Here is a 143,468-nt window from a genome sequence, read left to right on the forward strand (position 1 = left end):
ATTCTGGATGAAAACCTGTTGGAGTCTGCAAAAGACCTGAAACTGGGACGGAGATTTATCTTCCAACAAGACAATGATCCCAAACATACAGCAAAATCTACAAAGGAATGGTTCACAAATAAACGTATCCAGGTGTTTGAATGGCCAAGTCAAAGTCCAGACCTGAATCCAATCGAGAATCTGTGGAAAGAGCTGAAAACTGCTGTTCACAAACGCTCTCCATCCAACCTCACTGAGCTCGAGCTGTTTTGCAAGGAAGAATGGGCAAGAATTTCAGTCTCTCGATGTGCAAAACTGATAGAGACATACCCCAAGCGACTTGCAGCTGTAATCGCAGCAAAAGGTGGCTCTACAAAGTATTAACGCAAGGGGGCCGAATAATTTTGCACGCCCCACTTTTCATTTTTTTATTAGTTAAAAAAGTTTCAAAAATCCAATAGATTTCGTTCCACTTCACAATTGTGTCCCACTTGTTGGTGATTCTTCACATAAAATAAAAAATTTATATCTTTATGTTTGAAGCCTGAAATGTGGCAAAAGGTTGAAAAGTTCAAGGGGGCCGAATACTTTCGCAAGGCACTGTACATAGTCTAACCTTCACTACTGAAAGGTCAAAGATGAAAACTCCAATTGTTCTGTTCCTGGCCTGCCCTGAGAAAGTATTGTGAACTTTCTGTCCAGAAGACGGGCTAGAATCATTTGAGGACATTTCTCCCAGATCTCCAGGCATCGCAGGCTACATTGACAGACTTGGTAAATATAGCATGGAACAATGGTATGTTTTTATTTTAATTGTCAAAATATTTTAAGCCAACACTTGTTTAGTTTTAGCACTGATACTTAGAAATCACGGTTGACGTGACAGAAAAATAAAAAAGGCAACAGTCTGTCAGAACTCCACTTCCTTGTAATACATGCTGGCCATGATTCAGTAGTATCACTGCCAGAAAGGTGACATTTACTGTGTCTGAAAAATGCTGGATTCCAAAATAAACAAGAGCTTTAAAGGCTGAATTAAATCTCCCTGTATAGGATTTATTTATTTCTCAACACGCCAGTGTCTCAAAACAGACTGTACATGCCAAAGGCGTTGGTAATACTTTAATGAACAACAGGGAAGAATTGTTTTTTTATATGTCTGTGTATATATACTGTATACCTGTATATTTAAAAGTAATTAATAGCAAAATAGCACACAATTTCCAGTGTCACCAAGGTCTAAGAAAGAATACATTGCTAAACATACAGTATGTAGCACCAAGTTTCTACTGATCGCCCAGAGGGTTCACGCTGTTTTCCGCAGCCTTGCGAATGCACAGCACCCGTATCGCAGAGCACGTGGAAGGCGAAATCACCAGGGCAACGTCTTCTTTCGGGTCGGTGGATCTTCTCTTCTGGATCAGAACCGCCATGCCTGCGTTCCATCCAGCAGGCTAATGAGCACAGTGTGTAGGAAGTCTGCTTTGGTGCAGTTTTGGAATCCCTTTGTAGCTGGGCTCAAAACCGGCCGTTGTGTAGTTTATCCCCAGACTCTAGAACTATTGACCAAGCATCAGCGAGCTCCAGTTCACAAATACACACTGGAATGACCTTTAAGCTAACCAATTAAAAACCATTGTGTTCAAAGACTAAATCAGCATCAAGTTGCTTCTTGCTGTATACACATTACTAGATCTGAACATAGCATGCACCTGTATAAACTCTTTTTTTAACTTACTTTGGTGGTTAGCCAATTTCAACAATGAAGGCTTCTACAGGTGTTGTTTTTAATGCTGTTCCCCATTCCAGTCTCAAGGAAGCTGGTTGAAAAGAAAAACAATACAGAAAATCTTCCATAATCAATATCACCTATGGCAAATGGAGAGAGCAACACATTGTGTTAATGTGGTTAAACTCATAAGATACAATTTCTAACTTTTCTACAATAGTTATATGGATAATATTCCAATTTCTTCTGTTTTTTATCTGTGACAAATATCAAATTTCATATTCATATTCATACAGTAATTTTCAACTTGCTTCTGACATCAAACACATTCTGTCCCTGTCTGTATAATTGTTCAATAATGATAATGTATAAATAAATCTTACAAATGAGAACAGCAATTATATGAGCTGTATAAACTGCAGACACAAACAAGCAAATTTTTTTTGTCTTAGCAATGCTCATAATTACAACGAGAATTGTAACATTATCTCATTGGTTATTGTAGTACATCATTCTATTGTCCTTGTTCAACACTTTGTAAATTATAAGATTTTCTGGGCCACACAATCTGATTAGAACATATATTATTTTCAGCAACAGTATATGGATGCAAGATAATTTTGAAGTAATTTAAGTGCTGGTGTGTCTGCAGGTTATCATTCAAAGTCAAATGTAATTACCTAATCAGAATTGATCTGATTTAACCACGTCCTTAAGCTCTTCAAACGCTCATGCTTTAAAGAGGCCACTAGTCAGTCCTGACGTACTGTACTGTATATATGAAAATAACATTTAGGATTATATTTGCGCAGAAAGGTGGTGTCAGCTGATTGTCATGACTGACCTCTCTAGTAGCTGTTCCTGCCTTGGCCAGCAGGGGGCAGCCTGGAGAATCCAACCAACTCACACTGGACATACTGTAACAAGGATGTGTTCATCTTTATTGGTCAAGCTGTTCTGTTCGTATCCAAAGCAGTCATGTTCAAGCCGTGAGGGACACAGAGCAATAAACAACGACGTTTTGTCACATTCTGCCTTGTTTTCTTAAAATTGTATGATTTTATTCCATTATATCCTGACACTTCTGATTCGCACTTTGATACCAGTAATAAAACATCTCGATTTTACAAACACTGGCACATCTTCCTGGAAATTATTGACTGCGCCAAATCTGTCTAACCAGAAGGTGGCGCCCGCAGACTATTGGAAACCTATTAGAGGTTCACGATGTGTTAATAAAACCATCTAGCCTAATCCTTTCTAAGCATCAGTAAACAAATATATATATCATACTGGTTTCAGTTTGCTCCCTGTCCTTGTATAATTTACACACAAATGTACTGAATCTAAAAGCCAGTCAAACCATACCTTAAAGTGTGTTACATTATTTTTGTTTCTCAAGAGAACGTCTCAATCTAATCAGTGTCTGTGTGTATTGTAATCATAAATTGGACGATATGTAAGTGCGGATAGATCGGTATTTATTTTTCCAGATGAAGTCATGATTCTGACGTGCTTACTTCAAGAGCTGAAATCAAAATGTTAGTCACACGGGGCTGTGATTTATTCTAGGCTTTGAGGCTTGCAGTGACAAGTCACAGTGGAGATACGAGATCAAAATTCACTTCCCGACGGACTGTAACTGTAGGAAAAGCCTGACTGAAGTGTACAAATGAAATGCAGAAAATCATACAGCATTTGTTTGGGGAAAACAAAATTCTTGGGTGAACTGACCTGTTTTGACAAGTTTAAGTAAAACTACAACGCTGAGACGTTTCTTAATATGGTATGTACACTTAAATGAGCTTGAAGCGTTGTAAAATACAAACTCCTATTTCCATGTCCTCCAAATATGAACACAAAATAACGAAAAAAGAAGAGAAATACCAATTCAAACTGCATTTAGTCTCTATATTTACTGTTTCGGGTATTTTCTTCTGGAGAATAAATTAGACATGCTTTAAAACCAAAGACATAAAAAGGTTTTGTATAACATGAAAAACAAGCAGATCTAACGGCTGCAGAGAAACAAGTTAAGGTTAAATCCACGCTAAAAAGTAGAAAGAAGAAACACAGTCTGCTGTTGAGACTTTTTCAGGTGTTGTGACTGCTTTATGTTTCCTTCTATAATAAAACAGTTCCTTTAAAGTCAGCTGAAACAATCGCTTAATTGTGTAATTTACAACAAAAAGACAGCAGTCCAGAGCAGAGACAACTACCTGCCTGCAGATGCGGCCCCTGTGCTGAGAATGAAACAGGGAATTTTACAGTGGAAGTTCAGGAGGGACGAGAGAAGCCTTTGTACTGTACATTCATCTCATCCGTCCCACCTCCAGCTCACCTTGGGTCCCAGCCCTCGGACAAGCAGGTTAAGCCAAGTTTACTATAACTGCAACACTCAATACGCTTTTTCAACACATTTACTGTAGGTCTTTGTTGTTTTTCTTCCTCATTACAAAGACTTTTGTACCATATGATTCAAACAAGTCCGCGTCCATAGAGCTAATACTCTCTGCAAAGAAATACTTTAGGACACAAACCGCATTTACACATCAGGCATCAACATTTAAAAGAGATATTTATATGGAGGAATATAAAAAAAAATCGGTCCTAAGAGTGTACTTTATCTTTAATTTTTTTTTATCCATTCAGCTTAGAAATATGTGAAGCTATATTCATGGCACTCAGCATAGAGTTTCATAAGGCTTAGCACCATTTTAAAAGTGCTTCTGCCCTTTTCACAATTTTGATTTTTATGTTTCAAATCATATTTTAAAAAACCCAACCTCTGAATATACAGTAACTGTGCTACAGTATGTACAGTACTTACTTCATGAGCTGAAGTAATACACAACATTGAACAGCAGATGGCAATAAAGGTATTCAGATACTATACAATATCCATATTTAAAGCGATCATATTTAATGCATGTATACTGGTCTTAATTACTAGTATAGTCTACTGAAAAGAATGAAATAAAGCAGGCCTGCTATGTACTTTGGTACCAAACCAAAAAAGAAATTCTTCTTCATGTCAGTTGCTACTGTTAATTACAACTCTTTCAATTAATGAAACCAACAAACGTAAAAATGCAAATATTTTTCTATTCATGTTTTTAAAATCTTGAAGTTATTTCTGAATCTTTTAATTCAATTTTTTAGCGTACTAAATATGGTATTTTTTAGCATATTTTTATGTTATGCACATACAGTATCTTGTCTGAAGGTGGAGCTGCACTGGAACTATCACACAATCTCTTAATTACATTGCACATCCTGAAATAGACCAGTAGCATATTTCGATGTCATAAAGAGTTATTATATTTTAATCTTTGTATTATTTAGTAAAATGTCATTGATTATGGAATATTCAAGTTCAAGGTGATGAAAAGAAATGCTTTTTTGCATTGAGACGGAGTTCTGTAGGGTAGGATTGTCTCATTCAATTTCTTTTCCTGTTTCTGTTCCTAAATCCTGACAAAGACGCGGTGTTCAGGACACTCCCCACAATATCACTGATTCTTTTGGGTAAATCAAATGCCATCTTCTTTTTAATACAGAATAATAGTGGGAATTTTTTTCATTTATGAGTCTGCTGTGAGCTTGTATGGAGAATCATTTTTATGGAGTGTAAAATCTCCAAGGAAAGAGAGAATGAGAAATCAGCAGGAAGTCCCAGTGCAGATAAGAATGCACGCGCGTGGACGAGTGTGTGTGAGTGTAAGAGTGACCAAATCTGTCTCGCAGAGACCTGAAGAAGTTGAGAGACTCCTGAGAAAAGCCTTTGGGAATATTTTCCCAGAGTAACTCCAGAGGAAAGCTAGCAGATCCACAGGTAGTAACACCTGTTGCTTTCTCCAATACGAATCCGCAGGAAAACTTTTTGAGAGCATTTAGATTGCTTTTTTAAGTGGAGAAAAAGTCAAGTGTCTCCTTGTTCCAGCCTCTGTGTCAGAACAGGGCTGCCACCTCTATCCGTTGTCGACTGTATCAGACAGTGTATGTGCACTCTTCTGTTCTGATGCTGTTTTATAGTATATATGTAGTATTTCACCTCCTGTTGCCTTTTCGCATTGCTAAGTCTTGTAGGCAGGGACTCAGTACATTCAACAGCGCCACGGCTATTCAGATCAGTCTGCTCTGCTGTTTTTCTGTAATGTGACCCCACCGTACAGGAAGGCACTGCGGTGCAACAGGGTGAGCTCATCGCTGGAGCATGGCGAGGGCAGGGAAGACTCTGGTACATCATGTCAGGAACCAAGGGAATTTACAGATGAAGCAAAGCAAATGCATGGTGTAAATATGACAAATGTGAGAAAAAAAACAAAGGTGTTAATTAACCAGGGCAAACAGACATTAAAGGAGGGAATGTTTCTAAATTAAATCTGAAGTTTGAAGACAAACATCAGCTTTCCAAAAGATAGACCTGTTTTGCAGCAAAGACGTTCAAGTCTTGCTTTGCATGTACTATACTAGCTGGCTCTCGAAGACCGCGTAACACTTGTGCACATCGAAAAAAATCTTCATCCTTTCGTCTTGGGTAACTTGAGTACTAATAAATAACTTTAAATATTTCTATGGCATTGCGGGCACTTTGTCAAATGAAGGATGTCAGCATTGGTTCTTAAGGCTTGTTTTTCTAGGTAAACTGTCACAAACAAAAATACTGTTTGCTTTTGCATAAAGCAACCAAAAACATACTTTAGTGATGTCTGTTGTTTCACATTGCTTTACATCAAAAATATAAATTAGGGACTTGGCAGCATGATAAAGGGACACTTAATTACGTGTATTATAATAACATGCATTAAGAGGAAAAATAATATGCATAAAGCAATTCCATAGTTTAACAAAAGCATTGGGCAAATCAGTATATTTTAAATTATATTTAATCAGTGCTAACTATTCTGTTATTCTGTGTGAGAAACATTAGTATTGCAGAGAATATAACACCTGTGACCAAGTGCTGAAAAACGTGGACATTTATAATAAAAAGGGCTGCATGAATGGTAAAAGAGTCCAAGTGACAAGTAGAAGTGACACAACTGAATGAAGAAGGAGGACCTTGAACTGCAGAGCCGCTCAGTTTATTGAAAAGCACCACGTGACGTATTATTGACAAACACAGGAGGAGAGGCATTACTGTAGTAGTCAACTCCAGCCGTGGACGACACTGCAAGATGCCTGCAAAATGTGAAAAAGAATTGAGTCACCTGGCAAAATTCTTGAAGATACAAGAGGAGCTGAAAAAGTCCAATGACAAACAGTTCGACAACACCTTATCAAGATGAGTATCCATTTGCAACACTTTATTTAAAGCGACAGACCAGAAGTGCAACTGAAATTATTCCATTGAATACTGGAAGGAACTAGATTTCTTCAACTGGAGTTTGAAGTCAGACAAAAACAAAACAGTGCCTTTTCCACAAAGAGAGCAGCCAAGTGCTCATTGAAGAAGGTTTTAAAGAAGTAACCCGCATGCCGAGTGTTAATCATGACACAGCTTGTTTTTTCCTTCGTCCTTTTTACGGCTGAAAGATCAATGAATGTTGAAAAGCTAGGGTTATCGTGGACTCTCATGCACTGACTAGAATTAGACAGTCAATCAGATTAGAAATTTGCTCAAAGTTTGTCCTTGCAGGAAGGAACCTAAGAATTCTTCTTAGAATTCTTCAAAATGTACAAAGGAATTTCCTCACGAAAACAGGAAGGCTTTGAAAGAAAGAGACTTTGCTGATTTGACTCCCATGCAGATGTTGCAGATTGACTTGAAGACTGCTGTTGCAAAGAGAAAATTGGTTGTGATTTGCCAGAACTCACAAACTGTTAAATAACAGGCAGCAGGCACTAGAATCTGATTTTACACGTATATGAGGAATACTATATGCCATTAAGGAGTGAGAAGATGGGCACACAAAATACCACAGTACACAGCACACAGTACATGTGTCCAAGCATTTGTTGAAGTAAATTAGTTTATCTTTTTCATTTTTTCATTTCATGTAATGTTTTGATGCGTTATTACAAATCTAAACTTTGTTATAGTCGTCTTTTTTCCTGACATTTTTCTTTAACCTTTTATACCACCAATAAATCTTAACAAAATCGAGTAGGGAATTTAATTAACAGCTAGTTAAAGTTAGTTTAAGTTTAATTATCAAGGGCTTTAGGAGCATTCTGAAAGATTACTATGCACAGTATTGTTACTTTCATAGACTGAGCATTAGCAGTTGCTGCTTTTTAAAACAAACATATAAATCTATTTGCTTAATGGGTTTAAAAAACTGCAGGTCTAAATGGGTTCAGTAAATCTGTGGAGGAGCTGAGATTTGGATTTGAGGTAGAAGTTCTCAAAGACAGAATTACGATCCCTTTTTTAAAAGTAATCGAACACCCTCAAGCAATGAGCCCCCCTCCCTCGTGCAAATGTTAACTGTGCTCCCGATATTGACTTTTCATTAGCATAAGCAGCCTTGAAAAACCCTGTAGCGGGCCATGCAGCTCTGCAAACAGCAGCGCCTAGACGTCATTGACCACTCACTGCAGCTCAGGAGCCAGGAAATCCTTCAAGCAGGATCCTCCTCCTCACATCCGTATTCTCAAGGAGGGGCATCTGACCCAGATGGTCCCTGCAATCTTCGAACAAGAAATGACTTTCCCTGCACCCTCACCCACAAATATTTACTAGGATCTATGACAACTCACCCTTCTGTAAGGAAGCACGCAGCACTCTCTTAAGGACACCTCAGCATTCCTGCTGCCTGACGACAGCCCTCTGAACTGTCCTTCATTGACAGACATGTTGAAATGACATACAGTAGACCCCCCCAATGTATTTCTTCTCAAAAGCAGCAGTAATAGTGATCCTGATATTTCTAAACCCCCGGAACGTGTTCCTGACAAATCCAGGAAACATTTAGCAAGGAAACGTTTAAGTGCAGCAATATCTTTCAACAGCTATGCATCTAACAAATCTGCAATACGAAGGTGTGACTATTGAATGTTGTGAGTCCCACTGTAAACCACACAGCCCTCGTTAGCTCAAAGATACAACCATTACACACAAAAGCAGTCTGCTGCTTCCTGACTCCCAGGGGGTTGGGGACGAATCCGTCACCAAGCTCAATCAGCCCTGGAGACGAGAGGCAAACTCCCGGGTCGAGGACTGGAGTCCTGGTGTTTTCCCCAGCTTCCACCTCTCAAGTCATTCAGTCTCACGGCTGCTGGTTCCTTCAGGAGGTCCTCCATCTGTCCTGATCCACGACGGTCAGGCTCACCTGCCATTAAGCGACGGTTAAAGAGGTTGGAGAGTGACTTAGCCAGGAAGAACAGTTACCAGGAGCTCAGGCTGAGCCCTGTGGTCCAGGCATGGCCAGTCCAGGTATCAGCTGAGCCGAGCCATAAGCTTTCATAGTTGGGCCCCGAGACGTCAAGTGTGAGCAGGGTGGTCAATGAGGGCTGCATCACAGATGGATACTGAGGGTCTTACAGTGGAGCAGAACAGTTTGGCCCGAGTCCAATCCAGACAGAACCAGAAGGGTTAAAGAAGTGCAGCTCGTTTATAATTACAGACAACAAGTCTTCAGTAATACCTTGGAGAATGAAGTTGTCTGCACCAGGGCAGCAGTGTGACTGGTGGCTGGGATCCTGAGCTCACAGCTGGAGCCTTATGGTCCGAATCACTCCTGCACATTTGAGGGAGGTCATGTATCTCCCTCCGCTGTCTTAATGGGTGCTAATTAAGCCATGTTAGATAAAAGCATGGGCTCACGCTGTATAATAAGTCTAATAAATGACAGAAGATGGTCTGACAGTGCTGGTTTTGTGGACCACGCTCGGACATGAACTGTCCAGTCACGTTTCTTCTTCAGGAGTCCACTGCTGCTCCCTTCACACTTCCTAGCCCCCTGGGCACAGCTGACGCTGTCTGTTCATCCGGTTATTGTCTGTTAAAAGAGTCGTGATGATTCAGCACAGCAGGCAGACTAAACATCCATTTCAGAGCGGAGCAGGCAGCCAGGACACACGTCTTTATCTTTCAGGAAGTCTGCTAGCAGCATTATTTAAAACTTGTATATGAACTATTTTTATAATGATCCAGTTTTATTTTCCAGAAAATAAGAGTTTTAGTTTAGTGCAAATATCCATCAATCAATTTTTCAGCCTTTTTATCCTGCACAGGGTCACGGGTGAGCACACCTGTCCATCACAGGACACACACAGACCTATTACTTGTTCATATATAGACAAATGCACGAATAGTTAATTGTAAATTCCATGTATTTATTATACATTATTATTGTTAGCCCTGGTGAGGAATAAAACTGCAGCTGAGGTGTACAGTTTCGGACATTATCTCCAGGTGTTCTTGACTTGGAGATGCTGTACCATGTAGCCATGGATATCATGCTGTGTGAAAAATATGTCCACATCTCTTTAAAGTTCAGACAGTGGTTGCATTAGTGATGTACTGTACTTTACAAGGCATTTATAACTGTTAATTTTAATGCTCACCTCAAACATTGCAAAAGGCAAGAGAGACGCTGTAGTATGATAAGAAACATTTCATCTTGTGCATTTAAAACTGAAGCACATGAACTATGAAGCCAATCCAGCCTTGACTAAGGCACAAAGAATAAAGGTATTCCTGGCTGGTCACTTTATCCTTCTCTCTGAGGCTCATTTTCTGATAGCGTCTTTGTGTGGACTGAATTACAATATTATTTCCACTGTCTATGTCTGTCTAGATAAACTGGAATTTAAAAAAGAAACACCATTAGATGTACTGTACCATAAAGAAAGACATCAACTGATTGTATAAAATGGAGTGCTGTCAAGCCCAGACATATTCAAACATATGTTAAGAGGAAAACTTAAATTCTGAATTGAAAGTTTGACATACAGCTTTCTTCAGCTGAAATATAATTGAAGGTTATTCTTAACCTTCTGCTAGACAGGTTATTGCAATTCGTAAACCATAAAGTGTCATTATTTTAGCGACTATGGATGAGAAATTCTCATGAATCAAGAATCAGCTTCTGGAATCCATAGTTTTTACTATCCATTTGGATAAGTGGCAGATAAGGTAGAGGTGTAGTTGTTTTTGGCATCTGGTTTGGGAATCGGGTTGCATTAATCTGCATTTGAATCACTTTAAAAAGTTAACTTCAAAAAGTTCAAATTTACAACCTGAAAAGCAAGCTGCCTACAAGAAGGGTGTTAACCTTTCAGTGTGCTAAGCAAACAGACCTCATAAACCGGAAACAGGAACTGTATGGAAATCGGAGAGTGACTGTTTGCTCAATTAACAGCCAGTTTGGAAAGGAAATTTCTAGCTGTCATGGGCACTGTAATAAAAAGCAGTTGCTTGGCCTTTTACTGCAAAGTGGTTTGTCTGACAGTTGTTTTGCAAAAAAAAGTGTTTTTGCTTGCCAATTGCATTGCAATTTAACAAATGTTTCATATTGTGTAATACATTAAAAAACATAAAACAGTTTTCATGTAATTCGCAGTCACTAAAGAATTCTGAATTAATTGCAACTAGTCACCTTAGTAAAGATTAGATCGCAATTTCTTTATTCTCTTTCGAGCTGCCTCTGGCAGTTTGCTGATCTTCACTGGCGATGTGAATAATGGCCACAGCAGACAGAACTCTGAAGTTTACAGAAACATTTTGTCTGGTGGTGCAGAAGACAAGCTTCCCTGTGGTGGACAGCAGGCCTGTCCAGCGTGTGCCCTGCCTTGTGCCTGTCGCTTGACCAGATAGAATCCGACTCCCCCAAGTCCCTGCGATGGATAACAAGGTTGGAAATGGATGGATATAGAAGAAAATACTTATTAGTTAACCCTTCACCATGAAGCACAACGTGATCGAAAGCCCATGGCCATTGCGAGCAAGGATTTCATTAGGAGAAAAAAGTGAAAAATCTTTGAATGGTCAAGTCACACTCTAGATTTAAATCCAAATGAGCGTCATTTTATAGGCTGAAGAAAAACTTGAAGTCAGGACAGCACAAGAACAGCAAGGTCTCACTTAAAGTGACTGCAGCAGAGGCTTGGCAAAGCATCTAAAATGATTCTGGATGGAATCTAGACCTCATCCAGATTCAATCTCAGCCTCAGTGGGTCACAGGCTTCATGCAGTAGTTACCTCAAAAGAATACTGGCTTTTACTTTTATCGCAAAGAGGTCCCTTGCAATCATTGTGTTGAAGACCAAGCATGTTTTTATACTAATGTGATAAAGTGCATGCATTAAATTATGCAAAAATACAACATTATTATATTGCACTCGCCATTCATTAATCTTATGATCACAAATACAAATTGCTTGAATGGAAAGCAAAACTAAATGAAAAATAAATCCTTTTTAAAGCCACTGTGTATGTTTCATCTGTACAGTATATTACTCAAAGATAAACTAAAATGTTATTTAAGGATAATGTTTAGTTCTCAGATTACATCAGGACATTATACTGAATACAGTGTAGTAAAAGCATTTGCTATACAAATGTTACAGAAAATAATTCGACTTGTATTAAGGTCTTCCATTGTTTGTTATGTAAGATTCAGAATATAGAGAAAAGCACATTTCAAGGAAATCCTAAGACTCTTCCATCTTTTTTCCATCCTTCAACCAATAGCAAAAAGACTAATCAGCCTATTGACGAATCAGGATCCTTGATTAAAGCTTACCTGTACTTGGAAAAGTGCCAAGACCTAAAAAAAAAAGTTTCTTACAGTATTTAACTCAAAAGAAACTCAAATGTTCCTGGACTTAAAATATGCACATACAAATCGCAAACTACACTGAAGAGAATAATGAGTATTAACAATTGAGTAGTTTACTCGTCCTGTTTGCTTCCTGCATTCTTGCACAGGTAAGGGGCAGGGCTTTAGAGCTGAACAGGTGTATAAATCACGAGCCGCTGCTGTGGGAGATCTATCAGGACCTGAAGTCACCCTCTACCCAGAGCAAGACCAAAAGCCTGCCAGGAAAAAAGGTAAGAGTACTCCTGATCTCTCTGAAGTCTCGCTTGGGTGTGGTAAAGGAGCTGGGTTCCACAAAGGATAAGTTGAAATGTTTTTATAGCTAGTGCAATTTACCAATTCTTTTTTCCAATATTTTTTTGCTTCATTACATTGGCAGATCAGTCTTGCATCCTGGGTTCTGTAGTTTGTAAAATGTTTAAAAAGAGAGATTATTGGTTAAACTATTCTGTTTTTGTTTAGCAACTGACATAGGATTGGTGTTATTTCATTCATTCCTTAACTGTGTCTCATATTACTTAATTGCTTCTAGAATGAAAACCCAGAGTCTACTTATGATACTTTTTTTGGCTCTGTATGCAATCTGAGTACATACTGTAGATTGCATAGCGTACATCTACAGTACTGGTGAAATATTTTGTTTTTCAAATCCAATGCATTTCCACCTTGTTGGTGCAATTTGTAAATAGTAACAATATTTGTGTTACTCACTTCATTGAACCGCATGCACAGAATGCTCCTGAATGTTATTCTTTCTTTTGTACAGATGTTTTGCAGTTTTTGCATTCTTGCTCTTCATATCCTAATTTCTCATCTATTTTTGTACCTTTGTCTTTCAGTGGACTTCAACCATGGCTAAAGGACTGTGTTCCCTGTTTTTGGTGGTGGTGGCTGTTTCTTCCAGCTTTGGAAAGCCTGAAAAACAAACGACGACTCCTCAAAAAGAAAAGAAATTTCCACAGACCCTGTCCAGAGGTAAGCATCTCTAACATTTTCTCACTATTCTGTCTGTACATGTACTGTAATTGCGCCAAACACTTGGTAAACACTTGAAGCAGATGGCTTCTACGGCAAACACACTTCCTAAAATAGTCTTGCACTGTTTAAAAACACAGTTTTATAAAGACTGGCTTCTGTTAGCTTTAATCAAAATTCCTGAGCTGGTAACTGAGTTTTGAGATGAGAAAATAATTGCATTCCTTTGACACTGACCCCTGTTACCGGCATTCACTTGCTAAGCTGTTCGTTCGCAGTTCGGCTGTGTGATTAATTACAATGCAGGCAAAGCGAATGTTCTAATGTTACATTTTCTCCTGCTCACAATGGGCATCTGTTCTGTGCTGTTTTATGAAAACAAGATCTATGCATGTATTGCTGCTGAGCTGCGCACAGCTTTCCTCCGTGTGATAATAGAAGTCTTCATCTTTTCTGTTTTTCATGGTTTAGAAAAGCATTACAGTTCTATGTGTGCCGTCATCCATTTTCATTCAGACTCCTTGATTTGCAGGTTGGGGTGATGAACTCACCTGGACCCAGACATACGAAGAGGCTTTGTTCAGAGCCAAATCAAGGCAAGATTTTTTTTTAAGAAGTGTTTAATAAAACCTTGGAGATATACAGTAATATTTTGTATTAAATATCAAACTTTCTCCACTGTTTCACAGCAACAAGCCACTCATGATCATCCATCACCTGGAAGATTGCCCACACAGCCAGGGTGAGACTGAAACCTCATAATGCCTGCTTTGTGCTGCCCTTAGCTTCCATTTACAATATGCTACATCACTGTCTTTGCTTCAGCATGAATTCTGAGATTTATTGCTGCACTATCTTTTTTTATTGCTTTATTGCTGTACAATCTACTTTCGTATATAATTTAACTACACACCCAAAACATGCACACTGACTAAGCTCAATTCATCTTATCTTAAGGTGCCCAGGCAGTTCCACGCTGTACCTCTCTGCCTGTGTAATTTTGTGCCATTCCTGAATGCATCCGTTGATAGATACCCATAGACAAATGTTTAGCCTCTACACAATCCTCATTCTTATCACAAACGCACAACTGTGTAGCGTCCTTTGTTTGCTTAAAAATTCAGAAAGGTTCCCTTGATTTTATTCTTAATATAGCCTCTTCATTTACATTTTTGTCTACATCATGGTCTTTCATAGATTCATTCATTAATTCATGTACGCTGCCAGTCTCACACTGCTTCCTAGCACGCAATAAAAATATGTTTGTATTGGGCGTTTAACCTGATGTTAACAGTTTGAAAAGCACACACTATCAGCTTTCCTTTGGAAACATCTACAAGTCCTCTCAAGTTCATTTTTATCCTTTACAACACAGCTCTGAAGAAGGTGTTTGCTAACAACAAAGAAGTCCAAAAAATGGCTAATGAAGACTTCATTCTGCTGAACTTGGTGGTAAGCTAAAAACCTGGGAGAAATAAGGAAGAAGACTACAAGAACTAGTCATTTAATTAGATTATTAGGTATTATTTTATACATTGTGCACCACTGCCTTCATAACCTTAACAGAGTTGGGTAAGATAAGGAGCTTGTAAGGTGGATGACTGTTTAATCAATACAGGACTTGATTAAAATATAAAGATTCACAAAGAAAAATTTTAAATAAAAATAGTAACTATTTTTATTTCTCTTATCTGAGATGCAGAATCCTTGTGATATTTTTTTTTATGTTTGAGCAAAGCAGGTGAATCTTTCTTATTCTCTTACACCTGAGAACTTTATTTAATGCTAAATTTAGATCCTTAATGTCTCCGAGACAAAAGTCTACAACACCCACTGATTCCATAACAAACAATTTATGTATCTTGATGTTTTTGTGTTTTTTACAGTATGAAACTACAGATAAGCACCTGTCTCCTGATGGCCAGTATGTGCCCAGAATTATCTTTGTAGGTGAGTGAACTACAAGCACAGTGTAAAAAAGCCCCGTGTTCATGAGAGAGGTTATCTGCTGTTTCCTGTTGTGACCAGCATGTGGCTGGATGAATGGATATCTAAGCAACAGTCCATAATGATACTACAGATAATTCTGACAGATCTTTTGTGACGAAAAGAAATCTATAAATGCAGTCAGTTGATGAATTCAGTTCAGGACTGAAGAGAATAACTCTATTCAAGAGAATAGAGTTAGTCTATTCAGGTCTTAAATGAATTATTAAGGAACAATCTAAAGATTTAATAAATAAGCCACTGACCACAGTTACCATAACCAAATTGTATAGCGCTTTAATATTATCTAAGTTTAATAGTACTGGAAAAAATGATTAAATTGTTATTTACTATTTCTGCTACTACTAAAAAAGATGCTGATAAGTGTTAGAAGTGTCTGATAGTGCTTTCTTCCCCACACAGATCCTTCCCTGACTGTGAGAGCTGACATTACAGGGAGATACGCCAATCGCCTCTATGCTTATGAGCCATCAGACATCAACCTGTGTAAGTACCTGTATAATTTTAACAGAAACACTGGCTTTCTATCGCAAAATACAAGATCTAAAAATGTTATAAGCGAAATGAAGTTTGGAATCCTGAGAGCCCTCCACCAGAACTATTGTAAAATACTTTTTTATAATATTATTTTTGTCAGCAATGAAGTGGGATCATTTCGTAAACTGAATGCAGTTCAAAATAGTTTTTGACCAGTACTTTAAATGTTTATGTCTTTAAATTAGTGATCAGCAACATGCAGAAAGCCAAGAAGCTCCTGAAGACGGAGTTGTAGGAGCTGGAGAGAGCTGTCGAGCCTCCGAGGGTCTGAAGATAATCCTTGTGCTGTAGTGTCAGTGTCAAGTAGTCGGAGCGCCTGGAATGTTTACTGGTGTAATACTAAGCACTGAGTACTGTGTGTGTTCACTTTCAGGGGTGGGAGGCTTTGCTTTCAAAGATTCTGTTATTATTTGTATGTCTGTGTTTGGAATGCTGAATATTGCCACATGGTTGTATAATAAATGTAGCTGTTTTCAATAACACCTGGTTGTCGTTGATTTTATTAATCTCCTTAAAGTGAAGGGAAATGTTATTGAATGTCAGGCACCATTTTCATCCAAAGAACGTAAATGTAAAAAGTTTTTATTTTCATGACAAAAAACTCTTTCTTTATACAGTATATAATACTATATACTGTATAATATAAAATGGATTCATATGGGTACAGATACATTCATTAGCTGTATAAACTACAACAAACATCTTACGAAGTGGGCGAAGGCAGAACTTATTTTCAAAGCTCTATTTGAAAGGAATCAAAAAAGGAATTAGTTAATCAATGCATACGCCTGTGCTCCAGGACTGTTACTTTGTTCAATGCATTTATTAAAAGCATTTCTGGCCAATATGGAGAAACCCATGAAGCTTCTGAAGAGTGAATTATAAGGTCCCCGAGGAGCCACTGTACTGTGTCACATACCACAGGCAGGTCTCGAGGACAGGAATGAGGACCCAGTCCAGAGCTGAGAAATGAAATACCATTTGTGTTCCTTTTGTCACATGGAAACGAGTTATGAATGGAACTGTTCTATGTTCTTCAAATAAAAGACACAAAAAAATCCCTCTCTTAGTATTACATACAGTATGAAATCTGCTAGTTTACATTTTAAATCTAATCATGTCACAGGGGGTTTCATGTTTCTGAAAGAGATATTTTGGGAGATCCCATCAGACCGCACTCACAGAAAGTGAAATACTGCAGTACTGAGCACTGTAATGTTGCCAAACAATTAAACTGTACAAATAAAATCCAGAAAAGGTGTACTTACAAAAAGGTGTATTCTTATGCAATCAAGCCATGATTGGAGCAGGATTCTAGTCTGTGATAAGGTAACAATTTGGTATCTTAATGCTGCTTTATTGACGTGTGCAAGAATACACTTTTCTTTCAATTATACAGATATACAAAGCCTTGCCGAGATTAATTTTATATAACTAATTTTGTAGACAATGCTTGCTGTTGCTTAGAGTCTGTCCAGCTTTGTCACAGAACCTTAACTTCCCCCATTCCTGGATATTCCTTCCCCGTCTCTCCACTGCGCATAAGATTGTAAAAATAGGAGACCTGGTAGAACTGCACAGAACCCTACAGACACCCCCTACAAAACCCCTTCTGTTCCACAGACACATAATACCCCTCCGCTCAGGACAAGGGTGTAATTGTGCATTGATTCAGGTCAGCAAAGGCTGCCTGTGCTAGTCTGAAAGTTATTACCTGGCAAAACTCATTAACTCAAGGGTAAGGCTTCTACTAATTGTCCAGAAGAACTGAAAACTATAGACAATGTTGCACGTTTTTGCTGCTTATTGGACAGTCACGTACCTCTTTTAAAAGACAATCCCTATTTAGCAAAGTGTAATCCTGGCTTGCTCATTACAGTGTGTCTTTATCATCACAATTATTTTATATATTGTAGTTACAATTATTATAAACCACATACTGTGTACATCAAAAATAGTCAGGACATCTCATTCAACAGCAGGTGAAAGTAACTGTGCAACCACACACACACACATCACAAGTGTGTCATTTAACTGCGGGACTGGAATGCTCTGGAACTGGTGAACTGCGTTACCTAGGAACTCTGCTGGAGGGAGTTTTCAGGCACAGCTCTCCACTGCTGAGAGGGTCAGTGGAAAACAGCTCAGCTTGTATTCATTGTTAGTTCAAGTTACACAAGGAGACAATCAGCCATCAAGAAAGTTTAAAGATACAGAAAAAGAAGATCACTACCTATAAAGTAAGGTGTGAGGCACAGTATAAACTACAGCATTTGGTATAAGAATTTCGTTATGCTTGTGCATGTAACAGCATGTAAGAAACTTAATTCCGGTCTTCAAAGGGACGTTTTATGAAACACAACAGAATCAATATATCAAATTATTTTTTTATTGGTACAAATGCTCAGTTACACAGGCTGAATTCACAGAGCCTTCTAATCTAACAGCACACACGTCAGCAGTTCATGCAAGAACAGGTCAAGCACACATTCGGTCACAGGCAAAATGTCATATGCAGTAGTCATAGATCAAACCTCAGTAGTAAAAATTGTGTCAAGTCTACAAAGGGTGCTACCTTACAATTAAAGATTAAACAAAGAGATGTATCTTAATTTAATAAATCTGACATTGTTTTGTTTTTTTTTTAGAAAAGCTGAAAGGGGAGTTACTATGCAGAAAGTAAATATGATAAAACTTTTTAACTCTGTCACATTTATTTTCACAGTACTGACTGTGGCCCAAACTAATGAGAAACAGAGTAAGCATTAAAGACACTAAAATACATCTGTATTCATGGTATAAATTAAGAATGGCATTTACTTCATATTTTGTCATTTAAATATATATATGTGAGAAAACAATTTATAAATAGCAGACATTGAATAAGTTCAGCATCAGCTAGAAACATGTTGTCTTTGTAATACTTCAAAGTTTTTTTTCAGTTTAGAGCTTCACTTCACAAACTTGGAACAGCAGTTTCCCATCAGTTATTGCACGTAATTAGTAATAAATATTCTCTGCACTGACAAGTCTTTGAATCTAGCATGCAAATCATGTAGTCTGCCTCCATTAGTGTCACATTCTGCACTACAGTAGCTAAATATCAAGATGAAAATGATTACCTGAAATGTGTAAATTCCCAACATATTTGCCAACAAGTTCCATATTATACAAGAAGTCTATGAACAAAAATCACAACACCAGTTTCTAATAAAATTAAACATATGTAATAAATCTGTAGATCAAGATGACCAATTGAAAATACAATTCTTCAGAAATAATTTTGAAACACTATTCTACACTTCCCCCTGTTTTCTTCAGCAATACTTGGTTTAAAATGATCAAAGAAGTGAACCAGGAAAACATTTCCAGAGAACACAGCAAGGTACTAAAATGCTAGACAGCAGTGTGTTCACAGACATATTGGAGTGTTCTTATATTATTAATACACATCTCTGTCATTTCCAATGACGATGTTACAGATAACACATCCAGTGGAAAGAATAGCCTCTTCCATTTACAAAGATCATTCCAAGACAGGAAAAATGTTAACATGTCTTCAATTAATATAGTGCATTTTTTTAACAAGGTATTTTATTGCTTTCTTATCACAGAAAAGCACTGGGATTTGCTCGTGGGTCTTTCTGATTCCTGTACCTATATGTTAGCCACACTCCCAAAATCTGAAATAAACACAAAACAGATATTTATGGAGCAAAAATGACTTCATGCATTTAATTACAGATCAAAGAATTTAGAAATCTACTTGTGATTATGAAGACCGCAGTTTTAAGAACTTTATTTGATGTTTCTAGGGTTAACTCCTTACCTGCTTGTTCAGAAGACAACGTTATTAATTTAGCCAGTACATCCAGGGGAATTGACTTTGAAAACAGTTACTAAACTTGTTAAACTTAAACTATGCACTTCATTGAATGGCACTGTATTAAAGGCACCCACCTCCGTGAAACTGAAGAACAGCCCGATACCTCCAACAAACCTCAACACCTCCCCTGCATGCTCCTGGATTTTAGACGCACAGGATACGCAGGAATTGTTATGATAACAAGTCTGGAATTGAAAAAGAAAGATGAGATAATAACACAGAACTCTGTGGATGTCTTACTGTATACTGCTCTCAGTATGCAAATACTTCTGCATACTCACTGCACAGCAGATCAGGTGGAGAGGAGAGAATCTGCTGCACCGGTTCAGGGGGAAACCTATAGACAGGGCCATGGCAGCTTACTGGACCGGTCATTGTCAGGTTTCTGTCCTTTGAAGGCAACCCCAAGCCCAGGCAGAGTCCGAACAAGAGCTAACCAGACCACTGGTCGGCACATCACAGCATCTAACAATAGTTAGGACACTGGGGGGTCATAACAGGTCAGTGCTGCCAGGGATGGACATACCTGGTGATGCTCCTTCTTTACCTTGTCTAAGCAAGAGGTGCTCCAGCTGTAGGGATGGCACGCCATTTAAAAATAGATGGGAATGAAAGTGCTTAATAACAGAGGTGTAGTTACTGTACATTACTGCATTAAGCGGAATGAGATCAGACTCATCTGTTGTACTGTACTGTATGTGTTGTTGGCCTGAGTCCCGTTAGCATTTTTTACAAGAAGTGAAATTAAGATCGCACTTACAGCATCACAAGGCTGACTGTAGTCAACGGTTGAAAACCCACAGCAGTTCAGACTTTTCTCAATATCCCCCTGTGTGGTTTGAGAATTGTTCCAGCCTGCTTCTAAGAGGTGATCCTATGAGGAAGACAGACTGTGAAACTGACAAAATTGCATTTAACACATGACATCAGTGATATCAATGTGGTCTACTAGTTCTATTATAATACTCATCATGGATCAATTTTTGCTAAGGACTTTCTACAACTGCACATCACCTGTTCAGAATAACCATTTGTATGAGTACAGTTTTATTCTGCAAACTTGATAAAGTTTTATAAAGATGTATGCAAAAAAAGTAGATGTATTTATAGATATATGCAAAAAAATCTTTAAGAGACTTTAATTTCCATAAAAATACAGTTTTAGTCATTATTTGTTGACCAGTGCCACCTTATATTTAGCAGAGTATAGTATATATGTTACACATACTTAATTAAAAGACCCATAAATACTGTTTTCACCCTTTGGTATTTCATGTTAAGGATAATCACTCAGGAATATTGTATATTGAGACTCATAAGTGAAGCATAAAACATTAAAAGGATAAGGGAAAAAAGACGATCAAGTGGTTATTCTCTGTTTGGACTATTCAAATAATCAAAGTTTACATACCTGCTGTTCCTTATTTAGTGCAAGGCAAGCACAGGAAACCGAAAACTGAACAACAAACACCATGAAGAGAATAATCATATACTGTTCAGACAATCAAGGAAATAATTTAGCCATGACATAGAGTTCCCAACCTTAAAGAAGAAAACCTAGGTGCTCAATACAGAGCGGCCAATGCAAGATAACAATTAACAAGATACAGCTCTTTAGAGAAACAGAGGAGCCACAGTAGCCGGTTGATGACATCATCTCTGTAGCACTGAGGTGGCAGCACATAGCTTAAAGGTTAAGAGACAGGCTGGTAGCAACACCTGGAATGGATGCATAATCCCACTAGTGACATCACTGCTCTTAGCAACATTAGTAACAGCCCCAAACTCTAATTTTCATATTCAATACTCTGTTATCCTTTAAGACCTTATCTAATATTTTTACATTGCCTCAAAAAGAAGTCACACAATGCAGCAATGCTAGCACAGAAGGACATACAGTATTTCACACAGCTAATGATTCCACATTTCAAGCTATTGTTTGGGTAACAAAGTGGCCTTGTTTTATTGTTTGTTAGACTGTCAGACATTTTACATGCCTGCTCACTGCACCTGTGCTTTTAAAAGCAGTTTGCTCGAGTATTCTCAACTCTGCCTTTAGCCTGAATCTGCACATCAGGGAGGCACTGTTTCTATTTATAGAACTGTTTCACTACTGCACTTGTTCCAGGCTCAGAAAATGAACTTATTATTTACAGCATATAAAATAATAAAATATATAAAAATATATAAACAGAGAAAGGACAGGCTGACTCTTTGCTGAGTAATAAATAAAGGAATGGATTATACCGATGTTAATATTTCTCCATGTAAGGAGTCTACAGGAATAAGGTATTTAGTTCTATTAGCTTTTCAATTATCAAATGTTTGATCTGCTACACCTTTATAGTAAAGCTTATATCTGTCTTCTGTGTCAGGGGAGTACAGCCACACCCACTGTGTACTTAAGATGAACTATTCCCTACTATTCTTACTCACACAACTTACTCACACAATAAAAAAACATACTTCCATCCGGAAGGCTTTTTATAAGAAGCAGAGCAATTCTGAAATGAAAATATGCATGCAAATTAAAATGGAAGAGATGTTTTCTAGAATGATTTTTCATTCAGTTGCACAAAACCATGTGACAAAACAGCTCTTCCTGACCCTCCACTGTCCACTGTCTAGTTTTACATGATTATCAACGTATAAAATAATTATGGCAATATTATCACATTCAGTCGGGACTTAATCTTCACACTTTCAACTAACAATAACTTCAGTAGCTCAGCTACATCCCAATAAATAAATACGCTAATGCAGAGCTCAAATGCTGAACTAAGAGCCAATCCGTTTGACTGAAAATTAGATGTTTGGCCAAAATACATGCGTGTAACAGATGATAAAATGTGTGTGATGCAAGTTTGCAGGTCCCAGGACACAGGTCAGTGCTAGCAGCTTACAGCAGTAGCAGGACCAGCTAGCGTGGGGAACCAACTACTGGGAGACGCGGTTTCCTGGGGACTCTGAAATGCGACGGAATGCAAGTAGAGTGGGTTCAGCAAAAGTAGGAGATCATGTGGGAAAAGCAGAGAAAAACAAAACAAAAAGTCCTAGTGGATGAAAATAATCCTCTGTGGGTCCTGGTCCAATATCCCCCTCCCCCACTGGACAGAGCCTAAAAGGAGCCTAAAAGTAATGCATAAGAGATTTGCCACTTGCTGAATTTAACTAAATAGGAACTAATTTCAAGCTTAATGCTCTTCAAAGGAAGCGATATTAGCTATGTATGTGGTTAGAGGCACGGGAGGAGGAAGAATCGAAGGCCAGTACTGACCAGTTGGACACCAGCCGAAAAGGGGGGCAGTATATGGGGGGAACCTTCTCTGCGGCTGCCTAGAAACAAGTGCAAAGGACAGAGTGGGCGTGAATGAAGAAACCCAGGTCTGGTGCAAACTGGCTCCTCCTGAACTTCTCTTATAACTTATGTCTTACAACTTCGTTTTGACATTAATCTTTTACAGTAAACCATTCAAGCCACGCTGAGTGCACACGTGGAAAAGTGTGCCATCTCCTAGCACAGCGATGTCACGCCATTGCCATTGGATGGCAACTGCATATTGTGGCACCTACAGTCCCAGACTGCCAACCATTTGAACTGTCCGCCCATCACCGCACGGTGTCCTGTCTGCTCCACAGCGATACTGTACAGGAGGCCTAATGCTGACTGGAGAACAGGCACATCTCTCAGGGCATGCCTGCAGGCAACCCAGGAAGTTGCAGGGCTAGCTGCTGTGGCAGGAGCCAAAAGAGCTTGCCTTATCCAAACCCTACCCAAGGTAGTGCTGAGACAACAAGCAGACATCCTGTCACAATCAGTGAACGACACAGTCAGCATCTCAATCGGGGGGAGGTCCCGCCTCACACCCTGTGATTCCAGAATAGGCTCCAGGTTGAACTAAGCCTGAACGGGATCAAGCAACTTTATCACAATAGATGGATTAGGACCGATACAAAGTGTAGCAGGAAGTGGTTCTACTTTTTTAATCCAGGAAGCATACAAATATTTTAGTTAAATTTCCATAATGAAGCACTCACAGGGTAGTGTGTACTGGGTTCTCCTACAGCGAAGGCAAGAGCGTTATCTTGGCACCAAAAACTCTGTTGCAGTTAATGATCACTTCCACCTCCTGCATCCTGCATATTAGAATTTAAAAAAATATATTTTTTACCTGATACACTGACTAATCAGTAACTTATGTGGGCGGAGCGGTGGCTCTGTGGCTCAGGATCCGCGCCTGTGGCTGGAAGGTTGCCAGTTCGTATCCTGCGGCCGGCGGAGGAATCCTACTCCATTGGGCCCCTGAGCAAGGCCCTGAACCCCAAGTGCTCCAGAAGTGGCGTATTATTGGCTGACCCTGTGCTCTGACCCCAAGCTTCTCTATCCCCATCTGTGTGAAAAGACAAATCCCTACTGCAAGAAAGTGTATATGGCTAATAAAGCGATCTCTTAACTTCAACACCTGGACTGTCCCCCCCTCCCCATGTTTAAGTGTTACTGAAATCATTCATGGTGTTCTTGTCACGCCCTCTGCAGCCAGAGGGCGCTCCCACTCTGTCCTGTCCCTAGTTTCCGGTCTGCTGTCCTTCCGGTCCCTCTCTTTCCCTTGGGCTATATATTTCCGGGTCTTGCACTCTGCCCTCGCTCAGCATTGACGTTCGGATGTCCTGAGACCCGTCTAGCACCAGGTCGCCCCACGTCCGCTACCTGAGGGCATAGGTTTCTATACGGCATTCCTGAACTCTTTGCATGAACGAGCCCGGGCCTTTTTCCCGTCTCGCCGCTACGCATATGGGTCTTTTTCCGCTCTCCTGCTCCCCACGGTTAGTCCCTTTGGACGTCCGGGACAGTTCTGTTGCTTCATTTTTTGGGACTGAAGAACAGGAATTCCCCCAGGAGAACATAGAACACTGTTTTCTGCTACTCTTATCCTGTTCTTTAGACAGCCCCTTAGTGGAAATGTGTGGTCAATCTGCATCAGAAACTTTGGATTTATTCAGATAGTTCCCTTGGTTTCCAAACACATACCTTTCTAATCCCCACAATTTGTTGCGCAATCTTTCAGGTGAGACATAGAGGTGCTAACCCTGTTGTCCTGGCTAAACTCCAAACGTACAATCTGGACTCCCCACATTTCTCACTAATTCAACTCGTGAAGCGGCCTCTCACTTCTTCCCTGATCTTCTGTGCAGTGTCACCCAGCAGATAGCTGAGTGAACTGGCCCTCCTCCTCCTACATGCTCACCACCTTGTATTCCCCTGCATGAAGATGACATGAAGACTATCATAAAGTGGTCCTAAACGACATATTCCACTCTTCCGCCTACGGTACAGTAATTTCACAGGCTTTCCTGAAGCACTACCTCTGTTTAACCAAACCTGAGATACTGCCACTCCTATTATTCCAGCTATGCTCTCTTCACATTAAAGGATACGAAAAACAGCAGGACCTGATGATGCTTCATGGCACCGATCAACCCCACCAGAGCCACGAAAAAGAGGAAGATCCCGACTCCTATCACCCCTCCAACCACCTGGAAACTGGAAACCAGGCCGAACCATTTCCCCCAGGCTGCGACCCCAATCATCAGCAAGCTCACCATCTGCAAGGAAAGGAGGACAGAGAGTACAGCACATGAGCACACTGCCTTCACTGTGTGAAACACGCGGCCTAAAAACGTTCCGTTATATATATATTTTTAAGATCTCACTCGAGAACTGTGGCTTGACACACTGAAGCAGAAGAAAAGGATTTCAAACAAGGTTTTCAGTACCGTAAATACTGAAGCAGCTCAACACCCGCAAAAGAAGAGCTGACGATTCTGGCAGTTACCAATCTGACAGCTACACCACCAGAACACGCGGAGAAACTAAGCATTTTAAAGTTGATGGGGGAAAATATTGCACGTGCACAGGAATAACGTATAAGGTCAGTGTACAGTAAGATTTCTCATTTACTTACAGTATTTTAAAGGTGTTTCTGTTATCTAAGAGATATGGCCCCAGGAGCCTGACAGAATGAACTAAGATATAAAAGTAGTTCAGGTGGGGAGCTGCGTCAACATGCGCAGGCTGCAAAGGAACAAGTAATAGGTTTATTCCATTGCTGAAAAGAGAAGAAAGGAAACACAGCGTTTCGGCTGTGGAGCCTTCTTCGGGTGTGAGAAAGACAGGGAAGTCAGCACAGATTATATACTGCAGCACAGGAGAACAGAAGCCGGGGGTGTGGGGGAGGCAGGAGTGGAGAGAGGTGAAGAGATGTGTGAAGTCGAAACCTGCAAATGAATAGAGAGGATTAGGAAACGAGTCTGACATCGAGAGCAGGGGGAAGGTGTGAGCCATGTTTCACGATAATCTTTCTGATGTTGGAGTTTTAAGAAGGGTTTTTCAACTGCAATAGGAGAACGCAGACGGAGAGATCAGTGTGATCATGGCCGCTAGAGGTGAAATGAGAAAGATATAAAAGGCCGTGCAAAGTAACTGCAGGCATTCACTTGTGTGTGACATCACGAGACACGGGAGCGTCTCCCACTACCGGTCCTGCATGGAGCTAATTAAACTATGTGAAACACCGGGGAAAAAAAAACCCAAATCAAATCTATGATTCAAGGTAAACAGTCAGATTTTAAAATAAGATGCACTTCTCTCAGCACTGAAATGAGACCAGCAACACTCGTTACCAGAACCTTGTTGGATCCCAGAGGAAATACCCAGGTATTCATTAATTATTCCTTCGATATGACTGGAAGTTGCAATTTATATGAATCTGCAGCCATTACTTTGGATACCATTACCAAACTCTAACAGATATGTGCCTAGTTCAGCCACTTAAAATCAGAGATCCTGCTCAGATGTGCTTTCAGGCATCACATTTACTTGTGCACTTTGTTTGACTTATTTCTTAATTTGTTTGGACAATTACACATGTAATCTGCTTCCCTAAAACAAGGGATGAAGTGAGAAATTGTCAAGGTACACTGTTCTGTTACAGGCGAGCACTACAAGGCAGCAGCAAGGACTTGAGTCTTCATATCTTCCTATCAGTCAGGAATATCTGAACGGACACAACTGCCCTAAGCACAGTCTTTGGGAATTCAGCTCATAAGCCCCAGTGTCAAGACAACAGATCACACTGACAACACCCACAAGTCATGAGTTCAACTGAAAGTTTAACTTCCTAGAACCAAGAAAGGAGGAATCACAGTGAACCAGAGGATTTAAACCTATTCTGGTTTTCATACCCCTCTTTAAGAAATCTCTCTGTAGAGGGAACCTTAAATTAAACATCACAATAAAGTAAACCCTATAATTATTAAAGTTAAAGCTACTATTAGGCATAAAATAAAGTGTAGGTCCACTAGAAATACTTTCAGAGCAGATCTGATGTGTGACCCTGCTGATTTCACACTCTGCTGAGGGTGGAAAGGTTTTTTTCTTTGTTTCTGGAGAAGCTCATTTGGATGATGGGAGTTGTGGACCAGTTTCTAAAACCACATTGTTGTGTGATTTAAGTGCTTTAGCTGTGCGTCTAGATCCATACTTACATACAAAACATCCCCGCATCACGATCACAATGCCACAAACCGAATGTAGATGCTAAATTACATATCCTCACCCGGACAAACACACAACTAAAATAAGCATTCCCCCTGCACAGGACGCGCTGGCTTCTAGATCCTATTTGACGTCTTCTCCAATTAGTAGAGCGGTCCACATATTTCATTTTCACTCGTTGAACCTTTACATTCACGTACTGTACAACTTTGTTTTTTTCATGAGTTTGTAGCATTTGTCAGAAAACATTATTTGGAAAATCTGGAGTATTTAAGGATTTGTAAGAATTCGCTTCACTTTAAATAACAGATTACAGCACCCCAGGCGAATAAAGTGTTTAATGTTTAGTGATTTCGGACATTGGTTCAAAAACTACTTTCACACCGAGACTAATCACATTACAGTACCCTCGCCGGTTAATTAGTGACAGTTAGTACAGCAATGCTGCACTCCGTGATGGAACAGTACTTTGCACAGGTGTGCGATGTGCGATACAATAAATGATATCATACTGCGATAAAAGTCGGAATGTCACCTGCGCGGAAGGTGCTGCGACCTGTCAGGTCACTTTGATTAAAATAAGTCTCACAGAATGAATATGAAAATAACATATCGTTGCTGACTGCCAATTTGTAGGTTAGAAAAATAAATATATATATATATTACAAAACGTATGTCAATACCGGATACCGGATATTAAAAATTAAATATAAACATTTCAAAAGTCCTTTGCTCTTCAAAAACGAGACCAATATACAGTATGCAAAGGAACACGCAATAGGTTTATTCCATGCTGAAAAGAGAAGAAAACACAACGTTTCGGCCGTGGAGCCTTCTTCGGGTACAGTATATTGTATATAATATACAATATTCTGACTACTGCCTTATGAGTACTGAAACCATTTAACATGCTCAGACGCCAGCCTTGCTGAAAATAGGTTGCTGGAACCCCTTACGAAAATAAAATTTGTATAGAAACCTACGGTATAGATCATATTTATAGGGTTTTTTTTGTGTGTGTGTCTGAGAGAATAATTATTCTTTCTGTTTCACCGAATAATTAACACCAACCCCGTCCCGTTAATACCGACAGCTGTGTCGTGTTTTTTGTGACATACACTGTACAATACCATCGACACCTCGCATAGACCCAGCAGGGGTATAATATCGAAATCAGCCCCAGCCAGCCCGGCTCCGGCATATAACACCATATGGCAGCTCCGTGCCCAGCAGCATACTTACAACATAGAGAATGTTGAGGGCGCAGAGGGAGTTTTTCGAACAGGTGAACCCGCCGCACACCATTGTGCCCAGTGCGCAAATCCCCAGATACTCTGCAGAAAGAAGAGGCTGAACGGGAAGGAGAAGGGGGGAAAAAAAACCCAACAGCTTAAATGAATAAATATTTAAAGAAAATCCACAGAACGACAGCCCTCTGACGATTTTCGGATCTACAGTATTGATATCGCAACCCGTCGAGCACGCCTAGCAGCGATAACACGGGCTGAGCATATGACTAGTTACAGGGGGGCCCGGAGCGCTGATTGGTGCCGGCCGCTCACTCTCCTGTCATATGCAAATCTATGCGGAGATACAGTGTTGCGTGCGCGCAGCCGACGGGGGCGGAAAGGGGGGGGGACACCGGTCGGCCTTGGGTGACGACACTCTGTGACAGGTGAGGCTCGTCTGCAGGTCTGCAGGTCTCACAAGAGGCATCCTCCAGGCCGGCAGGGCTCAAAATCCAAGCGCTCTTCACTTCTTCAGGCAAAGACATCGGGATCCTGTAGACGCGTACGCCGTATCGACTTACAGCACCGCTGCGGGTCGACCTGATTTCTTTCCAGGCTTATTTATAGGCAGCCCCTCTGGGTCAGGCGGCTGTGCTTTCTTCTGCGGCATGCCCAGATGCTGTGCGAGGACCTCACGAGTCGGAAAGATAAAAAATCTAGATCAGATTAAATCAGACTTCATCCCTTCTTGTTTCATTTCTGAGTTTAAAGCAAATGCTGTTGCATTCTTTTTTTAATGTAATACATTTTGGGAGTATAAGCGGCAGTGATCTACTGTAGATATCATATTATGGGCCCTAAAATCCTAAATACTATCATGAACCTTCAATGTCCAATGTTTACAGCTCATTGAGGGTTCAGGAGGGTCCATGGATGCCTTTGGATGACTTCATCTGACTGCCACTTTGCCCGAAGTCATTAAATAGGTCAGTGATTTAAAAACATCAGTGTTCATTTTTTGTAATGCCAGTCATCATGGTTTTTCCCTCTTTTAAAAACCTCTAAAATTCTTACAGGACTGCGCTGACCTACTGAAACCACAAAACCTTTCATCTTTTTAACATTTAAAGTTACACGCTACAGTAAGTCCTTACTGGTATCAGTTATTTTTCAACAATGCCGTAAGGCTTCAGCAGGAGAAGGAGTTTGAACACCCAGCTCGTGTTTCAGCATTAGTTCATGTAACATTCATCACCCTATTTAAAACAGAGGAAAAACAATCAATTATTAACCACATTGGTGAATGAGCAAACGAACTTTACATCTGAGGAATACTGCCCAGCTACATCCTGCTCTATCAATACTTGAGGCAAAGAGACCAGTTCACAATTCTGTCTACTTCAGAATCATTACAAAAGACCTGCTGGCTGTGGTTTCTCACTACAAGTAAATGCATTAAGTTCAAAACTCGGCAGTTAGATTCTTAATAAAGTCCCAGCCTGATGTTCAAATCACTTCTGTTCCTAAATGTGCCCCATGACTTTCAATTCCATCTCGAATTGACTCATCCTACTGACGACTTTTAAGACGTTGAATTGCTTGTCTCGTCCCTACATCACGGATGCTTTGTCCAGTCATACAGCATCACCATCAGAAATCTTCGATCCTCCAATGGAGGTCATTGGTATGTCTTCAGGACAAGCCTGCAAGCCACGAATGACTGGACCTTCTGTGTCTCTGCTCCTGGACAGGACTGGAGTGACTGGACCTTCTCGTCTCTGCACCTCAGACTGGACTGGAGTGACTGGACCTTCCGTGTCTCTGCACCTGGACTGGACTGGAGTGACTGGACCTTCCGTGTCTCTGCTCCTGGACTGGACTGGAGTGACTGGACCTTCCGTGTCTCTGCACCTGGACTGGACTGGAGTGACTGGACCTTCTGTGTCTCTGCACCTGGACTGGACTGGAGTGACTGGACCTTCTGTGTCTCTGCACCTCAGACTGGACTGGAGTGACTGGACCTTCCGTGTCTCTGCTCCTGGACAGGACTGGAGTGACTGGACCTTCTCGTCTCTGCTCCTGGACTGGACTGGACTGGACTGGAGTGACTGGACCTTCTGTGTCTCTGCACCTCAGACTGGACTGGAGTGACTGGACCTTCTGTGTCTCTGCACCTGGACTGGACTGGAGTGACTGGACCTTCTGTGTCTCTGCTCCTGGACTGGACTGGAGTGACTGGACCTTCTGTGTCTCTGCACCTGGACTGGAGTGACTGGACCTTCTGTGTCTCTGCACCTCAGACTTTTACTGCACCTCCGAATAGTATTAACAAAGCTGATTCATTGGATGTTTTATGCCTGCAAAGACATTTGTGTAATCAAGGTTTTACTAATGATTTTACTATTGTTTCCTCTCTATTTTTTATTTAAAGCCCTTGGATGCACCCGTATAATGCACTTTTATAGAATAAAGATCATTGTTGGACGTGGATTTTCACGTGATCTTTCCTTGTTTCACCCCTGTTGATTTGCTGTACTGATTCTCCTGCTGCCACTCCCTCCCCACCCCCTCACACGCTTTCCTACTCCCATGAGCCTCCGCAGTAAGGCCGCAGATCTGAATCTGTGCCTGGAGTCAGCTGAGCAGAGAAGATAACAGCTCCCCCACTGAGGGAAACGTCAGAGCTCGACAGGGAGTCAGGGTGGCTGGTGGAGCTGAGTAATTTTAAGGGCTCAGAGCATGTTTCAGTGTACGGCAGGAATCTCAGACTCAGTCGCTGGAATGCCCTTTGTCTTTTTTTCCACCTGACCTCTCAGTTACATAGCTGGTCTAAATATTTCATTAACTGCATAATTATAATACTTCATGCCAGGCTCCACGGTGTTGTATAGGTAACTGTACCTTGTAATGAAGTGAAGTGAAGGTTTTGAGTTATCAGCTGTAGAAGGCCTTAAGAATATTTTAAATTAAACAAATTAGAGTAGTTTAATGGAACTGTCAAAATGGAACAGAACCAGAAGACTCTAGGCTCCGCAGGAACTGAGTTGCAGACTCCTGGATTATGGGGTGGGAGCCAGTTTAGTAAATGAACCCCTCTGTAATGGGAGCCGGTCCAGGCTCCCGCAAAGCGTAGTTCAGGACCCTATGCAGACGGTATAATCCGGAAGTAAATGGAGAAGGACGATAGGGAAAACACAGTGAGGTTCAGGACAGGAGAACAGACAGGGGGGAGTGACGACGGTGATCCGGTGCTCAGTGAGCGTGGTGCAGGCAAACGAGTCCAAACAGTACAATTGGGAATCCGGGGCGCGGTCCAGGGCCCAGGAACCGGGAGATCCATCCGAGACAAACAAGGTTAAAATCCAGTACAGGAACAGGAAATGAAACCAGGATGACGAGGCGAAGCGCTCTGAGCCCCGGACTCAGACGGTCAGGACGCCGTGGTGAAGCCTGTGCCGTCGGGTCTCTCCTGGACCCGCTGGTAGGCGGGCTTCCGGGCGTCCATCTCCCAGTGCTGAGCCAGGAATAGAGAGAGCGCCAGGCTGAAATAATGAGGGACAAACAGAGGGCAGGCGCACATAATCAACTAAAATACGAAAGGGTCGGAGCGCCCTTAAGAGGAGGGGTGACGATCGTTACACCCTCCCTTTCCAACAGCACTGCTGGTTAGGCTCTAGTTCACTCTCTGTCTCTTCTTCGCAGCTCCACTGTTGTGTGCTACCAGATGTCACCTGTGTTTCCCCCTGCTCGTGCAGTCCCATGCAAGCACTGAACAGCTTCACCTCTGCTCCAGACAGCAGTGACATCCGCCTCTCAACACTAGGCCAGTGCAGGTGCACTCACACGCGAGGCACTTCACAACAGACTGCCCCAGTGAAACGTCAGGCCATACAAACGGATACAAATGTAAGTAATCCGACAAATACATGAATAATATGACATAAATAAAGCTGGAGGGTCTGAACAAAGGTAAAACATACCAGAGCTCAGATTTGAATACTGTATTGTAAAACTAAATTATAGTCTGACTTGTTTTTATTTTCTGCCTGTCTTACATGCATCCATGCATTTTCAGAATGTGGTCTTAACATTTCTCTGTCCACATGTGCATGCAGAAGGAACCATGCAACCTCCTTCACTTCTCCTTCTGTGACTTCATTTTTGTCTCCTGCAAGAGAAATAGAGAAGTCATTGCAGTGTGGCCTTTCTGTCTGTGGTACCGTCTTTACAATACATGTGCTAAGGCATTGTACATGTAAGTGTTTTTCCTTGCCTCTCTGGGATAGCTCTGTCCTTTAAGCCTCGTTGAGCAATTCAAAAGAACAGGGAGTGGCTGGGAGAAGGGTCCACTCACCCAGTTCGTCGTGACACAGTACAAATACAGAAAGTGAGCCCAACCATCCTTATTGTGCCATAGACTAGCCAGACACCAGTGAATATGTCTGCTTCCCTTGACCAATTCCAGTACAAGCATGCCAGTAACCCCGTTTCTGGCTACTCCCTAATGGAAATTCTTTTGGCAGGAGAATACAGTAATCGTGCAGTGTGTGTGCATTGCTACCTTGCATAAGGCAAAGGGCAGCAGCAAAACATTGTGCTCAGATATTTTGCCATTGTGTGCATGGTTCCTTATTCATGGTACTTATCTGAAGAATGAGCCTTCTGGATCTTGCTCGGTAATGCCCTGCCCTGGGGGTTTCCATCGAGGAACAGGCAGACATGGGCATTATTTGGTTGACAGCAATTAGTGTGTATAATTTGTTTGGGGAAACAATTGTTGCTGTGTTCATTGACATTTGAGACATTGACTGTCTCCTCGGCTGGTATTTTGCAAGATTTCGCTTGCTTTTGTTCATAAGGCCACCCTGGTGCCTTGGCAATGACTTTGAAAGAGTCTTCTGACCTTGAAGTGTCAGCTGAGGCAGGGACTGAATACAGAGCGCTTTCTTTTAACGTTCTGCCTGCTCTTGAAGCCTACTTAACAAATACTGTACATGTACTGTACAATTACAGAAGGATGTGCCCAGTTAGAAACTGAGAAAAAAAGGCAAAAATCAAGTTTTATGAATCCCTATAGCAGTATTTATAGTTATAATATTGAAGTTACGTTTTCTAATAGAAAACACGATACATTTTACTTTGAATCAAGTTGCATCAAAAAGCTATTTGGGTATCCTTACTGTATTATTTTATGTTTATACAGTACCTTTTGTTTCCTTTAGAATTCATAGTTATTTTTCCTATTTTGAGACCAGTTCTTGACATATAACAGTGTGATATTTTTCACCTTTCTTCAACACTTCCAGCTTTGAGTTTTTCTGTGGTTTCATCTAAGCAGCTGCAGGCTCTAATTAACCCACAGTATATTGGTGGATTTCAAACAGAGGTAATGAAATTATTGGAAATTTTGAACTTTTATGATTTTTTCTTGTACATTAAATGGAGGCTTAGGATTGTTATCCTGCTTGAATATAGAATTCTGCCCAAGATGCCTTCTAGAACTGGATAATATACAATAGTACACAATTTTGTGTTCATTGTTCCTTATACAATACAAACACCAGTGCTTAAGTATATATGTTACATGATAATTTTTTGGCTTATTATCAAGTTCAATCTATATTTATAGTAAATTTATTATAAAGTTTAATCTCTATTTCACGTTTTTCAAGAGAATAATTAAGAATGTTAAAATGTACTTTCTTTGTGCTGATTAACTGCCCAAATACTGTTGTGTACATGTATATACTGTTCGCACATGGGTGTATACTTTGACACATCATCATCTTTCATCTTCAGCTCTATGTACCTCTACCATACATGTCAAAAGCTCATGTGAGCTTCCCATGTCCTCCCCACCACAGTGCAGCCCCCACCCTGCGTGACACACGGCAGACGCTTCAGCAGACTGACACCACAGCAGATCTCTTGGAGAAAAGGGAAGTGAGAAATTATTTCACCAGTGGAAATTTATGCAGGCCAGCTTGGAAATTAACCAGGACACTGTCACGATCGCGACTCTCCCTCTTAAGGGCGCTCCAGCCCTTCCTCGTTTTCCCCCATTGCTCACACCTGTTCCTTTGCCCAGCCCCTCTTTAGTTCCACCTTTAAAGCCAGATGCAGGCGTTTGCCCGGCGCTTCTCATTGAATCCCGTTTCGTGAGAGCCCGCGGTCCTGCCGCGTCTGGCTCCGTCATGCTTTTAGTTTCCTGTTCCTGATTCCCTGCCCCGCCGGTTCCGACCCGGTTCGTGTTTTTAGTTCCTTTGGATGGATTCCCTGGTCTCGGACTCTGCCTCCCGTATCGGATTCCCCCTTTGGATTGTTCGCCTTGGATTCGCTCCCACTGGACACCTGCACTCCTCGGACACTCCCCCCGTCTCCAGACCCTTCTCCTGCATGACTATTTTCCCTGTTGTATCCTCACAGTTCCGGATCGTGTCGTCCGCATAGGGCCCGGAAAGAACTGATCTTGACAGACACTGGAGTTAACACCCTTGGTTCTACGAACAGTCACATGGCATCTTCAACGACCAATTAGTGAAGACTTTGGTATAACATCTCATCTGAAGGACCTTGTAACTCCTACAGTACAGTGTTCCAACTCACCATTTTGGCACATTAATTTGGACATTTGTTTAGAAGGCACAATAGCTGGTAACAAAGCTTGCTGCATTTACTGTAAAACCATTAAACTCATATATAGGAAATTTACATTCCATTATACTATGTACCCACACAATACTCTTATTATTTCATTTGTTAGATAAATGGGGAAAAACGGACGTGAAAGAACTACTAGGGAACTTTTCTCATAACACGGTTTTGAGGTCCATTTCAAGAGTGAACAGTGTCCGAGACAAAAGAGCATAATTTCTAGAAATAGACTATGAAGGAAGGAGAGACCAGATGGACAGATAAGAAATCAGTAAAGAATAAGAACCAACAAGTTTGAAAATCTTCTGCGCTTAACACAGAGCAGATTCATCGTAACAGTAGTCAAATTAAAACAGAGGACTAAATAGTTTTAAAACCACTTTAAAAATATAATTTTAGAAGAATCATAACAGAAACAGAAAAATGTATTGCAATGGAAGTTAAATCATATTGTCAAAGTTTTCTTTAAATATTAAACCAACAAAACGTCAGTAAAGGATGAAGGCAAGTGCCTCAGACATAAAAAGTGAAATTTCTAGATGACAGGGAAATGGCTGTGTAATAAATAGAAATTTAATTCAGGTGTTCTTCAAGAAAGGAAATCGTAGCATGCCTCTGGGCAAAGACAAAGCTACATATTAAATAACATTTGCAAAGTAGACACATAAACGAAACATTTGTAAGTACTAAAAGCACTTAAGACAAACGATCTCCATGCTCTAGTGGCATTCTACCAATTGTACATTATGAAACGAGAGATATTATTCATAGGCCATTAAGAAAACTCTTCCAATAAGAAACGGGTATACTAGGTTTTACTTAACTGATTTCTTAGAGTTCTTTGAAAAATAATATTACTGTGGTTGCAGGCTGCAGCATAAAATATGGTATCCTTAGATTTTTAGAAGGTTCTTAATAAAGTTCATCAGAAAAGATTGGTTCTAATCCGGTTGTGCTTCTGAAAGCACAATTATCCAACAGACAGATTCCAGGCAGCTAGAATCTTGCGGACATTGTTAGTTTCATCTTCCATTGCTACTGCAGGTTAAAATACTGTAAAGTCTTGGGAAATTTGAATTTAAGATTGAAAATGAGGAGCTTGGGTTGGGGAGGAGTTTGGGTAACATTTGAGCTTTGCAAATGTTATTCTCACCCAAACCCAACAGTCAAACAATAGGGTAAGATCTGAGCAAATTGTTGATGCCCTTAACACACAGGGCCCGTAGAAAGTGTCCCAGTTAGAGCCCTGACCTCAATCCTGTTGAATATCTATGGAGTCACGAAGGTTTGCAGTCCAGGAGCACTGCCCTCCCAATGTGACTGAGCTTGAGCAGTTCTGTAAGGAGCAATGGCCAAGCACCAGACCTAGGTGTGCTACTGTACGTGGTGCAGGCCTCTCCAAACAGAATTATGGCCGCAATTCAAGCAAGGGGTGTTTCCACCGAGTACTAACTCAGGGGTGTGTATACTCATCCAACCCATCTTCTCTGGGTTTTCATGTGTATTACTCTTCAGAATGTTTGAGCATAATTTTATTTATTTTTAAGAATTTAACGTCGTGACTTCAGGCTTTTAGACCACAAAATGTGTTACTGTGCAAAGGGTGTGTAGACTTTCTATAGACATTGTATATAGTACCTTTTTAATTTTTTGCTTAGCATTGTCATCATACAATCATTATTTTTTTTAATATTAATCAAAAATTCAGTAAAGGATAAATTGTCTCTGACAGAAAACGTTCAATGTCTACATGATGATAAGAAATGGCTGATTTATTAAACCTCTTACACTTGATTACATCCGAATTTTATCACTCGATTTAAGTTTTAGTCTCTCCAGTGCTTAAACAAGCATCAATAGATTATTTGTGTCAAAGGCACTTTTAAAGGTACTGTACGATTACCGATTTTTAGAAATATATTAGAAATATCTGGTAAACTATTATATAGTAAGGTCGCCGTACGTCTGACGTCTTCATCTTTAATCCTTTCAGACCTTGTTCCAGAAAAACCTGGTTGCTGATATGGAAATACACGATCCTACAGTGACCCCTAGTGGACGAGAGTACTAGTGCTTATTCGCTCTCACGAAGTGCCTTATACTGTAATGTAATGTAATGTTACAAGTGCTTTTTATAAAGTGCTTTTTACAAACATCACATTTAAAATATTACCGTTTCATTCGTGAGGTAATAACATTGACAATGTCGAAAAACTGGGGTTTAACTATGTCCAGTGTTTTGTGCTTTGAAGGCTAAAAATAATTTAGTTCGTTTTATCGATATTTTGATTGAGTCGACACAGTGAGGCTTTCCTGCACCGAGGACTAAGCACAGAGCGCTATTAGGTACTGCGTTTAGAATAATTGGGTTGGAGGATGATCATGCCTACATCATACGATTATATGTGAGCACAGATGCAGAGATATTGATGTCTTCATGCGGCAGCTATTTCTACGGAGAAGAAGCAAGGTGTGTGTGTGTGTGTGTGTGTGTGTTTGTGTGTGTGTGTGTGTTTCCTCCAGCAGATGTGGAGGTTACCTGCAGGATAGACCACATGCGTGATTAAAACTGCGTGGGGTCGTGTCTGATGAAGGCTCCTAACCACACACCAGCATCAAACACGGATCCTTCCTTGTCCAGTACAGGCTGCTGCTTAACAACAAAATACAGCTCTTAAAAATCAGAATCAGCTTTGAAAGAGTTCGATGGCTGAGATGAGAGAAAACGCCCAGGAGTCAACAATATCCAGCTCAGTCCTCACATCTAGCCAGTACGAACCGAAAAAAAAAATAGAAATCCTTGCGAACATACCGTAAGGTTTCCTCCCACAGTCCACAGACACGCTGGAGGGTTAATTGGCTTCTTGGAAAATTAGCCCGGGCCGTAAATGAGTGTGTGTGTCTGGTGTGCATCTGCCCTGAGAGGAACTGGAATCCAGTGCAGGGTTTATCCTGCCTTGAACCCATTCCTTGATGGGATAGGCACCGTCTGTCCTGCACTGGATAAAGCGTTGAGAAAATTGGTGATGGCCGTGTAGATGAAGGGATAGTAATGGAAAGATCTGATCAGCAATTGAACCACATCATATCCCAGAAACCTAACCTTCAAGACGATGGTGATGTGGAAATCAAGAATACAAATGACGAGGGGATTAAATGAAGACTTGGGAACAGAATGTGTTAAATTGTGTTTAAAATATACCTTAGGAATTGAAGTCCTCTAATCTCTGAATATGAATAATATTAAGGGGCCGGGGAACATTTTACATTTGTAGGAATATGTCCTGTTTAGCAAGACGTATTCCTGGATCACCAAAGAAAACCCAGGAAACTGCAGTGAACTGTTATTGCCTCTTCGCAGTTAAATAAGAAAACAACAAATAACCACTGGAACAGGACAGTGTTTTAAAACAAGGAGGGTTAACAAACAAAACCCATTTATTCAAAAATACCCATTGTCAACATACACAAGTAATCTGAATAATTACTTATCTGAATAAGGAAAAAAAACCAACTAAAACAGACACTGTGGTGTTCTTACAGTGCCTGAAGAGTGTAAGTAAAAGGAGTCCGTAATTACACCATTTCAGGATTCTTGAATGTCTCGTCGATTACTGTCTTCTTTGCTTCTAATGTAGAACACACTGCCCAAGTCATACAAGCCCACAGAAGTTCTCTGGTGCACTGGGCTTTAAGTACACAGTAATATCTGCAATTCAAAGGAAAAGACTAGCCTACACACTCTTCAACAAATACAATGAAGCCATTTCTGCAGCGACTGGCCTTTGAAAGCATTCTGCTCAGCATTAAATCTTCTCGATTTCTGGGCTAGTCCTCACCTTCAGATTCGGATTCTGAAAAGGAATTTTAAACAGAAATAAATGTTACAGGAATCACTGTGAGACAGACAGCTGCAAAGCAAGCAACTTCAAAATTCCCATAATTTAGCAGAACATACTCTGAAGACAAAAATAATCACCCTCCTTTATCAATTAGTACAATAAGGAATCTAAAGTGCAATAAATTTTGTTAAATATGAATACTTCAGTTTCAACATAATACAAAATGCTACATCTCCAAATGCTTACTTATGTACAGTAAAAGGAATGAAGGGTATTCACATAATCCAGTATAAAATTACTATTTTTCAGCATTTACTTCACAGTATCCTACCTCTTTTTATAATACAATGAAAAGTTATTGTCTCTCTGTATCCCAATTTAGCAAAACACAGATACTACGATATTCCTGTTTAGCAGGACATATTCCCATAGAGGACATATTGCCCTCTGAATACAGGAATCTGTATCATTATCTACCATACCTATTTATAAGGATAGTTGCAATGACTCTTTATATACATGTTACCATTACTATTATATACATGTCTGATCCATTGCTTTTTGGGATATTTCATTCATCAGCTGGCAACACGAAATATGCCACGACAAATGTAAGACTATTTAACTACAGGACTGACTGAGATGTGAGTCAAGTGGGCTCTTGGACTGGTGATCAGGGTCACCTGTACACTCTGCAGGAGGGGCTGCCGAGATTGCATTTGCAGGGTCTGGCTGAGATACAAGCAAGTTTGAAGGGATGAAAAATAAACACTGAAAATGCAGAACACTTATCATACCATTTAAAACCCATATTCATACACTACTGAGTCCATTTTCAAACTGAGAAGGCACTGAAAAAAAACCATAATACTTGGCAATGAGAAAGTATTTTTGGGAAATTTTGTATTTTGGAAAAATCTTTTTAAAACCTTTTTCTTGTGTGTGAGTTGTCTTAGGGAGTGTTTTTTCACGTGACCATCCAGTTTGAGAACATGTGTAGATCTTGTTCTAGAATTCTGCAATCTTGCAACCAAGTATAAAACACTCTGCTGAGTCATGTACGGGCCTGTCCTGAAAACAGGACTGTCAGCGGCCACGAGGGAAGAAAAATAACTCTGAGTTCACTGTCCACAGCAGCACCAAACCCCCCCATCTTCTGGAGCTGCTCTGTCAATACTATAAATAAAATGGACCATTTATACTTCCCGGAAGCCCGGCATGATCCAAAACTAAAAAAAAATAACAAGGAAGTGACAGAAATGTTTTGACATTCCCAAACATGCAGTAAAGAGGTGCAGTCTGTGGTGCATCTACCACCAAGCAGCTGCCTACAGTGCCACCACACCGCGGAGAGGACTGCCTGTCTCTGCAGTCTGAACAGTCTGCCATTTTACCGCGCACAAGGAAAAGCGCTGAGTTCATGGTGTGATGTGACGATGGAAGCCTGCAATACTGTGAAGCGTGCAGGTAACCTGCTGGAATCAAGCACAAAACGACCAGCTGCTGCTGCTCCAGGAGGCTGGAACCTTACAGCGGCTCAGTGATGCATAGCTGCATACATTTCACATTGGAGATGTTTCTTAATAACAATTCCTTACACTTATATAGCGCTTTTCTCTTCACAGGTAAAGGGGACTCCCCTCCTCCACCACCAGGGTGCAGCCCCACCAGGAGGATGTGACGGCAGCCAAAGTGCACCAGTCCGCTCCTCACACATCAGCTCTCAGTGAGGAGAGCAGAGTGATGAAGCCAGTTCAGAGATTGGATTATTAGGAGGCCTTGATTGGTAAAGGCCAATGGGAAATGTGGCCAGTACGCCGCGGTAACACCCCTACTCTTGCCGAGACACACCCTGGGATTTTTAATGACCACAGAGAGTTGGTTTTACGTCTCATCCGATCCAAAGGACGGTGTCTTTTTACAGTATAGTGTCCCCATCACCATACTGGGGGATTAGGACCCACACAGACCACAGGGTGAGCACCCCCTACTGGCCCCACTGACACCTCTTCTAGCAGCAACCTTAGTTTTTCCCAGGAGGTCTCCCCTCCAGGTACTGGCCAGGCTCACACCTGCTGAGCTCCAGCTGCCAGTTGTGAGCTGCAGGGTGACATGGCTGCTGGCTTAAATGGTTGAATAGTGCCTAGGTATCAGTGATGATGGCCGGCTGGTGTCATTTCAAACTCTCTCGTTGACATGGTGACCTCCTGTCTGTGGTTATCTTTTTGCTGTTACCTCGTAGTCTACGAAACTAAATGAAATACATTACCTTCTTCAGCATTTTGGAGCCATTCCACAAATTTCTTCATTTGCTCCAGAAAGACACTTTTGCCTTTGGAAGCATGAGCGTCTTTGTACCACTTCAGAATGGCTTCCTCACTCAGGACATCGGCTGTGATAAAGAGCATGTATTAGCTTTCCCCCCCAAGCGGGACGAATTTTATCTTATGGTATTTAACGGGGCAGCGGATAAAATTTTAAATTCTCACAGCCTCCGTTGGACAGAACATGGTCAACACAGGGGGCATCGACATTTTAAGCACTTCATCTGAACACTCTGCCAATGTGATTATTTTACAATCCAGTTTATTGGGCGATTCCACAGGCTGGAATCTCGAAGTATAAAGCGTTTTTAAACCCACTGAACCCTTTCAGTTTTGTAAAGTGAAAACTCTTGAGAGGACCCGATTCAGGTTTTTTCATTCACCCCAAAGTCGTTCAGCCCAAAGAACTGAATTCTGACTTCCTTCCCCTCCGCACGAGCTTTCTAAGCACTTGAAGCTTGCAGTCATCCTGCAGGAAGGCAGCGGCTTTTCAGACGTCTCGACACTGCAGTGAGTAAACCTGCACTGAAAATCTCCAAATGTGATGGTGTGTGAAGACGTACGGTCGATGATGCCTTCAGTGGCTTGGCAGGGCCCCTGTGCTACAAGAAGCATCTTCGGTATTGCAACTGGGAGTGTGGAACAAGCTCCACAGCCATGTCACTGAAACCGATACACTGGCGTCCCTGAAGGAACAGCTAGATGAGAACCTCGGCTCCACTGGTTACTAACTTCTAAGTGAGTCAGATGAGCAGAATGGCCTACTCTCCTTTGTACCCATGTTCTTATCCTATTGGCATATTTTGAATGCAGAACTGGATTCCTGTGTAGAATTACAAATCACACTACTTTTCTCTAGATGGATCTCAACTAATTATCTCCATTTTCTTGGACATTTAAATCTCCAAGCCAAACTGTGTGTGCATCCTCAGTATGCAAAACTGTACAAAGTTGTTATTTACAATGTAAAGATACTAAACGGGTTCTCTTATGAAAAGGGCAGCCTACCAACTGAGGAATATTTAAGACTTTTATCGTATCAATGAGCAATGAGCATGGAGAACATGTGCATTAGTGTTTAACACTTTCAGGTGCACCTGAAAAGCAGACAAAGATGATGTTCATTGGGAAGGAGTGACCTTTCTACATACGACCCCACATCTGCCCATTCCTTGAATGGCCAAAGGAGATCCATTTCAACAACATGGCCCTGTGCTCCCATAGCCCTTTTTGTGCCAAGATGTTCTTCTAGTTCTTAGACACAGAGTCACTCATATCAGTTTTAAAGGAACCAGGAGAACCCTCACCTTTGTAAAAAAGGACCACAATCTTATGGAAGGACTTCATAAACTGTATGTTATCATAGCAGTACTCCTGAATCTTCTGGAGCAGAATGAGCTCTGACTGGCCTTGGGTACTGAAGACAGCAAGCAATGGAGCATAGTGCTGGGAAAACAAAACCATGTTTTTAACCAAGTTGAGTTACTAGAGCTTTTCCAACATGTCCTCCAAAATGAATGGCTGCATCTGTTACTGTATTTAGCTTCACTGTTTAACTCAAAACCAATAAAACTATGACTTTATAAACAAAATAAAAAAACACATTCCTGCTTTGTTCAAAGTATATGATTATTTAAAAAAAAAAGCATTCCTGGACTGTCCGATTGTTAACCTGAAAGTTTCCTGTGCTAGCCACATCTAACCATTAAGTTTCAACAGTCAGCAAAAAAAATGACTGCAACAGGTGTACCAGGAAAGCCAATTCATGATTAGTTGGTTAATCAATGAATTCTTTTATTCAGTCTTTACATTCATATAAAGGGCTTCTAGGACCACATTCATTATGCAAAAATAATAATACCAGTAGCTAACCTGAACTGGAGTTATCAGCACCAACAAAGTAAGGTTGAAATAAATAATGTAAGTATAGAGACATCATTCATTACAATGCATATGCCACCCAAGTTATAGCACAGTGGAATGCAGTCTTTATAGACAAGGGATTATGCTGAGTGCATTCTAAGAAATCACAGAATTCCCCTATGAGATACCACTTCTCGAGAAATGTCTTCTTTTTACATTTACCTTCAAGTGTTTTAGTGCCTGTTCTGTAACCAGCTCCTCTTTCTTATTCCACTCCACGGCATTCATTACACAGGTCCACAGGAGACCTATGACAGCCTGCTCCTGCAGCTCGTTCTTCTTCATCTCCTCTTTAAGGTACAGAACCATCTGCAAAAACAGTTTATGAATGTCATGCTGGTAAAAAATCACCACTGCATTGAGGTTTTTGCATTTGTGGCTGCCAAAAAAACGAACTGATGAGATTAGCAATATATCACAGTGCCATGCAGGTAGCGAATGTTTGTACATCCAAACATATTCTTCATTAACAAATAACTAGTGAGAACTAATGTTTTAAGGGGTCAATAAAACCTTTTGCCACAAGATAATAAATCTTACAGATTTTTTTGTTTATTGAATGGAGGATAGCTGGAAAAGTCATTACTTGGTAGCTTATGTAGTTTTCTGTGAAACGATCTCGGTTTTTTCTGCTAAACACTACTTCCCAGGAGAATCTCCCCTCTACTAGTTTTAGTTATGAAGGCTGCCGAGTTTGTCCATGTGTCTCACCTCCCTGATGGGACATTCCTGAGAGAGACGCTCCTGTAAGTCCTTCTGCAGCTCCTTTCTGGTCCCCAGAGACTGCTGGACACGCAGGAAATCAGAGAGCTCTTTTAAACCTTCATCATTGAAGTATTTTGTAAAGTGCTCAACATTCTGCTTGTTGGCTGGGAACAGCTCCTAAAGAGGAGATAAAGAATGACCAATCGCCTTGATAAAATAAAATACAATATGAACGGGGCAAACCAAAGAAGAGAGCATACCAGCATAATCATCTAATTTTCATTTCATCATCTGAAATGAGTAAGAAAGGCAGAAGCCTTACTGAACATCTGGCACACTTTGAGAACTAATGATATAGTTAGGGCAGGAGAGGTATTATCATTTGCAGTTCTCAGAATTCAGAAAACAATGAGGTTGTTTATCCAGCAGCTAGGCCAGTAAAGCACAGATGATCCAAGGGGTCCTACTGGTCTACTCTAGTAAACTCCTTGTTAAGACATAACAGTCATCGTCAGAACAGAAACACAGCATAAAACAGAAGCAGAGAGAGAGAGGGACAAAGAAGGAGAAAATGACAAATGAAAGAGGAACAGAGAGAGAGAGAGAGAGAGAGAAAGTAAGAGAAAGAGAGAGACCTGTGCAAGAACTGTCCAAGGGTGAGAGGACCTTGGTCTGCTCAATCTTGAAGACCAGACTCTAGCTAAGTGATTTGAACCTTGTTTAAGAGAGCTTGTTGCCCTTTACTTTTGGAAAACTCTGATTTCCATACCTGTGCAACCCTCAGCCCAAAGACGTTCTCTCCTAGTGGTGACGCTATCTTAATATGATAATAATAATAATAATTTCTTACACTTATATAGCACTTTTCTGGGCACTCCAGGCAAAGCACTTTACACCAGCAGTGTGTAGCACCACCTGGATGATGCGACGGCAGTCAGATTGCACCAGTACACTCACCACACATCAGCTCCCAGTGGAGAGGACAACAGGGGGGTTATTAGGACTCTATGATTGGTAAAGGCCAATGGGAAATTTCTAAGAATCAGGAGATCAGTTTTGGGCATCAGGATATATATAAAGAGAGATTTAGTTCTGGGTCATATTCTGGAGTAATTAGGACACAAGGTATTTCTCTTGTAATCCAGTTAGGCATTATATAGGATTTCTGATTACAGAAGTCTGTGTTTTCAGGGAAGACAGAACCTGAGCCTCTGAGATGCAGTGGTTTTTAAATGGGGTAACCTGTCGTATGTTGTGTTGCGTGTTGTTTAGTTTGTGTTATTTTAATTTCTAATAAACATTTGTCTATCCCAAATACAACTACAGCTATTACTGTTCCACCAGAGCTTTGCCAGAAAAGAAAGAACTCAGGTGCCTCACAATTCTTCCAACTGCTCAGGTATATCTTTTACATATTTGATATCTGGGGGTATTATGTAAATTTAATTATTGTTTATCCTGCTGTATTTTCTTTTTTTTTTCTTAAACCCCATATATTCAATGTATACTGTAACAATAAAATTTCATTTAACATTTCACTTAACACTTAACAAAAAGTTATACTGTATGTTTATGAGATATAGTTTGAAAAAAAAGCTCATGTTCAAATGACAGTTTGAACTAAGGGGTGTGCCCACCTAAAAAAGTATCTTACGCCTTTAAGTATGCCTCCCAAATACGAACACAACATTCATGTATAATATAGGTGCTCCCAGTATGATGAGATTGCACCACTAGGGGGAGCAATGACATTATGTGATGCTGCTTGATACCGTTTCTCCCAATACACGAGTTTGCTAAGCGCTTGAAATTTCAGCTGGCGTGCACAATCCCCTGCAAGAATCGCAAGCATCTACACTGCAGTGAGCAAACCTGTAGAGCCACTTCAGGGGTCTCGATCGTTGACAAATCACCATATTGGATGTTATGTGAAGGGCTACAAGAAATGATGTATTCAGTGACTTGGTGGTTACCCTGTCCAGCATCTTCAGTATTACAGCGGGGAGTCTGGAACAAGCCACCAGACCATTACATTGAAGCTGACACCTTGGCACAATGGCTGGGTAGGATCCTCAGATTACTTAGTTACCAGGAACCACACAAGCCTGAAGAGAAGGCCGACCTCCTCTTATGATTAACAGGCCTATCTGTCTAAATAAAGGATTATTTGATATCTGGTGTTTTGGGACAGTTTAAAATGAAAAAAAAAAAACGCAGATTCACAACAAAACGTAGGCTCTGCATGAAGTTTGTTTAGAAAAGCGAAAGTGCATGACGGAAGGTAGAGGAATTTGTTCTCACTGGGCCAGAGTCAGAACAGTGTTCTTTCACTCAGTTCTGCACCTGAGGGTATCTGCACTGACCCGAATTATAACATGCAACACTTGTTAAAGAAATGAATCTGAATGTATAGTGTGCAAAATAAAAGAATGATGCATACCAGCAAATTACTACTTTTTTTATTTGAAAATGATTAGTAGTAGTTTCGTCACAGACACTGACCTGTATTTTTTACATTCACAAATATACTGTGTTTGAACGGCAATTAAAATGCAAAGTTCCCACAGTGGAGCACTAAGACGTCACATGGAGCAGTTCATCCATCAGTAGTATTTAAATGCAAAATAAAATTCATATTTAGAGTGTAACATTACAATACAGAACCATCACCCTGGAAGAAGAAACTTAACTACACAAGGCACTGTACCTAGAACCACTGCTGTTAGTAATCGGACAAATAATATAACACAGCTCATACCAGTAGCTTTTTATCCAAGTTGGCTTTTCTTAAAGCTGAGGTAACTGCATTGGCATCCTTCTCAGCCATCCAGGCTTTAAATAACTTCACAGCGAAGGAAGCGGAGATTCCTGCAAATCGGAATTTGGGAGAAAGGATTTAAGGTGCTACTTTTTGCTCATGGTGCATTGCAATAACGAACACACCTTAAGACACAGGGAAAAAAAAAATTCTGATGTGAATCCCTTCTTCAACCAAAAGTTTGGCTCTTGAAAGACAGCCAGAACAATTGTAAGGTGTTCTGCTCATTCCAGATCCACACATGGGCCCTGAATAAGGTCTAAACACTGCATCTTCTGGAGGCTTTTTGCTGACCATAGACTTCCTGCATCTACACAGTGGAACAACACCATTAAAGACTGGAATAAAAATAAGACCTGCCCAAAATAAACAAATAATAAACAAAATAATCCTGAAACTTGTCACTTAAATTAACATTAATTACTTTCTTTTAATCAATTAAAAATCAATTTTCACCTTAACGTTCAGACACAAACACATTTGAACTCTCAAGCTCAAACACGGATGAAGCTGTCGTTTTGCACCCTGCAAAGTTAAAACTCATTATTTCTGATCTTATAAAGAAACAAGAATGGGTTATTTCTCTGCTGAAAAGCAAAAAGAAAGAACAACACAATGTTTTCACCATGGAGTATTCTTCAGTGGTGCCTACAATACTGTAAGTCTTTTTGTGCACTTGTTGAAACTCCTTAAAATGACCCCTTAAATACAATAAAGGCTCACAGTCAGCACAGTGTCACACCTACAAGCTCGCTGGTCAACAGAAAACAGGGGTCAAGGACTCAGGAGAAGTGAAGACAGGAGTCACCTCAGACTACAGACGGCAGCAGATGATTCCTACCTTCTTTGACAAGGTTGTCACTGAAGAGGCTGGTCAGAATGGTGGCAGGGAGGGTTCCGTGTGCCAGGAGGATCCCTGTAAGCGCTGCCAGTCTCGTTTGTTCGGACTCACTGAAGGCTTTCAGGAACAGGAGCAGCTGGTCGGGAAAAGAAGAGGAATTCTGACCCGAGTCAGTGCCGTTCCAAGAGGAGCATTTTAGTCCTCACTCGGACTTCTCGCGGGCACTCTATATTCACCCCCATAAGGATTGCCTTCATTGACCTGGTAAAGTTCTGGGTGGATTTTAAAACTCTCCCACTTAGTCTTCCATCCTCTAGCAAGACCAGAAAGGGTGATTTTTTTAAGCTCAGCTTTTCCAAAACAAACAAGACCTTAAATTTGTAGCTAAAGCATAATGTTGCTGTGCTCCTCAGATCCATGATTTGCTCCTCATGGACAAGCAACAGACAAGCAGAATCAATCCTCTCCTTTAATCATTTATTAAAAAGCCTAACCTTTCATTACTGGATTGTACATTTGTACTTCAGAATACCTCTGCAATATACGCGCATAAAGAGCGCCACATACTTTTCAGAAACTCACAGACTAATGATGTTTTATAATATCTGTTCATTAAAATACATAATTAACGATCATCACATCTCTTTGGCTTTCAGAATGCGTAAAGTAATAATTAAGTACATGGCTTTCATGAGCAACGCTAGGACTAGTGTGCGTGCGTATTAATGTCAGTCAGCTCACACTAAACACGCACGATAGAAAAGAGATCACAAGAGTTAAGGACCCTGGCAACAATGTATTGATTCTGCGTCATAATAGAGGTAATTAATGTGGGATTTACTGGAACTGCTTCCACATTCACTGATGAAAATAAAATGTAACCTCGAATCTTTGAAAATGTGTCAGTCAGTATGTGTTGGGTGTCGCCAGCATCAGTACCTTTTTGATTTCTTCTTCAAATGCTTTTTCTAGGTATTTGTATCTCCTGATTAGCTTATTGAAGACCTGGAGAAAAAAACCCCATCAGCATTAATGGCTATTGACAAGCCGACATAAGAAGGATGTCATTAACATTATTTCAGCATGTATACATTTTACACATCTTTCAAAGACATGATTCGACACTTGCAGTCAAACAGAGTACATCAATATTCTGCAATTTAATAAATAAAAGAGTAAGGATCCAATTTATTTCAGGGAAAACTGGCCCTGGTGTGAGTGCGTGCGTGTCTGTGTGTCTGTGATGGACTGGTGTCCCTCCCAGGGTGTATCCGGCCTTGCTGGCCTCCCCCGCGAAAGTGAGTCTTTGCTCACTAGGGATGCTCATTATTGGAGTGTCGGACTATGGTGATTACTTTTGCACTCTGGCTCAGAAACACTTCACACCAGGTTCCAACAGAGATCTCCGTTCTGCGTTTACTGGAAGCCGTGTACAGTACAGAAATTCAAAACTGCGACCTGAACTCGAGGAAAATGGTCAACTAAAGCAACGGGGTAAATTAAGTGTTCATTAATTTTACCCCATTCATCCGTGCATATTCATTTCTTAAAAACAAAGGTCCTAAATTATTCAGGGTGGATTTATTTGAATACCGCACGATGATCAGAAACGCATTCCATCGGAGCCTGGAGGGCTGCAACAACAAGACAGCAGGCCGTGAGGAAAGCTCCGGGTCTTTCTGCCCGCCACGTTCCAGGAGCCCGTGAGCCGCGGCCAGCGCTATCCTTGGGCTGTAATCCTTCAGGGATTATGTGGAAATGATGGAGCTCCTGTTACAAGGTCATTATTGAGGGGGATTGGGGGGCATTAGCAGCTCGGCTTTCTGAAGTGCCGCCGCTCCCTGGCCTCACCTGAGCGTAGCCGCGCACCGCGGCGTGACTCTCGGCAGCAGCGAACACGCAGTGCTCGGTCACCTTGCTCCTGTCCCCGTCGTCCATACGCGTCCCTCCGGGAGCTGTGGGGAGGAAGAAGCTGGGTTTGAACGCAGGGGCCACACACTGCCCCCCCCCAGTGCAACGGCGACTCCCCTGTTTTACAAGCATTCAAATTATGCACCCAAACAAAATGACAAACACCCTCGGTGGGTCTCTCTTGGCCAGACCCGTCACACGGTCTTACTGTCTTATGTCAAACAACAATGTGGTTTGCAGACCTGCTCTTAGTCAAGAACCCAATCAGCGAAAAGAGACTCAGAGCCATGCTCATCTGCTGCTTCTCGCCGGGACAGAACTGAATGATTCAAACTGACACGAGTTCAATGAACACCGTGAACCGAAAAAACAAAACAACAAATAAAAGGTCAAAGCTGTTTTTTTTTATTTACATTTCAATAACCGTCAGGAGGACAGTCAATCGGTTAGGAACTCCGGCCTCTGCGAGGATCGATGCACAAAAGGTCCCGATCAAAGTGGTTAATAAGCATCAGAACAGAAAGAGAAAAACATCCCAGGGACTCCACGCGCTTGTAAACTGCTAAGCCTGCCAAACGTATAATGCCGTGTGTGTGGGAATGCCACAGTAAATGGAGCTGGAGCTGCTGTGAAGCAGGGTGCAGTACACTGACGACAGAAGTACTACACGGCCCCGCAGGGAAACAGGGCTCATGGAAAGAAATTTGCACTTCATTTGGTGCATCCCTTTACTAACAGATTGTATAAGCTCCGTATACAATCTATTTATAACTCGCACAACTCGCCTAATTACCCACTCATCCACACGCTGACAGGGAACAGGAAACGGAGCTGCTGGGAAAATGTCGACTTTCCAGCCGGGGTTTTCAACGAGGCAATGGGTCTTGCCGAAGTCCCAGCGAAAGAGAGGAGAAGATGTGCCGGAAGATCACCTCCCTGTAAACAGGTGGCTTGTGAGGCCCGAGAACACGAATCTCGCGGTGGACAGCAGGATCGAGTGCAAAAGGAGTCTTTATTCAGCAAGCTCATCCGTGAAAACCAAGACCTGTGCTAAAATACAAGCTCAATAATCAACTACCACTGCAAGTCCCTTTACATCCCTCTTAGCCCTCCAGCAATGAATAAACAAGAATAATAATGCACTTTCTGCGTGACTAGACTGATAATAGAGTTCCTAACAGTCTCTAGTGACAGGTCAGCTGAAAATACCACCCTCACTGCAGCTGGCCTGCCACACTAAACCGTCCGGCCATTTTCGAACCGCTTTATCCAATCCAGGGCCACGGGAGAGCCAGAGCCTAGCCCAGCAGGCAACAGCCACAAGGCAGGATACATCCTGGATGGGACGCCAGTCCATCGCAGTGCAGACACAGACACAAACACGCACGCACCAGGGCCAGTTTCCCCAGGGGCCCATTAACCCACCAGTATGTGTTCGGACTGTGGGAGAACACTGGAGCAACAAGAGGAAGTCCACATGAACACGGGGAGAACATGCAAACTCCACACAGACAGTAGGAATTGAACCCAAGGCCTCAGAGTAGACAATGGACAGAGCAAACAAAGTTGCTCTTTGCATTTCTCCAAAATATATATTTTGTTGGGGGAAAAAACAGGATTTAATATCATACTGTTAACTCCCTGAAAAACAGAGGTAGCGTTTCATACTACAATGCTGATGGATTATGCCTAAATTAATTTTCAGCCTTTCTCTAACACATCACACTTTAATGGTCTCCCATGTAGGTAGCTGGCTCACTACCAAACTCTTTTCATGCCATTGTTTCTGTGCTATAGTAATGGATTAAAAAGGCACTGATCTGCCTGGCCTCACAGGATACTTTTTGCGTGGGCATAATAACCTGGGCTAGCTTCCTCTTCAGAGCCACAGCAGAGATGGAATGGACAGAGGTTTTGATGCAGCAGTATAGCAAGGTTAGGGACTTCATAGTACCGTGCACGGAGACAGTTTAACACAGCAGAGGGCTATGGACTGCTTCACCGTACTTTTATAAGGATTGTTATTACAAAAAGATCTGCTGTACCGTTAGTATTTGACAAGCAGTCAGCACATATTACAGTCACACTATGCAGAATTCCAGCGGATATCTTCTGCAGTAAACATTTTGATGGGGTGTGTACATGTATGTCTAGGTGATATACTGTGTACAAGGGCCACTCCGGATAGCATTTTCGTCTAAAAGGCAAGATCAATTCAGTTCAAATTCTTTATATAGGTTTACACTAAGTCATTAAGCATTAATGGAATTTACAGAGACTGTCCAGGAGACGATGCCCCAAGAGAATTAACTCATTCACAGAAGGGAGATCTGCTCCCTTCTGGTAAGTTACTCTGTGGTTAGTCAAGAGATTTAAGGAAGTCTGACTTAAAGTTTAATGAAAACACTTAGGGTGGAAACCTATCTTGAAGGCATAATTTTAATAACGTGTTTCACAACAAACTGAGTTACTTAGTTATGTTACATGAGAAAAGACTCCATGTCCTAAAACACTCCATTAAAGTTATTTTCGTTCCTATCTAATCCCACTGCTCAAATATGCTGTGGTAGTGCGGTGCAGAAAAACAATATACAATGAGAGATAATACAATACTTTGAATTTAATGCAGACCTTCAGACAGGCACGCTATTACAGAAGCGATGAAATACATACCTGTTTATTCTCCTTTCTTGGTCTTAAGTATCCCTTCCTTCACCGAGTAAAGTGAGAGGCCAACAAATGTTTTTAATTTTAAATGATGGCTCAAGTAAAAAATACATATTTTGCAATATACTTACAGTACATAAGTTACTGGGACATTGTTATCTCTCAAACTGAAGTCGCCTCTAAACGTTTTGCCACTTAATCTATGTGAAACCCCTAACCTTTGCATAAGGGATTAGTAATGGGAGTATGTATCCTACTCAGAACCACACAATGTGGATGAGGAAATCCAACAGAATCTGCTATCTGAATTTCTCAGCGCTCCAAAAAGAAATATGCTTCTTGTTTTTCTAAACAATAAAAACAATGGTATGATTGATCGTTTTAAATTGCAAACACCAAGCAAATAGTTGCATTCATTCAAAATAAACTGGGCACGTGAAATTCAACACAAAATTCCGACGGCACTTCTCATTTTCATTTCCCTGAAGCAAGCCATCAAAAGCAATTCAAATTCCTAAACTTGTACTTAACAGCCCTGTCACTCCTTGTAGATCACTCTTTGTGCCAGACTGCGTAATAGATACAGCATATCTGCCATGTGTAAGGTTGATTACCAGGTGTACCAAGATGAACTCTTGTGAAGTAGTCCAACTAGAAGAGCTACTTACTTCATCATACCTAGTGAATAGACCGATCCAAACTTGTACAGTATCTGCTTTTCACCACACTTACCAAGCATGCTCCCAGCAATGAGGATATCGAAGAGGGTGTCTGCATAGCGACGATAATCTAGTCTTGACCCTGCAACGTCCAGAAACTTGGCTACAGCATCCAGGTCACTCCCAGCTTCATTGAGCCCCTGAATGATTGTATCTCTAAACACGGTAGGCTCAAACTTCTCTTTTTCATCTGGAAAAAACAAAACCACAAGTTCAGCACCCTGACATTTTAAGATGCATCTCCTGTTATTGACTATTGAGTATGCATTTATTTTTATTTGGAAATAGGTTGGGTATGCTAGGGTTTGTGGTATCCAGTTTCCTCGGTAGCTATAAAGCAGAAACTCTCAGTTTAATCTAACTAAACTAAAACGGTGGAAATGTCTGATCATTTCAAACAATATCCACTTATTACAATGAAATTAGCACTGACTACCAGTGAAGGGCACAGGACATAATCATAATAAGTCAGTATGCTTTAATGGTGTGAGTCCAGACATATAAATATTCAATACAACAAAGATAAGGCTAAAAATTGGTTGATTACAATAAAAAAATAGCACTGGCCTTATTATTAACGCTCATCCTCCCTTGAGACATGAGAAATTTAGTGATGTGTGCCAATCACTGCTTGAACCTACCGTACAGTACCTGTCTGCCATAATTCCTTGTATTTAAGTCACGGAGAACACGTTTTATAAATGTGCCTGCTAAACAGCAGTGCTCTTGCAGTGTAAAAACACACACACACAGTTAGCTGTACTTTCTGTTTAACCAGCATATACAGCAATTGCAAATGAAGAAAAATTGAGTTAAACTATGATGTATGAAAATGGTTTTCCAACAAATTTGCTCTTTGTTTTACTATCTAAATATCAAGAAGCTTTTTAAATATCATGGTAACTCTGACAGATAAAAAAAGAATTACTTAAAGTGAAGACAAAAAAAGCAAAAACTAGTGAGGCAGTCTAACGAAGAGTGCCGGCAGTTGTCTTCTCCTATGATGTCCCAGATTCTAACTTACCCCTTTTCCTGGTTTTGAACCTCTGGCCTGTTAGCACTGGCTTCTGCTGCTTATTCATAAACTTCCTGCAAAACACAGAAGGCACCGAAAAGTTCAGCACAGAAACACCTACAGTAGACACATGGTGAACATGTGAGCCGGACCCAGCTGAACAATAAAACCAGTGCAACTGCCCGAGAGCACAATCGATTTAACACGACAGGGACCGCCGCTGTAACAGTTAAAGCCTTGGCTGACTGTTTTACTAGAAACATATTTTTGAGCCAATCAGAAAATATGCATTTTAAACAAAACCTGTTAGCATTGTTGTTCTTAGCATTCCGTTTAATAATGGGATCAAGTATCGATGCAAACACATGAAAATCTCCTAGAGCAGCTACAGACTTGTCAGATCTGCTAACCAGCTGTATGGATAGTTATACTGTACTTGACGTCTTTTCTACAGTGGTTTTCAATTATAGTTACCCTGACCCACAACATGTTTATGTATAGTATTTTTCCCCATTTCAAATGTTTCTTTGTGAAGGTGTGTGATCCCAGTATATTAATTAACCAAGTACATTACCTAATCTCAGTCCGATAATTTCCAGTTGTATTTTAGTGAAGTTTGGTTCAGAAAAGACTTGAGAAAATCTCAAGAGGCAGTAAATGGTGGTCAATGTTTCTTCCGAATATTAATACAGATTCTAAGGCTTTCCTCAAGCTCCACGTCAGTTTGATACGGAGCTCTGCTATAAATCTGACCACAGAGGCACTCACCCGCTACGAGTTCCTGCTTGATACCGTGAGAGAGGTAAATATCTTTTTCAGCATGCACTGTTCCCAGCCACTGGCTATGTCTATATATAGAAGGCTCATCCAAGCCTTGCTAACTTAAGGGATTGGGTCAGGCTTTATACATGTATTATATTACAGCATGAACTAGGAGGAGTTAAGTCTCCATTTTTAATAACAGCTACGCGACTTGGCATGTAAGCCACACAGTGCCACAGGCCTTGGTCACCCAATTGTGTTCATGAAGTCCTGGGTTAAAGCACAAGCTCACAGAGGTCTACGCTTTTAAACACACTCGTTTCTTGTCATTCTTCAGAGTACTCCTGGCACTGTCAGGTTTGCCATTAGTGCTCCTACACTTCTTGACAGGGGCACAATAGCAGTAACGACCAGCAAAGGAAACTGGAAAATGTCACTACTATACTGTAAGTCACCATTAAGAATTTCATAGTGTTATACATTAAAGACCTCGGGAAAGGTACCAGAACCCATTTTGTCCATCTCATACATTATTCCCCCACCCACCCCCCAAAACAAACAAAACGTTTGTGGGGAAGATAAGGAATATTAGATCCCGCTGTACAAGCAGTGCTGAAACATTAACAGTATTCCAGCAACACAGCAACACTTAAACAGCCAGCAAGCACAAATGGCTCAATAAACAAATTATAAGGATGGTACAGTCAGGCGTTCTTAGATTGTGAAACCCAGGATTGATTGCATGTACATATGCCTGTGTAAGATTTTGCACAGGCAAAATCTGGCACATATTCCTGAATTATATGTTATTCTGGCCTGCTTGCAATACTGGCACAAGTACGAAACAGTCAGACTAAATTTACACACCTTAAACTAAACAAATAAAGCGACTAATCTGATATTACCCAGTTATAATGTTCTAAGTTGGATTTTGTTCCAAATGTTAGAATTGCGTTGCATGTACTGTATCTTTAGAACACTGCAGACTGGCCTACTGCACTGAGATCTATCCGTGATCTTCCTCTTCTGCTTTTAACTTTCACAAACCACACCAGGGGCCAGATGTGGAAAAACCGCCAAGACGTGAGGTGCAGTCGAAGCCGAGCTAGAGCCCCCAGGTGGTTTCACAGCGAAGGTGCTTGTTCAGAGCAAACGCTGGTCCCTAAAGTCTAGATGATGACAGAGTGAACGTCGGACGTATCAATAACCCGCTGGGAGCAACATTCCCCTGGCAGGACTGTTTCATTGGCCAAGTCCCGCAGGAGTGAGCGAGGGCACCTTGGCTTACTGCGCAACAGCAGCCCGTTTAGCTGGACTGGTGCTTGTGATCTTGCTGTGCAGTAGGGCTCCTACAACAAGTGCTGAGTCGCCTTTAAGGCTCTATGGAGCCAGGTGGCTCCTTTCAAAAGGCATCTTTAAAAACGGACATTAAATATTGCACAGCCAGGACTATGTGCTCTCCCTGACCTGTGACCTGTGACCTGTGACCTGCTCTCACACCCTCTCCAGTTAAAAAAACACAGGTAGATGCAGGTCCTCGCTCTCCCTGTGCGGAGTAAGGATTGGAGTGCTCAGTCAAGCTGATTAGAAATCCTTCAAACCATGGAAAAAAATGGAGAACGCTCACAGCCTGTTTTGCAAATGCAACGTCTTATCCTTTTTTTCCTTCAGCTCTCCTAGAAACATAAGAAGTGGGACAAGAAGAGCAAGCAATCTGGCCCACCTAGTCCATTTGTTTTTCGTAGATAATTGATCTGATTAATTAGATGTTTGATCCAATTGAATCTCATCCCATGGATTCTTAAAAAAACAGGTTATAGGTATGACGACATGAGTTCTCCATACTCCCATAACCCCTCGTTATGAAGAAGACCCACCTGTTCTCAGCTGTAAGTGCACCTCTCCACTGCTTCCACTTCCCACTTTTCACTCTTCTTTTTCACTCTTCGTTTTATTCTAATTATGTCACAGGTATTGCTGGTCACCTACCCTTTATGCGCTTGGCCAGAGAATGGCACTAGTATTTTCTTCTGGATGTCGCAACCAGTCTTTTACAAACACAAAACCAATCACTTCAATGGGACAGTTCATTATTATACAACGTCAAGTCCTTTTCACTGTGCGGTGTTGTAATGGGGTCTTCAGTGCTCCGCTCAGGTCATTATAAAGGTGTGGTATTTCCTCTTGCTCTGAGTTGCACCTCAGTTGGCGCCTTTGGCTTATCTGGAGTGGTCACTTATAGGACTCTGATGTGCACATCAGCCTGGTCCAGCCCGGTTATTCAGAATGTCCCCTCACTACAGTTCTGGTCCTCAGTCAAATCAATAAGTGCTTGCCATTTTTGTTGATACGCCTCAGTCCACTTCAGGTGTGTGGACTTGTTCTCTAAACTCAAGGTGCCACAACAATGGAACAGCGGATAGACAATGGAACAGTGAATCACAGTATTATTTCCTTCCCAAGTTATTCCCCAAAGATAATAGCAAAATAGCTCCCATAACTAGAAAGAGAAATAAATAGTGCCAACGCAAGCTTGAGTCATCAGGAAAACAAGCCTCAAGTTTCCTAAACTTGAATTAGCAACCAGTCATTTTTCTTTGTATGAAGGCCTATATACTGATCTGTGGCTCTAAGTACAAAAGGAAAAAAAAAAACAAAGTTTACTAATATCAGAATTCCTTTAATCTTCTGTATTTGTCTGACCCCATGCCCTGTGAAAGGTGCTACTGTACAGGTATATCCACTCTGCTCATGGCCCAGTAAGTGATGGGGGAAACACTGCTCTTCATGGGAGATCACACGAACCCCAGGGGAAGAGTTTAAAACTGTCCGGAGAGGCAGCTGCGAGTCTTTGGGAGGTGGGAGGAAAGCAGAACACTTGGCAAACATTCACACAAACACAAGGAGAATATGCACGCTCCCCACTTGACAAGTCTACAAAGCCAGAGTCAAACCTGGGACCCTGGGCTTTACTGCACTACCTTTAACATGCCACCATCTTTAAATAAGACAACTCACCCGCCTTGTCTATTTTCAGACGTCATGTCCCAAGGGATCGGTCTGACACTACCGGAACAGAACAGGTTTCTGCTTGGCTAAGACTCTTCCAGCTACTGTACATCTCTAAAGATCCTCACGTTAATGTGAATCCCTCTAAGATGGGGCATACGAGAAACACAGGCTGAAAACTCAAGAGGATGTGATGATGCTAAGAACTAACTTAAAGGACAGGACAGAACCCTCTCCTTTTCTCTTGAGATTGTACTCGCGTGTTAACAACTATTTTCTTTTCTTTTTACCTTTTTTTTTAGACCTACTTGCAACGCACACTAACTAACCCTGCAAAGGTGGCGTCAGAAAGGACACCCCAAAAGCACGACAGGACACCCCAAAAGCACTGTTTTCCTGAGACAGAAAGGCGTGGTGTCACGATAATGACCCTTCGGCGTCTGTTCAGGAGGAACAGTCCTGGAAAATGATCGAAGGGGAACCAACAAATAAGAGAAGAACAAGCAACAGGCATGGTATTCAATCAGAAAAGAACACAGAGGATAGATGTAGCTGCTGATAGTTTGTGTGCCTTCAGTACAAGGCTGGCCTTTTATACAAAGGAATTTCCTTTTCGTGTCTTACTGCTCCCTGGACAGTACAAGCTCTTTTTGCATCTGATTAGAGTATTCCCAGGTGTAGTTGTTACCATGGAGCCCAGAAGCTCAGTGGAAACATATGAAAGCTCGGTATTAAATGACAATCATCTTGATTGCAGGACCATAAGACCTTAAAGCAAATGCTTTTTATTGCATCATGGCTATATGTGGATATATTGTGTACACCCTGCTGCCAAGATGATACACCATTAAATCCACAATGACATCTGTGGTTGCATAGTCATTGTGTAGGTGGAAATCCAGTGAAAAAATATTTTCTTTCCTGAGACAAGCAGGAGTTAGCAGATTATTTTATCCTTGTTCAGGGGTGATTCCAAAAGGTTTTGCTGGGAATGCAGATAAAGGTTATTAGATTGTGCATTCATACAATACATGATGAAAACAACATTTTAATTTAGCAAGATACCAAATAGCTGAATGCCTTAAAAGACCTTTTTGGTCTAACAAACGTAATGCTAATTGGAAAAAGGCATGAAAATTGCATATTTTCACAAATAAAGTGTGGTTCTGCTATATACTGTGAGTGTCAAGATAACACACACAAAAATCCACTCTAAAAAATAAAAGAAATGATTTAATATTCAAACTGCTGTATGCAGCAAATGGATGCCCTTTGAGTTCTTACTAGCAGGATATTACTATGCTCACCCTGGTATGATGATTCATGATTTTGTAGGAGGCACTTTGTTTGAGCAAGATTAATTTTATGCTTCTATGTTTTTTTCCCCCATTTGACTGCTACTAAAAAAATGGTAAAAGGAAGGAAAATTAAAGGTTATAATATAAAAATCTTAAAATAGATGCAATTTATTTTTTTAAATAGAAGTTCTGAATGTTTCAGATAGCTGGGTTTGTATTGTTAAATCTTCTTAAATGCTCAGAAGAATTGGCATTGCCACATGGAAAAACAAAATGTCTAAAAACAATGAACATTCTGTGTTCTAGCATTTTAATTTTGAGTTATAGCAATTTAAAAACCCACTGGTTTATTACAATCTCACACAGGCCTAACATGTTTGTGTCTGTTTTACGATATCCAATAAATGACTGCTAAGCAAAGGCAAAGTACCTGAATACAAAGGTCAGGATCCCATCCTGGTTCTGTAGTGTTAAGTGGGGAGCAGGTGACTCCCATTCTGGAAGGGACATCAGCCCATAGCAGGGATTTGCCTCCCAAAGTGCTAATCTCCTACCAACACACCTAGGTGGACTGGAGCAACTGGGGTCAAGTTTCTCACTCAAGGACCAACAGCTGTGTCTGCAGCTTTATGAGGTTTTTCCAATCTCTTCATTTACCATGTTTCTCTCCTGCAGATTTAGCAGGGCAGTATTGGAGATGCCCACGTCTCTGACTGCGCTAATCAGAACACGACAAAGGACCAGTCACTTGGCACTGACGGCATCCCTCCTGAATCTTACCCGACTGTGACTCCAGTTCTGCTTCAGCCTTACACATGCTGCCATTCAAAAAGCTGCCTTTCGGAGCGTTTCATCCTTATTGTTGAAAATCAGACAAGGTCACGCTCTTTGAGCACGCTATCGACCCATGTCACTCATTGGCTCAGATACCAAGCTGCATGCTAAGGTGCTTTCATGCCAGCTGGAGGTTTACAGTACATGACTAGATAAGCTCATGATCAGACAGGCTTTATTCAAGGGCATCCTTATATGGGCACATTATTTTCATTTTGCAGGATCTAGGGTCTCTATTCAGGGATGTCCACTTAAACCTCTGTTGTTTGCCTTGTCCTTGGTACCTCTTGCTCAATAGTTCTGTCAATCTATTTTTTCCTCTCCCGTTTCTGTTAACAATACTCAGTCTTGTTTTTCACTCTATGCAGTTGATATAGGCAGTTGCCTCACCTGCTAGCTATTTATGAAGGTTCTGGAGTGCTATCAGGGTGTAGAATTAGTTGGTCCAGGTCTTCAGAACTACCTTTAAATTCTGCTTTGAAGAAAACCAGCCCACTTCCAACTGTGGTGCTAGACAAACACTCCAGACACTCTGAAGTGAAATTACCTCTTCCTTAATAACCATCAGAATAAACAAATTTAGCAAAATATTTAAATGGGTAGACCCTGACCTGAGCAGATAGACTCACTTCTCCCATTCTGTTCAGGTTTGCGTCTCGGTAATATAAACGAATGTGCTGCCCTGCTGGGAGTTTTTAGTTCTACGATTCCTTTTCTCCTCCATAGTGTAGTGGGATAGACCACATTCTCACATTTCTAAATTAATATGAAAAGGGAAGCATGCTCATATCAAATTCTCCAGTCTGCAGTGAGAATGAATGAAGTACTTCTTCAGACAGTGATCCAAACCCCTCACAGACCCCATCCTTCCCCCTGGTCCCTTCTGTACCCTTCCTGTCCAAATTCGTACACATTTGGGAGTGTCCAGCTATAGGATTATTTAAGAAAAAGGTTTCCTCCTCTTTGTGCACTACTCTAATGCTCCTTGCCCTCAGCTCATGCTCCTGCTGAATGAAAACTCCAGTCTCGGCCTCTCCCTGATGCAGAAACAGATCTAATTGGCTGGTCTGGCTGCAGCTAACAAGACGATGATGATGGCTCTGCTTTGGGAATCTCCACACCTGCTCACCTGGCATCACTGGTTCCAGGCAATGATGATACGGAGATTTTGCGGTTCAACAACATTAAATTGTCAGGTTGTTTTGGTCTGCTTTATTCTGTTTTTTAACAATTTAAAAAACTTTGGACTGGAAGTGCTGTTTCCACTGTCCACTTTTATGTGCCTTTAACAGAGGTCCTCAAACAGCACCCGAGACAAAGCAAAACAGGTACTGTACATATCAGCATTCTGCACAGTGATAACAATGACATCAAAACACCCTGCATGTTTAATATTGAAGTTTATCACTGGCTTTTTTCCCCCAATGTTGTACTGATTTTACAGTGTTTACTGCACTGCTTTGCTGTAACCATTCTACAGTAAATACTTTGAAAACAAGGCCTTCTTAAATTGTGCGGTTTTACAGATCCCTTATGTAGTTTTTATGAGTTTGTAACACCACTTAAGAGAAAAGCACTTCTCTTAAAGCTACAGAGGGACACAGTTCCTTGACTGTAAAAGGAAACAAACTGAAATGCTTCTACCACAGTATTCCAGCTAGGACTGGGTTTCATCATGTCCTGACAGCCAGTCTATACACTGCCTAACACTGCGATAGAGAGCCCATGACCCACTACCCGCAGCCAGATTTCAAATTTTATCTGACAACTTGTACAAACATAGCAAAAAATAAAAAGGCAACCCTTCAGATCGGTCAGCATTCTTTTTTTTGTCACTAATCCATAAAGCACAAATGACTTACAGCATGCATAATTAGAGTAAAGACTGACAAATACAAGACACCTTTTTAAGGAACATTCTGCACAGGATGACAAAACCCCAGTTATAATGAAAGGAAAACAATGCTAGACATACACTGGAAATATCTTAGTACACAATAAAGCCATTAAACTTTGTGTTGGCCTGTTCTGTGCCACTTGTCATAATTTACTTGCTTTATCAATCTACATTGCTGTTAAGGCCTTGATAAGTGGCATCATAGAGTTAATAACAGGTGTGTCTACATACAGTACCCCAGTTATCCATTCTCCACCCTTTACTACAGCCAATTAACTTCTGAGGTGAATAACATATTGAATATGGTCCAGAGCATACACCTTTACAGGGTTTCATTTTAAATTTTTACAAATTAGTCATTTTAAAATCATTTTCTACTCTTTTAACCAACTACGAATGTTTACTACCAGGAATCAAACTAAGCAGCCCACACATAGCTGTTGGCTCTTTACCAAAATGGCAAAGGCAAAGTCTAGGACCCAAATGTGAAGCCTTTATCACTGATTGTTCACTGTCAAGACAATACTGTAGGCGAAATACTACATTTTGCTTTTTACTGAATGAAGTGATTTCTGTGCTGCACATAAATCGTGTTAATGGTTAGAAGTATGACCAAGGTCATGTTAAAGTGAGGTCTCCCTGCCAACCACATTACCATCTACTGGAAACTCTGTCAGATTCTCTCTTTAACAAGGGGCTGTCATGCAATCTATCCTTTTAACAGCTCTCAGGCGCTCAGGCAAAATATAGTAACACCACTATTTATCAGCAATTCCCTGCTAATTATAGTTGTTTTACAAACACAATGTACTACGATAGTGAAAAAGATCAAATGTATTCTCAGCACCCAGTTAAAAAAAAACCAACTCACACAGATCTCTTTGATCCTATTTTGCAAGGTATTCTCAAACCCCATAGTAAATAAACCCCTGGTTATTATTACAAGACAGTAGCTTTTGCTGGCTTGCTAGTTATTATTAAAATTGGCAAAATTATAGATTATACACTGCTCGGAACTGAAGTTGGTTATTCAGTAGGGATTATATTCCTTGAAATAACAATGCTCGAGTCAGTTTCACACAGTAAAAAGCTGCAGCAGACACGTGACAGTAGGGTAATCTGAAACAGGACGCAGATCTGCTGCCTCTTACAACTGTTTTCCAGATAAACACAGCAACATGTGCCAATACCTTTCACCAACCGTGCAGTGTGAACCACTGTTCATCTCACTCCGCTTAGGTAAATGAACACTAACAGAATTCAATTTCAAATTCCACAATATTTTTTTTAAGCGTATTAGGATTTAAAAAAATAACGAATAGTGACAGCCCTAGGGTCGGTTATCTTTCTTCATTCAATTTGAGAAGTTCACGAATTAATGAATTTCTCATTTGAATTCATTTACACTTCTACTCGGATTCCTGCCTTTCCAATCCAGTCCCACGTCACGTGCCAGCTCTGAAAGTTCACACAGCAACCAGCTGCAGAGCTCAGGGTGGGAAACACATTAGCGGTGCCATTCTGCCAAGCTATCGCTCATCAGACAAAAAGGCCGAACAGATGTTTCACTCGGGGCTCCAGATTCTGTCTGAACTTGTGCTTGAGATGTATAGCACATTGGCCAGTGCTTTGTTCTGCCGGAATCCAGGCAACTTTTCTATGAATCGCAAAACTAAAACTAACGCTTTGTTAGGTGAAACTGTAATGTTTGTTGACCTACATGCTCAGCCTGAACACAAAACTGAACAGAAACTACTTAACGATAAGGTTACTGCAAGAAGGCGATTGCAAATGAGGGAAACGGGATCTTTTGTTTCGAGCTGCACACAGGTTGTTAATCACAGGCTAGCTGAATCAGGTTTGAGTTGTAAATACTTCTTGGGTTTTCTGTCCCCATTCAGCTGTGTTTCCCCAGTTCTGTCGGCTTTATATAAACTGATCATCTTTTAAGACCAGTTGGAGACTGTTACCTTGGAGGTGGAGGTATTTCTGAAACTCGAGACTAAGCGCAGAAAGAAGTTAACCAAAAGTCTTAATAAATAAGCAGACCAGTTAATGTCATCAGTTAACACTGGAGATTCAGAGCTCAACTGGATCAAATACAGTGGACCCCCCAGGAACAGGGCTGCCAACTTCTGCTCTAATGAGACTCCTAAAGGTGCCGAAAGTATCTTTAGGTTTTCTTTACCAGCTCCAAGGCACGAAGTCAGATCCTGGCCTCCCAGCCTTCTGATTGGCAGGTCTGCAGAGGTACAAGTCACAGCTGACTGTGCACCACTGTTAATGCCAACTCAAGCTGTGTGAAACGCAGACTGCAGAATGCAACTCTGGAGCCAGCTTGGGAGTTTTGAGTAAATTTCATGGAAGACCTGTTTGTGCTGTGAAACAGGCGCAACGCCACAGCAGACACATTTAACATGCAGTTAAATTTTATATCAATGCCAGACACAACAGCAACATTCATAGTGTTCAGAACCTTATGGCATTGGAAACATGTTGGATGTATGTCCAATACTATAATTATTATGAATATCATAACAAGCTACATATTTGAATAAGTAAACCTACTGTCAGGCCAATCAAAAGTCACCCAACGCATAACTGCACAGATCGTGATGACACTCGGACGGTACCACTGAAAGAATCACAGCGTTAATGCCTTGAATTGGGGGTAGCCTGTGAAATACCTTTTGGGCTCAGAGGATTCATATCGATAGTAGCGTTCAGCACCCTGAACAGCTCCGGTTCGCTGTTCTTGCTCAAGAGTTCTCCAAACACCGCGAGTTTCTGTAGAAACGTTTGGACATGCAATTTACAGTAGTGTCTCGCATGACATGCACATTTGCATTGTATTGTCAAAATGATGGGATTTTTTTTTTATAAGAAGCTAGAAGCACGCTAAGTGCTATCATGTCAATTCGTGCTTAAAAGAGACGGACGGACAACGATTAAAAATGTCAGACAGGAGAAAGCGTTCATATTACAGCAGGTTTCAGAAAGTCAGACTCCGTTTACTGCCGGTAGTAGGAATTTAGATTCCGGTTCTTAGTACTTATTTTCATACAAGAAATATGCAATTTGATATACAGTATCAATACTTTTAAATTTATTCATGGGGAGAAGAATCATTGGATGTATATTCAGACCAATATTTGCGTATCGTCGTCGAATTTGCAAAGTAGTCCAGCAGTATTTTTACTACGCTATTGACATATATGCACATGAATATTAAAATAATGCTGGTGACGAAACATTTCATGCATGTCCTGTGGGTTTTGAGGTTGCTGTTGTTTTATTCACGTTGTGCGTGGATCTTAGCGCAGGTCCGTCAGCTATGCATACCCGCGGTACAATTTCGGGAAAATGCATTTCATACACAAGAGTCAATTTTGTAGAAGCACTGTAAGAATGAGAAATGTCGCTCAAAACTCTTCCTTTTCCTTTAAAACCGAGATAAATGCTTTGAACATTCAGCAGCGAATACAAGCACGGCGAATTGTTCTGCAGGGCTAAAATGTTCAATTTGCAACACAGCGGAAAACCAAAGACGTCTTCTGCGTTATTTACTGTAAGTAACCCGCGTATTCAAAAACGAGAACAAAGCAGGACTTGACATTTTTAGAGGACTGAAAACAGATTTTCCTGCCCTTCTGAGGGAATCCCACTTGTAAGCTTTTCGCTTCCCCGGGTGAAGGACGGTTTGAACCTATACAGTATCCAATTGGCAACCTGTATCCGCTTCTAAAAGCGCATTTCCAGACAGCACTGAATTGGATAAGACACCCGAGTCGACCGCAGACACAAAACACTTGCGCAAGTGCGCTCAGTTATTTGCCTCTTATTTGCAACCCCAGAACAAACTCCGTGAAAAGTTCGCCCTGAAAATGAAATTGAAATAACCTTCAAGCTTGTCCACCACTGAGGTGTTTCTGAGAAATTTAAAAATTGAGATTAAATCAAAACGATTATTTGGGACTACGCGCTTTCAGACTGCTGGAGTATTACGCACCCAACGGCATAACTTTAATATTTCCACTCCCCTGCATTTATCTTGGAGCAGCTTCTCGCGTGTGAAAAATACTGCTTACCCTGCCTGAAGATGAATTCATCCTCATCCAGAATGTTGTTTTTTATATATATATACTGTTCAGAATATATAACTGTTCATAAATATATACATATAACTGTTAATATAACATGTTCAGAAGACACAGCGGGTGTGAAGCGTCAGACCCACGGTGTGATTTAAAAAGAAATTTGCTCTCATTCTGAACCACATGGACCTCATCAAACGGTACGTTTCCAGCACTCAGGCGTCCATAAACATCGCGTTACTACTGTACATACAGTCACCTGTCAAACCAGTCAAACAGAGCGTAATCATCATGAGTGTTATTGCAACGCGATTTTCCGAGGAAGTTCCCTCGATTCGCGTCGTACGCAGCGTCTCACTCCACAAAACTGACCACAAGTGTGTATATATATATACACCCCCCCACACACACACACAGTGCACAGGTAATCCGGAATTACCCCCACCGACAATCCGGTCGATAAAGTGCACGTCGTCTTTCTCACTGTTTGGCCCCCCCAGATGGTTTTCCCAGTCAGGGTCCCCGCTGGTCGAGCCCAGAGCCAGCGCCCCCCCGGGGGGGGTGGGAGTGGGAGTGGGGTATTGCGGGGCCAGTCTTACCTCTCAGTGTGGTGTCCTTGGTACTCGGGTTGCAGGGGACCAGCTCTGCAGCAGCAGCAGCAGCAGCAGCGGAGGACGGGCAGTCTCACATGGCCCTGGGCATCACCGCATCCGCGCATATACTGCGGCCTTAATCCTCACCCGCGGAGAACGGCGGAGAGGAGGAGGCGGGGGGGGAGCGTGTCGAGCAGGACTTTATTCCACACGGCGTGTCGCCGTTTGCGGGGGTTTGGGTCGCTGTTTCGTCTGCCGGGAGGCGTCTGATGCCCGCCGCCCTCAAGTGTGCCTCACCCCGGCCACGCTCGGCCCCGTTTCGGGGACGCTGTCCTCCCCGGGCCCCCCCCGTCCCTCGGCTCCGTGTGGTGCACGCCGGCCTGGGAGACGGCGCACTGCGCTGCGTGTTTCGGGAGTCAAGAGGGGGGCGGCAGATGCGCTGTTAGTCGTCCGAGCGATGGTGGTGTTGTTGTTTTGTTTTCATCTGGCTCTTTTGCAAAGGTCTGATACACGCTAGCAGCTTAAATTAGACCGGATCCCGGCCCGCGGAAGGAAGGAAGGCAGACGTCCCCACAATGGCCTCTCCGAAGAAGAATGGAGATCTTTCGGCCGGCGAGAAGGAACTGTTACAGGTTATTGCCGCAGGTAAAATACCTAAATTCATTGCACACTACTGCTAGTGCCCTCAGATTTGACATCAAAAAAGGGCTACGTGACGGATAATTGCTAACACTTTTAATCGGGCGTGTTTAAGTTCCCCAGACACAACAAAGTGACAGCAGTCGGGGTTCAGTTGTTCGTGTGGTTTTTGTAAAGTAACTTATTTGTGCGCAGGCAGGCCTGGCAGAGCGTCGCTCGGCCACTGACCCGGGCGTGGAGCTGGGTGTTGGCCACAGGTTCACCCAGGAGGCAGCCGTGTTTCTGCACCGGCCACGAACACGGGCTGACACATCGCCGTTTCGCACGTTTCCCACGTTGTCATCCCGGGTCAGTCGCCCTGCGGATGCGCTAACACCAACACCCGTCTTGTGGTCATGGGTAGCGGGTTTGGTGTTTAGAAAGTGCTTTTTTTAGTACCTGTTTTTTTTTTTTATTAATATACCTGTAGGTCTACCCCAGAAAAAAAAACCGTGCACAGGGCTGCTGCTCATCACCTGCATGAGCCTGCCTGCTTCCGTGGGCGCTCCCGCGAGATCTAGCGGCGCACATGCGTGGAGCTGCATCGACACTGACTTGCACGGAGGTCGCCGATTTGAAATATCGGCTCTGTGCTTGCTGGAAAGAGGCTCGGGGCTTAAAAAGTACATCACCACACGGGGTAAACGTGGCTGCAAGATTGAGGGGGAAAACAATGCGGTATTGGGAGACGGTAGCGAATGGGATTTCAACGCTGAAACTCGCCGGTTTCGCCATGTTTCATACCCGGTAGCGTCCGGAAAACGTCTAGTTCCTAAATAAGTGGTTCGGGTCCGGAGGGCAGCTCGCTTTCCCGTCCTGCACGTGAAATTAGTTAGCCAGGCACATGTCCCGCACAGTCTGTAGGGGATGAACTGCCCCCTGGCTCAGGCCAAGACTCGACAGTGTGAACCAGAGGGTACCTGGGTCTTATCAGCCCAGTGCATAGTCATGGTGGGAAAAAAGCACCAATCGTTACAATGCAAAGTCAGAACTAAAACGTGTATTAGTTGTGTAGTTGTGGATAAAAACTGAAGGAGAAGCATTGGAATTCATATTCCTCTTCTGGCTCTTCAGACACAAGCTCTTCTGTTTCGATGTGAATTTAGGACGTTTACTGTTTATGGGGCTGTTTCTACACTCACATGCTAAAAGAACTGAACACTTGTAGTCTTCAACAGAGAAGGCCCAGATTAGTTATTTAAAAATCACTCGTCAAAGTCATTGACTCAAAGGTGCCTTGGTGCACTTTTTCAGAACCTGCAGTGAAATTCGAACATGGTCATGCTAGTACAACCCATTTAAATATGAACAGGAATGCGTATTTAATTAAAACATTGGGAAGCTGTCAAGTTCTTTCTCCTTATGATAGTCTTAATGATATCTGTCCCCTTATTAGGTGTATCCTCATATAACGGGTGTTTTCAGTTGTTTCATTCTAGAGGCTCCTTTTTTTTTAAGGAGTAAATAACCCCCATCTCAAAATAAAATGAAAGTACATAGTTCATCCGTTCTCAGTTCCACTGGGTGCAAGGCGGGATACTTAGACAGGACGCCAGCCAATCGCAGGGCACACAAACCCACACACTCGCACCAGGGCCAATTTTCCCAGAAGCCAGTTAACCTGCCAGCATGCCTTGGGACTGTGGGAGGAGCCTGGGGCACCTGGGACAAGCCCACGCACACCCAGGGAGAACATGCAGACTCCCCACAGATGGCACTCCTGTTACAGAACCCAGAGCCCCAGCACTGCGAGGCCGCAATGCTAACCACAGCCCAGTCCAAGTATATAACCACTATAAGTTAAGGTGCTGTTCGCTATATCATGTTTATAGGAGCACTGAGGATCAGTGCCTGATCTCGTCGTGTGAGCTGGTCCCCTTCGTGCATGAAGATTTAAACACTGCTGGGGTTGTACTTGGTGTCCTGTATAGTTTCTGAGGATAGCCGGGGTCCCGGATCCACAGCTGAGAACCAGTACTCTGCATGTGGCTGATGTAGACCGTGTCCCCTCGTAGAAGGATTCATACTCCTGTTCTCCCTTTTTTTTTATTAGGAAATGTCCAGGAGGTTTCAAGGCTGCTGGGATGTAAAGACGTCCGTGTGAACTGTTTGGATGAGGTAGGAGAAATGTCCTTGCTACATTGGAAGTTCACAATTTTAACACAATTACAACAAATGAAAAATTGCACCTGTAACAGATTAGAAGAGTGGACAATTAGCCAGCAGCCATATCACTCTGCAACTCACAGCTGGCAGCCCACTGGAGCTCAGCAGGTGTGAGCCTGGTCAGTACCTGGATGAGAGACCTCCTGGGAAAAACTGAGGCTGCTGCTGGAAGATTTCTCAGTGGGGCCAGCAGGGAGTGCTCACCCTGCGGTCTGTGTGGGTCCTAATTCCCCAGTATAGTGACGGCGCCGTCCTTCGGATGAGACGTAAAAGCGAGGTCCTGACTCTCTGTGGTCATTAAAAATCCCAGGGTGTTTCTCGAAAAGAGTAGGGGTGTAACCCCGGCATCCTTGCCAAATTTCCCATTGGCCCTTACCAATCATGGCCTCCTAATAATCCCCCTCTATGAATTGGCTTCATTACTCTGCTCTACTCCCCACTGAGAGCTGGTGTGTGGGGAGCGTTCTGGCGCACTATGGCTGCCGTCGCATCATCCAGGTGGGGCTGCACACTGTTGGTGGTGGAGGGGATCCCCATTACCTGTAAAGCGCTTTGAGTGGACTGTCCAGAAAAGCGCTATATAAATTTAAGCAATTATCATTATTATTAAATGCAGTTGCGAAGAGTCATGTTGCTGTGATTGAGTGATCGATTTTACTACCTGCTGATTCTCAGTTTTGTGGCCCGATGCTGTACTGGTTAAAAGCGTGAATGTTTAGCGGGCATGTACGCTGTAAAAGAGGATGTGTTTGCCTTGTTCTGTTGCCATATGGCAGGGACTTTGAGAGGCAGGGTATTGTATTGAGGAGAAGGGTAGTGAAGACTTGATGTCACTAGATGTACAGGTCTCCCCAGGTGCCCTTGTGAGGGAAGAGAGTTCTGTTGGGAACAGCAGTTGGCAATTGTCCTGCGTCTGTCAAGATCAGATGAGCCTTGCGTTTGCAAATGGTTACTTGTTCTCTCTGCTTGGCCTGGTTTATTTCTTCAAGAAGGACTGTATACCAAACCTACAGTGCAGTAAATTAAATTCACAGTATTTTCTACTCTGCATTTTAAAGTCATAAAAACTTTAAATGTCTAAAATAAAATGACGTGTAGCATAAAGCAAATTCTGGTCTGCCTTTGTCCTGGCCAGTGCAAACCCCAGCTAAGAGTTTGTAATGAGTTTAAGAAAACAGAAGCCACTGTTACGATTCTAGCTTCTCTGTGTGCTTTGCAATGGCCTACTAATTATCATTGCAAACAAGGGGGATTAAAAAAAAACGTATATCCCTCAATTGTAAAGCCCTCAGTTGTAAAATTAAATACAGTCCCCATGAATTTGGCAATGTTTTTTAGTTATGAAATGTACATGTGGGAAACATCTGGTAAAATTATAGTAGTCCTGTAGTATCCTTACAACATCCTCAGAAATACTGAAAGATATAAGGGCAAAATGAAAACTGTCTTGAGTTTTCCAGCTGTAACAGCTCTGGTTTTGTATTTAAAATAAGATGGGTTCCGTTTAGGAAGGTTCACCTTGGAAAGTGTGCCGATAACAGCTGAACTGCGTGCACTTTCCCGTCAAATGATACTGCAGCAGACACCTGTAATGTAAGTGTCCGTCATTGTCGGAGGAATCAGGTGGGCTTCCAAAAAAGCTTGTTCTGGCAGGGACCCGATAACGTTCTGCAGAGTGTGAAAAGGAACTGACCTGTGATGAGGCGTGTGGACAGCAGTGTTCTGTGTGTTGCCCCCCCTCAGTATGGGATGACCCCGCTGATGCACGCGGCGTACAAGGGCAAGGCAGACATGTGCAGACTGCTTCTGCAGCACGGCGCAGACGTGAACTGCAATGAGCATGAGCATGGATACACCGCCCTGATGTTCGCTGGACTTTCAGGTGAAAAGCTATCCGTCATATTCTTCTGTGTCTCAGGGCAGCACTCCTGAAAATGCTTGTAGTTATTCGTGCAACAGTGTACTGACGTGAGGGTAGAGAGAGAGAGCGGTGTGGTATAAAGTTTCTGTGGACAATCCGTATAATAAATGTACATTTATATACCTTGCACACATGCATAAACAGACTCCTCCTATACACCTAAGCATCTGCAGACTTTGTAGCTGGTCTAGTGGCAGTTTGAGACTTGCCTTTGAAGTCACAGAGAAAAGGCCTGTGAACCCCCAGTATAATTATGGGAATTAGTTTCTTACCATGTCTGTGTTACTTAATGAAGCCCTAGCTTACTTAGCATGATTAATGAGGTAATTAGAATCAAGGGGTTAAATAATGAAGTAACAGGTTAACTGAGTTTTGGCAGCCCTGTACTGTAATGGTCAAAAACGTTGTGAGTCGGGTCTTCACCCTATAGTTTAGTGGAACCACAATGTGCTACAGTCAGAAGCAATTTCAAAGAACCTCCGAAAAAGAGACAGGCATGTATTGTGTTGGCCAGACTCAAACTCCAAGGAGATGTTATGTCAGGATGTGAAGCTAACTGTTTATGCAGAAGAACCTTCAAATGTTACCACCTTGAAGCAGCTCTATGGGGAACAACTGATAAACAGGAGCAGAAAACTTCTACAAATTCATTGCTGCTTAACCAGGGGCTGCCAGTTATTGAATTAAAGTGTTCACAGACTTAGTCGCACATAGATATTTATTCTTATTCTTGGACCCTTTTGTCAATAAAATAAGCCAGATGTATCTCATGACTTTGTGTTATACATTTAAGCAGGCTGTCTTCAGCTTCTCTTAGGACTTTGATGAAGATCTAATTACTTTTTAGTTTTAAAATATAGAAGAAAACAGACCAGCACAGGGGTCTAACAAGCTGTTTCTTGGCACTGTGCTGCAGGTGTTGGAGTATTCAGTCCTGTATCACACAAACATTGTGACCACAGTGTAGAGGCATTCCATCTGTGTCATTAACAGGCCATGTCCATTGGTATTCAATGGACTACAAACATTTGACTGTGAGCAGATTTGTTATGTGTCGGTGTGGTTAAACTGTGTTTGCCCTCGTTGAAATCCCAGGCAAGACGGACATTACCTGGATGATGCTGGAGGCCGGAGCCGAGACAGATGTGGTGAACTCTGTAGGACGGACAGCTGCCCAGATGGCAGCTTTCGTTGGTAAGCTGGGCATCTTCTTGGGCGTCTAACTCATTTTTCTGGACTTGAATTAAGAACCTTTGTAAACACTGACGCAGAATATGAATAATTTGTGTGGTTTTTTGATCGCTTGTTTTCTACTGTAGAAACTGTCCTACTGTAGATCAAGGGACCGTAAGAAACCATGTTGAGCACAGGGGAAAATTGCCTTAGAATATTAGTTCCCAACTACAGAAGTTGGAGATTGAAAACAGAAATGAATTTGTCTTCATAGGGTCTTTCTATTCAGCTTATTTTAGAGGACCATGGCTGTTTTACAAATTAGACAAATGTGTATAATTATTATTGATGTGTTGATTTAGAAAGCAGAAAATCCAGAAGGAGCAGTCATTCGCATGTTATTTTAAGTGAAACGTTTTCACGTGCTATGAAGAATTCCGCAGAGTCATCAGTTGTTAGTCACACAGCTATAGTGTATTGTGTGTGTATAAACTTCGTAATCATGTCATTTCTTAATCTTCTGTTATTAGATGTTAAAACGGTGAGGAAGGATGTTTTGCTTCCCCTGACATTTTAACTATATTTGCTGTAGGCCAGCATGACTGTGTGACCGTTATCAACAACTTCTTCCCACGAGAAAGGCTGGAGTATTACACCAAACCACAGGGCCTGGAGAAGGACCCGAAGCTCCCCCCTGGGCTGGCCAGCCCCCTGCACAAGATCATAATGACCACCAACCTCAATCCGGTGAAGGTAGGGCCCGCTGGCGTGAGACTAGCATGATGTCTGAAGATGTTAGAGACCTCTGGAACTGGTAGGGTGAGACGCACGGTTCTGCAAATGGACGGGTTTTGGAGTTTCCATTCTTCCTCATTCTACAGATGCTCCCAGGACGCACGGTATTTCTTTAGCGTTACCTTATAAGATGTCTTACAGCAGTTTGTATGCAATATGGTCATTCTTTTTAGTCGGAATGATTCGTGGCGGGTGAGAAATCAGTTCCAGCAACTGCTTTGACTTTCTTCCTGATCCTGGCAGCACTTGTCATTGAATTGTTCTTCTCCCAATTCTAAACACCCCCGGGGTTTTTTATTTAATTGAGATTAGCCGACAAAAACATCTCCACATGCTTCGGCACCTGGGAAAGTGAAACCTTTGTTTCCTGACATGGAAAAGTCTAAGAAGGTGTAGAAAACCTGGAATGTCACAGGAATCATTGCCAAAACGTGCACGAACAGGATGACTGTGGTTTGTAGTAGGTAACTCTGCGCTGACACGCGTAGCAGTTTATCTTCACAGTGATCAATGTGTATGTTGAAATAAGTGTAAACTGAAAAGCAGAGCGTGTAGGGGGCTGACAGTCTGGAGAGGGCAGTGTGGTGACCCAGTGGTCTGCGTTGCTACCCCGCGGTGCTGGGGCCCTGGGTTCGATTCCTGGGGATGCTGTCTGTGTGGAGCTTGTAGGTTCTCCCCGTATTTGTATGGGATTCCTCCAAGTGCTCTCGTTTCCTCGCACAGTCCAAAGATATAACGGGAGGTTAATTGGCTTCCGTAAAATTAGCGTGGGTGCGAGTGTGGCTGCTCTGCGATGGACTGGTGTCCTGTCCAGGGTGTACCCTGCCTTGTGCCCTGTGATGGACTGGTGTCCTGTCCAGGGTGTACCCTGCCTTGTGCCCTGCGATGGACTGGCGTCCTGTCCAGGGTGTACCCTGCCTTGTGCCCTGTGATGGACTGGCGTCCTGTCCAGGGTGTACCCTGCCTTGTGCCCTGTGATGGACTGGTGTCCTGTCCAGGGTGTACCCTGCTTTGCCCCCGTTGCCAGTCAGTACAGGCTCCGGCTGCCCCGCGACCCTGTGTTGGGTGACACAGTTAGACGATATTAGGAATATCTGGTATCCCTGCTCTACTTCTGTTAGTTCAGTGAAATAGTGAGGGTCCCCAGCTCTTACGAAACAGAAGGTACGTCTCCCCAGTGTTTGTCACGATACTGTGGAGACGTTAATGATCTGCAGTTTTCGGAAGTTTAAAATAATTAACTTCAGGCCACCTTCAGAGTTTGGCCAGCAGTAGGCAATCACACCCCTATGGAGAGGTGAGTCATTCTTACCATGTGTTTCTGTACCATTTGAGCTTGATTAATCTTGGAAAGGACATAAACTACTGTTTATTATTACTAATACAGACAACGTTTTATTATTCTAATGTTTATTATTCTAGCTGGTTGTGTGAAGTAAACATGGTGATGTCTTCTGGCGCCGGCAAGATGGCGCCAGTTTACAGAAAGCTCTCTCCTGGTGCGACTGTGTTCATGTTTATTTATACTTTACTGCTACTTGAATAAATAGTTTTGGGATTTATTAAGCAAGTGACTGAGACCTTAAAAAAAATAAAAAGTAAAAGGCAAATGCTGAGGAAGATTTTCTCCTAAAGCTGAAGCAAGAGTTGGCGTAAGTGGACGCAGAGGCTGTTGGGACAAAGGGGGAGCTCATCCAGCCCAGGAAGAGTATCTCTCCCGCCATTGTGTGGGCCTTGGAATTTACTGATCCCGCTGGATTCCAGTCAGCGAGCCATGACTCCTGCTGTTATACTTCTATTGGAGTTTCCTGACCTACATATAGCTTCCTAGTTCATCTTCCAAGAGAAATATAGACAGTGATAACAGTGATGTTTTACTATGTAAGAAAATAAATCCGTATTGTCGTCAATGACACTGTGGCACTGAGATTGTTTTTGTGTTTATTTTACATCATCTCCTCCAGAAATTACCTACCTTTCCTTTGTGGAAGTCACATTTATATGAACTCTGTAGTGCGGAGTGCTAAGAGACATTCTTCGCACAGGTAATAAAAATTGGACCTGGGTTTCTTTGATTCCTGGCATCGGAAAAGGATTGTCTTTGAATGTAATTGGTGTCAGGTGTGAAGGTGTCTGTGTTTAAAGATAGTGTGTGTCCTTCTGTGTTTTTTTTTTCCACATCTTGAAACTACATGAATGGGGTTTTGAAGGTGTTGCTGTTTAATCCTTACATTCATGGTAGATTAGTTTTTCTCCTTCTCAATCAGTTGCAGTTTTTTAGTTAATATAATTAATGCTATATAATATTAATTAATTGCAGGACTAAATCCCATTTCACTATCCATTTTATGGAAGAGGTCATGGTCAGTCTCCACTCCCCTTCCTCCATTAATTCGCTTCTTCCTGGAAAAGAGGTTTAGTACTGCTCTAATAAGGCTTACATATCCATGTGTCCAAAGTATAGTGATATCAGATATACAGCAGCTCAATTCTAACTTTTATTTTGCCATGTTTTTAGGTGGATGTAAATTTTAGATTTATTAACTTGATTCATGGCTTGCTGTGTAATACAAGGTGGTTGTTTTGCTGAGTGGCACAGACAGGCTGTGAGGCTGCCCTTCCAGTGAGCCCAGGGGAGGTTCATCTATCTCTGTGTCTGACCAGTAAAGACTTAATCTTTACACCACTGTCTCCTGAGGTAAATTGGGACTGGTCATTAAATTAAACTACCCTCACAAGGTAAAAAAAAAAACAGGTCATTGACAAGCAATTTTAATATGTATAGTTTTTTTATGACAGCCGTTTGTTAATCGTTTTCTTCAGCTCTTTTTGTAAGTAATTCACTTCGCTGATTTTGTACCTCCTTTCGTGTGCGTTTTTTTTCTTTGCTTTTACGGGTGCCAACCACACACGTTAACTCCATAATTATCACAACCTCTTGGTGACATTGACAGTGTGCCAGTGCCAGAAAGACATTCCTGGAATACTGTCGGAGTGTGGAAGTATATCCTTTGGACAAGACAAACAAATCCACATAATCCAGAAACAAAGCTCATAGATCTAATTTTAGTTGCCTGAATAACTTGGTTCATGTGTGGACAGCGTCACTTTGTCAGCTGCTATCATTGCAGTGCACTGCGAGCAGCTGTTCTTAGCACAGACAGGACTGCAGTTCTGAATACCTATCAGTATAGAGGCTGAAGCATTCTAGACAGCATGTATAACGTTGTCTTTAAGTTAGTTCAAACAGGCGTTTGCATGCATAAGATCAAATTAATTTTCTCCGTAGCTGATTATTTCCTTCAGCACAATGAACAGAACAATAAATCAAGGAAGGGAATGGTACTCATTAAGCTGTTTATCCCGCAAAACGTTTTGCTGGCAAATGTTTTATGCCGGTTTTGCAAGTCCAAAATGTTCATCTTTAGATGGGGATGAGGGTATCTTTAAAGATCATATTTTGGAGGCACGTTGTCAGATTGTGGGCGGCACGGTGGCGCAGGGGTCAGCGTTGCTGCCTGGCAGCGCTGGGGCCCCGGGTTCAATTCCAGACTAGGGGTGCTGTCTGTGTGGAGTTTGCATGTTCTCTCCGTGTTGGCATGTGGATGCTCTGGTTCCCTCCCACGGTCCAAAGACATGCCGATAGGTTAATTTGCTCCTGTAAAACCAGCCCTGGTGTGGGTCTGTGTTTGTGTCTGTAGCCTGTGGTGGACTGGCGTTCTGTCCAGGGTGTATCCTGACCAGCACGCAGTGCTTCCTGGGATAGACTCTGGCCCACCGTGACCCTGAACTGCATAAGCTGTTATTGAAAGTGATGTCATTTTCTGAGATCTCCGGGTTGTTTTTGTTTCGCACAGGTGGTGATGATGGTGCAGGAGCGCCCCCTGCTGGCCGATGTGGAAGCCCTGGGGAAATGTCGCAGAGTCCTGGACCTTATCTGCGAGAAGTGTGTGAAGCAGAGAGATATGAATGAAGTGCTGGCTATGAAGATGCACTACATCAGCTGCATTCTTCAGAAGTGTGCCGCTTTCCTTAAGGAACAAGAGGACAAACTGGATGGACTTATCAAGAGGTTTGTATAAAAATAGTGTAGCTACTATTTTTGCATTCCTTAAGCCATCCAGTTGTAAAACCTACAGGCCACCAAAATAAAGGGCTGAAATGTCTTGCTAAGTCTGCTGCTTATTTTTTAGATGCATTGAAATTACTCCAGTAAACTATCATTTGTCTAATGAAAAGTGTATCATTTTAGATGCTTATTTAAATCTATTTCTTATTAAAACTTGTGGTAACAGTGGTAATACATACAATTGTATTAATAATAATAATAATAATCCAGAACCAGATAATTAAACCCGATGACAAAATTATCATTTATTTTCAAACAGTGTTAATGCTAACAGGCCGTTTTGTAAAGATTACAAACCAAAGTGCTTTTAGTATGAAAAGGTGAAAAAAAAAGGGTTTATCCTTTAGTTATCGCTGCTTTGCATACCTGAAATCCCAAAAAGTGACAGACCAATAAAGCCAAATAAACTTGAAGAACTGAACATTATGCTATCATGAGGTCTGCACTTCAATAAGTAAATGCCAAGGGAATACCTATTCATAACCTACATTTTGCTTGTGTTTTTAATATTAGAATGAATTATTTGATTTTATACTAAACTAATTGACATTCATTTTTCTTGCCTGCCTTGCTCAACATTGGTTTGATTTTGTCCTGCTGTCTTTAAATATCCCTGTGGATTTGTAGTCAAAATATCTCCTGAGGTTTTGAGTGTTACTCTTGCATATTCTGTGGTTAAGACTGTGTACAGTAACTGTTTCTGCAATCTCCTAAAACAGCCTGCTGAAAGGGAGAGACAGCGATGGTTTTCCAGTGTACCAGGAGACGTTTATCAGGAAGTGCATCAGGAAGTTTCCTTATTGCGATGCCACTCTCCTGCAGCAGCTAGTAAGGAGCATTGCTCCTGTAGAGATTGTAAGTACTATCTTGCTTTACTAAGTTCAAGTAGGCAGCATGCGTGGGCTGCAAATGAACAAGTAAAGGTTTATTCCATGCTCTTTTCACCTTAGAATAAACTTTTACTTGTTCATTTGCCCTACTGTGCTAATACAGCTCTTTTTGGCATTGCACATACTACTTTTATTGACTGTAAATTAATGTATTTTACTCAGCATTGTTATAACTGAAGCATAGCACAGGTTGTTTATCATTCATTTTAAATGCTCCTTACTTCTCAAGATGAGAAGCAACATGTATTGTAAGTTTGCTTTTTAACAATATTGGAGATTTTCATGGTAATCATTACATTGGAAGCCAATGAGTTTGTGGGCATGAACAATTACACACTGTAGTGTAATATTTAAATTTACTCTTTTGTTCTCCTCAAATCAGGACTGTACTGGTCTTTAAAGGCTTTGTTTTCTGTTTGTGCTCGAAGTGAACTGTTTAACATTATAAGAATTAGAATATGCTGGCTTAGGGTTTAGATAGACCTCTAGGATCCTTCTCGATGTGTACCATTTGCCTTATCTTTTAGTTTTTAATGTCTTCTTCCTGAAAATGAAACTGTCTCTCAAAAAAAGGTCTGTTGTGAATGGGTGCTGTTTGGTGCTGTATCTCCGGTCTCTCCAGGGAAATGATCCAACAGCTTTCTCTGTGCTGACTCAAGCCATCACTGGCCAGGTGGGCTTCATGGATGCGGAGTTCTGCACCACCTGTGGTGAAAAGGGTGCAGATAAAAGGTGCGCTGTTTGCAAAATGGTACGTGGCATTTCCTTCCGCAGGATAAATGAGATAAGGCACTTGGGAAAGGGGCAGGACCAGTATTTGTGCGGGTCAGTGTCACTAAATCAATCATACCACCTTGGCGTTTGATCTCGGAACATCTTGCACTGATGCCGAACCTGATTAAAACTTGGATGGGAAGCAGAACCCATTTGCATTTAATTCTTTCCATCCCAGAGGATCTCACAGTGCTTTGCATATAGATGGTCAACCACTTCATCCAGCACTGGAGTTCAGCCACCAACTATGCACCAGATACATTTCTCTGCCTGAGCTGAAGTGAAAACTTTCTTCAGTTCAGGCTGTGAAAGTCAGAGACTAATTCAGCCAGAACATAATACCCCACCTTACAGGGAGTGCCACAGCACAGTTGTCACAATCCTGGTTTGTTTGTCTCATCTGATAGACAGTATGTCCTACAGTAGTATCCCTTGTTGGAAAATTCTGTTCTAGACGGAAGGGTGACAAATATTGATTCATCGTCCACCCTTACAGTGGTAGCCTGGTTTTCCATAGACGCATCGTATCCCAGCTATTGACCAGGCCCAGCCTTGCTGAGCTCCTGGGCTCTGATTTCTGATGAGATCAGGTGGTGTGGGTGGACCAGTAGGTGACATTTTTCCCTCTGGAACACAAATTCCAAACCAGTAAGGGTTTTCCTTTAACCCTTAAACATCGTACAGACAGACCTGGAAATAATATGCATTAATATGCCAATGAGTATAAATACATTGTTTTTTCTTTGTAGGCTATATACTGTAACCAGTCATGTCAAAAATTACACTGGTTCACACACAAAAAGGTGTGCAAGAGGCTGAAAGAACAAAGAGAAAAGCAAGAAGCAGAATCTGCCAAGCAGAAAGAAAAATTAGAAAAGGAAAAACAAGTCAATGGTACGTAATCAGTTTTAATCTGTTTCTTTTTGCATATTCATGACATTTTTATTGGTGCTCGCCCACCCGTTTGTCCTCTTCACCAGGGCGTTGAGAACATCTCACTAGGATTTTCACTGCTTTTTTCACTCACAGCTGAAAGTGCTGAAGTGGTAGAAGACGCCTCTAACACTGGGCAAGATCGAGCTGTGGACCAAGCCAAAGAAAAGGAGTCGGAAAGTGAAGACTCGTCTGGTCGGTCAAATACAGCTGCTCCTGGCACAGCTCAGAGCTCCGAGGAGTGACGTCTTGGCATTGGAAGGCGGGGCAGCAGAGAATTTGAGTTTTGGAAAAGCAGGAGTCACACTTCATGGACACGTTGTCACACTGCCTTGCTGCCGGGCAAGCAGAGGAAAACAGACTCCCCACCGGAAGGGCTTCGGAGGAATTAGAATTGAAGAACACGAAGAGCGACGTCTGCCCACCGTGGTCAAGTCTTACTGTCCGTTTGTGGAAACAGTCTAGTTACAATTATGCTATTTAAAGAAATAGTACTAATTATGGGAACTATTTTGTTGAGGCATTTCTGCCAAACAATAGTGTATGCCATTTTACAGAAGGAAACCCCAATTGGTTGATGCTACTAAAGTCCAGTTGTTTCTTGTGTTGAAATCGCCAAGGCTGTTTTTTTAATATGTTAATTCATCGATTTATTTCGTTTAAACCACAATGCAAGATTTTTTTTCTCTGAAGGGATTCGTGCTCGTGTTAATGTTTTCACTCCTGAAGGAGAGCACAGTGTGTCATCTTCGGAAATGTGGGGCACAAATTACTCATTGGTATTGTCCTTTTGTTGAAAGTAAAAGATAGGTGGGCATTTCTTGAGAGGAAAATGCAAGCTGAACAGGCATGAGGCAACCATGAGAAGGTCTCCGTTTCGTTTTAGCTGTTGTAGCTTGGGTTGCTATGAAACATGAAGTTGTACACTTCATTATAATAACTGGAGGATCAAGAGTATGCTTTTGCCCTTTAGAGTTCAAACATTTGACTCTAAACATATACACGTGCTGTACTACATCATAACCAAATGATAACCAACACATCTGCGGGGTTTATGAGCTGAAACGGTTATCTGTACATTCTTGCTGTTGTTTTTGCTTTGTGCTCAGATGTTGTTTTTTTTCCACCCAGAACATTTTCAGAATGCGTACTGACCGTGACTTTCAAGTCACTTATTAGTGACTGTTCAGCTCATCAGTCGTTAACGCCTTTAAAGTACTGCATTCTGTTTAGTCATGTTACGAGTACCCAAAAGACAGGCTGTGTTCACAAGTGACCTTAAAGTAATGTAATATTGGTATACAAATTAAAACCACAGTAATCTCAATCCTGGATGAATATTTAAGTAGCTCATCAAAGTAGTTAATTTTACATTTATGTCAATAAACGGTGATTGATGTTTCAAAGTACTGTATATAAAGTAAATGTTATTGATGTGGCAACCTTTGTCACAAGTTTCAGAACTCCGTTTAACTCTGTACAGGTAGATAATATTGCTCTAAAAATATGATGAGGCATAATATTTATTTCTTTACAAGACATTAAATTTTGTGCACAAAAATGGCATGGTCAGATCTGGTTTTAAAGAAATTGCATTTAGTGGCCAGTAGTGTGGAAATGACAGGTTGGTGGCAGCACAATAGGACTGCAAAAATTACTGAGGCTTTGGGGGAACCGACCATCGCCAATGAAAGAAATTCAAGTTTGACCTCATATTTTTTAACCACTGGCACTCTTAACTTTTGGGGTTTTGCGAGTCACTGTATATGCATCACTTTATTTTCCAAAGATGTATATCTGTGCGTTTATTTCCCTACAAGAAACTGTATCCTGACAGTCATCTGAATTTCACAGTGATAATCCGAGGGGATTCGGAAGGCTGGTCCTCCGGGGGGTTTTGTTGTGAAGTAGGTATGTTATTCCAGTCCATGGAAGAGAACTGCATCACTGATCTTTGCAGGGTTTTGATAACTGAAGGATCTGGATGGTCCTTGCTGGGAAACCTGTGAATATAGGCACAGGATGGGAACTGACTGACTGTAGTTAGGACAGCACCATCTAATTAAATATGAACACCAATGCGACGCAAAAGTATGGGTTATTTTTCTTTTAAAGTTAAATTCTGGAATTCTTAACAGCTGGTTTGGTTAAAAAAGAAACAGAGCTGTGATTTTCTGTATGATGTTAGTTTTTACTTTTATAACTTTCTGTAGCATCCTCTACAAAAGATTTCTCTATAGAAATGATTAAACATAAGATATAACCATGGAAACTACTGAAACAAATTAAATCGAACACTGTGACATAAGGCAATATAATGCCAATACCTCACAAATTGAAAAACACCTTTTAAGCCAGATATCAGAGCAATGTTTTATTTCAGGTAGTAAGTGGTATTTAATGGTACTATAGAATCTTGGATTCTTTAGTTCTGGATATAAATTTGGTTTTTGTCCACATTACATTTTGAAATCTAACTTGGTGAAACTAGTTCTTACCTGTGTTGCTGTCTTCTCCACCCATACTTACCTGAAAGTATATTACAGGTTTTAGATTATATTGTGTAAATTACAGACCTTTTGACATCCCAATCCTTTTTGTTATTTTTATGTAACTTTTTTAGGAATTGGTTCTTTAATCCCACAGTTTAAACTTAGCCTCTAGGCATTTTCTTGGACGTTTCTTGTAGCTCCACTTGCAAACAACAAAAAAGTGTTAAACAGTGTTGATAAAGATTACGGTCTTCCATGGTGCTGGACACTAGTCTTTAAAACATATTTCAAAGTTTAAAAGAATAATTAAATCTTATCTGTTGTGACTGTGACCTACCTATTCCAAAGCATTGGTGTACAATTGTGCTGTGCTCTGCCCTAAGTCGTATTGGATGCTAAAATGTATTAATTAACAATAAAGAAGACAGAAATTCTAGTAAAACATCCATTCTTCCTGACAGACAATCTGTATCATGATCACGATTTAAAGCCTCGTGACATTATTTTTCCAGTGATGAAGTAAGTCTAAGATCTAAATTTATTTTTCATATAGATTGATGGTGTAGAATCTCCTGACAAGATTCTAGCCTCAGGATAAGATATATAAGTGGTTCACATACCATCAGCGCCCTGGTAGTCTACTGGAACGCCTTTGTCCTTTGTCGCTGTTGTTTTTTTTATGATCATGGGTTTTTCTACTCGTCTTCCAAAAGCCAGTGACTGAAGGACACGGTTTCGCTCAGGATCAAACAGATGAGATGCAGCAATCCTTTCCTCTTGCTTTATTGCTGTGAAGAACAAACTGCTTGAAAACGCTGTAACGGTAGTGCAAGGGATTCAGAGGCAATCCTGTTCATATTTTGCGCTGCATGTTTTGGCCAAAGGGCCCTAATGAAACTAAGATGCTATAGCAACTGCTAATACTGTTGTATAAACAAACTTAATTTGAGCTTTTATAGGCAGGTGTCTTTTGAATGAGATGCTAAGTTCTTTCTTTGATGAAAATAAGTCCCTTTCATTTCAAAAAGTCACCAGCCCCAGTGGGACATTGCTTGCTTCTGGAAGCAGAGGCAGAGCTGTGTATACTAGCTGCTGAAGGCGGTTCTGGGATTAGAGTGATGTCACTTCCTGCAGCCTGGCCTGTCTTCCTCTCGGCTGCAGGCAGGACGCAGACTCTCCTTCTACCTCAGTACCTCAGGGAGTATGTGCAGCCACTCGAGCGTCTCTCATCCAAGGGCTTTTGCTAAAACTGCTTCTTGTCCTCCAAGCAGCCTCCATGTGTATAAATAATTTCTGGAGAGCTGAATAGGTTTGGCATGTCTTCTCTAGAAGGTTGCTGCTGGAAGAGGTGTTAGTGGGACCAGCAGGGGGCGCCCACCCTGCGGTCCATGTGGGTCCTAATGCCCCAGGATAGTGACGGGGATACTCTACTGTAAACAGGCGCCGTCCTTCGGATGAGAATCCCAGGGTGTTTCTCGAAAATACTAGGGGTGTAACCCCGGCATCCTGGCCAAAATTTCCCATTGGCCTTTACCAATCATGGCCTCCTAATAATCCCCCTCTATGAATTGGCTTCATTACTCTGCTCTCCTCCCCACTGATAGCTGGTGTGTGAGGAGCATTCTGGCACACTATGGCTGCCGTCACATCATCCAGGTGGGGCTGCACACTGGTGGTGGTGGAGGGTAGTCCCCATTACCTGTAAAGTGCTTTGAGTGGAGTGTCCAGAAAAGCGCTATATAAGTGTAAGCAATTACCATAAAATTAATTATGATTAATTATTCTTTAGAAGCTCTCTCTCCGCTTTTCTCTGTCCAGGGTCTCTTAGACACTCTTACTCCTCTTTTCTTTCTTCCTGAAAATGCCTTGTCCTCTTCACTGTTTTCTGACCCCCAGTGAAAGATTGGTCTCTTTTTTTCCCATCAACAACACGTAAAGAGGAATATTGCAGAGAGTGCTCCTGTTCCAGCACAGGGCCTGAGGGAAGGCTTTGAGAGTCATGCACAGGAACTGTGGTCAGAGTCCCAGCCTCTGTAAATGAGCTCCTTCAGCACAGGCTGTCTCGACCACTGCTAGGCAACGTACAGTGAGCCAGTGCTCCTCTCTGCACCCTTGCACATGCCCTCTGTGCGCTTTCATAAATAATAAAGGAATCACTCATGGTGGTGGGATGTTGTACAGGAAGGATTATTACCGTATTTTAATGAAAACACAGGTTTATTTTTTTTGTTGTTGTTGGTGTTGGTGAATATCTGTTCTCATAAGCCTCGCTAAAATGTGCATAACTATACAAAGGTCACGTACTACATTTTGTCAAACTGTATTCCTGAGATTTATAAGGCTTTGTAAAACTTACCTCGCCTGTCAAGCACTGTAACTGATGGTAGGTAATAAATAACATGGAGCCGATAGCCTGGATCTTGGGCAAATGGGTTAAGGAAAAAAGCTGAAAATTGAGAAAGTCAAGGCATTAAATTAGTTTACAAAAATGTTGGGCAAAACAGGTTCAGTTTTGATAAATGCACTGTTAAATAGGTAAAACATTTTAAAAAATACAACTTGTTTTGAATTATTTTGAGTTTGGTTGAATTAGTCGATTGTTGGTACAGTATGTATGTAGACCTTCCTAAGTGAATATAAATTATTAATGTAAATTATAGATACATAAATCTTTGGAAAACAGAAATGTTAAGGAGTTTATTTTTAGTATCTCCATGTAAAGGTACTATTTGGTGATATCTGCATCTTACCAAAGGTTACCAAAACTGTGTCACTTGTGAAGAGTGCTCGGCGGGCGGGTTGCGTCAGCAGGACGGGGCAGGGTTGAGGTCACAGGTCATTTTGGCTGTGTGTGATAACAGGCCTCAGGGCACTTACTGAGTGTCATCAGGAACTGCATCCCCCTGAGCTCAGACACAGCCTCTCCCAGCTTCCGCAGCTGGTTCTTGTGAAGCAGGAGAACCTGCAGAGAAGTCAGGTGGTTCAGGCACCCTCGGTTCGGACACAAAAAAGGAAGATTTAGACAGGTTATACAGTAGCTTATCAAAAGCATAAGCACAGATTGTGTGCCAGTATACTGTACCTCTGTCAATACAATATATGACAAGCCCATGCACTATGTACTGAATAGCCACATATGGGAGAGTCGCTCATACGCTATAAACTGTATTGCCACATATAGTAGGATGCCACATCCTATTATCTTAGAGTACTGAAAATAAATGTATAGAGGAGTCACTGAGAGTGAAGAAATGAGTGAATGTTTTAGCCAAGGATACAGAATTTAGTTAAATACAGCTAACAAATGACTCATACCATATTAATTTTCCATTGAGCAGATTTTAATAAAAATAGACTTTTACACATCTAGACTAAATTCCTGTCATCTTTTTTATAGTTGGTCTATAGATCATAAGGAAGGTGAATTATTATGAGTCCCTGTGGCCTCTTACACACAAAAACATGAATATTCAGAATAGTATTGAAGCTTCAGAAGTGTATTAATACAGAAGTCATAAATACAATTAAATTACCTGTTATATTGGTAATTTCATTATTGTGGAGGTACAGTTCTGTCAGTCGGTAGTTATAAATCAAGCAGGGAATTTCCCTAATCTGTAAAATGGCATATTCAGTAGTGTGGTTAGATCCTTATGGATGTTATAGAGAGATGAAATATGTACTGTACAAAGTATTTGGCGTGAGTTATTCAATCAATCATTACGTGATTATTAACTTCAATACGTTTAGTGCCCGTATTGTGGGAATCTGTCTGGATTACCTTATTATTGTTGAGCCACAGATACTTTAGCATGGGGAATCCAGAGAGGTCGCAGACACTGGCAAGAGCTCTGAGAACATAATATGAGAATGTACGTACGGTACTGTTAGTTGAAAAGACAGAGAGTAAAAAACAACGGAAAATCACATTGTAATCTTTCCAGTCATTTTTAATAATAATAATGATGATGATGATGATAATGATGCTGTTGAACAGCTGTTTAACAGTCCTAAAACTGTAACTAGGTTGACTTCGGCGGTGTCTTCAGGAATTTGAATACTTGAATCCGGTCCACTCATAACTTTCTCTGTTCAAACGGTAGGCTCTTATTTTTAGCCTGTCGGCGTATTACGTTCCTTTATTTACAGGAGAATGCACATCTTTGCTCTTCTATGTACTGTTTTCAGCACGGCATTATCATTCGTTTTTAACAAGCGGTGACCAACCTTGTGCGCAATATTCTGTTATGTGAGGTTTGAGTACCTCAGTACAGTTTTTAGATACATACTTTATTAATCCCCTAAGGATTAAATTTAGCGTCACTTCATTTGAATTCTACACCTTTAACGTTCACGTTGGCTTTCCCAACATTGCCCAGAAGATGCAAACGACGAAATAAGGATAGTTTTCACGGACAGCTCCTGACACATCGTTCCCCTCTTACGTTTCTGCTGTTCATGTTTGTACTATCCGTGTGTAATACTCATCACAACTGTATTTTAAAAAATCGGTGGCGAACTGGTTGTCCAAACCACCATGTTGAATAATCAGCAAACAGAATTACTGTACTGATCTCGCCCGTTTCCATACACTGTATGACGCTAAGCGTACAATATCAGTTCAGGTATTACAGAGGTGTCCTTTACTTACTTCCTCGCAAGATAAAGCTCACTGACATCGACAGATTTCTTAATCCCATGCTTTTGCAGTATATCTCTTATCACCTAGAGAGAAAATGACAACTCAGCTGAAAGGTTTATGAACTAAGTTATACCGTGCTGTATATGACAGGTAAAATGCACGCACATGGAGCGCATACAGTATAAGATATTTCTTCCGACAGGTGAAAGAGCGATAACTATCAGACCGTACCTGCTCCATCGCCCGAGCTCTGCCACCTGTGCGCGCGGCACGTTTACTGTTGCCAGGAGACGCCAGCTCTCACCTATGCTTCAATAACAACAAAATATCAGGTGGCAGGTGGCTTGGCATTTCCGCGTACTTTCATCACCTTTTAAAAAAAATCACCTCACTATAGCTTAATACTGGTATTTAGAATAGGAAAACAATGTGAACACGTACAGGATTTCTGTCAACATTTTAACGACATCAAACGTTCGAGAAAGAATATCACATTGCGGGGAATATACAACTTCATTGTAACGTAGTGTTATGTAATAATAATAATAATAATAATAATAATAATAATAATGAATGTTAGTGTTGTTGCAATGCGAACAAATAGGAGCGGTCATTTTAAGGGAAATAATTTGAGTACATCTAAGACAGCTTTGTCGAAAGTATCACGGCCGTAGATGATTTAAAACAACAAGAAAACCGCTTTATAGGGCAGCGCTTGGACCCCAGGATACGGAAATGATCTTTCACAGATTCGCTTCGTGCATTTCGTTCAGGCGACAGAGAGGTCTGTCACAGTGCTTGAATTGTGATCCATTAAATTTTGTGTTTCGTCCGATCGAAATTTGATATTGACTCAAATAAAAAACTGTAGGATTCAAATACAGTAGCTGATGTGTGACAGTTATCACTAGATGGCAGACTTTCTCTGAAGCCCAGATGCAGCTTGGTCTGTCGTTAGGCTCTCTTCATGAGCAGACGCATCATTTACCACGCTCTTTTGGAGGCAGATTTGTGTTTTATTTAATAAAAGACATATTTGTCCTGTAATGTAATTGAATAATTGTCTAAACCTCGATAGGTGACTGTTGTATATATTTACGACAGCACAATGCACAGATACACTACTGTACAGTACAGTGTGTGCTTCAAAACACTTTGAATTGTACTCTTATAACGACTTCGACTCACTGTTCCTTTAAATAATAGATCTGAAAATAATATTTTTGTCAAGCCGCAAAATGGAATTGGTACCTTCAAAAACTATCCTCACCCTTTATGAAAGATACACTCTTGGAACACTTTTATTCGATGTTTGCTTTCCGATATAATATTTGTTGTTTACAGTACGTGCTGTAACAACTTAATCATACAAGTGCATTGAAAGAAGCAGTTAAAACAGGCAATAGCAGAAACAACACAAGCCATACTAGTCTGAAATGTATATACAAAGGATATGGTAGTGTTACCACTTATCCAGATTAACTCAAATCATTTTAGTTAAACCCTTCTCAGATTATGTTTCCTGACAGGTTATGATTTAGACAGTTGTTGGAGTTAGCAGTTGGAAAGCTCACCCGTTATTACAAGTCTCTCTCCACCCAAAGACTGGAAAGCTACCAAAATCAAAGTAAATTAAGGAGACATGGCCTTTGTCAGTCATGTTCTTATTTTATTTTGTAAAAAAATACAGAGAAGGGCACATTTCACTAAAAGCCTGTATTTAAAACAAGATTGATGGTTTTAGGTCAGAATCTTTGAACTTATTTTACTGGCAACATATATGTTATTAAGACATAAATATGTCTTATGTGCAACAAAATGATAATTGTGCATGTAATCCATATAGTAATGAAAACTCAGGGTAGTGAAGCCTATGTTAAAGTATTGATCTTATAGTTCTAAGATATACAGCACATCACTTTCATACACAAATTATTATTGATGAATCGAACATCTATTTTTAAAAATGCTGTTTTTAGCACACACAGCTTATACAGTCAGAAAAAACCATCTTCGTAAGTACTGTAATTAAGAAACACCAAATACATCACATTCCAGTATAACTTTCCATGTGGAAGGGTGATATTATTATAATGGTACGACATGTTCACCAGCAGAGACTCCCCCTCTCCAAACACCATTTAAAACTTTAGGTTTTAGGAATAAGTGTGTCTCTTCTTAGCGGTAATGCTGGACAAACAAAGCACACACTGACCAAATTAGCATGGAAGTCAAAATGCGGCAGAATCGTCTTCCACCTCTGGGCCAGATTACATTTTTATATGAGTTCAAGTAGGCGGCTGCGTCAGCATGCATAGGCTGCAAAGGAACAAGTAACGGTGTACTCAACGCTGAAAAGAGAAGAGAAGAAACACAACGTTTCGTCTGTGGAGCCTTCTTCAGGTGTTAAGGCCCGATACCCGAAACGTCGTGTTCCTTTCCTTCTCTTTTCAGCGTGGAGTAAACCGTTACTTGTTCCTTTGCATTCCTATATGCCCATACGCTCCTCAAGTCTTCTTTCAAATGAGAAATCTGCGATCGCGAAAGCTTTGTCTCATCGGAAAAGGGTCCGTCTCAGGAAGAGGCATGGCAGCGGTGTCGTCGCATGCTTTCTGTTTCCCTTCCGAAGCAAAGGAAAAGCACATTGTCTGGACTCTGCTTACAGTACAGCCCGCAGGGATGAGGCACAATTCTAAAAGCCCGGGACTTTTCTTTTGTTCGGAATGCGGTGCACTCTATTGTCCGTGTCAGACGCCCTCGCCACACCCACTATCGCACCGCAGGGTCTTTCCTGGTAATGGACACGCTCTTATCTTGTATCTTGTCAATATATTCATAACTCATGCTTGCTTTATTTTGCGACCTATTATCTTCCTCTCTCTAGACCTATATGTCACAGCCTTTGTGGTCAGCGAGTCTACAAAAAGAGCAATCTCAGATATCCGGTTCTTGAGACGTACAAATTAATGCTGCAGCATATCATATATACTGCGCTGATATTGTTATTTTAGACCCTGCCACCCTGAAATTCCTTGTTGCTTTCAATGAAAGAGGCTTTCCATCCATATTTAAGACCCATCTCTGGGGATGGGGGGGGGAGGTTCTTTTCACTGAAATTTAAGTTTCTCTTTCGGAAGTGTGGAAGGGGGTTACTTGGCTTCTCGGATAATAAAAGATTAGGTTAGACAGTGATGGTGTGAAATGTCACAAAAAGTAAGAGATACTATTATAGAGCAGTACAAAGCTTTCATGCGGATTCACTTTCACATGAGTAAGGAGAGAAACATTTCTGATAACACTCACACACATTTGAATTCCATTATATTATAATAGATGTACTGTATGGATTGTGCAAGATGATATACTGTATACTAGTCCACACTAACTAGATATGTCAAATGCCTTTTATTATTGAAATAATACTTGTGCTGGGATCAAAATCAAAACTGGTCAGCTATGCTATGCATACAGTATATTGTGTGCACATCAGCTGTACGAGATCAACATGTCCAGTCTGAAGGATCGCAGCCTATTGCCAGCACAGCACCCTGTTTATGAATCTGGGGAACTGCGTGTGGGATTTTGTTTCATCACGTCTGGTCAATCCATCCATTTTCCATTCACTTTTTCTGTCTCAGGGGCACGAGGGAGCCAGAGCCTATCCTGGCAAGCAACAGGTGGGGTACACCCTGGGCCGGACACCAGTACACCGCCGAGCACACACAGACACAGGCACGCACACACTCACACCAGGGCCAGTTTTTCCAGAAGCCAATGAACCTCCCGGTATGTCTTTGGGAGGAAACTGGAGCACCCGGAGCAAGCCCACATGAACACAGAGAGAACATAACATACAGGTACTGTACCTGAGGTCCAGAACTGGCCCCAGGGCCCCAGAGCTGTGAAGCACTGATCTTCACTGGTAGGTACTGTGCCAACTGTGTGACCCTTGTTCTGTCACAAATTCCCTGAACACAGCGTGTTCAACAACATTCATGTTTGGTGTTTGCTGCCCTGACTCTCTGATTTGCACAGCTGGGAGCTGTAGGACCATTTTTTCAATGAAATAACCGCCACCTCTAGACAGATGACTATTGACACAGAAGGCTAGAAATCCCTCCTGGGGGAATTATTATGTATCAGGTGAAAGCTACTGTTCTTTTGCCAAACAGCTGCTGGGTACAGACATTGGTTTAGCTTTTCACGGTTGATTTTTGTGAATATTTTACTCAGGTTGCCATGGTTTATTGATCTGCAAAGCACACAAATCATTTTACTGTTCGCATCCTAACTTCCCACTGTAAAGATTTCCTTTCTGCCGAGTAAGGTAAGGTTCAGTAAGCCCATGTACAAGTTTTGACCTTCACCTGAAAATGACTTTACTACCATTAAAACTGAATTTCTGAAGCACAATAATGTATTCTGCACTCATCCATGTGAAATAATTATCTTGTCACAAGTCAATATACAACAAGAGAGTATTAAGCCGACACAAAACCCTTTATTATGTTGCCTGAAGGCCTTGTCAGTTTGAGCTTCCGAATCAATAAGAGCCTGTGTTCTTTTTCCCAGTGGATTTGAAAATGACTTTTTTTACTCTATATTTAGGGTGCTAATTGCAGGAAGACATGACTATATTTTGTGTAATACAAAACCCTTAACAAAGTCACGCTAGGTATCAACCTTTTGTTTTGAAAGAGAAAAGAAAACATAAGTGTATAGTTGCTGGGCAAATTAAAATAATACAAAATATGTGATGGACTGAGCAAAGATTTTGAGACAGATTCTAGGTCAGTTATTCAGCTGTCTGTTCAGAGCTATTCCAGGTATAGAGAGGTAATGAAGAGAGTTACAACTGCAATCCGAAAAGGATATTCATCAGAATTAAACTGAATTATATCCAAGTGTCCCGGAGTGTCTGAATTAGGGACAGCTCTCTCTCTGCTCTAAACTGAGTCTCCATACTAGCCATCATAACAAAAGAAGTACAAAGAACTGCGTTATTGCTCAAGGAGACAGTCACAAGCGCAGATGAGGTGCGTACAGGCACATCATTTTTCATCTTCAATGTAAAGATCGTCTGACATCACCGTCCCTTCTCCCCATGCAGGAGTCCTGACAATCTGAACATGAGAAACCCTCTGGTTCATCCGTCATGAGTGGCTTCTAAAATTTCCTTTTCTTACCTGGATTAAAGGATGTGGCAAAGCACCACTTCATCTTGAGAGTATTTGAGATACAGGTGCAGTTAACATCCCGAACCCATAAGTGAACTGCGAGAGCTCGGGAGTTTAAGGTTTCTTCTAAATCACAGAATAGTTGTATATGACCACGTCAGTGAACGTTTAATTTATAATAAGTTTATTTAATAAGTAAATGCACGGCTATCTAAATAGAGAACACGTCAATTAAAACTCTTTGTGAACAGAAAGCAGGTAAATATGTGTTCTTTCTTTGCGTTCTGATTTTGTGCCTCTTTCTAGCTTCTTACCTTACAAGGTAAGGTTAGACTTTGGGCAAGGTTAGTCTGAAAGGTTAGACTTTAAGAATTGGGCATTTAAAAAACATATAAACTTCGTCCACTGTGTGGCAGAATAGTCACTCTAAATACTACAAAAAGGGGGAAATAAAGGTCGTGATATTATCTACATTATTCCGTACTGAATTGTTCACTTATATACTGAAAAGGATTTAATACGTGATGCTTATATAGATTGCATAGCATGTCTAGGACAGAGTGACGGCGCAGGTTGCATGCTATAAATTGATATTCAAAATGTCCTGGGGGAAAACAAATATTAATGTGGATTAGAAATGAACTAATGAACTAATAGGACATATTCTGTTCATTTAAAAATACTGTAATTTACTGTATTTTCTATATTTCTTTCGTGTGAATTTAATAAATTTGGTTGGCTCAGGTTTCTCAGAGATGATGACCAGCGGGTCAACATGTCACACGATCAACTTGCGAGCGTTAGTCTGTAACGATATGAAGGGACCATGTTCCCTCGAACGAATAAACTTTGCTGTAAAACATTACAGCGAATGAGGGCAAAACTGCTCTTTCTGTTCTATTTGGTGCCTTACACGCACTACAGCTTTCCAATCCGCACCAACGAGTGTAACACAATGTTGAATCTCATTACTTACAACAGCGAAAGAACCGCTGTTTAAAAACCAGAAGACGCTCCTTCCCTGGGAGGGGTGTGATTTTAGCGAGCGTCCACGCCCATGTTCATAACTGAGGCCGTCCACACTACACCTGAACAGCTGCCAGGCCACAGCGAGAGGCGGGTATATAAACCTCCTGTAAAAAGGTATTGCAGTACCGCTCTGCAAGCTTCGAAGCCGGTCGTCGTTTATTTAAAAAAAAAAACCCACTCACGGGATTTTTCTGTCTGAAGTTTTTTTTTTTTATGCAGCAAAACAGTCATGCTCCTGAATACGGTTGCGTACCGCCTGCTGTTTTTAGCAGGCATCCTAGTAAAAGGGTATCTGACTTTCAAGAATGATGCTACAGAGATTCTGTACACCCACGTGGTTCACCCTGTCCAAGATCAGCCCGTCAACGTGTCGTTAAATCAGGCAAGAAATGGTGGCAGAAACTTGGGACATACTGGGTCCGATCGAAACGGTAAGGGCGATGACGATTATTTCAACCAGATTTGGGTATTTACCGTCCTCGCAGGTTACTGTTACAATTATCCGAACCACAACCGCCTTCCCAGTTGGAAACAGGGAGCTAGAGATGTTGTTGGAAACGGTTTCATCTTTTTTTTCCATTTAAACTTAGGTGTGCTCTGGGGAACAGGGAGAAACTCATCAGAACAGCGATATCTTATATTTGATCATAAACATGTTATCTCTTATTCGGTGCGTTCGGAACTTGACTTACTTGTACTTTGCTATAGGGCATAAATAATTTTAAATATATTGTATCTTACTTTTAAAATGAACGAGGTCCATAATTTATAGACACTCATCTCGAAGTCAAGTACCTGTACCTCTCCACTGATTAAAATTAAACTTGGGGAAACTGATGTGTCCTATCCAGGCATACTGTATGTCAGGAGGACTGAAATGCAAAGACTTGTATTGGTAATGTCCGCAGTCTGCATTCTGTTTTGAATGCTTGTCCTGTACTGTACAGTTTGCACATTGTATTGTGTAGGTAGTTTTTTGACATTCCAATTACCTACAGTATAATGGGACCCCATGAGGGGTTAATAATATCAGATATCATTAGAAAACAGATGAAGTAAACTTTAGCAAAGCCATTCATGTTACATATCCATTTGGCAGACAACCAGGCATGAGGAAAAGGTAAAAGTGAATTCGGCTGCAGTGGGTGTGTCTGTCCTATTGAATAAAAGAACACTTACTTGGACAGGAAATCTCAGATTATAGTGCTGTTTATTTTGAATGCAGATTACCTTGAGGAGAAACGCCGTGCTTTCATTAATCAAGAACTGTCACTGAAACGGGACTTTTATGATCTCAGAGGTGTATCTCCTGCATTGTGAAGCAGTGGAGGGTTGGATTACAGCGCGAAGAGATTCCGCCTGAAGCAAAACTTTTTTGTTGATGTTTTCAACTTGTCTGGGGGTCCACCTGAGGAAAGAAAAGCCTGAGTGATCATCAGTTTTCTCGGCCAAAACCAAGAGGGTTATACCCGTATTTAGCACCGCTGGTGACAAAAATACACTGCAAAAACATGGGGACTCTGCTGCAGGAGTCTGCTGTCTAAAAACGCTGTGCAAAACAAAAAACATTAACTGAACGATAAATTGAATTACAGTTCGTGTTGTGAAGGAATGTTTATGTTAAAGCACTGTAGATGGAGGGGGGGATTTTAGTGATTAATCTGCGGATAAGACTAATTTCTTTTTCCTCTCTTGTCTGGCTCCCCACAGATCAAAGTCAGGTTGGGTGCAGAGAACTCCGATCCACAAAATACATCTCGGACGGCCAGTGCACCAGTATAAACCCCGTGAAGGAACTTGTGTGCGCCGGCGAGTGCCTGCCGGCCGAGATGCTGCCCAACTGGATAGGCGGCGGCGGCGGCTCCGGCCGCAAGTACTGGAGCCGGCGCAACGCGCAGGAGTGGCGCTGCGTGAACGACAAGACCCGGACGCAGCGCATCCAGCTGCAGTGCCGCGACGGCAGCACGAGAACGTACAAAATCACGGTGGTCACCTCCTGCCGCTGCAAGCGCTACGCGCGGCAGCACAACGAGTCCAGCCACAAGTTCGGGGAGGCGTCCCGGCCGAACCCCCCGCACCAGCACCGGGGCAAGAAGCGACAGGGCAAGGCCAGCGCGCAGAGCGTCAACTGGCACGAACTGGAGGCCAAAAACTAACCCGGGACCCGCCGTGGCCGTGATGGGGACGGACAGTACCATCGGCCTCTGCGCGACCCTCTAGTTTGGACAGCTGAACAACAGTGTGTACGCTGGGGTTGGCAAGAGTCACTCGTTTAAAAATTTTGCAGTTCCCCCCCCCCCCCCCCAGTTGTGTCAGCTCATGAGGTTGCAGGAGGGGCATCTTCATGGGATGCACAGCACAACATTCTCCAAGCTGAAGACTGTTTTTGAGATGTTCATATAATTGAAGAACTCTTTGCACGCAAACATAAGGCTTCGCCAGACGTCCGCAATATAATGAAATGTCTGGACCCAACAACATATTTTTTTCTAATTTAATTTCCGTGATTTTCATCACCACTTCAGAATGACTTAACTCACAAAGCATTCAAACTTCTGATGTGTATACCACATTGCTTGGGGGTTATCATATAATGTTCTCGTCATCCTAGCTATAAATAACAGAGCAATAAAACCTCAGTTTTTCATTTCAGTCTTATGCTTATAGCAGACATCTTTATCTTTGAACAGTGTCTGAATTTTCATGTTCTGATGACTGATTCACCTAGTGCTTAGAACAATGGAAAAAAAAACACCTTTAATTAGGCAATGAAAGTCCCTCATTTGTCATTTCAGAAAAATGCATTAAAAAGGTAAACAGTACAAGGGAAATTACATTTCTGCTTCATAAAATTATTTAATGGGTTGATATGTTTAAAAATATTTCCCTTTCCTGAAATTAAGTTTAATTTACAGTAGTTATGTAAATAGTGTAATATATATTTTTATTGTGATGGCATCACTGGATTTCTTTGGTAATTTTCCTTTTGATAATAGATAAATTGTGTGTAACCCTTAGCACAAAGGTCAAAGTCAACAGTGCTGGTGATATTTTTTAAAAAATTAAACATTCTGTGATGTACAGTAAAAGTGTTTTTTCATTGTTTTTCTTTTTACTGCTGTATGTTGGAGGGGGTACAATGTCAAGAGACCTGCATCAATAAGTAATGCTATTTGAGAATAAGCTTTTGAGTTTAAACACATTTTGCGTCGCTAAAAATAACTCCCTCCTCATCTCAAGCTTACCTGAAGCACACAAAAACGATTTAATAGTAGCAAATCACAATGAGAACAGAACCCAAGAACGTAAGAAAGATAGGATGAGAGGAGGCTACTTTATTCATCTTGCTCATGTAGTTGTCAGTAGATTATACATTCAAATACCTAGATGTTTCTTGAAGGTTCTCAGGTAATCATGTTCAACTGAAGAGCAACAATCCACTCAAAGATACTGTAGATCTGGATGCAAGATCTGTGTTAGCCCATTACTTTTTTCTGTATTCTATTACATTGGCAAATAAAAGCTATGATGTAATTACTTAAATTGCTAGAAGCAATTTATTGACAGGAGGAATGCCCATACTCTTGCTGTGTCTATAGGAGTAATTATCTAAGATCACTTTCTAAAGATATCTATGTTATAGCCACTGTTCATTATAGAAAGGTGCATCTCCAAGTTACCATGAATCTGTTAAGGTCAATGAGCATCTCAAGGCTGAAACAAGAGGCTTTAAAAATAGCTATTAAAGAAGACTTGTTTTGCAAGAGTTACTGGACACTACAAACATTTCACACTCTGTGATACCACACATTTTCACTGTAAGATTTACAAAAGTCATTCATGGCCAGAGTATGACATAGTGGTGACACATTAGTAACACATTGGTACAAATACGTGTGTGTCTGGGGTTTACCTCTTCAGTACTACTGTAAGATACTCCACTCTAGCACATAAATGTCTTATTGACAATTGACAGTAAGAGCTAAAATGTGTTGAGCAACCATATGATCAACTGAGTTTTGTAATTTAGTGATGATCAAGCATTTCTTGACATAACTAAATTTAAACAGAATTTTTAGTCAAACCAGTGCTACAATATTTAAAAAGAATAAAACGATCATTACCAGTCCCTCATATCTGTTATTTTCTAAAGAAAATATTGTCTAACCAAAGCTCTGAGCCATCTCCCATCACTTCCTGTCAAACACGATGTGCTGTTTCCTCACAGAGGAAATCATGAAAAAACTGAGCTTCACAACTGAAAAGGCTAAAGGCAAAAACAAAATTAAAAGAACTGCGAGAATTTAGGAACATGCTCTTTTTAATATTCAAACAGATTTTGTCCCTTTATTGCACCAGGCAAGTCAATTGACAAACAAGTTGTCCTTTACAGTGAGGACTTTGAGACCCAATTTAGGCAGAGATTCTTTAACTAGCCATGTGACTGAAGTGCTTTTCTCAAGAACACAACAGCAGCATGTCAGACAGGGTCTGAAGCCACTGACCCTACAGTCCGGAGTGTTCTGACAAGAACATTCTTAAAGCACAATCTCTATGAAACTCCTGCTCTTTAGCAATGCATTGGTCTTGCTGTTTATCTTCCTTTAAGTTCTCGGTCGGTGCCAATCCCAGCAATATTTGCCTTTTCTCACTGAAAATTAAACTGAGTTTTCTAAAGGAAAGAAAGCGATAAAAAATTGTAAATTAAGGCCACAGATATATACCCTTGGTCTTTCTAACTGCATTTCATGTCCTGTATTTACATGAGGATTTTCAGAAAGAAACAATGTCCCAAAGGAGGTTGTTTCTGTAGGAGCTTGCCTTGCCATTGAGCACAGAAGTACATTGACAAAAAGGAAAGGAACTGGTGTCACAAAAGCATTGCAGTTTGTCTTCTGTGGGAGTAGCAGTCTGGTTTCAGCTTCGTTGATATAAACTGTACCCTGAGGTTTGTTTAATGTCTAATGTTTAATGTACTTCTTCGTTGAGAGTTAGGAGAGGTGCAGACATTCCATCAGTATAACTGCCTTGAGCTATCACATTTTTCCTGTGCAGTGGTCATAGTTATGATCTCCTATCAATTTTTATTATAGCGATTATCTAAATAAAGCCACAGATTTGTTTAATTTCTGTGCTCAGCAAAAAAGCTGTGTTTTACACATTGAAGATTAATATTTGCGTGTAAGAAGAGATTCTATAAATAATGTAACGAAGAAAATAGGGTTGAAAACAAAAAGGCTTAAAGATTATTTAACTTTGTAAAGATAATTCTTTGTGCAAGGTCTGAATGAAATCAGCAGTTATGTGACATGGTGTATCCAAAATGCCAAAACAGAGCAGAGCTCAGCAGCAGCAGAGACAGGGGGCTCAGTCTGTGCGATGGTGGAGTTGTCTGCTGTCTACAGAGGGACGGTGTGCACACTCCACTCCAGGCACGGATACAGCGGAGCTGCACCTGTTACATGAACTCAGTTCTAACACTTCCTGGGTGGCCTGTATTAAACAGAGCATCAGAAACCCAACCCCTCTCTCTGAGGCTGTCTGTAGTCCAGTACAGAAATGATTGGGTCTGTAGTCTGTATCGTGGGTCTATATCCTCAACTGAAAATCTTTATTTTCATGTATTCACATTTAAACATTTAACATGATTAAGAATTAAGACTACACAAGCGAAAAGTGGGTATATTTTGTACATTAATCACTGTAAAACATTAACCTGACTACTTCCAGCAACGTAAAAGTTTCAGTTGAGATCCTCTTGAATAGATGTTTGCAATGATTTTATACTCTTTTCCATACTGATCTCAGCTGAACAGAGGCTGTAAAGCATTTTCTACTTTCACTAGTGCAGAATTACATTGATTTCTATAAATTAACATTTTGTATGAAACACATTTTAATTTTTTAAAGTTATTATTAGGGTTAGGGTGCTCAATTTGCTTAGCTTTTGTTTCTTTCCTCTTCTTGATTAACAAAACAGTTGTCATTTCAGCTACTGTATATCATAGGCCTGCTGTCCCTTTAGATATGTGGCACATACTGTAATATCAGGAAATCTTAACCTGGTAGACAAGAGTTCTGGTACAGAAAACAGTAAGGATAGACATGCTTTTTAAGAGAAGGATCTGTGTTATCAGGTTTTTCATCATAAAACATTTTAGTTCTGTCACTGTTTTTTTTAACTGCAAAAGTTTTTTTAACTTTTTTAATGGCTTCCTTGAAACTTCCATGTGACACCAGTGAACAAGATACAGAGATTCCCAACACAGCACCAAAAACCTGTTAGCCACAGTCAGAGCAGAACACCAGTTCCCTTTCTACCACTGCAAGAGGCCCCACTGGAGTTCAGTGAGAGCATTAGCCGAGAGTAAGGAACATCCTCAGACAAAGAAAATGAAGCCGTAACTTTGCACATACCTGGGCACTCCCAAAGAGCATCCTCTGAACATAATCCACTGCACACAAGGGATATCATATATTGTCTATATGGAGGAGTTGACCACAGTGTTTTTCTTTATATAGAGATATCCTCTATAATGGGCATACCCAGTAAATTCTGACAAGGCTTGTGTCAGATCAGTTCATTGGCCCAGAATCTTTATTTTTAATCACTAGGATGAAAAATCAGAAAAGATGTCACAGAGAAACATGTATAACCAATGTGAATAACACAGCTTCAGATTAAAGGTGTCAATACTTTCCTCAGGTGATAGTAATCTATCAAAACATTGTGGAGGTCAAAGGTCTCCACCGCTTGCACAAGCCACCAAAAGAAAAGAAAACTAGTTCTTAACGCTTCGTATCATACACTCTAGGCTATAAATCTGATCCACACTTTAACCCAACCTTTTCCAGGCTATAATGCTCTTTTTGGCAACTTTCAGCACTAGTGACATTTTCCCTTTGTACAGTATCACCTTTACTTAGATTACGACAGTTGCGTTGAAGTGTGAATAGCCTTTAAAAGCACCCGAAGGAGAAAAAAAAACTAAAGGCTTGTTTGAATGACCCTTTGATGTACTGTAAGTGAAAAACACAAAGCTGAGAGCATCTTAAAAACCAAAACCTATAAACACTTTTGCAGAAATGTATAGGGTACAGAGGGTTTGAGCACAAATGTTCTTTTCACCCAATTTAACATTCTACCAGACTATTACAAATATGATTGATACTATAGCAGCCTCACCTTCAAAACATAATTGTTGTGGCTATTGAGAAGATACTTTTGATGTAATTCCTAAGACACAATATGCACATTGGGATTTGATGTCAGGACAGAGGCAAAGTGAATTGAGTCTGCCACACTACCATATTCGGGCCAAGATGGTCATAAGCTTTGCACAAACGGAGACCTTAGCAGCTGTACCTGAACATAAGGTGGCTTGTTACACTGACTTTAAATCAGCTACTACTTTAAATCACCATTATCATTGTTAAATACTGCAAATGACACTGAAATGTAAATAAATGAAGTAGGAATAGGCAGTAATCTAGAGCATAATAAAGTCTGAGAACAAGAGCTGGACAGTCTGCCCATCTGACTTGTTTGGTTTTAGTAGCTAATTGATCCAAGGATCCCATTCCCCATTTTCACAAAAGACACCAGGATCCCATTCCTCAGTTTCACAAAAGACACCAGGAATGCATGATGTCTTCAGCTGCATGGATGGGTAATCTGTTCCAGACTCCCACAGCCCTTTGAGGAAAGAAACCCCTACTTTTGAAGGGGAACTGTATTCCCAGTTTCTCAGACTAATTATTAAATCTTGGGAACAAACTAAATTCATTGACAATATAGACACATTTTACAAATTCTGAGTTAAGCACAAAATCGTGAACTTTGTGAAAGTACTGTAAATCGCCATGTTGTCACAAAACTCGCATTTGAGTTCCCATGAATTGTGACGTGATGCAGCCCTTCCTGCTCAGTAGTCACTGTACTGACTAATGTGATGTGATGTACATACAAATATGTACAGGTTGTGCAGGCTTTCACTGCAGAAATGTTCCAACGTAAAAGAGCAGGCAGAGTTAACAAGTAAGTTGCGTTTATTGGTAAAACTGTCTCCAAATCGAGAGCAATAAGCCTATTGGATGAAAAAAGATGGATTTACAAGCCTGCTTCTTTACAATGTAATAAGGCTGCATCACATCACCTGAAGTTTTGTTGCCTCGTTCTCAATTGTAGAACATGGTGCTGCGCATACCTGGAAATTCTGTTCATTCTGTGATGCAAATTAGAGGTTTTACAAGTTACTCTGCACATTTTACTGTTATTGTGGTTTGAAATGCACTTATCATTTCTGATTCTTTTTTAACCCAAAAATATGAAAATAGCCTTGCAGTTTCCCTTTAAATGCACTTTCCGCTTTCTTTAATATCTACCTAACTCCTCTGGTTCACGTTCCACTGTTAAAGAAAAATTAACGCAAACAGTTGCCACTCTGAGAGGAATGCCAGCTCTCTGAAGGAGCCATCTTTTCCACAAGCCCAATTTTTCCACGATTACTTAATCCCAGAAAAAGTCTGCATATTGTGACAGGAGGTGGGAATTACACTGAGAGCCACCCTCAAAGTTTAGCATTGAAGCATTTGTCACAGCGTTTTCCAATTTAAGGACTATTTTGGTTCCAATATGGCAGCATCGCAGCCACAGTTTACTGTGCTCCTATCTGGCATCACCATCTGAGGAAGAGGTGTACGTAGATTTGAAGAGGTGTTCCGGCTGACCTGGCTGAACTTTGCTTTGGAGTTCATTGTGAAAACCCTTGTGAAAGGAATTTCATTTGGCTTTGACCAGCAAGGCCTTCATGACTGAGTAAACATTACCTGCATTGAGAATAGTTCATGCACTTTGACTGAAAAGGAGAGACTCCATCTGGAACCTTTTTTTTCTGAAGAGTCTACATACCGTGTTTTGTAACAGCTGCTTCGATTTCTTGTCCACAGAATCAACACCTCAGCTAATACAGTGCTCTGTGCCTGCAGGACGAGCAAAATTGAGTCTGTGTTCAACCATGACAGAGCATGTTACAGCCATTGTGACGCACTTGTTACTTTATGGTCATAGGAGACATTGAAATGTTGGTGGACCTCGACCTGTCTTGACCATCCGCAAACTACTGCTGATCTTTAGCACAGTATTCACATTCTTCACTTATACAGTAGCCAGCTGTTCGCCATGTGTAGGCTGTTGGTAAGAGTGTAGACAGATATGGAGGTGAGTAATGAGATGAGTTACTCTTGGTCAGCAGAATATGGCTTTTTTCTCTAAATTGACCTTGATAATTCTTGCAGATTTTTTCACATTGGATTTTCAGTTACACATTGAATACATCTCGCACATGTTTTATTAACATGAGTTAGTTTAAATAAATTAAAACATTGCAAAAATATTTTAAAATAGTTGTGATTATTTTTGTAAATAAATATCTTATATCTTCAATATGCAAATAGAATACTTTATCTTAAAATGGTTTATCATTAATTACCCACATGTGACCATATGATGATTTAGACACCTTAAGTACCAATCTTGTTTTTCTACACTAAAAGTCAAGGCAATGTGTCCCAGTTGAAAATAAAACATAAATACCGTGAAAAACATACTGTACATTGTCAATTATTGGGCTACTCTGTATCCCTCTCTGGATACTCTCTGCTGCAGCCTGAATCGCAAGTAATTGCTCCTGCATAAGGAAAATTGCATTCATCAACAAAACTGACTGATTTACATGCTGGGGATTAGAGAAGCATAATTTGTCCTTCTTTGTTATGTAAATTGTATGCAAAACAACGCAATTCTATGTACTGTGCAGTATACAGTATATTAAATCATACTTTGTGCATAATTATGTGGATGCATAATTACTGTATAACAATTCTCCAAGGAGTCACTAATTTCACATTTCATTTTAAAATATTCAGGATGATTTCATCTTCTCATGCAATGCAGTTTCCCATGGCAGCAACTCTGCAAATTACACAGGACTGACCGTGCACTCTGAATTCTGGTATGATATGATTTGGGAGGAAAAAAAAATTCATCCATCCGTTTTCTAAATACCCTTCCTATTCCAAATTCATAATGTGAAGTCATCCACAGAAGGTGGAAAAATATTATAAGAGCAGTGATTCTCAACCTTTTTGTACCAGAGACTGGCTCCTTATGACCTCCTCCTCTGAGGACCACTTGGAGTACATTAAAAAACAGACCACAGCAAGAATACAGTTTAATTGGGAATGGGGGATTGGTGCGGTGGCTCTGTGGCTCAGGATCTGCGCCTGTGGCTGGAAGGTTGCCAGTTCAAATCCTGCAGCTGGTAGAGGAATCCTACTCTGTTGGGCCCCTGAGCAAGGCCCTGAACCCCAGCTGCTCCAGGGGTGCTGTATAAATGGCTGACCCTGTGCTCTGACCCCAAGCTTCTCTCTCTGCCTGTGTGTCTCATGGGGAGCAAGCTGGGGTATGTGAAAAGACAAATTCCTAATGCAAGAAATTGTATATGGCCAATACAGTGATCTTATCTTATGTTACTTAAGGTAATGGGAGTGAATGGTAAACATTACTCAATGGATGTATGCCAGTCCACAGACCAAGGATTGAGAAACGTGGAAGTAGAGGATCTAGCAACAGCATTCAAGGCGATATTTAACATGGATTTAGAAAAGGTAGGTCTTGATCAACCAACCTGTTAAGGAGTGCTTTGAACAAGGAGCAGCACTAATGGACAAACAAAGAACGTTATGGTATTTTTAGATTTTCTGAATGCTTTTAATAAAAGTTCCTTCTGAAAGATTATTAGAAAACATGCAATTAGTGGAATTCCACATGTATCTTTAATAAGAAGAATCTACTTGATATTGCTCCTTTCATGAAACATCATCTCAAAGTGCTTTACAATTGAACAAAAGAGAGAGGTACAGAAAAATTAAGACACTATTAAACAGAATCAGATGCAAGAATCACAAAAGAGAAGCTAGAGTTTTAAGACGGGTTTTTAAAAGTGAGGACTGCAGATTGTATGTGAGCTGGGAGATCATTCCAGGGACCTGGAGCAAAAGAACAGACTCAGAGAACCACAGTGTTCAGAGCACAGAGCTGGGAATGACAGGAGGTCACAGTCTGGACAGTACCAAAAACACGTGGATGTGCACTGTGCAGGAAGTGACAGCTCACTGATGCGGCCAGCAGCCAAACCTTAAGGTCAGTAGCAGTATTTTGATTTTTATTCTCAAACACACAATGTAAAGAAGTTAAAACTGGTGATATAGGCTCATGCATTATTACTTTAGCTAAGACCTGAGAAGCCGAGTACTGAACACGCTGCAACACGTTAAGAAGGTTTGAATACACCAGCAATAACTGCATTACAATGGAGAAGAGAAGGGAGCATGCTTTTGTTTTTTGCATCAGAAAGGGAAAGAGGTGAGCAATGTCATGAAGGTGAAAAGATGCCTTAACACCATTATTAACATAAAAGTTCAAATGCAAAGCTCTGATCAACAATCACACCAAGACTCCTGACCTGAAACTGGGACTGATTCCAGAGCCTTCAACTTTGAAGTTGATCAAAGGTGGCATACAAATCTCTGAACTGGCTTCATCAATCTGTTCTCCTCCCCACTGAGAGCTGGTGTGAGGTGAGCATGCTAGCACACTATAGCTGCCATCATATCATCCAAGTGGAGCTGCACACTGGTGGTGGAGGAGGGGAGTCCCCATTACCTGTAAAGTGCTTTGAGTGGAGTGTCCAGAAAAGTGATACAGTATATAAGTGTAAGGAATTATTATAAGATAAATCTCATCTCGTGACAAGTTTGTCTTTGTCATTATTTAGTAAACACAAAACTCAGCCAGCATTCAAAAGCCTTGTGTGAAAAATTAAGTGTGGTCAGTAAACCCCCTTAGCAGCAATAATGTGAAGTGAATGTTTCCTGCAAGAGTTTATCAGTCTCTCACATCACCCGAGAGAAATTCTGTCCCACCCCTCCTTCCAAAACTGCTTCAGATCAGTGATGTTTGAAGGCAACTTTCTTTAGGTCTCAAAACAAGCATATCAGTGGGCTTAAGGTCTGGTAGTTGTAGTGTTTCGTTTTTGCCAAACATGTTGTTTTGCGTTATGGCCAAGGAATTCCACTTTGATCTCATCTGTATAAAGGACATTGATTGAAACGTTTTGTGGTTCATTCAGATGCTGCTTTAAAAACCTAAGCCATGTGACAATTTCTTGTCAGAGAGAAGGGGTTTTCTCCTAGCTACTGTTCCCCAAAAGCTCTTCTTGTTCAGTCTTTACCTAATGTCAGAATAATGAATTCTAATGTTTACTGTATTGACAGACGCCTGTAGATCCCAAGATGTAGTTTTAGGGTTCATTGCAATGTCTACAAGTCTGGACGTGGAGTGTATTTTCTGGGATGCCAAGTCCTGGGTAGACTGGCAACTATCTTGAACTTTCTCTATTGGCTTTATAGCTCTTCCCAGACTGCAATAATTCTCTCTGAGACCATCACAGATATTTTTTTTACCTAAGCGTGATGTGTTACCACAAACCTGAATGCTCCAGAACAAGCTGCTAGTGTTTCTGATTTTATATACAGGTGGAAGCACTTCCTGATGATCAACTACTCATGTGCTCATGTTTAGAAGCACCTGATACTAATAAACTTCTTAACTGATATGGAAGCAGTAACAATGCACTTACCTTTTCACACAAGGCTTCTGAATGTTGGCTGAGTTTTGTGTTTAATAATGACAAATTACAATTTGTTAGTGTTGTCACATGGGGTAAGAAACATGGCGAGGACTAGGTGAAGGCCAGATCTGTCTTAATATGTAAAACCATAGAATTTTAAGAGAGTGTACTTTCTTTTTCACATCACTGTTGATTAAAAAAAAAAACACTGGCACTGGACCATAGACATTTCAAGACTGGTGTTTGTAACTGGACTTAAGAGGTGATAAATTGTTGTAAAGGGACCACTGTTCTTCCTGATGTCATTGATCTAGAGACTGCTGTATCTAGCAAACTAGCGAAACTGGCAGAGTATGCCAGATTAGCAACAGTGCTCTTCATATAACATCACCTCAACAGACTAGCAAACAGTCTAGAAGCTACAAGGGAAATTGAAAGAAATAAAGCTGATTTTGGTCTAGTAGTCTATTGATATAACAACATTACAAACTGTCTATATGCTCAACTCTACAGGTTTTCAGATTACTGTCTACATCAGGGGGCTCTATCCTTGACCCTGGAAAGCCACAGTTCAGCAGGATCTATAAGCAGCTTTCAAATCAATAATCTGGAACTATTTAATTGTACTTAACTGAAAACGCCACCTGTTTAATTGATCAATTTAGAGATCATTTAGAAAAAAAACACAGTATCGTCCATCCACAGTATCGTCCAAACCAGTGCTTCCTAAATTGAAACATTATTTGCTTAATTGATTAATTGCTTAAACAAACAATCCTAATTGTACAGGTAATGTAAATTAAGCTGTAAAAATAGCTGGACTGGGGCTCTCCAGGACCAGGAATAGAGACCCCTCTGGTCTATGGGTTGTGAGTTTGTAAAAGATAGATTTAATGAACAATAATGTAAGGACTTGACTCCACCAACCCTGACATTAGGGATGGTGTCGATAGAGTGATGCTCTGTGCTGGGTTTCCATCAGGTTTAACACTTTGTTCTTTGATCAGTTTTGTCTCTTCTGACCACCAACACCTTTGTCACATGTTTACATACTTTTCTCCAAACTCCATGAGGGATTCAAGACGTTTTTTTCCTTCTGTACAGTAGATAAACTACAGTACAAGCCAGCTGTGTGGTACGGCAATGATATTGTTCACTCCTGTACATTTTCTTCCACCTTGGGCATTAAACGTGCTCATTTAAAGAGCTCACAGTGGCCTCCCTCACCAGTTTCCTCCTTACCCAGCTGCTCAGTTTGGTGGGACAGCCTGATCCAGACAGTATCTAATGGATATGATACAGTACATCTTCCACTTCTTAATGACTGATTTCACTATTCTCAAAGAGATATTTGGTGTCTTTGAAATTTTTATACACCTTAAAAATTATTTTCATACCCTCCTGCTTATATCTGCTTTTCTACAACTTTATCTATGAGTTGGTTTGAAAGGTCTTCTGTCTTGATTGTTGAATATTTTAAGCTTGAAATTCACCAGTTGACTGAGGAATCTAACAGAGACAGGTGTATTTATCCTTAAATCATGTGAACTTCGATTGTGAAATCATGTGAACCATAAGGCAGAGATCACTGATCTTATTATGTGACAGGTGAAAGTAATTAGGTTTGCCATAGCAAATAGGGTACAGTAAGTACTTTTGCAATCAACACCTTAGTTTTGATTTTTTTATGTACAGTTTTTAAGTAGACTTAGCGCCCAAGTGCATCCATTGTGAAAAGTGTCTATTTGGAGCGTTTCAAGTTTTGATTCACTTACAAATAGTATACAGGATATTATTTGCAATACAACTAAAAAGGGACATCAGAAACGATTAATAGTTTTGCAAGGCAATGAAGGTACTTGCTTATTCGTGCAATGAACCGAATAACTTGGGGGTTAACAAAACATAAAACTCGTTTCAGATTTGTTCTTGCATTTAATGATGCAACGCTGCCTCTTTTCCAGTAGTAAATATTTAAATAAAAATGTAAGGGCTATGTGGATAAATAATAGTTTGTGAATTTCGCGAAAATATGTTTTTAAATGTTTTCCATTTGCCCATGTATCGACTTTGATATAAATATAAAATGTAACGTACTACAGTGACATCGTATTGAAAATTAAAGTCTTGAGATTTTTATTGTTTAAAGACCAACCGTATATTCCTAGAAAAAAACACTGCTGTATCTTTATAAATCAAAGACAAATTAAATAAAACATTAAACGCTCCTCAAACCTCAGCGGCTTACTGTAAACCTGCGCTCCAGTGCGTTATCAGCTTTTCCCCGCAGTCCGTCATAAACGGGAATAGCCGTTAAAAGCTGTGCTAAAAAACTCGTCTGAATTGCAATATATCAGCATTCATTCTCAGAAAAAAATGATTTTGTTCTGCGTATACTAGAATAACCTTTAGAGTTACCCATTTATTTATATTTTTACCATGGAAACCAGCTCAAAACGAGCCAACAGGCCTGCTGAGTCCCCGGGTTTTCCTCCATGCGAAGCCGAATCCAGTGCCAGCTGCCTGGGAAGGGAGAGGATTGATTTCCCGGTTGCTGTGGTTCTGCCTGCAGGCGGCTCCGGCGAAAGGATGGGACTGCCAATCCCAAAACAGTTTTGCACATTTCTAGACAGACCGCTAATAAGCTACACAATTCAAGCTTTCGAGAGGTAAAACTGCGTGTACTGAAATCATTTATTTTGATCAATTCCCATTTTGTCTGACGTTTCTTTTTTGCTTACCTTGTAATCTTTGCAAACACCGTGAATGCGGCAAAAAAAAAAAGGAAATCGCATTTATTTATTTTCGTTTGAAGCAAAGTAGTTTAACTTCCTGGGTTTCACTGCAAGTTAATTTTACGGGCTGCAAGTTTGCACGAATAATGTTAATTGATTTAATTTATTGTGACTGTTCTCAAACGTCTGCAGCACATTCATTTCCCCCGTTTGCTCCTTTATTATATGAAGGTAGAAATAGGGTTTCTGCGTTTTAACAGTAAACGGTGTAATGGAGCACAACCCCCATTATCTTGAAGGTTATAGTCAGCAGTAAAACGGAATAAGGATGAAAATAACCTGGTCGATCTCTGTAGTGCACATATATTTCCTTGTTGAATTGACAGTACTTGATTAATTTACTGCACTGCCACAGATCCACAAGAGGAAATATTAAAGTATTTATCGTAAAGACAATAACACGTTAACAAAAGTTTTGTGTTGTCAGAATGATATTCTTCCTACCCTAGGTAATTTACAAATGCCTTGGTTTTTTTTCTACAAGGTTATTTTATTTCATAATGTAAAAAAATGATTTAAAACTTTCTGGGATGTAAACTAAGGTCAGTGTACAGTAGACTAATTTCAATCATTTTTATTTCATTGCAAGAGTTTTCATTTTCTGTTTTTACAAGGACAAAAACAAATTCAGGTTGCCTGATATAACATGTGATTCATTGTTGAGTTAAGTAAGCAAAAAATGCTTATTTTCTTCTTTTGGCACTTTCCCTCTCCCCCACACACACAGAGTTCCTTGGATTGAAAATATAATTGTTGTGGTGGCGGCAGAACACCTGGATTTGCTGAAGAGCATTATTCACAAACACTGTCACAAGAAAACAAAGTTGGTTGCTGGTGGACCAACTAGACACAGATCCATTTTCAACGGGCTTCAGGTGTTTGTGGAAAATGGATGCGATTCACAGCTGCCCAGACCAGAGGTTGTCATCATTCACGATGCAGTTAGGCCTTTTGTGGAAGAAGAGTTTCTTCTGAAGATCGCAACTGCTGCCAAACAGAATGGGGTAGGTTCCATACTCTTCATTGCTTTCTCCAAGAAATATAGATCCCATGCAAAGAGGGTTGTGTGGTTTAAATGTAGTTTGGACATGGAATTTGTGGATGGGAATTAAACGGGAATTTGGGAGAGAGGACACGGACTTTGATTAGACTCGCCTGAGTATAAAGATGGGTAATAGTGCTGAGGGAAGTTGCTTTTAGAAAAGTAATCAAAAGCTGTGACAAATTAGTTGTGTAAGAGACAAACACATGTATTCACTTAAAATTTTAAATGGATAAAATTCCTAAATTTTAAAATGATTCGCAGGAAACCAATTTCAGTTCAGCTGGAGTTATGTGATTCTTTGTGCAAAGCAATGTTTGAGTGAAGACGATGTTTCTGTTTCCTGAAAAGAGAACTCTAGAACCGGTGAAAGAGCACGGTCCATTATGTAGAATGTACTCATCCAGAGCATACAAACTAAATACAGACAGCAAAGCTGAATAGGAGAAGGACAGACTCTTCTGTTTTCCATGGTATTTAATTTTCCTTTTAATCCGAAAGGAAGTAATTCTTCTAAGTCTATAAGCACTTTACTGTGTAGGGCTTTTCTGTTTTATTCAAAATGGAAGCAAGGGCATTACAATCTCATCCCCATTTGCTTTCCAAAACAGTCATGACTTCACTTAAAAAATCTGAAGTATTTTAATCTCATAATTATCTGCAATCAGACTCTCTTTGAAGCTGCTGCTCCACTAAGTTTAGATAGGTACTGTGGACATTGAGAATAGACAATTCAGAGACAGAAAAAGTAATTATGTGGCAGAGGGATTCAATGCCTTACATTAATAACTTAATTAGATATTGGTACAGAATTCTGAATAGATGAGCACGTTTCTACCTGTAGGATATTCACTAGATGACAGGTAGAGCTTTCAAGCCTGTCCTTAAAATTCTCGCTGTGAATGCCTGCCACTACAGTCTTTTGACTTGTGTAAACACATTTTCCAAGCATTTACATGTGGTAACAATTCTGATGGACTTGAATGAGGAAAAATTAATCATCATTATTGTAAGCTGTTGCCAGACTCGGAGCGAAAGCAGGAACTGAAAGAGACAGTTCTAGTATGACTACTAACCTTTTCTTTAATTTCTGGAAACACTTGGTAATGGTATTTTTTTTGTAACTTTACGAAAAACAAAAACAACAAGAATTTAGGCAGTGGCATAATTCAAGGTGTTTTTTATGAAAGTTTGAAAGGTCAAATTTGGTTCTCATATTTCATCAGTTCTGTTTTATATTTGTATATTAATAAGGACAAAAAATGCTAATCAGTTTTCATTAAAACATGAAAACTGTTCCATGTGTTAGGACCCATTTTTTGCTTTGTACTCTGTGCGGTGTTGCAGTTGCAGAGCAATGTTTGCTTACTTCCATATCATCAGCTATCATGCAATCTTGCTGCAATGCGGAACTGTTTGGCCATTTAATTTTGCCTGCATCCAAATGCACCACTCTTCGTTAATGTGGCTGACTTGTACTGTCCCTTCTGTAGAATGGTAACTGTGTTTGTGAATAAAACAATTAATGGCATGACCTTATGTGTGTTTCTTTGTTAATGAATTAGTTAATATAGTACTGATTGCATTGTGGGTGCTGTAGCAATTGCTGTAGTTCCCCTTTGGGACAGTGGGCAGACTTAGTAAGACTTATCAGAATTCAAACAACCATTAGTGGTTTGAAGTCATTATCTTGGAAAAGGAAGTAATTTGTAAGGGGGTGGTTAGCTGGGTTCAAGCAAGGAGCAGTGGGTGCTTTCAAACTGGAAAAGTCATTCAGGACGTTTGTACAGTACTGTATGTTCTTCCTTCTGGCGTATTCTGGAAATGACTCATCATAAATGAATACCTTTGAAATGGCTTCCATTAGTGTGTCCTTAGTATCCCTGACATCCAGAGAACACTTAGTGTATCTGATTTTCTGTGGAGAGCTTATCTTACTTTCAGTTTTATTTCAGCGAACCTTGCTTCAATCAGTAAACTAACCTGACCTGGTATTCTTTCTAGCTACGAAACCTCTGCATTAATCAGTGATTTATGCATCATACATATTATACTGGAATTTGGAATTCTAAATAATTCAGTTGCATACTGGGAGTACATTTAATGATTAATATTAATTAGCAGTGTAAGAATATACTAAACATCTAAACATCAGTTTAGTCTTAATTGATTTGAAGTAAATGTGTATTCAGTTCCAGTATATTACATATCAGGAGAAAAAGTATATGTGATCAGTAAAGAGAAAATGTATATGAAACAAAATGTATCTGGAATAGAAAACAGATAGAGGCAACTGGAGAAAATGCAGGAATGTCAGTTTGAACTCTGAACTCTATAAAAGATGCATTGGTGCATTGTGTCGAGAGACAAATTTTCTTTAATGTTACTAAGTGTTTGGAAATGCAAAGTACTGTAAATGCACGCTCATGGGTTCACTTAATTTTAGAAGACTCTCTGATTGTCTGAAAGTGTGCAACTTAAATGTAAACCTCCGATTCCCTTTTGTGTGCATGTGTCTTCCCAGGCCGCAGGAGCTATAAGACCCCTCGTTTCCACTGTGATCGCTACAACCCCAGAAAGCTATCTGGACCATTCTCTGGACCGGGCCAGATACAGAGCCAGTGAGATGCCACAGGGCTTCTTATTTGATACCATATATCAGGCTTATCAGCAGGTAGGTCATATTGACAGTGCTATATTACATTGATTACAGATACAGATAATTGTTACTCCCACGTGCAAGAAGCTGTGTAAATCCTTCGTTTAGATTTTAAAACCGAAAGCTACGTTTCCAGTGCTAGGTTGGAATTTTATCAAACATGAGTAGAATTAGGTGGGTTGCTGCGTCAGCATGCGTAGGCTTCTTCTTCACACCTGAAGAAGGCTCCACGGCTCCAAGGCTCCACGGCCAAAACGTTGTGTTCTCTTTCTTCTTTTTTTCAGCATGGAATAAACCTATTACTTGTTCCATTAGTAGAATTAATCTCCTAATTTTAAGTCAATGCAATACGGTAATGTTGCAGAAATGTACATGTAGGTTTGTGTAAAAGTGAGTGAAATTAAGATAAAATACAGTTCTAGTGTGTCAGCTCCTTGAAATAGAGTAAAGCAGACAACTTAGCTTGGATTAAATGTCTGAATTTTTTGTATTGAGTTGAGTATTGTTAACAATGACAAATGCTTTGGGTGAAAACTGGGGGTATTGTATATAAACAAAATGACAGAAAGATTCACTTCGACCTGTGTTGCCACGCAATAAGGGAATTTGTGTAGCTAAGCATATCATACACCAGCTTGAAAAGCAAGCTAAACTGTAGTTCCCAGCTATTAATTGACTGCTGAAGTGAGTCCCGGTAGATGAAAGCTCAAAATTATTGCCATGTGGAGCCTAGGTATTCAGCGGGAAGCACTAATGACATGATATAAATAAGATCAAACGTGCCGAGATGGGAAGACACCAGTTCCCTGCTCTGTGTCATTTATAACTTACTGGGAATGTTATAAGTTTTACAGTTTTACTTCTGCACTGTCGAAGACAAGCGAAGAAACAGTCAAGAAATTAACTTAATTATAGTTTTGAAATGAAAGGGAAAAGAAAAGGTTTTGTGTGATGTTAGGATTGACGCGAGTCCTTAAACCCTGAAGCCTTAACAGGGAGGAAATCTTGGTTAACCACCAGAGTTCTTCAAACGAAGGGTTGCTGCAGTACTTGTACAAAATTCAAACAAAATGCAGGCTACAATCAGAACTAGAACATAATCAGAACGGCATGAAAGAAGTAATCTGTTTGACTTGCTTTTAGTTTGCATTAACATACAGTACTTTTAATCATCCGTCCATTTTCGAACCGCATTTTCCAGTTCAGGGCTGTGGGGGAAGCCGAAGGCGGGGTACACCCTAGACGGGACGCCAGTCCATCGCAGGACAGACAGGCACTAACCCAGGCACGCATCAGGGGCAGTTTTCCCAGAAGCCCGTTAAATTGGATATAGCTATCCTACAGAGATACAGAGATCTGCATGGAGTACTGACATACAGAAGACATGATGGATGGATTAATACCCTCATTCATTTATTTCTGTATGATGTGAGCCAGTTGACCTTTGACCCCTAGAGGTTTTTTTTCTCCTTACTCAGGAGTTTCTGGTTCCTCTCCTCCGTTGTCTTCTGGTCTTTTCTGTTTTGTATTCACAACATGTACGGTACGGTCACGTGCATTGTTAAGCGCCTTAGGGGCAACCTTGTTGTGAAAGGCGCCATATAAAAATCAGTTGAATTGAATTGAATTAAAATACCAGTATATTTTTGCACTGTGGAAATGGGAGTACCCAGAAGAAACCCACACCTACAAACTCTCTGCAGATAGCAGCCCCGGTCCATAGTGCTGGGTGGCAGCAATGCCAACCACTGTGCATGCTGTCCTTACTTTTAATCCAACAGGCTTTGATAGACACTGTTAACTTATTTGTTATTACACAGCAGGTTAATCTGAGGGTAGCTCAAAAGGACACATTTGTTGGGATGTGAAAAGCAAGTTGATTTTCATTAAAATAATGATAATAAACCAAGATGCAACAACCTGTTTTGCTGCTTTATGTGTTTAAACTGCAAAAAGTTACTTTACAAGCACAACAAAGATGTTTTCTGTAGCTTGCATGCTATCTGAAAACCAACGACTACATTTTTAACTTCCAAGAAATATTTTTCTTCAAATATCCATTATATTATTGAGGAATATTTCCTAACTTTGTTGCTATTAATTATTTGAGAACTGTAGCATTAGTCTTTATATTTCACAATTAAAACCTACTAGTAGTGAAGCGTTTATAACAGAGGATCAGGAGGAGGGTTGGATCCTAATCTCGCACAGTTCCGCTCACCTGCGTACTGTATGTACTGTAAGTCTCGTACCCATGTCTTCCTTTTGTATATTACTCTTGCATTCCACACCCCCTCTGCGTGTACCCCTGCAGCAAACCTCCCTATACAGTAGCTTCATCCTCACAGTACTGAGGGCGGGTTTGGGGTCAGGGCCTCCCTCAGCTAGGTGAGTCATGCCAGATGCTCAAAAATAGAATTCATCCCTCTGCTGAAGTCACTGGGATTTAACCAAGCTACTGACAGGATAGTATAGTCAGAAACTGAAAGTAATAGAGAAGTTCTAGAAATGTTAAGGCTAGAAATGTCACAGGTCTACTATATTAAATATTATGTGTTAAAACTGCCTCATAGCACAGAAAACCCCTGTGCAAATTCTGAACAGGGGGTCTGTTTAAAGCAATTGGTTGCCTGATCGTCCTGCTATTAGGTAATTGATTAATGAAGCACTATGGGCCATCACTGCCCATGCCTTTGTTTTATGCAAATAGTTTAACATATTCTGTGCTGTTTTGTAGACCACAAATACAAACAACCATAAGGCTGTCAGCCTTGGTTATGCTTGGATGAACCAAAATAAAACTGAAATATATAATTTTTGAAGACATTATGCCAGTTCTCCTACCTTCCATTGTTCTTTTCTTCTCAACATGTGCCAAGAGCTGTATGAATTAATAATGAAGGTGTACAAGGTAGCTACATGCTCTGCTGTTTTTATAGAATAAAAATCGCTCATTTTTGGCGGAATATTACATACTTGAGCTGCAGAGCGGAGACTTGTATAGTTTTGAAAAGATTAGCTGTCTTAGAAACTTTCATTTAGGCCTGTGTTCTCAGTGTATTAGGGCATAACTCTGGTAATCACTCTACAAAACATCATCAAGTCTGAAGAAGGGGTCAGGAAGAGGACTGTGTTTATGAGCTTAGCCCATGAACAGGGTTTGAACTGTTTGGTTTAGTCCTTTGAAGTTACTCTGAATCAAGTATTTATTTTTTAATGTGAAGAAAGTACAGCTCATATATCAAAATGAAGAAAATACCAGAACTGTACTGTAGGACCCTTTCTTATACAAAGAGTGTTGGGAAGCCTGAAGCAACTGCTTGGCTATCTCGTCACAGTTCGCATCTTGATGTCTTTCAGGGAGACTGCTACATTAGTGTCTTGGTTTAATTAGCTTCTAAAAACTAAAAAAACAAAGATGAGTAGAATAACCTGTTTGCAGCATTTGTGTTCTTATGCAAGATCTTGTTAGATGCAAGATAGGATGTTTACCTTTTCCTTAATTTCCAAATCATGGAAATGTTTTAGTACCCATCGATAATAAACAGACAGCCCATCTGAATGTTGTACAGCATTTAGAAAAACTGTAAACAGAACAGCACAGGCACTAGAGACTACTAGCTTTGCTTGTACTTTCAGTTCACACACTGGGGAAAAAAAAAATTAGCCTGTTAATTTGCAATTTAAAAAAAAAACACTTCATTGTCACTTTCTGTAAAAAAAAAAAGTTAATCTGACTTTGGAGCTTGTTTGTGTTTTGTGTTTCTCTCTCCTCCTGGTATACACCTAGGTCAGTGTGGACAAGATACTCTTATGTTTTGCCTTTCTGGGGCAGCTCTGTTGTTTATTGTATGATCAGTAATGGTTCTGTCAGTACAATGGCCTGGGTACTGTAGCTCTTTTGGTTCTGATATACCCATGTAGATCATGTGAAATGTGTGAGTGTAGCCTGGCTCTTCGGGTGTGTAATGCTGAAATGCTAATCACAGAAGAAAGACCTTTTGGCAGAATGAGTTACATTACAAGTGAGAATTTATTAAGAAAAAACAGTTTTAAGTTTGTGGCAAGCACCTATGTTTCAGCCTCCAAAGTGTCAGAATTTAAACTTAATTTGCTTATTACTGTTTTCAAACAGTGACTTGTGTTTCCTTTTTTCTGTCGCACCATTTAGCATTTTGTCATTTTAGAAGTGTTGTAATTTAACATTTTTGTTATTTATAGTTTATTTTTGTAGAATTGTCTAATTTGAAATGATCTTTAAGTGTGATAGAAGTACCAATTGATTTGTTCACAGAATTGTAGTAGATGATGGTGCATACTTGCCAAGTTGTACTCATGAATATTGTTGATCAGAACTGAACTGGGGTCACTTAGAACACACTTGTAGAATAAATATATGAATTATGCTCCAGCTAGTGTTGAGCATTTCCTCCATTCAGCAGCAACTATGTCCTCATCTGCTGATGCATACTCTTAGCTGATGAGCATAGTCCTTGACAGGCCAGGTGGTTGCTGCTGCCTCTGAGATGGGTCACAGTTGAGACACTACAGGGACTCAGATGTAGTTTTCTTTGGCTGTGGAGGTATTTCAGCAGTCAGGTAATAGCTTTTTGCCTGATATTTAAGGGGGGCTGGATCTCTACTTTTATATTTCGTTTTTAGAAAGAATCAGCGTTGCCGAATGCTTTTCAAATCACAGTAAAAGTAGAATGTGCATGGTAACTTGTAAAACTTTACATCACGAAAGAGACAACATCTTCACGTATGTGCAATGCCATGTTTTGCGATTGGGAATGAGGCAACAGAACTTACGCTGACATGAAGCGGCATTATGACATTGTAAACTAACAGGCTTGTGAATCTCTTTTAATTCAATAGAAGTGTTGCTCTCGACTTTGAGATGGGTTTGCTGACCAATATTAATTACTTGTTAAGTCTGCGTACAGATCATGTTGGAACGTTTCTGCGTTTCTGATTCTGAAGTTCTTTGGATGCACAGTTGCAGAGATATTTCACACAGAGAGAGAGAGACGTTTGCATGACAATACCGCACACCTTTCTTCAGGCGAATGAATACATTGCTGTAATGGCAACATTGTTTTCTTAATAATAACACTCACCGTGCATTTTCAGATCAAACCGAAATTACGTTTTTATCTTCAAATCTAAAAAACAATCTGACATTTAATACCCGTTAATGGTGTAAAAGTCTAAGGTATCCATCAACTCCATGCTCCGGGCCATTTTGGTTAAATTCTTGGTAGGGTGTATAAAAACAGCCAGTGTAGTGTATAAAACTTTGACATACTTGACACTTATGTAAGCACTAGCAGGAAAGAGACAATGAAGAGACACATAATCTTGGGATTAGTGTAAGCTTTTGTAGAAAACAAAATACTAGGGACTAAATTGCTTTAAGAGTTTTCAAGTATCAATGCATTTCACTGGTTTGCTTCTATATAATAAAACCAGGTACAGTACATTCCGTTTCATCCCTTTCTATTTTAGAAGCTGGGGTTTGGAATCTTTTATCTTTTATCTTCTATAATTGTAGTCAGAACAGATACAGTAGGTGTTTGTGGACCAGCTGTCATGCTCATGCTTTAATCGGTACAGCTGCAAAACATGAGGAAATACTGGGTTTTCTGTTTGTGCTGTGAAATTAACTCAACAAGGAGCGAGGTGATGTATGGAGTAATGATGGTCGGTGTTGTAGTTCCAGTTGCTGGTTTTGAAAATGGTGCACTTTCATCAGAAAAAGGTTTTAAAGTTTTATTAGAAGAGTGAAATGTTATGCTTTAGAACTTGACTCACAGCTTCAAGAAGCATCTGAAAAGACCTGAGAGACAAATACGGTATATATGAATATGGTATAGTGTACTGCTGTCAAACAGTACAGTAATCCTATTCATATATACATTGCACAGTATATATAACACACATTTTCCTTAGAATATGGTTTGAAATATTGACTACAAAATCTGGACCAAAATGTGCAACACATTTTTAAGCCTCTTATTAAAAAAAAGTGTGGTGGCGATATTAAACAGTAACACCTTGGGTGTTTTTTATAGATAACTGTACACCACAAAAATCTTCAAATTAGAAAGAAGGCATAATATATAGTACTGTTCTCAAAGGTAATTAAGATAGTTAATCATTATGTGTTTTATTAGCTTTGCAATTACTTCAGAGTGATCTTTTCTTGGTTTTGAAAGTGCAATAACCAGTTCTCCTGTTTCCACAAAGGATAAGCTGTTGTCTTTTTAAAAACATGCTTATCATGACAGGGGCAAACACTGTTACCTAAAGGCAGCTTGGCTGAACAGATCAGCGCAGACCAACATTACTTATGCATTTGTGTAAGAGAGTAGAAAAGTATGTTTGCATGACACTGACAAAGTCCTTGCCTGTCTTGTATATAATGAAACAATGTTTGTGTTCACAGTGCAGTGACTATGACTTTGAGTATGGGACAGAATGCTTACATCTTGTACTGCAGTATTCTGGCATTAACGCTAAGCTCATCGAAGGACCATCCAGTCTGTGGAAGGTAAGATGTACGGCATGTGTGCAGAAGAAATGCTGCAGTTTTGAATTTTTGATACACATTCTATACAAAATAAACACTTTGCTTTATTTAATAATATCCCTCATAGCATTCTGTGACCCTGTCATGCTGTTTTCATAGGTCTGCTTCCAAACATTTAGCAAGATACAAAAAAGTAATAAATATAAAATAGAAAGTTAAATAATGTACAAAATCAGGGACAATAAATTGTGCAGTGGTTAGCACTGTTGCCTCACAGCACTGCAGCCCTGGGTTCTATTCTGGACCTGGGATACTGTAGAGTTTAGAGTTTAGAGATACGTGTAGAGTTTAGCTCCGGTTTCCTCCTACGGTCCAAGGACATACTGGGGAGTTCATTGGGTTCTGGGGAAAACTGGCCCTGCTGTGGGTGTGTGGGTGCCTGTGTCTGTGTGCCTGCCCTGCAGTGTGCTGGCGTGCTGTCCAGGGTGAACCCTGCCCTGCGCCTGTTGCTATAGCCTGGATAGACTCCTGCTTCCCCGTGACCCTGAACTAGAGGAAGTGGTTAGGATGAAATGAACGGATGGATGGACAAAATTTCAGTGAAAAATCATCTGTTTTTCTATTGTTATTGTTTCATTTGTGTTTAATTTTTATTTACAGATCATAGTTTTCATTGTTGGGTTTAGCTAGGTTTGGGGGACATTAGATGAATGTATGGTTCTGCCACATTTATAGCACTTAGTAGTGCTTACATCTCCTGATCTCTGATAGCTAAAGCATCTTTAGTCTTCGCTTATGGAGTATCTCATCCTCCAGAATCTTGGTATTATTTACATTTTAACCTGATTTCAAGTATTTTCCTCTGCGTTTTATTGTTGCCAAAGCGTATTCACTTTCGATCTGGTGAGGAAATCTCAAACTGCTTGATTACCCGGTCAGCCTGATACACTGCTCTACAGTACCTTCACCGTGACCCAGGAAGGTTGATGATGCAGGTCTGGCTTCCCAGAGATGTGCATTTAGCTCATTACCTCCTGTCTGTCCTGTCTAGAGGTTAATTTCGCCTGGTGCGAGGAGACCCTCCCCCAGTGCAGGTCCTTGCTCCTAAGCCAGTCTCGCAGTTAGACCAGGCAGCCGCAGATGATGGCTCTGGGCCAGTCCTAGTAGTTTTCGGCCTCTTTCATGCCCCTCTAGGGCAGTTGCCGACACAGCTATTGAGACCTCATCTCTGTGCTATAGAACCTACCTGGCACTAAGTCAGATCATAAGTCATAAAATCATGTCAGATCCCCTCCCCTTATGAGCAATTTCTATAACTAATTTCCATTTATCATCAAACACGCGCTTGGTTTCCAGCTATTATCCTCTTCCCTTATTCCACAGACGTTGCTTGAGGAAAAAAAAAAAAGCAGATTCAGATCCAGAGTCAGATTCATGTTTTTACCAGTTTTAAAGAATGTTTATGGCCTTGGGAGCTGTACAACTCAAAATCGATTATTTGCCATGGCAACCTTAAACTGCATCTTTTATAAAAGGATTAGATCTCTATTGAGGTAAAAATAGAAGGCAAAACAAGAACTTTAGGTCTATTGGTGTTCATACAAGTACTGCATTACTGGGTATTGCTTTGTCGGAAGTGGTATATTGTCGTTAGCAGGTATAAATTATAATTAAAGTCTTTTTAAGGTCGTAAAGCAGTAATTGTGGCTAGGCTTTGCAGCATAGCATTTTTCTCAATGTAATTGTAAACTATAATTGTTGGAAAGGTACAAATATAGTCTCAGATCCTATGCATGTGGGAAAAAGGCAGTTAATACATTTTTCATTTAGCAATGGTTTGGGTGAAGTGTTTGGAATTTGTGGTACAACACAGAGTTGGACTGGAGAGAAGCAGAGTCCTTCATAGAGTGAGCAGACTCCTCATTAGCAGTCATTACTTGGCACATCCTTCTCTGGACGGAACACCTCAAGACTCAGTCAAGCCATGGCAGATAGAATGCATGATGCTTGTTATATGCTGAGGTTGAAATTTTTAGATTGTCAGGAAGGTAGGTCAGCAAAACCAAGCGTTAAGTATCTTAAAATGCTGATTGCATTGCTGTGTGTTTAATGACCAACTTTTCTGTTTGTTGGGTTATATCCGGGTTTGTGATGGCAAAAAAATATTTAATGCTTTAAAAAAAAACACAGCTTAAAATATCAGTGTATTTCACTACAATTATATTCTAACAGTATTTTGATCTGTAATGAAATGTTCAAAGGCATCTTTAATTGGATTTTGACCTCTTTGCCTTATTCTATATATATAGTAATATTCTATCATATATTCTAACTGGGTTTTTCTGTTTTTTTAGGTAACCTACAAACGGGATCTATTTGCAGCTGAATCAATAATTAAGGGTATGTGTTTGTTTTTGATTTGCTGTTGTGTATCAGCCTCGGCTCATTCCATTTGCAATATGTCATTGTTTGGCGTGTTACTGTGTGCTGGTATGTTTTCTCAGTGTTGCAGGTGGCAGAAGATCTGGTGAATGCTGGTGAATAGACGGATACATGAAAAAATAAATTATATACAGCTATTGTTGTGACTGTGTGACTGTTTGTATAGTTTCGGCCAACGATTCTGAAGGGAAACACTTGAAATATTGTGTCCGTCATCTGTTCCCTACTGTTGCTGTGTAAAGCAAAATGTATCCGGATTCTACATTTGAATACAAAAGGGAAAAAATGTGGTTGGTAAATAAATCTAAGAGTACTGAGTGAGCTGAGATTCAACGTTTTTCTGTTACAAGTATTAAACGTCCACATTGGCCCTTGGTGTTGCATTTGGGTCCAGGCTTATGTGGGGGTAATACAGCAGATAGATGGGTTCTGTCAGTACCAACACCTATATGAATGATCAGCTCTCTTCACATGATCACCCATTAATAAATCGAGATTTTATTGACATGACTCGGCTACAGGACTTGCTTTATATTTTTTGCACTAAAAGGAAACTGCAGATTAATATTTCAGTGTTACTTCTGTTTGTTTCCAATTGAATTATATTATATGCTGAACATTTACAGTCTTTCGTCTTTGGGCTTGATATACTGTCTGCACATTTCAGCTCACTGGAATCCCTAAAAGGGCAGATTTCACCATCACCATTCTGGATGTAATTAGGAATGCAATCACCAATATCCCTTTAATCAGTGTTACAGAATTACTGTGTATAGTGTTTGGGGATTAGTCTTGTGTTTAATATCAAGTAATCAGTAATATCTGCAACTAAGTGAATTGATAAGTTAAAAAGGCAGTAACACAGGCATTGATGTTTACAAGAAGAAATATACTTAAAGCATATTTTTAATTTAACATCACTAACCTTAAAAGGACTAAATTAAGTTTCGAAATACATTTAAGCTTGTTCCTTTTACTCTGACCAAAATAATGTCAGAAATACTGTAAAAAAACGTATTTGAATGTTAACTGTTTTGTATAAGGTGATTTTGATATATGCCATTTTCTTTGCCAGTCTGATCAGAGGTTAGGGATTTTATCCTTTATTCAGAGGAAACTGTCAATTAAATAATTAATATATAATAAATAATTTAGTGTATTATATCACGAATCATATGCATTAGTCACAGCAGAGAGATTGACCTTTTTACTCTTTGGAAAGGGAAGAAGGTTTGTGCGTGTGTTGGGAAGTATATATGAAATTTTGTAATTTATGATTAAAATAATTTGCAAGTGATTGTGTTCCAGACGAGTCTGTCGCTTTGTTAGTTTTAAAGGCTTATGATTTATGATGGTATTTTGTGTGAAGCAAATATATAAATGCAGGGAAGGATCAGGCTTAATTATTTCAATAAACTGGGTTAACATTTCAACAGCTGGGTGCACTGTAGCATCAGAAGGCATGGCATGCCTCAGAACTGGCCTGTGTGTTCTCTCTGTGTAAACCAAGTTAAAGCGTTGTTAGTCTTGGCAGCGTGTGAACATGTTTACAGAGTGTGTCCGCCTGGGCACGTTCTGCAGGCCTGGGTGGGCTCACAACAACAGAATAACAGCTCTTTGTTAGTGAGGCAGACAGCCCTCAAATTGTGCACAGATTCATTTTTCAGGTTATTATCCTGCTAAAGTATAAAAGCCGAACAACCTGTTTATTAAAATTAGTCTTGGAAGCTCTTTAAAAGCTAGTGTTCCACAAATTAGCTCATAAATCATGACATGAAATCATTATAGAAGTACAATAAATGGCAAGTGCAATTTATTCTTTTTTATTGAATTGGAGGGCACATATATAGAAGGCATGTGCACGTACAGTGACGTGATAAAGAAAGTACACCCCTTTACGATTTTTTATCATTTTGCATATTAAGACATGTCTGACCTTCATCTAGTCCTCATCAAGTCCTAAAAATACATAAATTTAACATCATATGACAGATAACACACAATTTATTCTTAATTAAACAAACTAATCAGCCAGCATTCAGTAGCACGCAGTTTTTGTGTGAAAAAGTAAGTGATTCAGCAGTGTGTGTTACCAGCAGTAACTTGAAGTAAACGTATCCTGTAAGAATCTCTCACATTGCCTGGGAGAAATTCTGGCCCACTCCACCTCACAATACTGCTCCAGCTCGGTAATGTTTGAGGGCATGAATTGATGCACAGCTGACTTTAGGTTGTGCCAGAGCATCACAATGGGGTTGGGTCTGGACTTTGACCTGTTCATTCCAAAATCCTGATTCTTTTCTTTTTCAGCCATTCAGTTGTAGATTTACTGGTGTGTTTTAGATTGCTGTCCTGTTGTGTGATGCACTTTGTCCTCTAGAATGCGCTGGTATAGAGAGAAATTCATGGTGAGCTCAGTGATTGTGAGGTATCCAGGTCCTGTGGCTGCCGAGTAGGCTCAGATCATCACCCCTCTACCCTCTGCGTGACAGTGAGGTTCGATGCGCAGTGCTTGGTTTATGGCCATATTTCACTTTTGTCTCATCTGTGCTTTAGTCTTTGGTCTCAATTGAAATACCCTGGGGAGTTGTCTCAATCAAGTAATGCATTTTGAAATGATGCCTTTGACTGCCTTTTTATTTCTTCAATAGCCTAAACAGCCAAAACGACTGAAGTTTTTTAAGAACTTGAACCAAGTTCCCAACGAGAGGAAAAACTATTACTGCTTCAATTATAGTATAACGTAATTGCTAAATTATTTTATCATAAATAGCCTTGCGGCACACTGCGGCCTTTTAAAAATAGTTCTGCTCTAAACATCAGAAAGGTCACAGGTGTCAGGAGGTTAATTTAGGTCATTAGTGTCTCCTGGTTTGGTTTCTCTGTAGTCCCATAGCCAGTGCAAACTGCCCATGTGTTCAATCCTCTTGAAACCCCCCAGGCAAGGGGCAGTTTAGAGCAGCGAATCAACACTAGCCTGGATATCTCTGGGAGGTGGGAGGTGGGAGGAAACAGGAGCACCTGCCGAATACCCACGCTAACCTAGGAATCAAACTCGGAACCCTGGATCTGAGAGAGGTGCCACACTTCTATCAAAGCGCAACATCAGATATCCTGTCTCTGAGAAAATGGTGAATTTCCTATTGTTAAACACTTACAGGTATTCAGAGGTTTGGGCTGTGGTGTGACTTTTTTTATCCTAGAACTCACTTTTTAAACATTTAAGTTTTTAACTTCTGGACAGTTTTGTGACACAGATCCATTTTCTCCAATGCATTTACAAAACAAAAAATAAGTAAATCTTTTATTTCTGACAGACAGTACTTTGTCTCATCTTTGGGAACCCCCCCCCCCCCACAAAGTTAAATTGTAGCTTAAGAGCTAAGCTTGTCATTTCTGGAGCTCGCTAGTGAACCATTTAGAAATAGACAGTCGCTTAAATGATTTTACTCTTGTGTCCATAGCTCTTCATTTTTTAAATTAAATTAGGCAAAGGTTAATATTAATTTTGGTTTTATGAGAAAATATTATTGTAAATGTAATACTTTTTTTAAAAAAAATATTTTGTTCCCTTTAAAGTTAATTAAATGTTTTCTGTTGCACATTCTTATAAAATTACAGCAGGCAGGCGGAGCCACAGTGGGAGGTGAGCCACATTGTTTTAGTACAAAACAACATGCTCCTTATTAAAAGTTAAATTATACTTTCATTTGATACAATCATATTCCGAGAATGAATTGTTAGTTGGCTATGTTTCTGTAACATTGATTGTGGAGTAATCAGGAAACTAGTCAAGAATAAAAACTAAAACTATAAACTGTTGTACTATAGTCATTTATTCAGCATTTTAAGTCATAACACCAGCATTTCACTGGTAAGAAAATTAACCATTTGATTTTGTTGTCATTGTTAATGGAACCCTGTCCTAACGCTTCCCAGTAGACACTGCCTGACCAGGAGTTCAGGTTAACATACTGTACATCATGGAGAACCAAGTGCACTAACTGGCTAGTATAGCTCACAGATACTGCATTGCCTATGAGAATTACACTTATGACTGGTGTGAGCCGAGAATCAGTTCACAGGGAATATGAACCTTATTTAAAGGTTTATTTTCTAAAAGTTGTGACAGCACAATGGGTGGGTTTCCAGCCATTTTCACAGGATGGCGCAGGACAGCTAGTACTGCAGCTGGTCGCAGGGAACTTACTGCCCGCCCGCAAAAGGACACAGCTCCTGACCCCTGTGCCTCTACTTTGTCAGCTGGTTACATTAACATCAACTTACTCCCCTGTTTGCTCTGATGTACCAGTTTCATTGGCATAAATAGCCTTTAATCTGTGAGTGCTGTTTCGCGCTCAGTTAAGGAATTTAGACTGAGATTTCCAGCTTGCCCTCTCTAAAGCATTGGGTACTTATTTCAGAGCTTTTGAGCACTGTACAGTATGTTTTTTAACTGTTTATCAATAAAACAACATTCAAGGGAAGACCGCAATCAGTTTTGAAGGCTTCCAAGCCTGTCTCTGCCTGCTTGCATTGACTGTGCAAGTGAACGGTGCAGCTATAATGCCAGGTTGTAGGTTTATAGCAGTTTTTATAGGAGAGCAGCTGGCACTGTGGGGTGTGTTTCTCCAAGAGGGTAGTGATCTGGTTTAGAAAGTACTCCTGCGGCCTCTGAGGGTTTGGTATGAAACTGATGAAACCTGGTGGCGTTGATGACGTGATGATGTGTGATGAACTCTGCCATATGACTGCCAAGTCAGTCACTGTAGCAATTCCCATGCAACTGGAAGTTATATTTATTTTTAAAGTACATACAGTACATATTATTCTATAATATTATACCATATATAATGTGTGTATTGTTAGAGTCTGTACGATTAATTGTTGTGGCATTGTTTTATATACTGTGTTCTTCAGTGCATTCAATTCCACTCTTTAAACATTTCCCTTTTACTTTCATAAACGCAAGGCTTATTTTTTATTAAATATAATCTTCTGTGGAATTTTTCATAAATGTTTTTATGAAAGGTTTCTTTGCAGCCCAAAAACACTACTAAAGCATATGTAAAAGGTTAACATCAGAGTAACATTTTGATGTTTGTTGTGTCAACAAAAATCCTCTGATTTTAAGCATGCAGTAGGATGAGACTTTAACATTTAATGTTGTTGATAAAAAAAAACAACATTGTAGCTGAATGATTGTAGCTTGATTTGTCGATTTACCTTGAAAAGAAATGAAAATATTATGAAGATGGAAGGTTTTGGAGGAATTAGTTTCACTCCTGTTGTTACAAAATAAGTGAATGCAGATCACTATTTTGGCCCTTGTGTTTGTGTTTGCTCTGCTGTGTTCCATTATCTGTAAAACTAGCCATATAGAGTTTAAAAATAACTTGGAAAAGTATCAAATACACAACTATTACTTTTAAATGAACATTAAATTGTTTCAGTATTAAAGATACCAATACATTATTGCACTGTTTTTTCTTCCTTGCACTTTTCAACTTTTCACAAATGCATAATGTGCTTGTTAATTTAATTTCTCAGATATGTAAAGTACTTTAAAAAAGAAAGCCACAGCCAGAAAGATACAGTTGAAGGTTTTAATTTTCTCTTTCAGAAAATCTTTCCCAGAAAGCTTGTGTTATCACAGGTGTCCATGAAGAGGCAATCCATCTGGGTCACTGCCTTGAGAAGATTTTGGTTGCAGGAGGAATGGTATGGTACTGTATATACATTCAATGATGGTTATCTCTTAAAAAAAAAAAAGATTTTCCTATTAGGTCATAGCCACAAATGTTTACCATTCCACATATTGTGATCAGTGTGGCCGTTTTGTGTGGGCTGCTCAGGAGACATTAATGTCCTCTTTCTAAATAAGCTGCTCTAATTCACACTTGTTTCCTTCTGAATTGCACATCTTGTACACGCATGCATCGTACCCTAATTTATGCAAAGGATATTATTATGACAAATCATTTTTTTTTTAGAATCGCCAATTATTGCCGGTGGTGTGTTTTTCACGCCTCGGCTCACAGCCATGAACCCCCTCACTGCACACAGGGGAGAATGAGAAAGTCTGGGCAGACGCCTCCCATCCTCCCACCTTTGAGAAAATTGTCTTTTAACACATCACCGGCAGCAGCTCCTCCTACTGGAGGGTCACTCGCTGACTGGAGGAGAGGCGTGTCCCCCCTTGCCTGGGGGTGTCCAGGAGGCCACAGTGTCACTGTGGTGCTGGGAGCTGAGACACATCTGCCCGTGTAGTCCCACCCTTCCGTTTGGAAGATGCCAGCACTTTTCCCAGTCACTTTTAGGGAAAATCGGCTAGTCGTATGACACAGGGTCAGACCCATGATTGTAGACCTTAACCTACGCTCTTTGCAAGCACCTTTACTAGTAGAGCCACACAGCTGCAAAATCAGTTGTCTTGCGTGTCAGCATTTAGTGTCCCATTTTAGAGTGGAACTGCGTCAGCTTACAAGTTTATATTGGTGCACTAGTACTGCTGCAGTAATATTTTGCAACTCTTTATACACTTTTCCTCAGCAGCAGCAGACTGCAGTGTTGTTGGGAAAGTGGTCAGTGAATCACAAGTGCACCACCTACAGTACAGCGACTACCAGTATAGGTTCCTCCTCTCTCTTGGTCTCGCCTTTTCAGAGTTGACGGTGTATTTCTCTGGGTGACTGTTTTGAGCTTTCTTAAGTGTTATGTCTCTTTAAGCCTCAGAAAGTAATTTGTCCACTCAGTGGATCGGCCCCTCCAAATTTGGACTTGCTTGTTTCCTGAAGCATTCTGTGCAAGATGTGAGGTTCTCCGAGTGGCACGCTACTGTTTACACGTATCACTTGCAGGTACCTGCAGTGAGCAATTAGTGTGTTGTCAACTGACACGGACAATTAGCTGGTCTGAGTAATCAGTGGAAAGAATTCCACAGGTTTTCAGGTTGTGCTCCTGATCTTTTAATTTTGACGTTTTCACGAAGCTGAGCTAGAACATTTTTGGATAGGAGGAAACTACAGAAAATTATCCCGCACAGAGATGGCCCAGAATACTTGTAGATTTTCTTTGTATGTGCATTTAGGAATACTTGGTAATATTTTAATGCTTCATTTCTGTATTTTTAAAATACATTTTGTTTTCTTACTGGACTTACAAGTAGTGTTTTACGGCTAACTTTGAGAGAACATTAGATTTTCGTTTGGTAAGCATTGCTTGTGCATTGCTTTTTTAAATTTGTAAGTCAGAGCTGCCTTTATTTTTACTGTGCTTTATTATGAAAACTCAGTAATTTCAGAAAAATATTGAATTATAGATTATAATAATTTAACATGAATTGCCATCTGACTGTAAGTCTTATCCAGAAATCAAGAGTGGTTCATTTGTAAGAATTTTCCGTAGTTTAAAGTAAATTGGCCTGAAATCCAGCAGTGATTAAGTAGGATGACTTAAGTGTTTTTCCGGCTTGGAATTAGAAGAATTTCACTTCTGATTTTTCTTCCTACATCTTGACCAATTTCGGTCTTGTACAGCAAATCCTTTCTCTCTCTCCCACAGGGCAGTATTTTCAACATGATGGTTAGTTTATTTCTTAAACTGCACCCTCTTCCTTCTTGAAGGACATTTTTAATAAAATACATTGCATTTTTTATTTTCTTTCCAAGTATTTCCTTTCCAAAAAGTATTATTGGTTTTATTTTTAATTGGAATTATATTTCATATAATTCTTAATATGTTTATAGAACAGGAGAATCCACATTAGCCTGTGTCTAGATAACAACTTGTAAAGGTTTTTTCATTTGTTCATTTCTTTTTGAAGTTAATTTCACTATGTGCTTGTAGGTTTAATGAGCACCAGTGAAGATGGTTAACTAGCACAGCATGTCTTCATATTATAGATAAAAGTACGAGCTAGCGCTGACTTCTGTGTTAGGGTCCTGGTTTAGAAAACTTCAGGGGTTTTGCTCATGTCCTTTCAGCTTAAAGGGAACTCTGGAGTGAGAGGCCATGTAATCAGTCAGGCAGGGTGAGCAAAGATCTTTATAAAAAGCTCATATTTGAATGATTTTGATACCTGCTTGGTGCGGAGTTTTATAGGAGAGAAGCCCTTTGACGGAGGTCAGTGCTTCAGTCTAGGCAAATTGATGTCACAGTTTTGAGCGGAAAGGAAGTTACCGAGTGTGGGATCAGATGAGCTGAGCATTCCCTCTTCTGGCAGGATTCTTGCTTCCTCTGTGCTCTTACATAAACATCAATGGAGTTTTTGTTCAGTCTCCAGTTCCACCTGCTTTAAATCATTTCAGAAGATCATGTATCTGGATTTTTTGCTTAAATTGATTTTTTTTTTGCTGAAACATATACTGTTATCTTTCTAAACTAATTAAAACTTTCCATGTGTTTTCTATGAAAATTTCATATTTTCAATCCCCCTTGTGAGTGCGCCAGACTCTCTGATGCCATAAGCTTTGTTTTGACATTGTTGCTTTGTTTCCAACACAACACTAAAGATCAGTTGCTGCAGAACATTTCCATAGAATGTTAAAGCATAGGAGAGAAAAGCATAATTAAGATGGCTTCAGCTCATTGTGCTATAAAAGTTTCTACTGAACAGAATAAAATAATTTTATCTGCATGACGTTTTTCCCTGTCCAATATGAATTTATCCATCAACATTTACAGTATACAAATGTGGTCACTCTGAAAACATTTCACATGTTTTGTGCATGTGTACAGAGCAGAAGAATGGTTACTGAAGAAAAGGTCTGTTTGCGGACATCTGTGTGAATAAACTGGTGCCTGACAATTGTCTGAAGACGCTGGACTTTCACTTGTCGGAAAGCTGTCAACAGCAAATCAAGAGCCAGAAGACGCAAATGGGAACGATGTAGCAGTGTGTTTAAAACCGAGAAGTTTCCTGTCTTGTGTTGTAAAAGTGACATGGAGTCCGTGCCAAAATAAACAGAAAAGTCTCATCTCATCTGTGGCCTTTCTTATGCTCTTTCTTGCATCCTGCAGCAGCTGAGGATGCAACATCTGGGGTTGCTCTCGTCTCAGCCCTCATGTGAGCTAGCGTCATGTCCACAGCATACTGTAGATGTTACAGTTCAGGAGATATAAGTGATAGAGCAAATAAAGTTGCATTAGAGTTATCATTTAACATTTTGCTAGCCAGAATTTTAGACCACAGAAGCAAAAAAAAAACACCTTTTAGTTGCACCTGTCTGCTTTCAGGTGTTTTGTCACCTGAGCTGTTGGGTTGACAGTGGCCTGCAATAGCCTTTGAACTGTAGCCCAAAGGACGTAGTTATGCTTCTTTTTGACAGCTGCGCTGACGTTCAGATCCTCTGGGAATCGCTGTGGATTTGATCCGTTCTGCAGGAGTGAGAAGCCAGGATTGTACAGCAGTGGGAGTTCCCCTTTGTCCATTAATAATGACACTTGTTTAGAGAAGGGATCCGCATGTGCATTCTTGAAAAAGGTTAAGATTTGCATTTTTGTACAAAGTGCCTGAATGATCTGATCTAGACACTCTAATAAACTTTGAGTGCATATCTACTTTCTAGTAAAAAAAAATAAAGGCTTAAGAATGTGATTTTTTTTTTATCTTGAAGAAGGTGGATATCATATCTTCTTCATGTGGAGATGATGGATCCTTTGCTAAGAATGTTTCAGAGAGCTACAATTTGATACACATCACAGTAAGTTCTCAAGATAATTTATTTCTGAATTAATCTAGTTAAAGTTCATTTTACCTCATTTTTTAAAACAACATCCGATGCTCTTTGTGCCTCGTTCTGAGTTGATGGTTTAGGGGTGAATGGACGTATGTAGTGCTTTTTAATAGAACTCTGAGTGTTCAAAATCACCAATTAAAAGTTTGTGTCTCTTCCTTACAGGTCAGCACTGCGTGTTTTCCTGAGATTAAGCACACAGTAGAAACGGTTAGGAAGACAGATCTTCCGGTTCTCGGCCCTGTAGTGTTGATTGTGGTGAGTAATCCTGTGCAGCTTGTTGCTGCAGTCAGAGTGGGGTTATTTCAAATAGGCTCCTTCACATACTGGGTGCTGCAGTGGGATCGACCATGGAGCAGTGTGAGACGGAGCTGAAACGATGTTCAAAACCTCAGTTGCTTGCTGAAGAATAACAGGTTTTCATATGCAGTGGTACATTGGCCTTTTTTTTAAGAAAAACACATTAAAACAACATTTAACTGCTTAACTGCCTGAACACTGAACAGCAATCAGGAGTTTTCCCAAGTATAACACAGAAAGACCTCTACATCTTAAAACGTTTTTCACAAATTTCTTGTTAGTGTTAGTGTTCTGTTTACAAATCTTTTCAGATAATTACTCTTTTAACCTTTAAGCGTTACCAGTTATTAGGGAGAAAGAAGATCTGTGTTGTGGAAATTCTTCATTGAATCCTGAAGTAAACCAGGAATACCTTACACATCACAAGGTTCCCAGAAAAGCAGTACACAGAGGAGGCACCAGGATTCTTTACCTTCAAGCCAACTTTAAAGCCAATTGATTTCACAGAGCCCTTTGAATATTGGAATGTTTTTGGTTCACTAGTTAGCTGCTCGTCTCCAATTTTATAGCCTTTGAAACTTCTAATGCTTTCAGGTCCTTATCCCTGAGCCACGTTTCGGAATGGAAAGGTTTAAAAAAAAAACCTGATCCCTGAAAACATGAAGGTGCTTGAGGAAGATGGTGTCTTTCTCGATTCTCGATTCTGGAAGTTAAGGGAGGATCTGATGCCATGTTCAGAAAATAAAAAGTGAACGTTTTAGGTGACTTTTTTAGTCTATATGCTTGTGTACATCTGAGTGACACTGACTGACGTCACCCCCTTGAAACGTCGACAGTGTAGAACTCCCCTGTCAGAGAAGACCCTGTGTTTTGCTGTAGCAAATTTCGCCTCTGTGTGGGGTGCTGCGCCGTCTCAGCCCATGAATGACCATGGCCAGAACAGATCCACACTTATCACATATCTATCATATGAATTTATCGGTTTTACTTGTGCACCTCATATATACATTTTCTATGTATGATGCTATCTAAAGAGACTCACATCACTTTGGTGGGAATGACACTTGGGGCAATCTGGATAAACTACCTTTGCTCAAGAATACAGCAGTGGTTGAAAACTCTAAACTCTAAAACTCTGAATGAAGTTTTAGACATTTTGTGTGTGTGATTTGAGCACAAGCTTACACAAACTGTACAGATTTCTTAAATGTTGTGAGGTGTGAAGGTTTAGGGGTATATTCATATATCAAGCTGCACAACAACTTCTGCTACGCAACAAATTGAACAACAGACTTGCCGACTTGCATTTTCTCCACTCTACACTTTGTTTGAATTTCAGTGCAATGTACTTCATAAATATATAACATCTGGCATTTCCTTATTTTACGGTTAATTTTATGGAAACCCATGCTGATATGAAGACTTGTGCTATTGTGTGTGAGTGTGTGCATCTGTTTTTCCTTGAAGTTTACAGCATGGATAAAAAAGAATTTTAATTTTGTGAACAATCAGAGCTTCTGTTTTTAATGCAGATAGGTATCGGAGTGAAACAGTGAAAACATTCACATAGAGACTTAAATATGCACATCACTAAAAGAAAAAGCAACATTTTAGAGTAGATCACTTTTGTTTTTGTGTGTGCATTTGTTCCTTATTCTCTACAGATCTAAGGAAGATGACAAAACCCTATCAGCGTTATGGTGTTAGTGCGTTTCCACAGTATCTCCCTCAATGTGTAGCTGCATTGTTGTCTGTCAAAATATCCTGCATAATAAACTGTTCATGCTTATGCACTTATGTTCACTTATGGTTACAGATTGTGCTTACATTTTAATAAATGTCTAAATACAGACCAAAACATCCTGGTTATAGTGTTAATGGCTCCTGAAATGGGCTTGCCTTTATAAGTTCCTTGAATAAAGGTATGTTTGTTGCCTGAAAGTAATAGAAGAGCTGTATTACAACCAAAGGACAGGTAATAATCAAAAGAAAATGTAGCATTTTATTAAAAAAATCTCTGACCACAACCATTCTAGATTTGCTCAGAAAACCCCCCAAAAGCCAAAACTCTTAATATCTTAAGAATTTTAAGGAACATCCAGATTACACGGTTATTTTAAAAAGAGCAGGGCATGAAATTCGAATACCCCAGCAGCGTGCTGTGACTTGCTAAGCATGAAGCACTTTACCAACATTTAGAATAGAAGGAATAAAGGCATCCAGCACTAGTTCTGTGATTGTAAGAACAACTACTATATTTGTAGTGAAAAACAACAGAATTGTAGAGTATCCAGTGTTTAACTTCACAAGTTATAGATCAAAGCCCTGTCCTCATGTTTTTGGAATGCTAATTCTTGTGACTGAGATGCACTACAAGAATAAATCTATGTTCACTTGACAAACCGTTTGACAAACCGTTTTTTTCTACTTGGTTGCCTTACAACAGGTATTGTTGTAAGGCAACCAAGTTGCCTAACCAAGGCAACTCAAGCGTTTGTCAGGCGTTTTGGATGCTGATGGTCTGTTCCATGAAGTATGGTTGAAATATTAAGATATTTAAAATCAAAGGGCATGATCATTTTTGTATAACACTGCCCACTGTGCATGTCTGTGGCTAACATTGTATTTGCCACTGCTAATCCAGGTAGCAGTGCAGGGATATTGGGATTCACTTCCCTGACTTTAGACAAACTAGGAGTACTGTAATAGAAGAACAAAAATGACCACACATTTAGGCCTCTGTAACCTGAAAGCACTTCACATTTTTATAGTATCAGCAGTTGCACTGCCAGTTTTTACAACATTTTTACAAAATGCCTGTAACTCATGTGTTTTGGATAAATGTCATCTCTTATTTGGAAAACCTTTGCAGTTTGCAGCCACCGAGCTGAAGTAATGGAACGGTTCTGTGGGCTGAGTCCCTGTGATTCCACTCCCTGCTCCGTAAGGAAAGGAGCACTGGCAGTGAGGCTGTGGAGCGAGGATTTTAGTGTGGACCTTTCCGAGTTATCTTACGTTACCTTACTTTATTGGACTTTTTTACGTTGCCACCTTACAGTCAGGTCTCAGAAAGTGAAGAGGTCAGGGCTGGGATTTGAGCCCATCAAGGAGAACCAGGTTGGTGCTGTGGGGGATGTTAGGGGACCAGAAGGTGGACCCTTTGGTCAAGAGTTTCCAAACCACATCCCCAGCGTGGTGACCCAGAACACTGTCATTGGAGGGGTCAAGCTTTAGACGAGACATTAAACTAAATTAAGTCCTGCCTGCCTACCTGGCCGTGAAAGGGCACTGTGTGTGAGAGCTGGGGTGTTAACACCTAGGGTCCAGTAGGGGCTTGTTCAGTCTGGCCCACCTCAAGATCACCCTTGACACAACTGGCTGAGCACTTTCATGCTCCACCGCCTGACCTGTCAGAATGGGGCAGCTGGCAGAGGGCCGCTGCCACATGTTTACCCTGCTGGGTGGCACAATTCGGGAAGAGAGTCCCCTCTCACATGGGATGCGCTGGTTTTTTTTTACTGGGGTGAACCTGCGACTTACAGCAGGTTTTTCTTTATCATCAGCTGGAAAATGCAGCTTTACATCAAGACTGAAAGGACAGGAAAAGTGTCCAGAATAAGATATAAGATTAGATAAGTGTAACTTGTAGGCAAGTTTGAAATCAGTTATAAATGTCCGATTAATGCCTTACATTTATAATCCAGCCTTTCACGTCATCATGTGAGGAGGGTTACTAGTTTAATATTCCCAGTAGTGCATCTGCACATTGTTAAAATGCGCACCCGTGTCATTTCAACTTAAAGCAAGACCGTAAAAACTGGGTTTTTGGTTTGACGTTTTGCTCGTTTTCCATTTTTCTTTGAGGAAAATAGCAAAGTGTCAGTCCTTTTTATGTGTTTCTGAATTTTCATGCCACTTAACCTTAATAAAGATCTTGAAAGACATGACACCTCACCTCCGCATGCTGAATGAGATGCGTTCAAATCCGTTGCAAAGAGCTCACCTGTAAAGGAAGTCTTTCCTGACTGGTGTCAAGGCGTTGTCAGACACCGCTGCCGCTCTGTAACAGAGATCACAGGTACGTGTCTGTGCATTCAGTTGTTCATAGATAATATCTGTCAACCCTGACATTAGGAAAAGCAAATACAAGACCTGGAGACTAATTCTGCCTGTACATGGGGGATGCCATCCTGACAGGAAGAGATAGCCCCTCTGGCCCAGAGGAGCTGCTCTGTATGAACTGCATGGGGGATCATTTGCCTAAGCAAATAACTGGTGTGGAAAAAATGTGTGGATGGTAAGTTACTTGTGAACGAGGGAGGTTATAACAAAGACACAATGATCTTATCATACATTTCTTTCCTTTGAAAACAGAAACATAACCGGAGCAAATTGGACATCCACTGACCTGACGCGCATGTAATAAAAACAGGGCTTTTTCTTTTTTAACACTCACTGGAAGATTCGAACAATGCGGTTTAATTGGCCTTAAATTTTGCAGATCCAGATCCCTTTCATTCTCGCTCTATGTCTAATTGGTGTCTTTCATGTTTTCTTAGGTGCATTTGAACTTGTCAGAATGTACATCTTTCAGCAAGAGAATGGATGAGCTCGTCACCATCAGGGGCTTTGCAAAGGAAGCAAAACAGTGGAATATTTTAGTTTATGGTCTCCTGCTTAATTACACAAAGGTATGTATTCTCCTTCTATCCACAAGCCACTGAGTTTTTTAAAACACTTAGTTGAATTAATAGCCTTTAGGAATGTCCTTTTGTGAAATCAAAGCAAAACAGTGAGGCAACAGCTCCTCTTTCTACAGTCTTGTCTCCTCTTGTAGCTCTTCTGGAGGCAGTGCTTTGCAGTCTTTTGTAAGTACAAAAACATCACTGAAAGCCTGTTTCAAACACTCCCTTGAGGATCGCTGTTTCCTAAAGTTCAGAATGATTTTATATCATCATGTTCAACGTTTCAATGTATTTTTATGTTAATATTGATATATTTTCATTGTTAGAATGTGTAGGTTTTAGAGGAATCGTGGATTTGGAGTCAGCCCTATGAGATCATTTATTTCTAAAGTTTTTATTTTCCACAAGGTTTAATTTTAAAGTAAGTAGGTTTTGGCTTATTTTATTTAGTTTCTATAAATAGCTAGGGGACCTTGCAGTGAGTAACCAATTAAAAAATGTATTTTTTCTTGCATAATTACCTGCAGTTTGCTATTGCCACAATATAAGAATTTTGTACATAAACTCATCCTGTAGTTTTGGTTTGCTTGGAGACATCATGCCATTGCAGCTGAAAATCCTACACAAAAATGAAGAATAAATGAGTCGTTTTATGATTATGCCACAGATGTAACTCATTTAAAAGGGAGAAAAGGAACACATGGCCGCAAAGAGAAAAATGTGGCTGTTCTCCCCTGGAGACGGGCTCTTATAGAATCTGACAGGCTCTAAATGGGATTTCAAAGAGAATCCAGTTCCAACATTTTTATCTCTATTACTGTTGCAGAGATACACACCGTACAGTATGTGGTGTAGCCAAGATATTTCAGTTAGTCTGCCCAAAAAAATATGGAGAAATAACACTGGAGAGCATGGATTTTGGTGACCGTGAATGACCAATAAGAGGGTCTGTGAAATTGCTCTCTGTGGCAGGTTGTCTGCTCACGAGAAAGTACCTCAGACACATCTTCAAGTCACTTTGAGCTGTGCTTTCAGTTTTAAATTCAGTTAATGAGTGATGTGTGCAGAATCTACCAATGTGCAAAATTACTTGTGTGTATTTCTGAAATTTCCACCCTATTTTACATGTATTCAGTCATAATTATTTTTGTGTGGTAAACTGTATGTACTGTAATAATTTGATAAGCTTGTGGTATTTTTATTATTTTTCTGTGGTATTTGTTGTGGTGCAAAACTCCAGCTGGAATTTCACTGAGTCTGTACAAAGTAACTGTGGGAGCTTTAGAAGAGTTTTGGGGGGGCTGACGTTTACCACATTAGTGAGAATTTCAAACTTTGTTGATATTGCATGCTTTGACTTTAATTTAAAGTGGTATTTTCATTTCAAAAGGTTAACAGTATTGTTCTTTAAAATCTGCAAACCCCTGCCACTTAGACTAAATATATTAAAAGGAGTTCTGTAATCAAACCCTTATCCCCCATCCAAACTGTTTTAAAAAGACTTTGGAAAACTAATTGAGGTTATGTATTTTTTTCTAATTTAACAAAGTTAAATATTTTAAATATTTGAGGTGAGCTTTGAGTTTAGAAGGTTTTCTAGTTAGTGGTTAATGTTTCCGAGTTTGTCCAAGATGAAGCAGTGTTACTACAGATTCTGTAAGTTTTTAAACATATACGATTCATAAACAGTTCATCTACAATAACAAACTATTCCTTGAAGGAGGAAAGAAAAATCATACCCCGGCTCCCCGAGGAATATGATGTAGGATCATGCCCTGCTTCTCATAAAAAACATAAACCTTTAGTCTGAAAACCCTTTCTGTGGTGTAAGCTTGTGGTTTATAAGTATGTATCACAAAATAACATACAACAGACAAGGAAAATGTTTACTGAGAATGTGGTTCTGCTGTTATATTGATAGCCCAAATGCCTTCTGGTCTTACACTAAAAGTTGTGAGTATTAATAATCTAAAGTTGAAGGAAGCAGTGATGTCTAGAATTGCTTTCTGGATTATTCATTATTCAAAATACTTTTAATTTTAGATAATTACATTTTTTCGTGCTTTTTTACATGAAAGGCACATGTAACACAGACTTCCACATGCATTTTATTATGCTGTCTAGGAAAGTGAAGTCTCCCTCATTGTGGTGCAAACTGGCGATGTCATTTTAAAGCAATAATTTGCTTTTGCTCTTCAGTGACTACATGCAGGGTCAGTCATATAGCAAAAAGCTTTATAAACCTCCCGATTTTTCTCTGTGTAACGTTACATTTTTGCTTTACATTTAACATCGAATTTGATAGGATGCCCCTGGAGTGTGGCACATTTCTTTCTCCAAAAGCCTTTTTAAAGAGCATGAATACAGGAAATCCGCCCGAGCTGGATAAACAGACAGGTTTTCTAGCTTAATCGCTGACTTAGGATCTGAGATTGGTGTGACCCTGGAACGCTATGAAATGTTCCTTGCAGTACTCGCTCGTAAGGATTTGTAGACTTGGTAGAGAAAAGGACAGGGGCAAGTCACAACTGGGAAAAAAATATTGAATTAGTATTTAAATAGCTTAATTTATGTTTTTCCAATAAAAGCTGAAGACATTGTGCTTTTCCCACTCAGTGCCATAGTTTAACTTTTAACCTTGTGAATAAGTGCTTTTCCCCCATTCTAAAACTTCTGTCATTTTGAAGTAACTCGGAGTGGAGTTTTTATATTAAAAGTATAGAATTTAATTTTGATTTAAATTTATTTTTTTTACACTTTTACAATGTGTCTATAGGATGAAATGCTTAAATGAACATATTGTATCACAGCGGTATAAAAAATGAATACCTAGGTTTTTTTTCATAAGTATAATTTTCAATTTACCTTTTCACAATTTTTTAAATTTTGTTACTTACATGCATCACCTTTCTCTTAACATTTTCCTGAATTCACTGAATTATTTTACTTTTTGGACCACAGCTGTATAATCCTTGATTTACTTACTCTTAGTATGAATCTTGTTTGTACTTCAAACAGAATTTCTCTAACCTATGGCTGTCAGTTTTGTATTTTCCATATTTATCTTGTCCCATTCTTGTTCCCCTAAGTAGAGCTATAAATTGAGGCATAATTGAAACGGATCAGTCAATCTTTTACAAAGTAAAAGTATCAGCAACCTTACTTTTCTATTGAAATATCAATGCATGATCTACATCGTATTTAAAATGTGTGTTACATTAAGAAAGAAATGCAGTGGGAACGTCCACACGCCTCGCAGTATTTTTATCCCTAATGGGTGTTTTTTACACAGGATTCAACATTATAGGAAGTATCATTTAACCCCCTCACTTTTCACAGTGCAGTTTGTCACTAAGTCAATAGGGTTGTCACAGAGGTGCATAAGGGCTTTGATCCTCACTCTCACAGCCCTGATGATCTCTTGACCACTGTTTCCTCCTCACCAGTGAAGAAGCAAGAGGAATGCTAAACCTGAGATGAACGTTTCTGCAAAGCACTATGGATCCATTCTATCCTCCGTTCATAAGATGCCATCTTTAACGAAAGTGCTAGATTCCGATTTGAAAGTTTGCCTGTCCTGAAAACACTCTAAAGCACACGTGCCGGGGCCTAAAAGCAAAGATTTGCTGAATCCAGCTCATCGAAAACAAAACATAAGACACTTTAAAAGCCAGTGCTTCAGCAGTCGTGCTTTAAAAGGCCTGAATACCGTTATCAGAAATCCACATTCAATTGAGAAACAGTTGAATAATGCTAGATGCATGTCTTCAGTGTGCTGCAATAGTATGATTTTGCAGATTGTCAGTTGTTTGTTTTAAAGAAGCCTCTTCTCCCGTGTCTAGATTTAGTTAATGGGGACAAATACTGTACACACTGATGGACAGACTTTTACATTAAAATGGGAATGCAGACCTTAAGCTTTTTCAAACACTTGTAGGCTCACGCAAAATTGTCTTAACATCTCTATTTTCACAGAAACCATTGCCTGTCCTGCATAGCATGTGACATTTGGTTTTACTCCCAAAGGCTCCCAATGTATTAAAAACTCCTGGGCTTTTGGCTTAGTGGTTGTCAATGCTTTTGGTGTGAACTTTGCAGCTTAAGCTATGGGAGAAATTGTGAAGAGAAATTGCTTTTGAATTCCATCTTTGGTCGAGCCGCATACAGCACAAACACTATTCTCTCTGGACCACAACATACAGTATCAATGGCCATGTGGTGCATAATTAGTACATTACCTATTGCTTCATCAATTAACATCCCCTTCTCCTAAAGTCTTTGGATTTAATTAAAAATTAGTTTCTAACCTGAATTAGGATTTAGCCATTAATTTCTTATCATAAAGACTTTACTTATAGTCTCGTGTTTAGATGTTATTGCATGTGTGCCAGTCCAATTCATTCTGTACACCGAGGTGCTGTACTGTAGTTAGGATTTAGATAGATTGTGCTGTGGTGACACTTGGGAGAAATCAGTTTTGATCTCTGCAGTTTGGAGTTGTCCAAGTTGTCCAATGGTTTGTGTTGAACTGGCATAAAATTAGGCAAGGAGTACTGTTTGTTCAATTTTGATTACTTGGATTAAAAAATGGAAGACTTTAAAAGCATAACAACATTATATTTTTCAGTCTTAAGTAATTATATCTTAATTCCAAAGCAACATTCCAAAAGGAACCGTTGTTAACATTGGCTGCATCATTAAACAAAATGAATAGCTAACCGTGGCTTAAGAGTTCATCAATATTTTTCATAAAAAAAGTATTCTTAAGACTGTTTTGCGGCATTAATATATGCAATTATTTGTTTTTGTACAGTCTGTGCTCTTGTGGTTGACTTTGATTTGACCACCCACAGAAGCTGGTGAGAGCACTTAATTTAACACCTTCTGAAAAAACCTCAGCAGCTTTCAAAAGATCCTAGTTCCAGAGCATTTTGTGGGTGAAGTACAAGTCTTGTGCCTTTATTTTCACTGTATACACAGAACTGCCAGCTATTCTGATAATTCTCTTTGCTTAAGGTATGTTTTTTCATGTCTAATCAATAACTTATATGACTTAGAAATTATATTGACATTTTATATTCTTTGTACAAAAATGCAAAGTGGCGTAGAGTCCTCTGTCACTTCATAATGTTCTATTATAAATAATAAAATTACATTGTAAACCATAAAGCACTCTGGATAAAAGCAATATGAGTGCATTAAGGAATACAAAAAAAGAAATCTGAGTGTGACAATTCAGCTGCAGTACGTTTGCTCATGGTGGGCACATATGAAAATGAAGCAGGTCACAAACAAGAACTGAGCATTCTGCCCTTCTCCCTGGTTTGAAAATAAGTAAATAATTGATCCAAGGATCTCATCTGGAAAGAAGACAGGGTATTTGCTTTCACAGCAGTCTGTACCCGACTGACTTTAATTCCCTTGAAGAAGTTAAATATGTGTAGTCTTCTCTGTTCGAGATTAAAAAGTTAAGTTCTTTTAGTCTGTCAGAGTCAAACATTCCCTTAAGCCTGTTAATGTATCTGTTTGTTCTTAAATATATATTATTCTAAATGATGTCTTTATAGTGCCTTTTACAATTTTAACTTGACATCTGATTTAAATTCTATTAAATTAAGTACAGTACGCGTCCCCATTTAATCTGTTTCATCTTATTTATTGGTTCATTCAAGTTTTGGTATCTGCATCATGTACTGTAATACACTGGATCTGTCATATTTTTGCCCAGTCTTATATTTTATTTAAATCCTCTTGAATTTAATTCTACTCTTTCTGCAGTGTTCGCAAATCATCTACATTTTTTTATCATCTGGAAAACTTGTTACTATACATAAATGCAAATAGATGAAAGTCTTAGTAAAGACATACAATATATTTGATTATTTAATTATTTAATTAAAATGTTTCAACAGTTTCAACACGTGAATACATTCGTGAATCCTTTGTTTCAGTAAGTGGTAGCACCTTCTTGAACAGCAGTGACTTATTCACTTCTAGTGCAACAGTGTATCAGTCTCTTGCATTTGGTTTTAATGTATTTTGGGTCCATTCTTACTTACAGAACCCCCTTCAAGTAGTTGATACTTGGTGGTTTTCTAAATCAACACATTAATTCAGGTCCTGCCATTTAATTTCAATAGGGTTGAGGTCTGGACTTTGACTTGTACAGTCCAAGAGAGAGCTTCACAGTGTTGACTTGTTTCTAATTTGTTTGCACTAATAAATAGGCAAAACAAATGCATTTTTTCTTTGTTGACCAGGGTTAGTGCATAGTGTCTACCATTTCTGACAGGTTTACAAATTTACTTACACTATAGGAACTGTATCCTAGGGCAGTAACTGAGTGGGTACCACAACAACAATTGAGGGTGCTCTGTGAGCTGCAGGGCACCAACTCAGACAGCAATAAATTCCTCTGTGACACAAGGCCGATCTCCTGCTGAGGCACAAAGACTGAAGGAGCCCCACTGCATAACCGAAGTGACAGAATAATTATAGTCCACAAATAATGATAGGTCTGTTTATGTATATTTATTGCTTCTGTATTGATTTTCTTTTGCACCTAGAAAATACAAGTATAGTACAATCAGTCATGGACGCTATCAGATGAGGACAAAAACCAGACCAGCCAAAGAGGACATTTAACAAATTTGGGTCCACCTCCAACATTGTATTGGACCTGGTCTGCTACTACTGCTTTAATTAAAAACATTTTATGATGTTTGCCAAGAAAATTCCTTTAAGAAACTTAAGCCTTAATTGATGTATTATTTTTTTCCAATTTGATGTCTCAAATAAGTTACCTTTTTGGATTTATACATGTATTTTTTCTTTTATTTCAGACTAGGAATAGAATAGAAAATAGACCATTTTGTAGTACACTAAAGTTGATGTTATAAGTTAAACTACTGTATATTTATTATTAATATAAGCTTTTAGTTGCTTTTAAGGAGAGGAGATGGATGACACTGATTTGAAAACTGCAGTAGTGCCTTTTAAGTTTGAAAAGGCTGTTTTCAACCTCAAATGAAGTATACCTTGCTGATATGCGAATTTATATCGTTAACATTGTATGGATTTAAAAGAAATAGTATCTAAGATAAAAGCTGTTCTGTAACACATTCTTTGACTCCACAAAATAAATTATTTACTTTTAAGGGCAAAGTAAAGCATTCTGCTAAATGTTAGAAACTTCTTTTAAAGTAATAATTCA

At 40.3% G+C, this 143,468-nt stretch overlaps 7 protein-coding genes and 3 long non-coding RNA genes across 18 annotated transcripts in view; 6 read left to right on the forward strand and 4 right to left on the reverse strand.

The window, feature by feature from the left end:
• The first annotated feature begins 586 nt into the window (after positions 1-586).
• Positions 587-1,633, forward strand: LOC148650849 (uncharacterized). Its single transcript, XR_015925586.1, has 2 exons — positions 587-775; positions 1,283-1,633. It is a non-coding gene; the product is annotated as an uncharacterized LOC148650849 (long non-coding RNA).
• A 10,954-nt stretch (positions 1,634-12,587) lies between these two features.
• Positions 12,588-16,478, forward strand: agr2 (anterior gradient 2). The gene is made up of 8 exons (XM_088600442.1): positions 12,588-12,710; positions 13,317-13,452; positions 13,985-14,048; positions 14,142-14,194; positions 14,828-14,904; positions 15,339-15,402; positions 15,862-15,945; positions 16,182-16,478. The coding sequence occupies exons 2-8, from the start codon at positions 13,329-13,331 to the stop codon at positions 16,229-16,231; spliced, it is 516 nt and encodes a 171-aa protein (XP_088456568.1). The 5' UTR covers positions 12,588-12,710; positions 13,317-13,328; the 3' UTR covers positions 16,232-16,478.
• Positions 16,479-18,363: 1,885 nt separating this feature from the next.
• Positions 18,364-28,987, reverse strand: tspan13a (tetraspanin 13a). Its single transcript, XM_088600441.1, has 6 exons — positions 28,680-28,987; positions 25,319-25,486; positions 21,294-21,374; positions 20,643-20,756; positions 19,957-20,067; positions 18,364-19,679 (listed from the first exon to the last, which is right to left on the reverse strand). The coding sequence occupies exons 1-6, from the start codon at positions 28,740-28,742 to the stop codon at positions 19,605-19,607; spliced, it is 612 nt and encodes a 203-aa protein (XP_088456567.1). The 5' UTR covers positions 28,743-28,987; the 3' UTR covers positions 18,364-19,604.
• Positions 28,988-29,416: 429 nt separating this feature from the next.
• LOC148650852 (uncharacterized) lies at positions 29,417-40,931 on the forward strand. Its single transcript, XR_015925587.1, has 3 exons — positions 29,417-29,652; positions 32,369-32,572; positions 40,788-40,931. It is a non-coding gene; the product is annotated as an uncharacterized LOC148650852 (long non-coding RNA).
• On the reverse strand, positions 38,724-66,712 carry bzw2 (basic leucine zipper and W2 domains 2). Of its 4 annotated transcripts, XM_088600437.1 has the most exons (13): positions 54,746-54,834; positions 54,660-54,699; positions 54,095-54,159; positions 53,084-53,260; positions 49,625-49,728; positions 48,713-48,778; positions 47,774-47,909; positions 46,873-46,982; positions 44,121-44,291; positions 43,572-43,718; positions 42,794-42,932; positions 41,432-41,554; positions 38,724-39,174 (listed from the first exon to the last, which is right to left on the reverse strand). In XM_088600437.1, the coding sequence occupies exons 3-13, from the start codon at positions 54,150-54,152 to the stop codon at positions 39,149-39,151; spliced, it is 1,257 nt and encodes a 418-aa protein (XP_088456563.1). In that variant the 5' UTR covers positions 54,153-54,159; positions 54,660-54,699; positions 54,746-54,834; the 3' UTR covers positions 38,724-39,148. The 4 variants fall into 4 exon arrangements, with proteins under 4 accessions (XP_088456563.1, XP_088456559.1, XP_088456560.1 ...); XM_088600433.1 differs by lacking the exons at positions 54,660-54,699; positions 54,746-54,834 and adding an exon at positions 66,579-66,712; XM_088600434.1 differs by lacking the exons at positions 54,660-54,699; positions 54,746-54,834 and adding an exon at positions 54,854-54,993.
• A 366-nt stretch (positions 66,713-67,078) lies between these two features.
• Positions 67,079-82,965, forward strand: ankmy2a (ankyrin repeat and MYND domain containing 2a). The gene is made up of 10 exons (XM_088600438.1): positions 67,079-67,217; positions 69,304-69,368; positions 71,160-71,298; positions 72,433-72,531; positions 73,103-73,263; positions 77,163-77,377; positions 78,154-78,289; positions 78,947-79,075; positions 79,848-79,992; positions 80,128-82,965. The coding sequence occupies exons 1-10, from the start codon at positions 67,148-67,150 to the stop codon at positions 80,274-80,276; spliced, it is 1,308 nt and encodes a 435-aa protein (XP_088456564.1). The 5' UTR covers positions 67,079-67,147; the 3' UTR covers positions 80,277-82,965.
• On the reverse strand, positions 81,537-87,538 carry lrrc72 (leucine rich repeat containing 72). 2 transcript variants are annotated; one of them, XM_088600439.1, is made up of 9 exons: positions 87,397-87,538; positions 87,175-87,248; positions 86,305-86,374; positions 86,057-86,138; positions 85,401-85,514; positions 84,880-84,969; positions 83,144-83,338; positions 82,530-82,560; positions 81,537-82,034 (listed from the first exon to the last, which is right to left on the reverse strand). In XM_088600439.1, the coding sequence occupies exons 1-9, from the start codon at positions 87,403-87,405 to the stop codon at positions 81,869-81,871; spliced, it is 831 nt and encodes a 276-aa protein (XP_088456565.1). In that variant the 5' UTR covers positions 87,406-87,538; the 3' UTR covers positions 81,537-81,868. The 2 variants fall into 2 exon arrangements, with proteins under 2 accessions (XP_088456565.1, XP_088456566.1); XM_088600440.1 differs by having other exon boundaries at positions 83,144-83,311; positions 87,397-87,537.
• Positions 87,539-93,418: 5,880 nt separating this feature from the next.
• On the forward strand, positions 93,419-96,460 carry sostdc1a (sclerostin domain containing 1a). Its single transcript, XM_088600443.1, has 2 exons — positions 93,419-93,802; positions 95,082-96,460. Exons 1-2 carry the CDS (start codon positions 93,601-93,603, stop codon positions 95,525-95,527), a joined length of 648 nt encoding a protein of 215 aa, XP_088456569.1. The 5' UTR covers positions 93,419-93,600; the 3' UTR covers positions 95,528-96,460.
• Positions 96,461-108,268: 11,808 nt separating this feature from the next.
• Positions 108,269-143,468, forward strand: part of crppa (CDP-L-ribitol pyrophosphorylase A) — a 53,666-nt gene continuing 18,466 nt past the window's right edge. Inside the window, exons 1-10 of one of the 2 annotated variants that reach the window (XM_088600445.1) lie at positions 108,269-108,732; positions 109,586-109,862; positions 112,425-112,574; positions 119,008-119,112; positions 121,446-121,491; positions 127,157-127,254; positions 131,151-131,237; positions 131,436-131,528; positions 136,130-136,261; positions 136,591-136,676. In XM_088600445.1, coding sequence (XP_088456571.1) covers positions 108,503-108,732; positions 109,586-109,862; positions 112,425-112,574; positions 119,008-119,112; positions 121,446-121,491; positions 127,157-127,254; positions 131,151-131,237; positions 131,436-131,528; positions 136,130-136,261; positions 136,591-136,644 — 1,272 coding nt within the window. In that variant the 5' untranslated portion in view covers positions 108,269-108,502 and the 3' untranslated portion in view covers positions 136,645-136,676. The remainder of the gene's footprint in view (positions 108,733-109,585; positions 109,863-112,424; positions 112,575-119,007; positions 119,113-121,445; positions 121,492-127,156; positions 127,255-131,150; positions 131,238-131,435; positions 131,529-136,129; positions 136,262-136,590; positions 136,677-143,468) is intronic. The other variant, XM_088600444.1, reaches the window with a different exon arrangement.
• The window catches only part of LOC148650858 (uncharacterized), a 28,806-nt gene continuing 12,463 nt past the window's right edge, over positions 127,126-143,468 (reverse strand). For 3 of the 4 annotated variants that reach the window (XR_015925590.1, XR_015925588.1, XR_015925591.1), the window contains 2 exons: positions 135,574-135,630; positions 127,126-127,290 (listed from right to left, as the gene is read on the reverse strand). This is a non-coding gene — a long non-coding RNA (uncharacterized LOC148650858). Of the gene's footprint in view, positions 127,291-135,573; positions 135,631-136,776; positions 136,875-143,468 lie in introns of all 4 variants that reach the window. The other variant, XR_015925589.1, reaches the window with a different exon arrangement.

This window comes from Lepisosteus platostomus, chromosome 12, assembly GCF_059453375.1.
Source record: "Lepisosteus platostomus isolate fLepPlt1 chromosome 12, fLepPlt1.hap1, whole genome shotgun sequence".
Taxonomy (NCBI): domain Eukaryota; kingdom Metazoa; phylum Chordata; class Actinopteri; order Semionotiformes; family Lepisosteidae; genus Lepisosteus; species Lepisosteus platostomus.

Coding starts and splice junctions, on each gene's coding strand:
- agr2 (XM_088600442.1), top strand. CDS start 13,329: ATGGCTAAAGGACTGTGTTCCCTGTTTTTGGTGGTGGTGGCTGTTTCT. Junction 15,403..15,861: donor GCCCAGAATTATCTTTGTAG/GTGAGTGAACTA, acceptor TTCCCCACACAG/ATCCTTCCCTGACTGTGAGA. Junction 15,946..16,181: donor GCCATCAGACATCAACCTGT/GTAAGTACCTGT, acceptor TCTTTAAATTAG/TGATCAGCAACATGCAGAAA.
- tspan13a (XM_088600441.1), bottom strand. CDS start 28,742: ATGGTGTGCGGCGGGTTCACCTGTTCGAAAAACTCCCTCTGCGCCCTC. Junction 25,487..28,679: donor CCCTCAACATTCTCTATGTT/GTAAGTATGCTG, acceptor CTTTCCTTGCAG/ATGGTGAGCTTGCTGATGAT. Junction 20,068..20,642: donor ACAGTCAGCCTTGTGATGCT/GTAAGTGCGATC, acceptor TTTCAATTCCAG/ACTTGTTATCATAACAATTC.
- bzw2 (XM_088600433.1), bottom strand. CDS start 66,697: ATGCGCGGATGCGGTGATGCCCAGGGCCATGTGAGACTGCCCGTCCTC. Junction 47,910..48,712: donor TTGAAGAAGAAATCAAAAAG/GTACTGATGCTG, acceptor TTTCCCGACCAG/CTGCTCCTGTTCCTGAAAGC. Junction 39,175..41,431: donor GCTCCAAAATGCTGAAGAAG/GTAATGTATTTC, acceptor ATTCCTTTTCAG/AATCCGAATCTGAAGGTGAG.
- ankmy2a (XM_088600438.1), top strand. CDS start 67,148: ATGGCCTCTCCGAAGAAGAATGGAGATCTTTCGGCCGGCGAGAAGGAA. Junction 73,264..77,162: donor CCAACCTCAATCCGGTGAAG/GTAGGGCCCGCT, acceptor TGTTTCGCACAG/GTGGTGATGATGGTGCAGGA. Junction 79,076..79,847: donor GGTGCGCTGTTTGCAAAATG/GTACGTGGCATT, acceptor TTTTCTTTGTAG/GCTATATACTGTAACCAGTC.
- lrrc72 (XM_088600439.1), bottom strand. Junction 86,375..87,174: donor GAGCTTTATCTTGCGAGGAA/GTAAGTAAAGGA, acceptor TTATGTTCTCAG/AGCTCTTGCCAGTGTCTGCG. Junction 82,561..83,143: donor AGACTACCAGGGCGCTGATG/GTATGTGAACCA, acceptor ATATACTTTCAG/GTAAGTATGGGTGGAGAAGA.
- sostdc1a (XM_088600443.1), top strand. CDS start 93,601: ATGCTCCTGAATACGGTTGCGTACCGCCTGCTGTTTTTAGCAGGCATC. Junction 93,803..95,081: donor TACTGGGTCCGATCGAAACG/GTAAGGGCGATG, acceptor GGCTCCCCACAG/ATCAAAGTCAGGTTGGGTGC.